Below are 144,179 nucleotides of genomic sequence, written 5' to 3'. Positions count from 1 at the left end.
AGCAACAAACAGATGGCCTCGTGACGAGCAACTCGGACAAAGGTTTCTTCAAAGTCAACACCTTCGATCCGAGAATAGCCCTAAGCAACTAAACGTGTCTTATACCTGCTGATATTGCCCTTTTCATTTGATTTGTTCTTGAAGATCCACTTGGTGCTTATGACATTGACATCACTAAGACACAGAACAAGATCCCACACATCATTCTTCTCAAATTCATCAACTATAGCTTCTTTGATTTTTTTTTGTTTGTTCAATGTAGGAGATAAAACGGGAATAAGTAACTATATCACGATAGTTAAGAGTAGGCGTATCTCTAGTATTTCTTCGTTCATGTGGATCACTAATTATACATGTGATTGGATGATTATTATGAATTTTGGAAAATGGTTCTAGGATGAGAGTGCTGGATACTTCTCGAGGGATTGCTTTTCATTCAAGTCCTGAACTGTTTCAGCGTCAAAAGAGCTAGAAAATTTATCTTGAAAAGTTGTAGAAGTCCTCCTTTGACTGACTTTTTAAACAACCTCGGTGGAATTCATTGCTTCAAAAGTTGCACATTCTTCATCTTCACCCATGTGATCTTCAATGTCTTTGATGGTGACATTTATGGACTCCATCATAGAGTGAGTGTGCTTGTTGAAGACTTTATAGGCACGACATGTAGTGGAGTGGACAAGACAGATTCCCCATCGCTCTTTAGATCTAACTTCTGCTTGTTATCTCTATCATTCAGAATATAGCACACACTACCAAAAACATGGAAGTATTTAATCGACAGCTTCTTCCTTTTCCCCATCTCATAGCAAGTCTTCTCAGTTTCAGTATGAACGGTTACTCTGTTCATGATGTAGTAAGCTGTGTGTACTGCCTCGGCCCAGAACTTCAATAATAAATTATTGCATGAATCATCACCTTGGCAATCTCCTAATTACTTGGATTCTTGCGCTCAATGACCCCATTTTGTTGTGGAGTGATATGAGACTCACATAAATCAATGAAGGATTTGTTCTCGAACTCTAGTCCATGGTCACGGCTTATTTACAAAATGTTGATCTCCTTCTCACGCTGAAGCTTGGCACCTTGATAGAATCTGATTTTTCTAACTGAAAATCTACCCAAGAATAACGTGAGAAGTCATCAACAGATACAAACACATACCTCTTTCTACCAATTCTTTTCGTTTGCATAGGACCCATGAAGTCCATGTGGAGAAGTTCCAGAGGTTTTCTAGTGTTGATTTGAGAGGTGCTTTTGTGAGGATCCTTTGTCTACTTCCCAATTTGGCATTCTCCATAAACAATATTGAGGTATCCCTTGAGTTCAGGGATTCCTCTAACAAGAGCACCATCAGTTACTTTCTTCATGGTCTTGAAGTTAAGATGCCACATTCGTTTGTGCCCCAAATATCTCTCATCAGACTTGTTGATCAAGCAAGTTGTTCAAGAAGTTATCTAACCAACTCCCAACAAGTAGCAGTTATTTGATGATCTATTCCCTTCCATGACACACTAACAACTTCTATCCAAAACTTGGCACGCTCCCTGGGTAAACTTCACATGATGATCTCCGTCACACAACTAATTGATTCTTATCAAGTTAGCTTTCGGCCCATCAACGAGAAGAACATTCTCAAGTTGTGGTAACTTTTCACATTGAGAATTCCTTTGCCAACAACTCTACCTTTTTCACCATCTTCAAACATACTATCTGAGTCTTTCAATCTCTGAGATTTGTAAGGCAGCTTTTATCACCTATCATATGCCCCGAACATCCATCGTCAAAGTACCAATTGCCCTTATGTATACTCTTTGATGAACTGGAAGCCACAAGACACACCTTCTGTTTAACTCTCCATCCTTGTCGTACGGTAGCCAGTTTCTTTACTTTCTTCATTCTGAGATCCGCCAAATACCAATATCAACACAGCTTGATGTGGCTATCTCTCATGTAGTAATGGCAAATCCACCTCTTTTTTATGTCTTCCATTAGTGCGTGTGAAGTGATTCTGATGCTAATTGATCACCTTTTTGGAAATGGAGTTCCTCATATTCTCTCTAGTCTTCACAAACTTGGCGGCATTCTGAGAAGATTCACTAAGAAAACCAATATCTCTACTGTTCCCACTTCTTCTTTGAGTAGGAAGAATAGAGTCAAGATCATTGGAGCTAGAGTTGAGCACTTTCATATTTTTCTTCAACTGACTCAACTAAGAATGAGCCTTCATCTTAGCTTTAACTTGTTCTTTAAGATCAATTACAATAACTGTCAACTCATTCTTCTCAGTAGTAAGATCAGATACCTTTTTTTCAATGTCATTCTTCTCAAGCTTTAGACTAGCAATATTCTGACTAAATTTCTTGTTGTTGTCAATCACAACAAGCCACTTCTCATGAAGTAAGTTGTAGTTCTTGATGATATCTTCCTCAGTAATATCTGCTTCATTGTCGGTGCTCCATTTCTCAGGAAGCTGTTAAAATTAGCTCCTGTTATATATCAAAAAAATGTTTCTCCTTTACTTTCAGATCAGCGACAACATTGAAGTCAAGATAGTTAGTATTCTCTTCGTCAGTTTCCATCTCTTCTATTCTGAGAGTTTGGTTTAGGTTGTTGTCATTACTGTTCTCGTCTCTTATTCATCTTCTTTATCAATCTTCCAAAGGTCTTGTCAAGGAAAGTTGATAAAAAAAACATCACTCGATCTTTAGTCTCTGAGAGTACTTCAACTTTGAGGTCAACACATTTGATCTTCTTCTCTAGTTCCTTGACTTCAAATTCATCTCAAAGGTTCTGAGAGATCCCATCAAGTCATCAATTCTCATATTCTTTACATCATGAGTCTCTTCCACAACAATCATCTTCATGTCAATTCTTTTCGGAAGTGATCTTAGCACCTTGCTCGTTAGCCTGGAATCTTTGATAGGTTTTCCCAATATAAAAGCCTCATTAGAAATATCATGGATTCTAGCACTGAATTCAAAAATAGTTTATTCCTCTTTCATATCCATATTCTCAAACATGGTAGTAAGCATCCTTAGGTGTTGAGATATGACCTTTTCAGTACCCTCATGAGCAACAAGAAAGATGTCCCACGATTCTTTGGCGACTTTATACTTGGAGAAAAAATTAAATATGTTCTCATCGACATCTGAGAATATCGTATTCATGGGTTTCGAATTCCCATGGCTACCTTACGATGATCTTTGGACCACTTGTCCTGAGCCAGAGTAGTATAGTTCCCTTATCATCTGTAACAGTAGGTGCAGTTCATCCCATATGTACAGCATTCCATGTCTTATCATCAATAGTTTGGAGGAAAGCTTTCACTCTGACCTTTCAGTAACCATAGTTATGGCCTTCCTACAGTGGAGATCTACCAATACTCTGTCTTTTCTTCATGTCCATGTTAAACAAACGTTAGTAGACAAGCTGTATCACACTTTGTGAATTGAGTGACCCACTTTGAGTAACCATGTTCAACTAGCGAGTAAACAATAGGTTAAACAAGTGATTGTTTTAGAAGGCTTAATTTAATCAACAATTCAGACAAAAAGCAATAAAGAACATAAGAAATTTGGTGACCATGTTCGGTGATAAAACACTTACTCATTGGGAATGATACGTATAGTGGTCAAAAGAGATCCACTATCTCAATAATCAAATATACAAGATTTAGGTTTGACGACTCCCTCTCAAACTTCTTCTTTGACTTCTGCAATGAACGACAATCTAAGCTCCCCTTAGATTATAGACTCCTTCTCTCTTTCACCCAATCCTCTCTCATAGATTGACAAGCATGTCAATACACAAACACGTACTTACAAACTTTGCACAAATAAAGATACAACTACTGCAAGCACCAAGAAATAGTTGTCGATGTAGATCTCCAAAGCAGAGAGGCTAGTTCAATGTTTAAGGCGTTGTGATTTACCAAAAAAAAAAAGTGATTAACCTAATTTGAACCACAAGCAGCTTTATTAGGTTAACACAAAATCTCTCATGAATTTGTTATTCTCGAAAACCAAATATCTGAGAATATCTCACCATAATATTCATAATTGGAAATAGGATATTTTCGAGTCTTGAAAAACTTGCAAACAACTTAAACAAAATTATTTTTTCAAATTAAACCATGCCACAGAGGATCCAATAGTTATAGCTGAGATAGAGGCGCCAAGCTTGAGGAGGAAATTCACATGGCAAAATGAATCACAAACAATGAAATGCTCACGAATGAATAAGATTTAATCGAGGATAAGTTAGAGCAAGATTTAATTCGAATCTAGGGTTACCAGCGAGCTGCAGCTCGGTACAATAATTATTGAGTTATCGATATAAGGTTCTTTGTATGAGTGTTAGTAATGAGACGTGTTTCCAGAGCACGGTCGAATCCAACGCTGACAAATTAGGCACGAGTTGGGAAGAACCATATCAGGTAACTAATGTGATAAGACATGGTGTTTACGACCTAGAGACTCTAAATAATGTGCCTGTACTGTGTTCTTGGAACATGTTGTCACCGTTTTCGGACAACGTTTTAACACCCGCAACAGTTCGACCCAAGGCCGGACCAAATGGTCGCATTCGGGCTTCGAGCGTCTTAGACTTGGTGTCCTAAGCCTACTTAGCAGTGGTGGTGGTGATGTTCGTCGCCATCCTACCTGCAAAGAGGGTAAATGAGGAGCTATATAAGGGAAACAGAGGGGTTTCCTCTGCTTGCCTCTCCGACGCTCAACATTAGTGGGATTGAGGTAGATAAGAGGGTTTAGGTGTTTAGAGGCCAAAGATGAGTGAAACGAGTGAAGTATGAGTTCGACAGCGTTTCGAGGCTCAAAATTGGATTACCTTTGGGAGAGGGCAGGCCTCTATATTTATAGGCCACCAAGGGGTGTTTGGGGGACCCCTTCGCTGAGCTGGATTTGGGCCGGCCATCCGCCGAGTGAAGCTCGAGCCGGCCGATGGTCGATAGTGATTTTGTGGCGGCCAATGGCCGGGGCTTGCTCAAGCTGGCCATTGGCTGAAGGATGTTTCTAGGTTAGCCAATGGCCGAGGCTAACCCTCCAGTCGACCAATGGCCGAGGCTAACCCTCCGGTCGACCATTGGCCGAGGCTGTCCCTTGGGCCGACCAATGGCCAAGGCTAGCCCTTGGCCCGGCCATTGGCTGATGCTAGCCCTCGGGCCAGCCAATGGCTGAGGCTAGCCTTTGTGTCGGCCATTGGCCGACGTGTCTCCGTCTCGCCGGTCCGGGACAGGCCGCGAACATTAGCCCTCCGAGTTTATCACCGGGCGCAGCCCGTGTGGTATACTCAAGGTTTTCTGTCACCTTCGACCCATCGAAGCGTCTCGTCATCAAGAGTTACGGCGTCTCTTTTTGAAAAATATTTTATTTGTCTTCCGGCTTGTTGTTTGTTTTTTTCTCGTCACACGTGCCGATGGACCTCAGTAACCACCTGTCAACAGGTGGGTCCTTCGATGATAACTTTTTGGCCCTCCTTTGAGACTCCCACGTGGATTTGAAAGAATTTTGGGACCAATTCTCTTTGTCTCCAGCTGATCATCAACCTCTCTCGTGATTGTGCTTGGATTTTTTCGGGAGATGAGCGACAAGCATGGCCGGCTGCGATTTTTCTTTGGTGGATGCCTGGTTGGTCGGCGAGGATGGTTCTCCGGCGAATTGCGAGGTTGCTGCGTTGAGGAAGACCCCACGCGGCCCGGACGAGACGAGCGCCAAGGAGATCCGACGTGACCCAGACGGGAGACGCCGGGGCGAGGCGAGTGCCAGGGGAGTCCCGCGCGACTTGAACTAAAGGCATCAAGCCGAGGCGAGCACCGAGAGAGCGTTACGGGGCCTGGGCGAGGCCAGCCCCAGCGATGCGTGCGCCAGGGGAGATGAAGAGGTGCGCAGCCCGGGCAAAGCCACGTCCGGTGAGGCGAGCGAGGGAAGCGGTGTGCCAGCCCTGGGCGGCATTGTCTGGGCTGGCGTCGACATAGGAGAAGAGGCGCGCCGGGCGGGAGAGATTGTTTAGACGATCACCGGCGGCGCTAGAGGCCTGGGCAATCCGGTCCGGGCCACGTCCGACGAGACGTGCACCGGTGCAGCTGCGCTGGCGTTGGGCTGCACCATCTGGGGATACGTCGGCGTTGAGGATGGAGCGCGCCGGGCGGGTGGCGTCGGTTCAAGGCGCAGCGGGTAGGACAGCCCTCGAGTGAACCCTAGCCTTTAGCGGGCTGGGCTTGCACCAAGAGGGCCCAGCCGGCCAAGGGCCGGGCCGCATCTTTGGGCCGGGCCCGAGTGAGGAGGGCCTGGTTGGCTCGGGGCAAGGCACACGTATGGAAGGCCTACCCGGGATAAGCCCGCGTGAGGGAGGCCCAGCTGGCCTAGGCGCGCTAGAGACGGGCCCAGCCGGGCAGGCGTGCGCGAAGAGGGCCCTGCCGGGTCAGGCGCCTGTAATAGGGGCCTTGTCGGACCAGGCATGTATGACAGGGGCCTAGCCGGGCTGCACGCGCGTGAGGGAAATCACGCGGCCCGCTCGGGCAAGCGTTGGGGAGGAAGTCCTGCTGATCCAGGAGAGAACCGGGGAAGCAGTCCGGCCGGCCTAGACGAGCGCCGGGGAAGTAGTCTGACTGTCTTGTTCGCGCGCTGGGGGGACTGCTCAGTTGATTTGGTGGGGGCACGAGGCGGGTGACATCCCAAACTATGAGGGCTCAGGTGAGTTTTCCTGTCTACGTTCTCCGACGGCCGCGGCGCGTACTTTTACCGCCTAAGAGGAGGAGTGAGCTTTGGCTTTTCCCATCGGGGAGGCAATGGTTCGTAACGGTGTCGACTGCTCAGGTGTTGACATTCTGAGTTTGTTCTAGCTTGCTAGTTTGGAGAGTTTGAGGAAGCGGTTCGACATCTCGAAGTCGATATCGATCTTGCGGCCGCTACCCGATGATCTCACGATTTGCCCACGGAAGGGGTACGCCACCATTCACGGGGCGAGTCTTCACAGAGGGCTACGACTACCCTTCCAATCGGTGATTCAGGATTTGCTAGTTCATGGAAGGTGCATGCGTCTCAAATGTCTCTGTCATTCCACCGTTTGGTCCCTGCGTGCCATATGATGCTCTATCGAGTGAAGAAGAGGGCCATCACCGTCGACGATATCCGGAACCTCGTGGTTGTTCGCGGAGTGACTGGGAGACCGGGCTTCTACATGGTAACCCATCGCAAGCACTTCGCCATACTCACCAAAGTTTCTTCGATGCACCGGTACCCTTGGGTGTGGGTGTCCGAGTCCACCTTTAGGGCGGCGCCGCTTGTCTTTGGGCGCGCAGCCGACTTCCGCGATGACAGTGACGTAGGAAACTCCGAGCTCGTGCTCGTTATTGGGGCGGTGCCTGACTCAAGGAGGCAAGGATTTCTCTTCGAGTCCCCTGACTTAATGGCGAATACCGGGTGGTTCGTGTCCGGAGAGGAGGTGCCTCAATGTTCCTCACCTCGCGATGAGCTCCCGTTAGACCTCGAGTTCGAGTCGGGGGGTTCTTCTGCTCCTTCCCACGGCACGGGGTACTTGACGCCCTATGTTTATTATATTATTGCTTGCGCTTTGTGGATTATTTTGTCCTGATCGCTTGATGTTCCTCATGACAGGTACTATGACTCGGGAGCCTTCGCGTGCGAGATTGCCTAGGGCGCAATCATCTACCGATGCTGCCGTCGCCGATCGCTCTCGGATCGCATCCCGACACGAGAGATCGCCTGAGCGGGCTCTTCCCTTGGTGCGAAATGGGGCAAACTCTTCGAACAAATGGCCTTCATCATCGGCCACTCACAACTCGACTTCCCGTTCGAAGCACGCTCACATACTCAAGGCTCCAAGCGGAGGCGGCGGAGTTGAGGGGCCAGTGCTCCCAGGAGATCTCGGACTCTTCCTTGATGGACTTCTAGGGTCTCCTGTCGAAAAGCGACGTCGAGTTCTTTAAGAATGGGGTCAGCGACGCTCGTAAGGCAAGGCATATCCTTTACTGTTTTTTTCGATGTTGTTTGACACTATCGTGTTTATCTTTTCCGTACTCATGTTGCCCACTGTTGGAGGAGCGGGGTGATCGTATTCTCCGAGTCTTGCTCCGTCGGATGCGCAACATACAGACTGACATGGAAAACGCCGCGGCTAAGCACACCACTGCACTAGCGAGGGTTTGGCCCGCGCAGGAGGTCAAGGCCCTCGAGGAAGAGTCGAAGCGGGCTCGTGAGGAGGCCGCTCATCTAAGCGCAGAGTTGGAGGCCGAGAGGGTGCTGCGAGTCGCTGAGCAACCATCTCGAAAGAAGGCGGAGCGGTCGGTTGACACCTTCTTGTGGGAGACCAAGAAGCTTCACTATTGGCTGAGATGCAAGTTGTCAACGAGGAGCTGAAGATCGTCTACGCTCGATTATTGTCGAGCAAGATTTCTCGCGTCTCCTGGCGAAGAGAGAGTGCAACTCACTATTGGCTGAGATGCAAGTTGTCAACGAGGAGAAGGATGACGCTGTACGGGTGAAGGCAGACCTAAAGGAAGATTGGGATGTTGCTTTGGCGAAAGCTCGGCATGCGGCCGCGGTCCAAGTTTGTGACGCGACTGCGAAGGAGAACATGTCTCGCGGGATCACCTTCACCTTCTTCAATGACATGTTTCCTTTGTTGGATGACGTGCCGCAAGTGACAGTCCTCATGCTCATCCTCCCGCCGAGGCTGCCTAGTCGATGAACTGTCCCCTAGACGGAGACGTCACCGGGGAGTCGGGTCTTCCCCCGCCAGAACTTGAGGAGGACCAAATTGACTTCGGTTCCGAGTAGTTGTCTTTGGTTTGTCATTTCTTCTTTCTTGTCGGATTCTTCTTTGACATTGGTCGTGTTTATTTATCCTTCTCTGGTTGATTACGCGTCTTATTTTCTCGATTTACTATGTTTTGCGTAATCGATTTGCACGGTTTTGTTGATGCGTCTCTTATTTTCTCGATTTACCGACAAAGGCATAATCAATTTGCATGGCTTGGGCCTCGAGGGGCCTCAGTGCCACATCGCGTGGTCAGGTTTTCCGTGGACGCTAGCTAGATCAGTTACTCGTCCGGCGGGCGTAGGCCTTTGAACCCAATTGTAACTTGCTGCCTATTGGCGCACGAGCTGGGCAGCGAGCGACCTCTTTCCAGGTATGTACGCTACCTGTCGGCGTACGCGTTGAGTGTCGGGATGGGATTGAAGCAAGCGTAGTTCCAGCGAGCGTGGCACTTATCGGTGCGCGTGTCGCATGTTGGGTTTTGACTGTTGCCTTGGGACTCGCTCCCGTGCCCGGGTGTGCACCTGTTGACACGCGAGCCACTTTTTAGTCATGTGGACTGCCTTTTTGAGTTGTGTGAACTGCCTTTTTTCGGTTCGAGTGTGTCGTGCGAATGAGTTGTGGATGATTCGTACTTATTAGCCCCTCGAGTTTCTTAGGTACTTGTAGAGGAGACTATAAATTATAGTAATGTGAAATGAAACACAAAATGAAATGTAACCCGATAGTCTTGTATTACGTAGATTAAATTACATCACGTGGTCGTTGGCCTTGTTTAAACTAAAAATTTTCATTAACAAACTTGAAGTAAGGGAAAGAGGAGAGTCGATGGCGAGCTTTATTGGTAATATTAGAACTGCGCTCGCGCCCTGTCGAAAACCGCGAGGTAAATGTACAAGGTCTCACCGTCTTTAGGCTTTGAGAGGAACGAGGGGAGAGCTGAAGTAGGCCTTCATCTCACGGAATGCCTTCTCGCATTCCTCCGTCCACACGAACCCATCAGTCTTCTTTAACGCCTTGAAGAACGGTTGGCGTTTGTCGATTGCTTTAGACACGAATCGCGTCAGGGTGGCGATCCTACCCGTCAAGCGTTGTACTTCTTTGACTCTTTGCGGCGATCTCATCTCTAAGATCGCCCTGATATTCTCAGGATTGGCTTCGATCCCGTAGCGGCTTACCATGTAGCCCAAGAATTTCCCGGACTCAACCCCGAATGCGCACTTGTTGGGGTTGAGCTTCATCTTGTACCGCCGCAAGATCATAAACATCTCCTTGAGGTCTTCGACGTGGTCGTGGGCTTTGAGACTTTTGACCAACATGTCATCCACGTAAACCTCCATTGTTTTGTCTGGTCAGGAAACATTCGGTTAACCATGGGCATGACCTTGTACCCTGAATAGGCGTCCATAAAGCTTAGCAGCTCATGACCCGTTGTGACGTCGATTAGTTGCTCGATTCTCATGAGAGGGTAGCTATCCTTATAATCGATATAGATCCACCACTTCCCATCGGGCTTCTTCACCATCACCACATTGGAAACCCATTTGGGGTGCTCCGCCTCCCTGATGAAGTTGGCAGCGAGAAGTTTGTCAACTTCCTCTCCAATGGCATGGTATCTTTCTCCGCTAAACGCTCACCTTGGTTGGACGCGTTCAGTTTTCTTCTTGTCGTCATTGAGGCGGTGGACCATTATCTCAGGGTTAATCTCTGGCTTATCGACGTATGTCCATGCGAAGATAACCTTGAACTCACGGAGGAAAGCCGCGAGTTGGAGTTGGACCTCAGTCGAGAGTTGGGCACCAATTTTGACTACCTAGTCAGGCCTGGCATCGTCCAATACGACGGGAACGAGGTCGTCTGGTGTGTCTATAGGAATTGATCTAGGGTTAAGAAAAGATTTAACGCTTCGAGCAAGCGGCGGAATTTAAAAAATTTCTTTAAAACAAGTAAAACGATTTTACTAACCTAGACAAAGAGCAATTACATATAAATTAAAACTATAAATGAGCATTATAAGTTTACTAACATTTGAGAAGCTTGAACGTTGAGAAGCCTTTGGATGGTGGAAACGTTCGTCTCCCCTCGCAGCACGTCTCTCTTCTTTCCTCAGAAACTCGAGCAACCACGAAAGTTTCTATCACAAGAATCACTCGAGAAAGAAAGGAATTAGTGTGTGGGCACTTTTAAACACGACGACTAAAGAACAAGTCTCAAAGTCGAAGACCTAAAACACTAGGTCAAATGTGGACCTAGGTGCCAAAACAAAAACGAAAGGAAAACTAGAGAGAGAGAGAGAGAGTGAAGGGGGCGGCCAAGGTTCTAGAGAGAGAGGCTCTCAATCTCTTAAACTTTGGGATGAATGAAATGAGAAGAATGAGGGCTCTATTTATAGGAGAAGGGTTGGCCTTGGAAAGAAGTAGTTTCCACTTTTTTTCCAAGCATGTCATGAGTAATCCTTAGTTACCCATTCCTTCTTCTACGCGTCCACCTCATGCAAATCCTCAAGGGATTAGTTTCCTCTTTTCCTTTCCTCTTGGCTGTGTGGCATTCCTTCCCTATAGAGGAATATTTGTTTCCTCTTTTCTTTTGGCAAGTATCTTTATACTTCAAGGCACAAATAATCTCTTTCACACTATGCCATGCACGAATTTTACTCTATCTTTTCCTTGGGTTGGACATGCAAGGCTTCTAGGAGGAGCATATAGATTTTTCTTCATTTGTTCATGACAACATAATAAAAGCCCATTAAGAATTTTCAAGTAAAATTCTATGAAATGAAATTAATCCTCAAGGCCCAATAAACTTGTTACGGCCGAGTGATTATATGTCATCATATGACCATGTCAAAAAAATTTATTGACATTCATTTCGTCCTATGTCCAAAAATACAATAATACCCTTTAGACAATTTTCGTAAAACTTGTCTCGTTCTTGTTTTGACTTAGCTTCTAGTTTAACTATTCCTACTCGATATAATTTGTGATAGTGACCTCGTGGATCCAAATGAACAAAGCTTGAGCTAAAATACTTGGACTCAAAAGTTCACAAACCTTTTCCAAGTTTAGCTTAATGTCAACTGACTCCACTAAAGAGTTGACACTGAGAATTTCTCAGTTCAAATGAATTTATTTTTTACTCAAGGATTCAACTTAATCGTGATGAGTGGATCCACTGAATATTATCTATGTTTACCCTTCATGAATATCATCAGCTAGTCGAGATTTACAAAATTACCATTTTACCCTTCTAGTTGTTATTTCCTCAACTCCTATGTCGTTTGTGAATAAGTTAGAAACAATGTAATGACGAGGAGCTACCAAGTCACATTGTTTCATCCAAAAGAGTCATGTCTCAATTTGGACACTAGCCACTTCATTTATTCACATTCCAAGGAACAAAACATGAGGTGATATACATTGCATTTCATCAATCTTGTACATGAATTTCATATCTATGAGATCTTCACAAAGTTACTCATGATATCTTCATAACTTAGTACTTCACCAATAGGTCCTGCTAAGAATCACATAGTGAATCCGAACTCTGACTTTCTCAAATGAGAGTACATAAGCTATTAAATGACATGTCTCATTTCAGGATTGAGGTAAGCATGATGCAATTCATACGTAGTGACTTCGAGACATAAGAGGTTAAATGGTTTATTCTTATCTTTTCTCTAGAAGTGCACTGGTCAATTCAGTACCTTCGGAAAATACCTAGAAGAACCATAGAGTCTCCAACTCTCAATTTTCCATAACCAGACATCATAGATACTCCCAGCAATCGTACTGAGATCAATAGTCCTTTGATCCTTAGATTGCGAATATATTGTTTTAAGCAAAACATGAAGAGTTTGTTCATGCAAATCTACATTTGTCTCTTCATATGTTGTTAGTTTTGTCTATGAACTAAAGACTAAGGTTATATCATAAAGCTTCAGACAAGGAAGAATGAATGAACGTTTCAACTTTTTATTAATAAATAAGCAATTTCAAGCAAGAGTCTTCGTGAGACTTTATTACATCAAATGTACAAAAGTAAAGACTACAACTCTTCTTGTGGGTACCATTGACAATAGCATCCACCTTTCGATGCTCGACGTCATCCCTTTGGTCTAGCTCCCCAAAGGTGCCTCATTCCTCAAGCTTGCACGGGAATTTGTCCCCGAGTTGATAGATGGTACTCACCATTTTTCCCTTCATTTTCTCGTCCACCCCTTGCATGTAGCACAGTCTCGCCATTGATTGGTCTCCCAACATTATGGCGATCCCATTCTCGGTTGGGAATTTCATCATCAGATGGTAGGTAGAGGTTATGCCCTTTAGCCGGTTCAGAGTGAAGCGACCCACGATGATGTTGTAGGCGGACGATTAATCCACCACCAGGAACAATTGACTTAATGATGACACGATTGACTGAGCTAAAACCATTTCTGAAACTTGAAGTTTAGAAACGACAAACTCGTTCCATAAATGTCTCAAACATACTTATTGATAAGATATGAGCTCAAAGTTGAGGATAAGGACATTGTCAATAAGTGGACTATAAAGTAGTCCTTTTGACACGTCAAATTTCCGAGAATACTAACGAGTGTTTTGAAACACTGTAATATTCTGGAAATAGTAAGATACTTAATTATTTAATTGTAAATCCTTAAAGTCATGTATATTGAATATGACTTGATCAACAAGGATGCACAATAAATAACTAAGTAATGGAAGAAGTCAATAAAAATTCTTATTGAAACTTATTTAATCACACTATAGTTAGTGGTGATGAGATCTGAGCATGCAACGGTGCAAATTGTTGAAGGCACCAATAGATGTACACCAACGAATAGGGTAACTTCGTATCTTTAGATATGAAGTCTGGTGTATAGTCTAAAACATACAAAGTGTTAGAATGTACTAAAGTAAATTGATTTACTAATAACAAAATGACTTGACCTTAAGAGGTAAGTCAAGAATACTTGCATGTTAGCATGGACTGTGGATATATATTTGGGATATAAGTCAAATCGACATAACTTGTGGAGTATAATAAAATTGAGAATCCATGAGAATCTCAATCTTGGGTCAAAACTTCTGAAACTATGTTTACGATGGCTACGAATAAATTGGCTCATGGTAACTTGTCTTCTCTGGTCAAAGTGGGAGATTGTTAGGAATATTGTCCACTAGAAGATGATGATTACTAAATAAGATAAGAAGTTACTTTATTAGCATCATATGATTAGTAGGTTGAGGTCTGATAACATTCAGGATCAATAACAACTATCATCCATAGTCTCCATATCAAACTGAATCGCATGTTGGGTATCCGAGATCGGACGGTGAACTGAAACTTGGTCGATGACTGATATGCGCATGGAAAGCCTTATCTAAAGTCATATATATGGAAAACAAGTGAAGGTTGATCACTTAGTGAGAGTATTCTGCACTTGTGGTAAATGTACGATCCAAACAGACCTTGCATGTAGATGTGTCGTTTAAGGACCGTTACGACACACTAATCAGGGTCACAAATGATGGTCACAATGACGCTTGATCTTAATTCTGAAGTGATCATGGACTTCTAGGTCGTGATACCGGGTTCTTTGATTCATCATGTTAAAGGCCAATGAAGGTTGTATAAATGGATGTTTTGGGAACTCGGGACATGATTGTAGAAGAAATTGTTTTACAAATACGGAATCCAGCCTTCCTACTAGGTCCATCGTCCCCGATTCGGCTTCGATAAAGGCGGATAAGAATGTTAATACGATAGTATGTATTATTATCATTATCTCACTTGCTGTAATAGTGATTGACAACATTAATTCCAAAAAAGTTATTTTGGGAATTTAATAAATATTTATAGTAAAGCTGTTTATTTATTGTTAGATCAAGTAAATAAACTTATTATTTCTTGTTGGAAAAGTAAATAAGTTTTTAATGGACTTAAATCTATTGGGCCTTGAAAAAGCAAAAAATCGCCTACCCTCTGCGGTGTGGACGTTTTTTGCACTGCTGTGGTAACAAGTATTTTTTCTGTTTTTTTGTTCCTAAAATATAGGAGAATAAATAGGAGATATATTTTCCTATATTCTCTCATAATATTTAGGCTAAATATTAGGAGGATATTTAGGAGAAAATTTAGGAGAATATGTTTTTCTAGATTTTCTCAACAGCAAAATATTTTTTACTGTTGTATAAAATAAAATCCTAGATATTGATCTGACGGATGAGAGAAAAAATAGGATTCACTTGTTGAGATCCAATGGCTGAGATTTAATCCACTAGTGTAAACACAATAAAAGGAAATAATATCTTTTTGAATATTCTAGAATATTCTATAACAATACCTTTTAAACTGCAATAAATAGAGGGCTGATGTGAATCAAAATTTAACCTAATTGGCCAAGGAATTTGGTGGCCTCTCTCTCTCCTTGAGTTGGCCGAATCTTCCTCATCTTCTTCCCCTCGGAATTGCTTCAATTCCATTCTTAGAAATAAAAGAGAATGATCAAAAACACCATATTTCCAGATCTAGTGAGATATAACGAAACCCACTCTTTTGTCTTATCTTCCTCGAAGATTACGTTTCGGAAGACTTTGGTGTCATCACATCAAGTCCTTGAAGGAGTAGTTCCAGATCTGATCGTGTGGAGGCTTGTACGTTCAAGACGAAGACGGATTGTGAAAGCTTTCGGTTCGTGAGCCTAAAACTGTAAGTTTTCTAGAACTCCTCTTTTATCTGATATGGTTGCTTGATGAAGTTTCTTATGATTAATTAATTAAATAATCTAGATCTTGTGTAATAACCATGTTAATAATTAGCTCTTATTAGGGTAATTATTCTTTTCCGCATTTAATTGGTTATTTAAGGTGCATTAATCACCAACACCTACTACATGGGTAAGTAGGCAGCCCACGAGAGCATATTCGCCCCCTTGTCAAAACTCCCGAAAGTCCGATTCTATCATCTTTAACGAAGCTGAACTAGCCGAAAATGGCCACGACAAAGATCACCTAGGCCCTGTATCCGCAAAATCGCCTTTACGAAGGTCATCTCACTCATCAAACTTTTCAACGGTATCCCCAAAGACTCGGACAACGCATCCTAACCGTAGCAGGAACTCCTCAACCGTTCCATCTAAACTGGGTCAAAGGCGACATGTGGCCCAAAAATACCGACCAGATTCGGATTCGACGCATGGTGTGGCCCTAGAAGACTAGAGCTCGCCAACTACCTCCTGCAACTATAAATACGAGATCCAGGAGCATATTTTCTCACGTTACATACAACCTAGAACCCTCATTATTGGCTTTTGTTATCGAGCTCGTTATTAACAACCTTTGTTTATTTTCATCATTGTTCTTCGTCATCCGTTTTAAATTGAAGGCCCAGAGCCATCTTTTACACATTTAATTTATGTCATTTAATTTATCTTCTTTTATGTTCATTATTTCATAATTGGATTTAATCTCATTAGGGAATTCTAAGGCCCATCTCTATAAATCTAAATCGATCAATTTTCATCACGTATAGTCGAGACTGCTTTGAACTGATTTTTTACATCAACACTAGTGTTGACTGATAATGTATAAATTATTGAGACATCACGTACGAAGGAGATGAAATCATTGTCATAATTCCAATGGATGTGGATTTTTCGAGTGGATCGATTTGCGAATGTGTAAGAGATCGATTCAGGTTATTCCTGGATTATTGAGACATCAATTTTTCATATCAAAATAGACATGGCATTACAATGTTGTACATCAAAATCAAAATAGATGTGACATAACAATGTAAAACATCAAATATATGGACATCAAAATAAAACCGAGTGTTGGTTTTCCTACACACTGATAAACTACACCAGTCAGAACATCAGAACAGACATAAAGTTAGCAATGGGTTTTTAAACACCTAAAGTATACATAACACTAAGGCCACTGATATAGAAAAAGACACTTCTCCTAGAATAGGACCGTTGGCAGCAGTACATTCTTATTGGTTGGCTAATTGGTAATCTGGAATCTTGGACTCATAAAAAAGAGCTTAAGCTCTACATACATATAATATGCAAAAAACGTTAAATATGATAATTTAATATTTAGTTACCCTTAAGGTCTGAGAATACTTATTTTGAAATTGTCATGATTAATTTGGAAATTGTCTTAGTTGACTTGGCGCATAGGTGGTTTGACTTTGCCACTGGTTTTGTTGACTTGGACCAAAGTTTGTTTGGCTTTGTTGAATTGCACGCAAGTTGGTTTGGATTTGCCACTGGCTTTGTTGACTTGGAGCAAGTTTGTTTGACTTTTACTCTGTTCTTAACTTGTTTAAATTTGGCCTTCGCTTGTTTGACAAGCTCCAATCCTCTTTTATCACGGGCCGACTAATTTCACTCGATAGATAGTCGGGACGTGAGACACTTCGCTAGCAAGTCAACCTACTGGATGTCTGCAAACTACATTAGATAATGATCAGCCACAGAATAATATTGTAACGAACTATTGGGACCACATCATTCACACACAAGAACATATCAACAGGCATACGAATAAACAAGTCAACCATCAAACAATCATTCATAGGGATACGGCACGGCAAACACAGAAACAAAATGAGTCTACTTGTTCATTGATATCAAACGGGAAGGTTACACGGCAAGTTTGATATCCCCGGTGGTGGACTAAGGGTCCCTGGGCTAGTTCCTCTCCTGCCTTTCCACCACCATCCCCTAAAGAAGGAAAAAGAACATTTGACAAAGTGACTCCAGTAAACATTAAACAGGTTGAGGAACCATACAAAATCCTCTAGGGACCTGTTTGCAAATATTTTCTGGAGAGCAAAATAGGAGGTCCCTAACATTCATCCCCACTAATTCTATCGATGCCCTCATCGGGCTTACAAAAGTAAATCCTAAATACAATCTACCCAAAATACTTAGTGATGGGCAAGAGGCCATGGGTTTACTTACGACCTTCGACGAACTTGCCCTTCTCTAATGAACCTAGTGCTCTACCCCCTCCCACGGCCGGAGTTGTCAATGTCGATGGCAGATGGCGACTTGCTTCCTTGAACTCTTCAATCTTGTGCTTGAAGTCTTCTAGGTCTTCTGCACGCTCCCATGTTGATTCTTCGTCTCCTGTGTCTTTCAACTTCACGAGTAGCTCCCAATGCCATTTCTGTTGGATCTTGATATAACGGTCCACGAGGATAGTGTCCACCTCCTTTGTAATCTTCTTGCATCGTGGCCCCTTCATGGGCAGGCGCTTATCTTCATTCCGGGATCCGTCTTCTTTATCGGGACGGTAGGGTCTCAGGTTGCTGATATGGAAGACCGGATGCATCTTCATCCAGGGTTTGGTTTCGACCCTGTAAGACACCTTGCCCACCTTCTCACGAATGGTCAGCGGGTCTTCGTATCTTTGGAACAGGCGCTTTTCTCTTGCTTGGCGATACATCACCTGTTCGGGCATCAGTTTGATGAGGACTCGATCTCCCACTTTGAACTCGAGCGGTCACCGGTCTTGGCCTGCCCACTTCTTCATTCTCTTTACAGTCTTCTCTAGATATGCGTGGGCAATCTCGTGGTTGTCTCCCCATTCCTTGCTAAATCTGTAGGTGCACAGATTCTTGCCCGGGTACTCTGGGATAGAATGAGGCATCAAGGGTTGTTGGCCTTGAACTACCTCGAAGGGACTGAGAGACGTGGTCGAGCTTTTGCGAGCGTTAAAGCTTAACTGAGCTACATTTAGTAATTGTGTCCAATTACGTTGGTTCTCATTGAAAAAATGGCACAAGTACTTTCCAACATCCCGTTGAATCGTTCGAACTGTCCATCCGTCTGGGGGTGGAACTCGTGGAGATGTTTAACTGTGAGCCGAGCCGCTTTAATTAATCACTCCATAAGGTTCCTGTGAAGCGAGGGTCTCGATCACTCACAATGTGTTGCGGTATGCCCCAATATTTCACTACGTTGGTGAAGAACAAGCGGGCTGTCTCTTCGGCCCCACAGTACTTTCTCGTTGGGATGAAGGTGGTATACTTGAGAACCGGTCGACCACAACTAGAATGCATGACAAGTCTCCCGTGTGCAGGAGACTCGTAATGAAGTCTAGCGAGGTGCTTTCCAAGGCCTTGTTGGGATGGTCAACGGCTCTAGACATTCGGGGGTCTTCTTTCTCTCGACCTTGTCTTGTTGGCTGATGAGGCAAGTTCGAGTATGGTCTTGAGCCTGGGACTTCATCTGAGGCCAATAGTAGGCTTGTTTAAGGAGGGCAAGCATGTGGTGCCACCCGGGATGGCCGGCCCACAACGTTTCGTGGCACTCCTTCAAGAGATTCTTCCGTAAGTCATCCTCCTTTGGGACGAACAAGCGGCAATCTTTGGTTAACAAGATCCCATCTTCGATCCAAAATCGGCGTGATTTCCCTTCTTTGACAAGGGCCATGATGGCGCGGGCAACCGGGTCTTTCTCAAGATTTTCCTTGATGCGAGTCTGGATCGGGACGCTTACTTGACTTGTAGACATTGGGGCAAGCATCCGTATTGTGGAAAACTCTGCTTTTTTGCTGCTTTTTTGCTCAAGGCATCTGCAGCTTGGTTGGTGCTCCCTGACCGGTGTTCGAAATGAAAGTCGAATTTCGCGACAAGTTCCTGCCATTGCGCTTGCTTTGGGGTGATTTTAGGATGGGTGAGGAAGTGGCTCACTGAAGAGTTATCCGTCTTCACAATGCACTTCGAGCCCAGAAGGTAATGCCTCCAAACTCACAGACAATGTATCACTGCTAAAGGTTCTTTTTCTTGTGCGGCATATCTTCGCTCGGCATATCTTCACTCGGCATCTGATAGCTTGCGACTTTGGCCATCTTGGACAAGTACTCTGCCCAGGGCATAGTCTGAAGCATTGGTTTGCACTTCATAGGGCTTCATGACGTCTGGGAGGGCCAGGACAGGGTCATGCATCATCGTTTCCTTTAGATCTTCAAACGCGCTTTGTCAGCGAGAGCTCCAATCCCACACCTTGTCTTTCTTTAGAAGCTCTGGGAGTGGGGCTGCTCTTCTTGAGTATCCTTCTACGAACTTCTGATAGAAGTTGACCAGACCGAGGAACAAGCGAAGTTCCTTCACATTGGCAGGGACTTTCCAGTCTCGGATGGACTTCACTTTGTCCATGTCCATGCAGATACGTCCCCGCTCAATTATATGCCCGAGGAACTTGATGCGCTCTTGTGCAAACGAGCACTTCTCGCTCTTCACATATAGCTGGTTCTCCCTCAGCTTTTGGAAGACCAACTCGAGGTGCTTCTGGTACTCTTCTAGCGTAGTGTTGTATACCACAATGTCATCAAGGTATACTACCACAAATTTGTCTAGAAATTCATGGAACACCTAATTCATAAACATGCAAAAGGTAGCTGGCGCGTTGCTCAACCCGAATGGAATCACTAGGAACTCGAACGCCCCAGATCGGGTGACACAAGTGGTCTTTGCTTCGTCGCCCTCGGCAATCCGCACTCGGTAGCCTGATCGCAAGTCTAGTTTTGTGAAACACATGGCTTGACTTAGCTGGTCGAACAAGTCGGCGATCAGGGGGATTGGGTAGGTGTTGCGCACTGTCAGCTTGTTCAATGCTCGGTAGTCAATGCATAACCGCAAAGGGTGCTTTGGAGGGCTTGATGAAGCCCGCTTCAGACAACTCGTTTAGTTTTTTTCTAAGCTCTTGAAGTTTTGGGGGTGCCATCCTGTAAGCCGCTATGACTGGAGGCTTGGTGCCCGAGATGACCTCAATCTCATGGTCTATACTTCTTCTTGGTGTTAGTGACTTCGGGTGGCTATCGGGCATCACGTCTTGATACTTCGCCAACACCTCTTAGATCATACGGGGAACAGGTTCACACCCACCATCTTCAAAGGCGGCGATAGCTGCGATGCAGAGATGAGTCTCGTCGCTACACTCTGCTTGACTCTAGCGGGCACTACGGCGGGCCGTTCGCCCATTATGACTAGGGTGTTTGCTACGAGGATGGGGATTCCTCCATTCTCAATGAACAAGTTATTCTCGAGCACGATGTCGAAATCGTCCATCTTTACTACGATAAGGTCCGTCTGTCCCTCCCACGTCCCCATCTTGAACTTCACTCGTCGAGCCTCTTCAGACGTGGGTCTTGCTTCTTAATTGACGGCTTTCATTCGACCAGTATCTTTGTCCAGGATCAGGCATAGGCGTTTCGCTCTGGCTTTGGATATGAAGTTGTGGGTTGCTCCCGTATCGATCATCACACTCTTTGCAAACTCCTCATTTACATGCGCATCAACGAACATAAGCCCCTTTTCGGATGGCTTCTTCGGGTCGATGCTTTATTTCTTGAGTGCATTAAGGAGTCTAACAGCACCCACCTGGACGATCTCCTCCCATTCTCCCTGTTCGGCTTCAGCTTCGTGCATCTCGGCCTGAACCTCGGCTTGGAGAGCCGTCAGGCGGTTGCGGCCGGGGCAATGGCAAACATTGTGGGGACCTTTGCACAAGAAACACGGCGCTTTTCTGACTTCACCTTGAGCATTTTTTACTTCAGCATTCCTTGTGGGAGGTCGTGGAGGAGGATCAGGCCTCGGGTTGAATTGCTTCTTCCCCCAAGTCTGCGTTATCCCTCTCGTGGCTCTACTCGGGCCCACGTTGCTCGGATTTGGGCTCACTTGTGGTCTCTTTGCTTGAGAGGGTTCAGCTGAGAAGTTAGTGAGATGTTTAGCAACTGTTTGGCAGGTGGCACGGGTCTGTAGATTAAGGCGGTGCAGTTTGGTCCTCGCCCACGGTTTCAACCCGTCAAGGAACGCGAAGACTTTGTCTTTCTCGGACATGTCGCTAATGTCTAACATAAGGGTCGAGAACTTCTTCACGTACTCTCGGACATTGCCTATTTGTTTTAGGTCTCTGAGGTTCCGCCTTGCCCTATACTCGACATTCTCGGGGAAGAATTGGGCGCGGAGTTCTCTCTTCATGTCATCCCAAGTGTTGATGGTTACTTCACCCGCTTGGATCGCACGGTGTTTGGTCCTCCACCATAGCTTGGCATCATCGGTCAAATACATCGAGGCCGTGATCACCCGAGTACCCTCTTCAGCACGGACCGCACGAAAGTACTGTTCCATGTCGAAGAGGAAGTTTTCCAACTCTTTTGCATCTCGGGTACATCGAAGTGTTTAGACTTAGGGACTCGAGGTCGGCCAAATTCGACTGGGATCGGACCCATGGGTTGGTTCCCCATGGCCCGGAATATGAGGTTGAGGGTAGACCTTATATCTAGTAGTTCTCTTTGGAGAGAGTCGACATCATCGTTCGTGTTTTCCTCGGGATCTTGCATTCGATTCGCTACATGATCTCCCACCCCTGGCTCAGCAGTAACTCGCGATGAAGAATTCGAGTCGCGAGGAGAATGATCCCTGCACTCCAGGGCATTTATTCTCTCTGCCAGGGTGCCGAATCCTGCTTCAAAATTGGTTGTGGTGTCATGGTGTTCTCGGCGCTCTAGAGCGAGTATTCGATTCGCAAGGATCTCGACTCTTTCGGACAAGCTGAGCACACTTGCTTTGGTGGTTGCGTGCCACGGGGAACAATTTGCTTGTTCGATTTGGGAAAGGCGCTCGATGATAGCTTCTAGCTTTCCCTCGGCTTCTTCGACAGATGGGCCAAGGGATTTAGTATTTCGCAGCGCCTCTTCGAGTGGCTTCACCCTCTCGATGAGGTTTTCGATGTCGATGGTTCGCATGTTCTCTTGTATGTCATGGACTCTTTCTTTAATCGCATCAACGCCCCCAATGCGGTGTTCTAGAGCATCGAGGCGTTGAGTGTTTATGGATCTTATGGAGCCATCTCGTTCTTTAAATGCTTCTCTTTGTGGCTCTGATACTAAATGTCACGGGCCGACTACTTTCACTCGATATATAGTCGGGATGTGCGGCACTTGCGGCGCTTCGCTAGCAAGTCAACCTACTGGATGTCTGCAAGACAACATAAGATAATGATCAGCCACAGAATAACATTGTAATGAGCTATTGGGACCACATCATTCACACACACAAGAATATATCGACAAGCATACGAATAAACAAGCCAACCATCAATCAATCATTCATAGGGACACGGCACGGAAAACACAAAAAAAATGAGTTTACTTGTTCATTGATATCAAACGGGAAGGTTACACGGCAAGTTTGATATCCCCGGTGGTGGACTAAGGGTCCTTGGGCTAGTTCCTCTCCTGCCCTTCCACCACCCTCCCCTTGTTGTCATTGTTGCCCACAAGAAGAGTAATAGTTATGACTTATATACATTTGATGTAATAAAGTCTCACGACGGCTGCTGCTTGTAACTGCTGAATAACTAATAAAGAGTTGAAACTTTCATTCATTCTTCCATGTTTGTTTGAAGCGTTATGATAAACCTTAGTCTTTAACCCTTAAACAAACCTAACAACAAATGAAGAGTCAAGATTTTCATGAACAAACTCTTCATGGTTTGCTTAAGATAGTATATTCACAATCTAAAGATCAAAGGGCTATTGATCTCAGTATGATTGTTAGGAGAACCTATGATGTCTAGTTACGAGACATAGAGAGTTGGAGACTCTATAGTTCTTCCTAGGTATCTTCTGAAGATACTGAATTGACCAGTGCACTTCTAGAAACATTGTAAGAACAAACCATTTAACCTCTTCTGTCTCAAAGTCACTATGTATGAATTTCATCATGCTTACCTCAATCCTAAAATGAGACATGTCATTTCGTAGCTTACGTACTCTCATTGGAGAAAGTCAGAGTTCTAGATTCACTATGTGATATAGACAAGACCTATAGATGAAGTACTAAGTTATGAAGATGTCATGAACAACTTTGTGAAGATCTCATAGATATGGAATTCATGTACAAGATTGGTGAAACGCAATGTTTATTACCACATGTTTTGTTCCTTGGAAAGTGAATAAATGAAAGTTGGGTGAGGATGCTTCTACTTCATCTGTAAGAATTGTTCTTACCCCAACTGAAACACAACCTAACTCATCAGAATCTCGTCAGGTAGGACTTCGACGTAGTGGGAGGGCTTCTCAAAAGCCTGAAGGTACATGTCTTACGGAGATACTCTCGTAGCTGTCTCTGGCATGGATGACCTTGTTTCCTATAGCCAAGCAATGGCTGGTTCTGAATCAAACCTTTGGCTTGACGCCATGAAAGTTGAAATGCACTCGATGTACGTCAATAAAGTCTAGAAACTTGTAGACCTTCCCGAAGGGATTAAACCCGTAGGGTGTAAGTGGATATACAAGAAGAAAAGGGGTCTGGATGGGAACGTTGAGACGTTCAAAGCACGACTAGTGGTTGAGGGTTATACCCAAAAGGAAGGTATTGACTATGATGATACCTTCTCACCAATCGCGATGCTTAAATCTATCCACACACTTCTATCCATTGTTGCAGCTCTCGACTATGAGATCTGGCAAATGGATGTTAAAACTGCCTTTCAGAATGGTAATCTTGACTAGCGCATTTGTATGGCTCAACCAGATGGTTTCGTGGAAGAAGGTCAAGAGACCAAGGTTTGTGAGTTGCTTAAGTCCATTTATGGATTAAAGCAAGTATCTAGGTCATGGAATATTAGATTTGATGAAACTATGAAAAGCTTTGGTTTTGAGCAGTCGATAGATGAGCATTGTGTTTACAAGTTAATGCACGAGGGCAAACTTGTGTTTAGGCGGATATACTGACTCTGATTTTTAGGCGGATAAGGATTCCAGGAAATCCACTTCAGGATCTGTGTTCATCCTAAATGATGGATCTGTTGTTTGGAGGAGTATCAATTAATCTTGCATTGCTGACTCCACAATGGAAGCAGAATATGTGGCTGTTTGTGAAGCATCCAAAGAGACTGTATGGCTTAGAAAATTCTTTAAGTATTTGGAAAAAGTTCCAAAAGTCGACGAGCCCATGACACTTTATTGTGATAACAGTGGGGCTGTCGCTAACTCAAAGGAACCTTGAAGCCATAAGCGCTTTAAGCATATTGAGAGGAAATGCCATTTGATTCGAGAGATAGTACAACGCGGAGATGTAGAGGTGAAGAAGATCTCAACGGTGGACAACCTAGCAGATCCATTCACCAAGGCTTTAGCCAGCAAAGTCTTCGACTAGCATCAGGAGGGATTGGGCATGAAGGACTACTCACATCTTCTTTGAGTCAAGTGGGAGTTTGATGGCATTAGTGCCCACAAGAAGAGTAGTAGTTATGACTTATATACATTTGATGTAATAAAGTCTCACAAAGACTCATGCTTGTAGCTGCTGAATAATTAATATAGAGTTGAAACTTTCATTCATTCTTCCCAGTTTGTTTGAAGCTTTATGATAAACCTTAATCTTTAGTCCTTAAACAAACCTAACAACAAATGAAGAGTCAAATATAGATTTGCATCAACAAACTCTTCATGGTTTGCTTAACATAGTATATTCATAACCTAACGATCAAAGGGCTATTGATCTAAGTATGATTGTTAGGAGAACCTATGATGTCTGGTTATGAGATGTAGAGAGTTCGAGACTCTACAGTTCTTCCTAGGTATCTTCTGAAGATACTGAATTAACCAGTGCACTTCTAGAGACATTGTAAGAACAAACCATTTAACATCTTCTGACTCAAAGTCACTATGTATGAATTACATCATGCTTACCTCAATCTTGAAATGAGACATGTCATTTCATAGCTTACATTCTCTCATTTGAGAAAGTCGGAGTTCTGGATTCACTATGTGATATAGACAAGACCTATTGATGAAGTACTAAGTTATGAAGATGTAACGAACAACTTTGTGAAGATCTCGTAGATATGGAATTCATGTACAAGATTGTTGAAATGCAATGTATATCACCTCATGCTTTGTTCCTTGGAATGTGAATAAATGAACTGACCAATGTCCAAATTGAGTCATGACTCTTTTGGATTAATCAAAACTCCTCGTCAATACATTTTTCTAACTTATTCACAAGTAACAAAGGAGTTGAAGAAATAACAACTAGAAGGGTAACATCGTAATTTTATAAATCTCATCTAGTTGATGATATTCATGAAGGGTAAACATAGATAATATTGAATGGGTTCACTCATCACAATTAAATAGAGTTTTGAGTAGAAAACATATTCATTTGAACCGAGAGATTTTCAGTGTCAACTCTTTAGTGGAGTCAGTTGACATTAAGCTAGAACTTGGAAAAGGTTTGTGAACTTTTGTGTCCAATAATGCTAGCTCAAGCATTGTTCATTTGGATCCAAGAGGTCACTACCACAAGTCATTAGAGTAGGATTTGTTAAACTAGTAGCTAAGTCAAAACAGATTCAAGTGTTGAACTAGACGAATTTTAAGAAAATTGTCTAAAGGGTAATTTTGTCCATTAAGACAATAAGATGGTATAAATGTCAAAATAAGATTTTGGACATTGTCATATAATGACAATGTAAATTGATCCACACGGCCATAAATGAGAATTGGGCCTTGAGGATTGAATTTCATTTTGTGAAATTTTATGTGAAAATTCTACATGGGCTTTTCTTATATTGTCATGAACAAATAAAGAAACATCTAGAAGCTTGTTCTAGATGCTCAATTTCGTGGCCCTCCATATGGAGAAAGAGAGAATTTATTTTGTGCATTGATGTATGAAGATACTTGCCAAAATGAAAAATAGGAAACAAATTTATGGCGCATGCCATATTGATGTTGGACGTCAAAGTCATTGAGGAAAAGGGAAATTATTTCCATCCTTGGTATTATTATGGGAAATAAAGATTGTGCTCATGAAAATATGATATTCAATAGAAAAGAAGAAACTACCTCTTCAAGGCAATCCCTCCTCCTATAAATACCACACCTCATTCACAATGTAGAACACACAAGTTTTTGAGATTGAGACCTTCTCTCTCTAGAACTTGGCCGTCCACCCTCTCCCTCTCTCTCTTCTTGCTCTTTTGTTTTGGCATCTAGGTCCTCATTAGACCTAGCGTTTTGTATTAGCTCTCTGGCTCTAAGACAAGTTCTTGAGTCACTGTGTTTAATAGTGCCCACACACTAAATCTTTTCTAAACTAGAAGACTCTAGTGGTAGAAACTTTCGTGTGTTGGAATCGATCTAGGGTTTGAGAAAATAATTAACGCTTCGTTAAGCGGCGGAATTTTAAAAATTTTCTTTTACAAGTAAAACAGTTTTTACTAACCTAGACAAGTGCAAGTACATGTAATTAAAAACCAATATAAGTTATGAAGTTCACTAACCTTTCTTGAAGCTTGAACCTTGTAGAAGCTTTTGGAAAGTTGCAACGCTCGTCTCCCCTCGCAGCACGTCTCTCTTTCTTTCCTCGGCACCTCGAGCAACCACGAAAGTTTCTATCACTAAATCACTCGAAAAGAAGGAATCAGTGAGTGGGCACTTTTAAACACTACGACTTCAGAACGAGTCTCGAAGTCGCAGAGCTGAACACTAGGTCGAGTGAGGACCTAGGTGCCAAGACAAGAAATAATCGAAAATAAACTAGAGAGAGAGAGAGAGGATTTTCGGCCAAGTTCTAGAGAGAGAGTCTCTCAAATCTCTTAAACTTGGATGAATGAAATGTGAGGAAATGAGGCTCCTATTTATAGGAGAGGTCTCACCTTCAATAAGGTAGTTTCCTCTTCTATAGAATATCACATATTCATGAGCAATTTCCTCTTTTTTCCCTTTGAGACACTCGGCCAACTCAAGGCTTCTAGAAGCCTTGATTTGTTTCCAATTTTGTTCAAGGCCTTGCCTTGTCTCTCACTTGGCTGATTCCCACTTTCCTCTTGGAGGAAATTTGTTTCCTCTTTTTCTTTTGGCAAGTATCTAAATACATTTATGCACAAAATAAACTCTCCTATTTCTCTATTAGGGTAGGCGCCAAAGTCTCTCTAGAAGGAGCTTCTAGAAGCTTCTTCATTTGTTCATGACAACATGAGAAAGGCCCATTAAGAATTTTCAATAAAATTCTCATGAAATGAAATTAATTCACAAGGCCCAGTTAATCATATTATGGCCGAGTGACATTAAGTCATCAAATGAACTTGTCAAAATTTATTGACATCCATTTCATCTTTATGTCTCAAAAGACAAAAATACCCTTTCGACAATTTTCGTTCTTGTTTTGACTTAGCTTCCAGTTTAACTATTCCTATCGATGTGATTCGTGACAGTGACCTCATGGACCCAAATGAACAAAGCTTGAGCTAAACACTTGGACTCAAAAGTTCACAAACCTTTTCCAAGTTTAGCTTAATGTCAACTGACTCCACTAAAGAGCTGACACTGAAAATCTCTCGGTTCAAATGAATTTATTTTCTACTCAAGAATTCAACCTAATTATGATGAGCGGATCCACTGAATATTATCTATGTTTACCCTTCATGAATGTCATCAGCTAGTCGGGATTTACTAAATTACCATTTTACCCTTCTAGCTGTTATTTCCTCAACTCCTTTGTCGCTTGTGAATAAGTTAGAAACAATGTATTGACGAGGAGCTAACAAGTCACATTGTTTCATCCAAAAGAGTCAGGACTCAATTTGGACAGTGGCCAGTTCATTTATTCACACTCCAAGGAACAAAGCATGAGGTGACATACATTGCATTTCAGCAATCTTGTACATGAATTCCATATCTATGAGAACTTCACAAAGTTACTCATGACAGACTCACAACTTAGTACTTCACCAATAGGCCTTGTTCGGAATCACATAGTGAGTCCGAACTTTGACTTTCTCAAATGAGAATACTAAGGTGTGAAATGGCATGTCTCATTTCAGGATTAAGGTAAGCATGATGCAATTCATACACAGTGACTTCGAGACATAAGAGGTTAAATGGTTTGTTCTTATATTGTCTCTAGAAGTGCACTGGTCAATTCAGTACCTTCGGAAGATACCTAGAAGAACTATAGAGTCTCCAACTCTCAATGCCTCATAACCAGACATCATAGATTCTTCTAACAATCATACTGAGGTCAATAGTCCTTTGACCCTAAGATTGCGAATATATCGTTTTAAGCAAACTACGAAGAGTTTGTTCATGCAAATCTACATTTGTCTCTTCGTAAGTTGTTAAGTTTGTTTATGGACTAAAAGACTAAGGTTTTATCATAAAGCTTCAGACAAGGAAGATTGAATGAACGTTTCAACTTTATTAATGAATAGATAGGCAATTACAAGCTAGAGTCTTCATGAGACTTTATTACATCAAATGTACAAAATAAAGACTACAACTCTTCTTGTGGGCACCATTGACAACAAACTCCCACTTGACTCAAAGAAGGTGTGTGTAGTCCTTCATGCCTAATCCCTCACGATGTTGGTCGAAGACCTTGTTCGCTAGGGCCTTGGTGAATGGATCTGCGAGGTTGTCCACCGTTGAGATCTTCTTCACTTCCACGTCTCCGCGCTGCACGATCTCTCGAATCAAATGGTATTTCCTCTCAATATGCTTAGAGCGCTTATGGCTTCTAGGTTCCTTTGAGTTAGCGACAGCCCCACTATTATCACAATAAAGGGTCATGGGCTAGTCGATGTTTGGAACAACTTCCAAATACTTAAGGAACTTTCTAAGCCATACAGCCTCTTTGGATGCTTCACAAGCAGCCACATATTCTGCTTCCATTGTGGAGTCAGCAATGCAAGATTGCTTAATACTTCTCCACACAACAGCTCCACCATTTAGGATGAACACAGATCCCGAAGTGGATTTCCTGGAATCCTTATCCGCTTGAAAATCGGAGTCGGTATATCCCGTCATAGTCAGGTCAGTACCTGAGTATGTAAGCATCAAGTTCCTACTTCTTCGAAGATACTTAAGAACATGCTTAACAGCAATCCAGTGCTCGGGTCCAGGGTTGGATTGGAAACGGCTAACTACGCCAACGACGAAACAGATGTCAGGTCTAGTGCAAAGCATGGCATACATGAGACTTCCCACGGCAGAGGCGTAAGGAATCTTTCTCATGTCTTCAATCTCTTGTGCAGTCTTGGGAGACTGGTCCTTAGAGAGTGAAACTCCATGCCTAAAGGGTGTTTGGCCCCTCTTGCAGTCTTGCATCGAGAAGCGATCCATCACCTTATCAATATAAGATGCTTGAGAGAGCGACAGGGTCCGGTTTTTCCTATCTCGAAAGATTTGGATTCCCAGAATGTACGCGGCTTCTCCTAGATCCTTCATATCGAATTGCTTTGCTAGCCAGACCTTAACCTCAGATAACTTACCCACGTCATTACCAATGAGTAGTATATCATCGACATATAGTACCAGAAACACAACTTTGCCTTCGTGTATTAACTTGTAAACACAAGGCTCATGTATTGACTGTTCAAAGCCGAAGCTCTTTACAGTTTCATCGAATCTAATATTCCATGACCTAGATGCTTGCTTTAGTCCATAAATGGATTTAAGCAACTCACAAACCTTGGTCTCTTGACCTTTATCCACGAAACCGTCTGGTTGAGCCATGTAAATGCGCTCGTCAAGATTGCCATTCAGAAAGGCTGTCTTGACATCCATTTGCCAGATCTCATAGTCGAGAGCTGCAGCTATGGATAGGAGTATGCGGATGGATTTAAGCATCGCGACTGGCGAGAAGGTTTCTTCATAGTCAATCCCTTCTTGTTGGGTATAACCCTTCGCCATAAGTCGTGCTTTGAACGTCTCGACGTTCCCATCAGGACCCCTTTTCTTCTTGTATATCCACTTACACCCTACGGGTTTAATCCCTTCAGGAAGGTCTACAAGTTTCCAGACTTTGTTGACATACATCGAGTGCATTTCAACTTTCATGGCGTCAAGCCAAAGGTTTGATTCAGAACAAGCCATCGCTTGGCTATAGGAAACAGGGTCATCCATGTCGGAGACGGCTACAAGAGAGTCTCCATAAGACATGTACCTGTCAGGCTTTTGAGTAGCCCTCCCACTACGTCTAAGTACTACTTGACGAGATTCTGATGAGTTAGGTTGTGTTTCAGTTGGGGTAAGAACAGTTCTTACAGATGAGGTAGAAGCTTCCTCACCCAGCTTTTCTTCAAGCACAATTTTGCTTCTAGGTTTCGCATCCTTCATAAAGTCCTCCTCAAGGAAACGAGCATTCGTGCTAACGAAAGTCTTATCGTCCTCGGGACTATAAAAAGTAAAACCTTTGGTTTCCTTCGGATATCCTACAAACAGGCACAATTCTGACCTACTAGCCAACTTGCTAGTCTTTTGCCTCAGCACGTGTGCAGGGCAACCCCAAATTCGGATGCGGCCAAGATTCACTTTACGGCCAGTCCATCGTTCATAAGGAGTACCAGGAACCGTTTTGGACGGAACTTGGTTCAAAATGTAGGCGGCTATTTCGAGGGCATATCCCCAAAAGGAAAACGGGAGTGATGAGTAACTCATCATTGATCTAACCATCTCCATAAGAGTTCGGTTTCTTCTCTCTGACACTCCGTTTTGTTGAGGTGTGCCAGGTGCGGTAAGCTGAGAAGCGATACCTTCTTCTTTAAGAAAGTCATCGAACTCTCCAGACATATACTCACCACCTCGATCAGATCGAAGGGTTTTGATCACTTTGCCAGTTTGCTTTTCCACTAAAGCCCTAAAGACCTTAAATACGTTAAAGGTCTCGGATTTGTGTTTAAGCAAATAGACAAACCCATATCTTGAGTAATCATCAGTGAAGGTAACGAAGTATTCGTATCCTCCACGTGCCTGTTGGTTGAGCGGACCACATACATCAGAATGTATTAGTTCCAGCAACTCAGTGGCTCTTCGACCCTTATCGGAGAAAGGTCGCTTAGTCATTTTTCCTTCTATACAGGATTCACAAATAGGCAGTGAGCCTATTGCAGAGGCTTGGAGTGGACCATCCCTCACAAGTCTCTTAATCCTATCTAGACTTATATGACCAAGTCTTAAGTGCCAGAGGTATGTTGATTTTGTTAGATCGGAGGATTCAGAAAGTTTGATGCTCTTTGGCTCCCTAATTAGATCGTTATCTATTTCGGTGTCTAAAAGAGAAGGTTGAGTGGGATAGATGTAGAAAAGAGCATTCTTCATACATGCATCAGTGACAAAAGAATTATCAGGAAACGAAATACGAATTCCATTCTTAATGAACTTTAAACAATAATCTTGCTCTAGAAGACGAGCAACGGATATTAAGTTCTTCCCAAAGGTAGGAACAAAATAAACATTATTCAAGTTTAAAGTGCGGTCTTCAAAAGACAGCGTCACGGATCCCACAGCCTTCGCAGACACCAGGCTCCCATCACCCCATTTGAAACAGAACTCGCCTTCCTCTAAGGTTTTGGTTTTCTTGAAACCATTCAAGGAACAACAAATATGGTTAGTAGCAGCGGAGTCAAAAATCCACGTTGATACATTATCAGCTACTAAGCATGCTTCGGTAACTAGTACAATACTATGTTCCTTTGCTTTGAGATAGGCGGGACAGTTCTTTTTATCGGCCTTGTGAGGTCTCTTCTTAGTTCCAGAGGCGGAGGCATTTTGCTCAGTAGCATGTGCCTCTCCTTGATTCCTCTTTCTCTTATTGAGACCTACAGCAGTGTGAAGTTCCTTCATAAGCTTGGTAACAGTGTACTCTAGCTTGTTTATGGAGTAGTTCATCTTGGAGGTATCAAGAGATGCGGGGAGAGTTTTTAAGATCATATCTATGATATTCTTCCCATCAATCTCAGATCCTAGGATTTCCATTCTATTCAGAAAACTAATGATCGGTATCATAAAGTCTCTAACAGGAGTCCTAGCCTTCACATGACAGTTCATAAACTGTCGGACTGCTTGTTGCCTTGTTTGACGCCTTTGCCCTCCAAACATCTCAAGGAGATTGTAGAGCATGCCAGCGGCAGTCTCGATGTCACGATGTTGCTCTTTCAGCACATTGTTCATAGATGCCAAGATATAACACCTCACAATCTCATCGGATCGAAGCCAGGCCGCTAAGGCGTCATTGTCCTTTTGAGTTGAATCATCATTCGTCAGAGGAGGACACGGGGTGGTGAGTACCCATTTGTGCTTGTTAATGGTAGGTATTATGTCGAGGTTATGTTTCCAATTAACGTAGTTTTCGTTTTCGAGTTTATTCGAGGAAAGAAAGATTGAGAGAAGGTTGAGAGACATATTGCCTATATAAGTTGAAACAAGTTTATGATTAGTCTTTGGTTTAGGATTTAAGTTTTATTAAGACTTTTGTAAAATCCAAAGGTGTTATAAACCAAACGATAATTTACTCCCTCAAGAGAAGGCCGCAAAAAATCTCCATTTATAAGTAAATGACACATCATTAATGCTAAGCCAAGATGTCAATACATCTATTTTGACTAGCCACCTTTTAAAATGGTTTGATCACTCACATCCTTTCGCAGAGCCTCAAGGGAGGATACTAGGGATTGAGCCTAAGTGTGCAACCAACCACTTAGTCCAAAAGATCAGCTTTGAAAAACAATCCCCCAAGGGGAGGCCTTGCCATCATTGCATCACTCTCGGACGTAGCTCATTGAGCAATGATCGAAGCAATAACGCCTTGGAGTACTCACATTTAAGTGAGGGTCGCAAGAGCGGCTCTTAGTCCCACGTTATTGCATCTTTCACTAGTGTTGGGGATCGCGGGTTACAAACAACGAATATAACCCTCCCACTTAGTTTTTGGAGTTGGTTCATCGACTCTTATAAGTTCGGAAACAAATTTCCTAGTTAGAGAGCGACAGAGCGGACAACTAGAAGAGAATCCTAGATCGACATGTTCAGAGCAGTATTAATGCATAAAGGCACAAGGTACATACTCGATCTTTTCCTATTTTCTATTTCGGGAAACTGCGTGAGGGAAGTGTGAACTTCAACTCACTCGAACACTTGAAAGTTTGAGATTACACATCTTTTTTATTTTTTCGGCTTGTCTACAAGGAGACCTCCCACTCAAATTTTCAAGAGCATATAGATTTTGAACATATGTGATATAGATATAGTTTTGAAAATATTTTGAAAATTTATTTGATTTGGATGACAAAATATTTTCAAGTTTGAAAGTGAAAACGGTTTTTCAAAATTCAAACTAGTTTTGTAAAAATTCAATTTCAATTAAACTTTCAAAAATCAAAACATTTTAATCTTACACATCATGTTTATAATCATATGAAAAACATTTTTGCTCAAGAAAGTTTTCTCATTAGAGTTCTATAACTCATGGTAGTGGGGTTTGAAAATCCGGATTTCTAAAAAAACTGGAGTTTCAGACAGCCGCGCACCTCGGAGTAAAATCGCCATAACTGGCGGCTCCGATGTCCTTTTGAGCCGAAACTGGTGGCATTGGACAGAGGACAGACAGAGCTTTAATTTGATTCAAGAATCATTAAATTTTGATTTCTGAGCAGAGAGTTATGCCACTTTTAATGCGGGTTTACTCCAGCTCAAAGAAAAAGAAATAAATTAAAACTTTGGTCCTTTTTAGGTGCGAAAAAGAATAAAGTGTAACGGAACGTTTTAAGATGTTGTTTAAAGCTTTTATATGTGTTTGATTAGCAAGGTAATAACATAGAATAAAAGAAATAACAACATGCATAAAACGATTCAAGTAAAAATAAGAAACTAGCAAGATATCAAAACTAGTCACAAAATTTTACTCGAAATTTCTCAAACCTTTAAAACACGTTTTTCAATATAAAAAATTAAAAACTTTTAGAACTGATTCTAATGTGTTTTAAAAACATCCCAAACTCATAGAAAAACAACATGCTTTTTAATTTAAAGACAAGAGCATTAAATTAAAAAAAAAATCTAAGATTACAATTCTAACTTGTCACAAAATTAGTAAACTTTCGAAAACGATTTTCAAGCTCATAATTTTAAAAACATGTACATGCTAATCTTTGACCATAGCTCTGATACCATTTGTTGGAATCGATCTAGGGTTTGAGAAAATAATTAACGCTTCGTTAAGCGGCGGAATCTTAAATATTTTCTTTTACAAGTAAAACAGTTTTTACTAACCTAGACAAGTGCAAGTACATGTAATTAAAAACCAATATGAGTTATGAAGTTCACTAACCTTTCTTGAAGCTTGAACCTTGTAGAAGCTTTTGGAAAGTTGCAACGCTCGTCTCCCCTCGCAGCACGTCTCTCTTTCTTTCCTCGGTACCTCGAGCAACCACGAAAGTTTCTATCACTAAATCACTCGAAAAGAAGGAATCAGTGAGTGGGCACTTTTAAACACTACGACTTAAGAACGAGTCTCGAAGTCGCAGAGCTAAACACTAGGTCGAGTGAGGACCTAGGTGCCAAGACAAGAAATAATCGAAAATAAACTAGAGAGAGAGAGAGGATTTTCGGCCAAGTTCTAGAGAGAGAGTCTCTCAAATCTCTTAAACTTGGATGAATGAAATGTGAGGAAATGAGGCTCCTATTTATAGGAGAGGTCTCACCTTCAATAAGGTAGTTTCCTCTTCTATAGAATATCACATATTCATGAGCAATTTCCTCTTTTTTCCCTTTGAGACACTCGGCCAACTCAAGGCTTCTAGAAGCCTTGATTTGTTTCCAATTTTGTTCAAGGCCTTGCCTTGTCTCTCACTTGGCCGATTCCCACTTTCCTCTTGGAGGAAATTTGTTTCCTCTTTTTCTTTTGGCAAGTATCTAAATACATTTATGCACAAAATAAACTCTCCTATTTCTCTATTAGGGTAGGCGCCCAAGTCTCTCTAGAAGGAGCTTCTAGAAGCTTCTTCATTTGTTCATGACAACATGAGAAAGGCCCATTAAGAATTTTCAATAAAATTCTCATGAAATGAAATTAATTCACAAGGCCCAGTTAATCATATTATGGCCGAGTGACATTAAGTCATCAAATGAACTTGTCAAAATTTATTGACATCCATTTCATCTTTATGTCTCAAAAGACAAAAATACCCTTTCGACAATTTTCGTTCTTGTTTTGACTTAGCTTCCAGTTTAACTATTCCTATCGATGTGATTCCTGACAGTGACCTCACGGACCCAAATGAACAAAGCTTGAGCTAAACACTTGGACTCAAAAGTTCACAAACCTTTTCCAAGTTTAGCTTAATGTCAACTGACTCCACTAAAGAGCTGACACTGAAAATCTCTCGGTTCAAATGAATTTATTTTCTACTCAAGAATTCGACCTAATTATGATGAGCGGATCCACTGAATATTATCTATGTTTACCCTTCATGAATGTCATCAGCTAGTCGGGATTTACTAAATTACCATTTTACCCTTCTAGCTGTTATTTCCTCAACTCCTTTGTCGCTTGTGAATAAGTTAGAAACAATGTATTGACGAGGAGCTAACAAGTCACATTGTTTCATCCAAAAGAGTCAGGACTCAATTTGGACACTGGCCAGTTCATTTATTCACACTCCAAGGAACAAAGCATGAGGTGACATACATTGCATTTCAGCAATCTTGTACATGAATTCCATATCTATGAGAACTTCACAAAGTTACTCATGACAGACTCACAACTTAGTACTTCACCAATAGGCCTTGTTCGGAATCACATAGTGAGTCCGAACTTTGACTTTCTCAAATGAGAATACTAAGGTGTGAAATGGCATGTCTCATTTCAGGATTAAGGTAAGCATGATGCAATTCATACACAGTGACTTCGAGACATAAGAGGTTAAATGGTTTGTTCTTATATTGTCTCTAGAAGTGCACTGGTCAATTCAGTACCTTCGGAAGATACCTAGAAGAACTATAGAGTCTCCAACTCTCAATGCCTCATAACCAGACATCATAGATTCTTCTAACAATCATACTGAGGTCAATAGTCCTTTGACCCTAAGATTGCGAATATATCGTTTTAAGCAAACTACGAAGAGTTTGTTCATGCAAATCTACATTTGTCTCTTCGTAAGTTGTTAAGTTTGTTTATGGACTAAAAGACTAAGATTTTATCATAAAGCTTCAGACAAGGAAGATTGAATGAACGTTTCAACTTTATTAATGAATAGATAGGCAATTACAAGCTAGAGTCTTCATGAGACTTTATTACATCAAATGTACAAAATAAAGACTACAACTCTTCTTGTGGGCACCATTGACAACATCGTGGTTGCTCAGGTTTAAGAAGACACGAAGGAGACAAGCTAAGTGGGGAGACGAGCGATTCAACCTTTCCAAAGGCTTCTCAACGCTCAAGCTTCTAACGAGGTTGGTACCGAGTGAAAACTCTTTATAGTTATTAATTTTAAATTATATGTTCATGCACTTTGTCTAGGTAGTAAAATCGTTTTACGTGTTTTAAAGAATTTTTTATATTCCCCGCTTGCTAGAAGTGATAAATTATTCTTAATCCTAGGTCTATTCCAACACCCATAAAGAAGGAAAACGAACATTTGGCAAAGTGACTCCAGTAAACATTAAACAGGTTGAGGAACCATACAAAATCCTCCAGGGACCGATTTGCAAATATTTTCTGGAGAGCAAAATAGGAGGTCCCTAACATCCTTTGACGTCTTTGCGCAAAGAAACAATAATATCCAATGAGCAATGACTAAATGACCATATTGAAGACAAACATTATCCAAAAAAAAGCTTACCATTCTTCTTGTTTACTTATGAAGCATGTCTTAGCGTTATGACCAGCTTTGTTGATAATTTATTTACTTTACTTAGCATTAAAAAAATTCTTTTAAAACATTTGATATGAGTTCATGAAGCTCGTAATGGAAAAATACCTAGAAATCGTTTTGTGTTTTATACGGAAAGATGCATTCAAAACCATTTAAATTCAAAAACACATTTAGCTGCATATAGTCGTTTAAGGTCTCGAGAAAATCTAACTAAACTAGATGAAGGGGCTAACAAAACAGCCATAAGACACGAATTAAAAACCGAGATCAGAACACTAACAATATTATCCCGCTATTTTATTTTCCACGCCGATAGACAGTCTTCGTGTTCTTCGTGTTCTTCGTGTTCATCTTGTTCTTTGTGTTCTTCGTATTGAATCAACACCAAGTCTTCCAAGCCATTTCTCCTAATGAGATAGAGCAGGATGTTGGCTAAATCTTTTCTCAATTAATTATTCCAACAAGGTGTCAGAACAATTCCAAATTCAAGGATACTAGACTACAACGAAGACTTTCATGGTTTAAACCAAGATAAATGAAAGAAGTATAAGGTTTTGCTTGGATCGATCTACAATTTTAAAGTGAAAATGGTTACCTTAGCAATGGGAGAAGAGATTGGATTCCAAAAGAGGGTGGCTATTGGGTTAACATCATTATTTCAGCTCAAACTGATTGTTTTAGTGGGCTAAATTCATAAGGGTTATTTAGTCGAGTTTAAATGTGAGTTTTAATTATGTTAGTGGGCTATTATGATTATGTTTTAATTCTTTGTTTGTTTACTGTTATTAGTGATTTTTAAATGAGGCTTTTAGTTTTCCTAGCATGAAGATGATTGGTTTATGCCTATAGAATAGTCTGTCATTGTAGCAAAGAAAGATATTTTGATGAAAAGTGAGTCTTCATTTGAGTTCTACATGAATTTGTTATCAAAATTATGGAGACTAGTCTTGTGGCGTTCAAACCGACTTATCAATCGGTCTTTCACATATTTCTATACGAGTATTATAACTCATTTTACCAGAGCCGACTCGGGGACTATGAACCTAATAACTCAAAGTTAGATGAACACGAGTGAGAATGTAGACACTGTTACCTATCTTACTTTCATTTCATCAAATATTGGTGATATTCCACTAAAATCCCAAGAATGAACCTCTTGAAGTTATCATAGTTATATTTAGTCGATTCTTTAGATAAAGTATCCATTGATATAACCAGTATATATAGTTTACCCTCCAGGTTCGGCTCGTTACACAAAAGGGTCAAATATACACTTATACCCTCGAGTCACTTATAAGCCATGAGCTCCACCAATTTCCCAGTAAAAGAGTCATTTGCCACTCATAGTGCAAAGGTGCGCACACTTTAACGGTTCTGTAATCGACTATCAGATAATAAAAATTGACTCTCTTATGAAGAGCTAGATTCCATTTTTGATGGTTCTCTTTCATCACTGATTGTATCCCGGTCTCCCAAAATATTAGTATATAAGCATCTTTTGTAGTTGTGAACGAATGAATCAAAGAACCGAGTATACCCGATGAACATGAATCATCTTCGATGCCTCGTTTAGGCTCTATACGAGTATCTTTCTTCGATACCTACGGATTCATAAGGCAAGTTATTTCATGAATAATGTTGTTAACCTGCATTCATAATCACTGATAGAACTTCCCGTATTAACTCTATACCCGTAGAACATAACCCGTAGGTCCTACGGCATTATAGAAAGTCTATGAATGTCATCAAGATAGTTGCGTACGCAGTTGGATTTTTAATAGTTCGACCAGAAGATGATCTGACCCTAATTTCCAAGTGCACCTCAGGATTTAGGTTGATACATACTATGACCATCATTTATGACTACGATATGTCCTATCGTAAAAATCTCTTAATTGATGTACTTAATTGCAACCTGTTCATGTCATGTATGGTACCCCATACAAAATGCTCTCACTTGTCATAACTAGTCTATAGTGAGTTGCATATGTGATTTATAGTCTAGCTACCCAAGGATAAGCTAATCACTGACCAGTTTAACCGCTCGATGCAAGACTAATATTTCTCACATGAGATGTAGAGATATAATCACAATTAATACAAAGGGTTATGGATAAGTGGAATGTTGTTGCTTATACATGTTTTTAATGAATTTTTTCTATCATTGAATATATCTTTGTATTTCTCTTAATAGTAATTTATAGGTTCTTACAATACTGCTCATGACGGTAATTACTATAATACACTTTTGTGGGCAACATTCCTAACAAGGTTTACCACACTGTGAGCACTTTGCATTATCGTACTTTCTTGCTATCCTAGTTGTACCATGAGCAATAACCTCATCATGCTCAACTCACTTTAGTTTTCTCGGCTATGTCCGGTGGACATGAATTATTTTTCGTTTTCGTGACTCGTCGCCGTTCTCCATCGATGTGAGTAATCGTCATTTGTTCGTTGTCTTGTCACTGGATTCTTGGTTCTCATCGAATGATAAGCAAGTAGTAGGTTTAGGTTTTGAAGTCTTTGAGATTGAGATAGTTTTTAGTGCTGTGAAACAAGTGAGAAATATGGGAGTTAGGGATTTTAATCATTTCCAGTTTAGCTATATTGTTGTCTTTGTTGAGTTAGCATTCTTTGGAGGTCTATTTAATATATGCCAAAAAGTCATTGAAAGAACAAAGTCTAGACCTATAGCTACTCGGTTTTGACAAATAGAGCTTGTTTTGATCATTGTTTTAAACATTGGTGCAGTTCCATATGTTGACGACTTCAAGCTGCACATCACCAGCAAATTGTCTAACTAAAGGTGACCAAGTTAGAGAATACTTTTCTTGAACGCACGGATGAAGAAGACGTCTTCAAGCTTTTCTGTTTGACATGGTGTGTTCAATAGTGCCTGTTGTTACCTTAAGAGCTATTTGTTTCTCTTTACTATTTGTCATCGCAGACTATTGAGTTAGATTAGACATATTTTTTTTTTGTTATTTGATGGACAAGAATTATGCATAGATCATTGTTGTTTAAATAATAAAATTCAAAGTTACATTTTATGATTCTCAATTTGAATTCCATCTAGAAGTGATTCAACAAAGTAATATTAAATAAATATTTCTCTATGACTCTTCTCTTACCAACATCATAACTTTAAATGATCCAAAGCCGATCTCCCATCCAAATCTTTCGCCATAAAATGGATAGTAAAATCTTTCTCCGTAGTTTCCTTGTACTTTGGAGGATTATTTTCCGATAATAACTCCTTGATCGGGCCCGTATATTGTCGATGTTGAAAAACCATTGATGATGAAGCTTGCAACAGAAACCCTTGGACCAACACAGCTAGCTAGTACTTTGTGCTCAGAGTTTTTGTACGCATCGTTCGATATAAACTGGAAAATGCACCAGATAGTATATTTAAATTTAGTTAATAATTCGTAGTCTTGGAATTTATACCGAGTGTTCAAATATATTTATTCATTTTATAAAAGGGAAAATATCACATTTATACCATGTGTTTTAGTGAAATGTCGAGTTTAACCCTCGGTTTTCAAAAATGTCGAGTTCATACCCTCTGTTTAACTAAAATGACGAAATTATACCCTGAAATGAATAACAGCGTCACAAATCTCTCTTTCATTGATATTAACTCTTATACAAGAAAAACCAAATCAAATCTAAATCAGTGCCCTAACTTCCAAATTCTCAATTTTGAAATAAAAATAGCCTTAAATTGAAATTAAATAATAAAACTCATACCTCCTAAGAAATTACTTCATTCCGTGTTCGAATTGTAACTCTAAATTCTGGATTCTCTGTTCGAATATGCGATTTTGATGACTATCAACTATCGATGTTTACCCATTTGCCTCTTTCTGTGTTCTTCACGATTAAGAGACTGTTGTTTATTTTTTAGTTTTTAAATAAATTACATATATGGCGCGAATGAATAAAGATAATTGGTGTTTATATATACATATTATAGTCAACGTCAATGAAAAGTCAATAAAAAGAATATTTGTGACACTGTTGTCTATTTCAGGGTATAATTTCATCATTTTAGTTAAACATGGGGTATAATTTCGTCATTTTAGTTAAACAGAGGGTATGAACTCGACATTTTTGAAAACCGAAGGTTAAACTCGACATTTCACTAAAACACAGGGTATAAATGTGTTATTTTCCCTTTTATAAATTTTTAAACTCAGGAAAAGATGTGAAGAGCAGATTCATAGAGACTGACTTGCAAAAGGTCTCCGATGTTGACGATTAGTGCCCCGGGATAAGGTGGTACGTCAATCCACTTGTTGTCATAAAGAATTTGGAGACCGCCTTTTTTATCTTGCAGAAGGATTGTGATGAAACCATTATCGGCGTGCTTGGCTGTGCCCAAGGTCAATTCTGGTTGTGGGCAAACGGGATAGTAATGGCCCAAAATTGTCAAACCGTCATCGCAACCAATTTCTTTCAAGTGGTTCGGATCCAGTCCTGAAGCCTCGGATAACAACTCGAACACCAATGACCCAACTTTTGTTATTTTCTCCGAGTATTCTAAATATATGTCCCTGAGAGAAAATATATATATTTTCAACTACGGCATAAAATAAATTTTTACAATAATAAATAAATCGAAATTGTGAAGTACATATTAATTTGGTTCTACAAAAACCGGAAAAAGGTTATAGTCACAATCACAATGAACTGATAGCTGTACATAATTTTAACGGAGTTAAAATATTTTAGTTCACAAATATTGATCTAGTTTTACCATTGATCAATATAAATGGTTGATGTTAGACTTCGTCCACAAATAACAAGACATGGATTCCGCCCAACACATGGAAGTTGGGCCCAAGTCCATGAATTTGTGATAACAGGTCCAGGAAAAAGCATCAGCCCGATAGAAGATTCAAATATCAGTTCGAGATAACCGTTCTCCGAAGACTCACAGGTACAGAGCCAGTCAGCCCAAACAATTCACAATCGCTCCCCATACGAATAAGTCTTGGAACGACAGGTATCCCGGAACATAGTAGTGAACTCCAACTGACACACAACGTGTCACCAGTCAACCCGGAGCTCACAACCTTAACTCTAGTATTATAAATATAAGATAATTAAGCCTATGTGAGACACGTTACTTTTGATTTCTTCTCCCCGACTCGGTGATCTCTCAATTCAAATCGTTGTATTATTTTAAGTGATTATAATAAACAGACTTTGCGTTTAGTCCTTTCTTGTAGTTAATATTTACCATATATAAAATTTGCCCAGCTTTTCTATTTGGTATTACAACGGAGATTTGAGGCCCAGTTCTAAATCTAAATCAACCCATCTACTTGTTTAAGTTATCATGACTACTTTGGTGTGATTTCTCACATAAACAGTTTGGCCCTGTCTGTGAGAAAATCATATCTCCTTACACCTCAAGCCCAAATTCTTACCACACCTCCTTTTTTTATATTTCCAACCCCATGGCATCGTCGTCTCCAACAACTCCCGCGTCCAGCTTGGAACTGATCCTGGAACTGAAGTCAATGCTTCAGGCTCTAATCGAGAGGGTTGCGGTCGAGGAACAATCATACCAGACCGTAATGCGAGAAGTTTCCACATTGTCTTCTAGGCATCGAGCGTTGGAATCCCGTTGCGATGCAGTAGGTCTCCCGTTGGTGAAATCTAACCTGAACGCTGCGGGATCTAGCAGGTCGGGAAGGAATATCCTAGCTACTTGGAATTCAGTTGGATTTTTCGGGAATTGAAATGACTCCTAACCCTAACCAGGGGGAACTCCAAATGAACTTCCACCACCGCCTCGCGATGTCCCGCCGCATGTAAGGATCCTTGGGAATGGACTTGTCCAGGCCCAATCCCCGGTGTGTCGAGAGCGCGTGAGCTCAGCCGAGCGTGCATTTCGCAGAGTGGATGCTCTATGAGTCGACCCAACTCACCTATGAACCTGGGATGCCAAATCCCGTCTAATCGAGCCGAGGAAGTCCGAAACTCGTTTTGGCCTGACCAGCCAGACGTTAAGCCTATCAGAACTCGTGAACTAACCCCTCTCGAGACTCGGTATGATCATGACGAAATTGCTTTGCTACGTCAAACCATGGCCAAAACTAACGCGGGGATGCGGGCCGTGAGAACACGAGTTCACAACGCCATAAGCGCCGCTCCTGAAATCGATCGCCTGATTGAAGAAACTCGTCGTACCCCATTCACCGAGCGGATTACGAGCGTCTGGATTAGGGATGTGGGAAAACTCGGGCTCCCCTTTTACGAGGGGAAGACAGAGCCAAAGGTAAATATGACCGCATTCAGAATTGCCGTTGGACGGGCTTACCTGAACGATGACGAAAGAGACACCAGTTAGTGCTGCCTCTTTGCATAACATCGTATCGGGCCCGCCATGGAATGGTTCTCGAAGTTAAAAGAAGGATCCATCGAAAATTTTGACCAAATGTCGATGTTCTTCTTGAAGCATTATTCCATGTACGTGGAAGCAGGCAATCTATGGTCGTTTCAACAAGGGGTCCAAGAGCCATTGAGGACCTTCTTCACTAGATTCAAAGGCGTCATGTCGAAAGTCAGTGGCGCAGGAGCAATTGCGGCCCTGAAGAATACACTCTGGCATGAATCGCGGTTCAGCGAGGAACTTATCGTGAACCAGCCAGCCACAATAGAGGATGCTATGCATCGGGCAACAAAGTGTGCCGTCATCGAGGAGGGAAAGGCGGCCATGGGAAGAAAGTTCGCGGTCACAAAATCGACCCCGAACATAGCAAATCCTCCAAGCCTGAACCCTTGCCCATTCGCGTCTAAAAAGCGCCACGATGGACCGGACAAGCACAAGGGAACCACCCCCATAGCCAAGGGGGGAGGCCGAGGTTCCCTCAACAGTTCGCGTATGCTGTTGCAAAGGGAAACAAAGGACCATAATTCACCCCGAGGATGAACACATGGACAAGTGACATGTCCGCTGCTGTAACCACCACGAGAATTGGGGGAACAAGATAGAAGATTACAGAGCTATACGAGACTACCTTGCCACCAAGTGCGCCCGCGGTGAGTTAGGAAACGAAAGCTTGAACGAGCTTCCCCCTCATCGAGGTGGGCTATCACCTGGAAAGCGTGAACGCCTCGAGGAAAGATCATCTCCCCCGACGGAATCCCTAAAGAAAAGAGTCAATTTATAATAGGAGGATCCCGACTCTGTAAAGAGTCAGTGAGTTCCATCTCAACAACGTCGGGCCGTTGCAAGGACTACCACCAAGTGTCCCATGAACAGGTCCGACGACCTGATTGAGTTCAGGGAGAGCGAATCGTGGTCGTTAGACAGCCCTCATGACGACGCGCTCGTCTTGACCTTGGATGTGTCAAACTGCATAGTCTCTCGAATTCTCATCGACAACGGAAGTTTCGTCGACGTCATATATTTAAGCACCCTCCAAAATATGGATATAACTGAATCCGAACTCGAAAAAGGTTTGGTAGAACTTACTGGATTCGATGGGAAGTCAACTTCTGCAATCGGGTCCGTAAAGTTAACTGTCTACTCGGGCGGCGAAAATAAGCTCGTGGAATTTGTCGTGTTGAATAGCGTTTCCGCATTCAACATGATATTGGGAAGGCCGTGATTTCAGTCTATGATAGCGGTCTCGTCGAAGAACCACTAATGCATTCGTTTCCCAACCCCAAAAGGGATAAGGGAAATCAAAGGAAATCAATCGGTAGCACGATCATGCTACCTAAGCAGGTACAAATTTGGACACCAACCCGATCAATAGCAATTAATGGCTGTTAGCGAAACCAACGCCGACCCGGAACTAGTAGTGGGGATAGGCTCAGAATTGAAGGGCGAAATAAGGCGTCAGCTCATTCATTTCTTAAAAGCAAATAAGTCGACCTTCGCCTAGAAGACCGAAGACATGCTAGGGATAGATGTTAGCATCACGTCCCACCAATTGAATTTTGATCCGAGTTTTAAACCGGTGAAATAGAAGAGACACAAGCTCAGTCCAAATAGGGCTAAAGCAGTCTTGATGAAGTAGAACGACTCATGAAGGTAGGATCAATTCGGGAAATCAAATACCCCGACTGGTTAGCCAACACAATCGTTGTAAAGAAAAAGAACGAGAAGTGGATGGTGTGTGAATATTTCACATATCTCAACAAGGCATGCCCAAAGGATAGCTTTCCCTTTCCGCACATCGATCGGTTGGTCAAGGCAACCGCTAAGCACTAGATGTTGTCCTTCATGGACGTATTTTCCAGGTATAATCAGATCTTGATGCATCCCGGGGATCAAGATAAAATGACCTTGATCGCCTATAGAGGAATCTATTGCTACAAAGTAATGCCATTTGGTCTAAAAAACGCGGGCGCCACTTACCAAAGACTCGTGAACAAGATGTTCGAAGAGAAACTGGGTAAGACCTTGGAGGTCTACATCCACGAAATGTTGGTGAAGTCCACCCATGACACCGACCACGTAGCACACCTCGAGAATGTTTCAAAGTACTGAACCAATACCAAATGAAGCCCAACCTTGCGAAGTGTTTATTTGGGGTATCATCAAGAAAATTCATGGGCTACCTGGTAACCCAACGAGGCATCGAGGCGAACCCAACCAGATCTTGGCATTAATAAGAATGCCCTCACCTAGGAATAAGCAAGAAGTACAATAATTAACCGGAAGAATGGCAGCACTAAACCGGTTCATCTCGATAACAACAGACAAGTGTCTCCCATTCTTTAAGTGTATCAAGAAACACACTGGTAAAGATTTTAAATGGGATGACGCTTGTGAAAAGGCCTTTAAGCAACTTAAAGAATATATGGCTTCTCCACCTGTGCTAGCTAATCCTGTGGAAGGAGAACCCTTATACCTTTACGTTGCTGTATCACCCGCCGCCGTTAGTGGCCTACTGGTAAGGGAGGAAGTAGGAAGCCAAAAACCTATCTTCAACATCAGTAAAAAAAATTCGAAGACGCGGAAACCCGATACCCCACCATAAAAGAATTGGCATTGGCCGTAGTAATATCAGCAAGGAAGTTACGAGCGTACTTCCAATCGCTCCCCATAGTAGTAATGACCACACAGCCTTTGCTCACTGTCTTTCACAGTCCAAACCAATCTGGGTGGTTAACCAAATGGGCGATCGAGCTCTCAAATACGACATAGAATATCAGATGCGGACTAGCGTGAAATCACAAGTTCTCTCCAACTTTCTCGACGAGCTCCCGACCGACCAGGATGAAGACCTAAGGCCAGACGGGGTTTGGACGCTTAACGTGGATGGGGCATCCTCGAAAGAAGGTGCTGGAATCAGGATCTGACTTGTTTCGCCCACAAAAGAAGTTTTGGAATAATCCTTTCGACTAGGATTCGCGGCCTCAAACAACGAAGCCGAACACAAAGCCCTAATTGTGAATTACGCCTCGCAAAAGGCATCGGAGCAAGGAGTACATAAAAGCACTTTGAGATTCTCAGCTCGTATCCAACCAGTTCAGCGGAGAGTTCGACAAGCGCGAAGAACGCATGAAGAACTATGTGATCATCGTCCGGGACCTAGCTTACCCGTTCGATAAGTTCAAACTCATCAGATTTCCCAGAGGAGAAAACACAGTTGCTGACGCCTTGACCACACTCGCCTCTACATTAGACCCTGGCGTAAAAAGGGTCATCCCCGTGAAAAAGATAGAATCACCCAGTATACCTATGGAAGTTAATTTCATAGCACTGGAATCACAAGGTACATCCAACATGGAGAGCTACAACCTGATAAGCAAGAAGCTCGCAAGCTGAAGTCCATCAGCGCGAGATATTGCCTCATAGACGGGAAGCTCTACGAAAGGAGTAACTCCGGACCATACATGAGGTGCCTAGGCAGAGATGAAGCAGACCGGGTCCTTAGTGAAATCTGCGACAGTGAATGTGGAAATCACACTTGAGGTCGTTCCCTTGCCCTCAAAGTCAAAAGGCAAGGGTATTTTTGGTCCACAATGTTAGCCGACAGCTCGCAATAGGCTATGAAGTGTGATAAATGCCTTAGGCACGCCCATAGTCCGATAACACGCGGAAGAACCATCTTCCATATCCGCGCATTATCTCTTCATGAAATGGTCTATGGATATAGTTGGATCGATGCCCCTAGCCCCGGGTGGGAAGAGATTTGTACTAATTCTCACCAACTATTTCTCCAAGTGGATCGAAGCTAAATCTTTCCCTAATGTGAAGGACGTTCACGTGGAAGGCTTTGTTTGGAAAAACATTATTCCACGCCACGGAGCCCCAAGGTACATAGTGGTGGACAATGGATCCAAGTTTATCTCAGCCCGCTTCAAAGGGTTCTGCGAAAGATGGGCAATAATGTTAAGCAAGTCCACCCCACGTTACCCGCAGGGGAACGGACATGCAGAGGCCGCAAACAAAACCATCATTAGCAACCTCAAGAAGCGGCTCGAAGAGAAAAAAAGGATGATGGGCAGACGAGCCATGGAGCACTATGGGCATGTGAAATCCCAATTTTTTTTTAGCTTAATTAAAATGCTAAAATTTTTGTGTTCGAGTGACGTTAGTATTTTTTTGTTAGTAAAATAGTAGTGAATGATTTGTTTATGTGGTATGTATGCTTTAGGGTATTTTTTTATTTAATATACTCTTTAGATTACCAAAACATGAATATAATATATATATATATATTATATATTATAAATAAGATATATATATATTATTATTATTATTATTATTATATTATAGCTTTATTTATAAAGTTAACGTATGAAATATATAAAGTTATACATATTACTTTATTTTATATAAGGTAATATAATATAGGTTATTATACTTTATATATATATATATATATATATATATATAAGTTACTTATATATATATATATATCAGCCGTGTATCTTTTTTTTAATAATAATAATAATAATAATTAATATATAAATATTAGAACTAGGATTAGAGTTTGGGGTTTTAGGGTTTGGGCTTTTAGGGTTTAATTAAACCATATATAAACATTCCATCTTTTTTTTTTCACGCTTCTTCTCTGCTCTCTCTCCCCCATCTCTCTCTTTGTTTGGAAATTCGTAGCTATTTATGCGTTCTTTTCCATCTGGTTCGGATTCCTTAAAAATGGTTTCTTAAAACACTTGCCCTGGTTTCAAAAAGTATGTTTTTACGTTGATTCTTTTTCGAAAAGTTAGGTTTAAGTATCGTCTATCTAAATCTTTAATCGAAAAATATTTTTATGAAATACAGAATATTTTACGATTATTTTTAAATCAGTGTGCAGACCTGAGACCTATTCCCGATTTCAGACTTTAAACGTTTATTGTAGATTCAAACAATTTGATTTTGCTTTGATTCTTTTTTGAAAAGTTAGGTTTAAATGTCTTCTATCTAAACCTTTAATCGAAAAATATTTTTATGAAATACAGAATATTTTCTAATTATTATAAAAACGGTGCGCAGACAGTTTTTGGCAAAAATTTTAAAGTTAGATTTTAGCACTTCTTTTATTTTTAATAAATAGTTAAAAACTTATTTTGGCCGTAGTTCCTTTACAAAAAGTGATCAATATTATGTTTTATACATACTCGAATTTTTACAAAAGTTTTCTCAGAGTTTTAGTTTTTCACCGAAACCCTAATAGCCAAGGGTATTTTAGTAATTTCATATTGAATGTCATTTATGAAAACTTCCAGAATCTAAAGTATGTCTTGAATCCTTTTCTTAGCTGATCCCCGATAGTATTTTACCCCCACTAGGTTTCGAGTCAAGTAGAGCTTCCAATCCGTCTTCGACCCAGAGAGCTTTATTCCGGTTTTGTCAAGGTGAGAATAATCTCACTGCAACACAGATTAGTTCAAAATAAAATACGATAAGTATATGATCTGAATGAGTTAATGATATTTTTTGAAATTGTTATTGTGTGATTGTTTGACATATGTGTGTTATGGTATGATATGGTATGGTATGATAAATTATGAATGATATATTATGATATGCTGAGTTTATGATATGGTATGGTATGTTATGTTATGTGATGATATGATATGGTATGGTATGTTATGTGATGATATCTTATAATTAGAATACTTATATCATGTTCTTATTTCTAGTCATGTTATCGTGTATATTTTATGTCATACGCCATTCATGCATGTCACGAAAATAAAATAAAAAAGTGAAAAGATAAAGATAAGCAAGGGAGTCGTACCGCCTCGAGCTACGGAGGTCTTAAGGAGAATTTCTCGAGCCGACTTACGGGCCCAAATGGGGAAATTTCTCGGGCTGAGGCCGTAATATGTTTATTAGATAGAGCGAAGCGTGGGACCTTGCAACCCCATATTTTCGTATCTTAAGTGTGCACTGAAATAGTACGCCTACCCTAGGGGCACCCCGAACTAAAAGTTGATAGAATCAAAAAAAGAAAGATCAAGTCATCAATTAGCTTTAAAGTACTAATAACCGGTTCATGCATTGCATTACTCTTTTTATTTTGTGAGCTTCATATTATTCTCGCTGAGCGTAAGCTCATTTCTTCGAAAAAAAATATGCGTCTGTGTTGTAGGTAAACAACTTGCAAGGAACTAAGCAGGGCGGACTAGCGGCGTCGATAGCGAGAGGGTTGGGTTATGGTTTTCATTTACAGAATAAGTCTTCCGCTACAAGTCTTTAAGAAATAAATTTTAAAGTTTTTATTTTCAATTATTTCAAAGTTATGAAGTTTCAAAGAGCTTCTAATTTGGTTGAGATTTAGATTATGGAATATGTTTTAGTATTTTTGCCGCTATGTTTAGTTTTAAATTCGTATTTTCAATTTTGGTCAAGTACTTTTCATGAAATGTTCGATATGCAATCTTCATATTTTTCTTAAATGCTTTTGTTTCTTTTTAAGATCTTTAAAATTTTGGTTCGCCTTGATTCAATGTGTTTTTTAAAAAAAATCCTTCCAAGTTTTCTAAAGTTTAAAAAGTAAGATAAGTAAGACGGTCCGAAAAGTCGGGTCGTCACAGGGCATATAGAACAAGTCTCCGTCGAGCCACCGACGAATCTCCATTCTCCCTGGTATACGGAATGGAAGCCGTGATGCCATCCAAAATAGAAGTGCCAAGCCTAAGAAGAGAATTGGCTTGGCAAAACGAACTAACAAATGATGAAATGCTTCGAGACGAACTAGATTTCATCAAAGAAATGCGCGAACTGGCGTTAATTCTCACCCAAGGATACCAACGGGAAGCAGCCCGGTACTATAATTCGAAAGTTAGGGAAACATGATTCTCAGAGGGAGAACTCGTCCTTAGGTGTGTATTCCAAAACACGGGCGAACCTAACTCTGGTAAACTCAGCACGAATTAGGAGGGGCCATACAGGGTAACTTGCATGGTCAGACCCGGAGTTTACAAACTAGAAACAACAAATGGCACCCCGATGTTGCGCTCTTGGAACGCCCAACATTTAAAGAAGTATTTCTGCTAATCAGTAGTCCATCGAACTACGTCATGACTTGATCCCACCAAATGGGTACGTAGGCAGCCCGCAAGGGCACAGTCGCCCCCTTTCTCAACCCGCCTCATTCTTGTCAAAACTTGCCTAAGTCCATCTAACTTTTTCTTCTCGAGGCTCCGATTAATTCCGAAAGACTTTCGCGCGAAAGTCGGGCTCATACGAACTATTCGCATAGATAAAGTCGAGCTCTGCAATTCGCATCATCAGACAAAGGGACTTAAAGAATCCTCAAGCTGAATCCATCGTTCGCATACATCGAAGTCGGATCTCACCCTGCAAAAAGTTTTGACCGAAAAGAGAAATTATGCTCAAACGAGCTCAACATCATAAAAAAACAAGAACATTTACCAAGAAAAAAAAATTTACTAGCACCGCTGCCCCACCAGGAAAAAATAACATAATGTACCACTGCCAACGGTCTAGTTCAAAAAGACATATAAAAGCTCGGAAATCGTACTGGCCCACCCGGGCAAAACAGTATGCCGAAATAGTATGGAAGGCATGAAAAATTTACTTAATAAAAAAAGAGAAATATAATAAGCTTGATCACGGTTGAAGATCGACTTCGTTGGTCTGGATTAAGGTCCCAGCTTACTCCTCGACAGCGATCCCAGCTGAAGAAGTCCCGGTGTCAAGAGAAGTCCCCGCTACGAGGCTAGCATTGGATCCGAATTCGTCCACGCCCTCGGGAATCACCTATCCAATGTCCGACACACCCACCTCCGAGTACGGAGTGAAGATCATGTCGGACAGGTTAAAAGGGGGAATGCCGTCTAGGCTCTCGGTGAAGGCCGTCTCAAGATCTTTCATGTTCGCCTCAGCATCCCTCGGTTCATCCTCGACCGACGTGCCCCTCCAGCAAGCGACTTAAGAAGGGAGACATTGGCGCAACACTCCGTTATATTTAGCTCGACCACCTTCGTCTCTTCCCCAGCCGCATAGTGGGCCTTCATGGCGCTGAGGAGATGCTGGTACTTCATGGAGGTTGACCTTCTCCCCTCGCGGACTCGCTTCTCCACCTCGTCGTCAAAGGACTGCTTAAGCTCGTTGTGGAGCGACTCCAGCCTATCGTGCCCGCTTTACAGCGTGGTGAGCTCCTCGACTTGAGCATCCAGCTACCCACGAGCCTGAAGTAGTCGAGTTTCACTGACTTGACCTTTTCCCGCTCAACCGCGAGTTCGAGCTCGAGCTCCCCTTCTCTCTCAGTGCGAGCAATGACTTCCTTCTTGAGCTCCTCGATCTTCGCCTCCAATTGAGCCTTGTTGAGCAGCTCCCGAACAAACCCATCCCTCTCCATATGCTTCAGCTCATGGTTCTGCTGGAGAAGGTTTAGCTCGGAAGCCACCTGGTAAAATAAAAGAAGGTATTACTTAAAATCATTCATAAAATATCAAAATGTTTATTATCACCTACTTTAGCAATCGTTGCATTGGTCCAGCAGTACTGCTCGAACTCGACCAGTTCTCTGGTCGGGGCCAGCCTGACCCCGAGCCTGTTGATCTGCCGAAGGAGAGGAGCCGAACCCATCGAGTCTTCATACAGAGGCAGTTTCTTCTGCGAGCTCCCGCCTTGAGGATCCTTCGAAGACCTCTTCTTCTTGTTGCCACTGCGAGCATCAGAACCCGAAGATCGAGCTTCCTTCTCTGAGTTTCCTTTCCCCTTTTCTCCCGGAGAAGCCCCCTTACTCTAAGAAGAGATTCCCCCTTCTACTTCTTCCTCCTCTTCCTCGTCATCATCTTCCCTGATCTTCTTCTTGGCCTTGCGAGCCTGCTCAGGCGTCCAAGGCTCGACCGATTCGGACTCAGGGTGGGAAACCACATGAGTGATCACCACGTCTGAGTCATCAGAGCCCGCGTCTCAGCCGAAGGAGCATCCATCACTATCTTCTTCCCCGTCTCTCAGAAGCCGTCATCCGAGAAGCCTCCTGCTCAGCAGCTCGCATCGCCACGGCCTCCCTTTCCGCCGCCTCCTTTCTCGCTCTCCATCTGTCAGCCCGCATCTTGATCTCTTTCTCGTTGAGACCCACTTGTCCTGGATCTTGGTCTTTCCTCGCTTCTCCGGGACCTCCTTGTCTTGGATCTTGGTCTTCCCTCGTTTCTCCGGGACCTCCTTGTCCTTGACCTTTGTTTTTGGTCCGGGTCCCGGGCTTCCTTGTCTTGAATCTTGGTCTTGATTGTCAGCCCGAGATGATAGGTCATCCACAACTACATCCAACACAAAAAAAAAATTATAAAGCTCAGCATCCCAGCTCGGCACAACGAGGAACGACGAAGATAGTCAAGAACACCTACCAGGAGTTTCTATGCCAAGAAAATCATGGTCGAACTGCCTTTGGGTGAAATCTTCCCACTCCATAGATCCACTCCTTAGCGTCGCAACGAGCTCCTCAAACTGGGCGTCAGAAGTGATGGTCTTCAGAGAAACTGCACCACATACCATGGAAATTCTTTTAGAAAAGACCTAAAGGCACAAGACGAACAAAAAAAAATACACTAATAGCCTAACCCAATCTCTTAGACCAAACATAACGGATGTAGGGGGAGTAGCCACTCACAGAAAGTGTGGAAACCTGGACAAAGAAATACGTCTCCGCTCACTTATCGTCCGGGGTAGGATGCCCTGAATGATGGTCATTGCAGGTTTCCACAAAAAAAATAGAAAGTCCTGGGGTAACATGCATTCCTTTTCGTCGTGACCAGGCGGATCAAGTCGTTCAAGAGAATCCTGACCCCCAATGCTTCGGCCACACAAAGCAGCCTACACACGATCCTCAAGGAGGACAAAGTGAGCTGAGGGAGAGTTACCTCCACCTGAGCCATATACGCCAGAAGGATCCTAGGGATAGGAAACCTAAGCTCGCACTTCTCTAGAAAGATTTGGTGGACACACAGAAAGCCCTCTTTTACGGTCTTAGCCGTATCACCGGGACCAGGTAACAAGAGTTCCACATCAGCGGGAATATGGAACCTTCGCCTAATGCGGTCTAGATCGACCTTATCAAGCGAAGAAGGAGGGAATTCATTAAGAAATTCCCCACGGGGATACTCGGGTCGCTAGACTTGGATCTTTTACTTAGAATGAAGGTGGATGCCAACGGGAAAGCTCTAAACTAAGGTTTTCCCAGAAAGGTTGCTTCTTTATCGACTACAAAACCCAGAAACTCGAAACCCTAGCAGAGAGAAAGCAAGAAAGAAAAAAGAAAAGTTGCGAACTTTGGAACGTACTCTTTCCAAACACGAGACGAGATAAATAAATAGGAAAGACGACGGAAACGTCCCCTCAATATATAGCCACGGAAGCTCAACAGACTCGTACTTAATGCACTGTCAAATCACGTCAAATCGTATCTCACCAAATCAAATATTTTTTGTATATCTGTGGAAGAAACCCCTTGATCTTCTCAAGATAAAATCATTACGGTTTGAAAAATATTATATACTTGTTTGCTTGTTGCAGAAATATCATAACACGAGGAGGACCAGGTAGTCAGATATTAACTAGAAATACGATTAGTCCAATTGAGCGAACTAGCCCATACTGTGTTTATTTATAGTTTAACGATTATTATATACATATACTAAATAAACTGGGGGACTGACTGTTGATGTTGGACTTCGTCCTCAAGATAACAAGACAGGGATTCGACCTAACACAAGGAAGTTGGGCCCAAGTCCATGAATTTGTGATAATCGGTCCAAGAAAAAGCACCAGCCCGATAGAAGATTCAAATATCAGTTTGAGATAACCGCTCCCCGAAGACTCGCAAGTACAAAGCCAATCAGCCCGAGCAATCCGCAATCGCTCCCCGTACAAATAAGTCTTTGAACGACAGGTGTCTCGGATCATAGTAATGAACTCCAACTGACACACGACGTGTCACTAGTCAACCCGGAGCTCGCAACCTCAACTCTAGTATTATAAATATAAGATAATTAAGCCTATGTGAGGCACGTTAATTTCGATTTCTTCTCCCCGACTTTGTGATGTCCCAATTCAAATCGTTGTATTATTTTCAGTGGTTATAATAAACACTCCCGAGCTCACTTTGCGTTGAGTCCTTTCTTTTAGTTAATATTTACCAAATATAAAATTCGCCCAGTTTTTCTATTATTGGTATTGCAACAGAGATTCCAGTTCTAAATCTAAATCGACACATCTACTTGTTTAAGTTGTCGTGACTGCTTTGGTGTGATTTCTCACATCAACATAAACTATACAATTTTTTTCTACGTATGTTCGCATTTTTTGGGTACGATGGTATACTTCAAGTGATACTTCAAGTGTTGAAAGTTGTCTAATACTAAGTTTTTTTTTTCTTTTATAAGCCAAATTAAAAACTTATTGTTTGCTAAATAGTTAATTATTGTTAAATACTCACTGATTCTATTAACATAAATTATTTAGAAATTTGACCTAAATAATTCATGCCCATTAATTGTCAATGAGAATTAGTTATTTTGGCAAAATTGTCAATTAATGTTGTTAATAGAATCATTGGCTAATATATATTGAGTATTACGCAAACTTAATACTTTTACATGGCTATATTATTATAAAACTATTTTTTATGTTTAATTATTAATAAAAGTGGGATTTTGGTTATAATCTCAGTTTTAAGGCAGAATTTCCGTTTAGCATAGCTTTTTCTTCTTATATTTCAAACTGTCATTTTTCTTATATATGTGTCTTTAAAATGACCGATCGTTTAAATTTATTTGTAATTTTAAGTGCCAGTCAAAACATGTTAATAACAATCAAAATTATTATTATTATATATATATATATATATATATTATTATATTATTATTATTATATATATATATAAAGAAGAACCCACTTTTACTGTTCACTCAGTGTACGTTTACTGTTCCCGGTCAGAGAGAAATTACAAAATTGTCCTTTTCAGTCTATGATATTTACAACCCTGTCACTGAAGGCTTTAAAAATTACAAAATTGTCCTGTAATGATATTTACAACCTGCCAGAGAACTCTGGATAATTCGTTGGTTTTCTATATATACAAAAAATCGTCATGTAATGATATTTACAGCCTGCTAGAGAACTCTGGATAGTTCCATGCATATCCAGAACAATTCATTAGTTTTCTATATATACATGTTCAATCTGCAAAACACATCATCGTACCATTCTCTCCAAAACACTCTGGGTAACATCTGTTTCAAACAAAACAAATTTCCAGAAAAAAATTTATAAAAAAAATGAAAAAAACTCATCAGAACATTCATATATTTGGCTCCCTTCAATTGTCAACATCCTTCAAGCCGCATTCACTAATCACAAAATCATAGCCCTCTCTCAAAACACTCAATCACTATAACATATCCTTCAAAAAAAACTTAAAAAAAAATAAAAAATTATTAATATATATATATAAAGAGGAATCCCCTTTTACTGTTCATTCAGTGTATAAACACTGTTACACAGTTTTCTGAAATTACGAAAATGCCCTTATAATTCTCTGTAATTACGAACAGATTAAATGTTGTTACGAAATTCTCTTAAATGACAAAAATGCCATTGAATGGATATAACTTATAATCTAGATTATTCCGGGTCTAACTTCTAATCTATACTATTCCCTAGATTATTCCGGGTCTAACTTCTAATCTAGACTATTCCGGACAATTGCCATATAGAATATGTCTGGAAAATACAACTATAAATATGAGTATTGTTCACCAAATCTACAGAGTTTATCAATTCATCCTCTCACTTTTCATCAATTATCTTCATTCAATACACATACTCATAACTTAGCTAGCAAACTCTTCATTCGGGTAAGTTTATTAAACCCCAGTTGTCTTTTTTTTTCGAACGTCCAGTCGTGTTCCTAATTTTTTGCTTCATCCCTGTTGGCAGAAAAAAGAAACAAAAACAAAAAGTTATAACTATATCTTCATATTTATTTTCACATGTTCTTTGTTTTTTGTCGGATCATAGCTTTTTCGTCTATACATCAAGGTAAGTGTAATTACCTTTGTTCATTTTTCAGGCTCTTTGACTTTGTTCTTTTTTCGATAAAAAAATCATTCTAAGTCAAAATTGTAACCTGAAAAAAGATACCGAAAAAAAAGACAAGCTTAGAGTGAAGAAATTCATTCGGAATCAGAATTGTAATCTGAAAAAAGGATAGGAAACCGAAGGATATAGAAAATTCCCTAACCGCACCGACATAAATACTTTAGTAATAGAACTAAATCGAATGAAAATATTACGATCCATTCTCAAATTGGAGACAAATTCATTTTTAACCATATATCCGAAGTGAAAAATTCTAACAATAAAAAAATAGATTTTAAACTTAGGTAAACAAAAGAAACCCTGATTTTATAGTTATGCAAAATCGTACTCTAAACACATCAAAACCCCCAATTTGTAAACGTAAAAATCCGAAGAAAGTAATATATACAAATCAGAGAGAAAAACTCCAACACACAACCAAAGTTCTTCAGGAATTTAAATCGAAAAACATTCAACAAAAATGAATCACTACCAAATCCTAAAACGGGATAAATTGTTCTATAAAATTGAAGAAAAATAATAACCATTTTTAAACTTTCCCTATACAAACGCTGCCTATTATTTTTGGCCTTTTTTTTTGTCTCATACGCCATCTTCTTCTTTTTGTATTCTTCATGTCCATCGAGATTTTGTTCTTCGTTTCTTTTACTCTCTTTCTTTCTGATAGTTTATGTCGGTCTCTCTACCGCTCTATTTCTCTCTCTCTCTTAACTTAAGCGGCTGTAGTGTACTCTCTATATGAAACCAAGCAAGGAACCGCTTAAATACCACCTCATTTCTTTTCAATCAGATAGACACGTTGCTTTTTCATTTATTTTGGTTTTCTATCTTTTTCTTTTAATCGAAGTTGGGCTTTGTTATTTTAATTATGTTGGCCACAGGTTTTGCCTTCCCCATAACCCAAATATTGACAAATAATTAAATCCTTTGCCTAAGGGTTTTACCGGCACAAGTCGGTCACGTGGATATGGTAGACCGGTTGGTTTGGCAATTGTAACCGGTAAGCAAATGGATGGGCCGGTTTCTCGGCCAAATTTGTGTGACTCGAGGCTACGTTTTTATTTTATTGTATTTTACTAATTAATTATATTAATAGATGCGTAGGCTGGTCTAACCTTAGACTTGTGAAACTGTAATTGCGTGTGCAGAGAGTAACCACATACTATTCCAACATTTCAGCATCCCGATGAATTGACCCATGATACACTTTTCAACTCTGTCTAATTACTTAGAAAGCAGATAAATTAAAGTAATTTTTTTTCGTTTCTTAAAAAACTGTAAATAACCTCATAGGTGTTAACTTACAGTAATTGTAATTGTAACTCATAAGCATAATTAGAACAGATTAAATGGTTTAAGCTTGAATTATAGGTTAAAATAGCTATTTGGAAAGAAAATTAAATGCGAATAGCCATAGAGAAATTTTCTTTTTTATAAGCTTAAAAATAAAGCAAAACATCAATTTTTAACTGCTCTAAACTAATTTGCCAAACGGTATTATTATAGCTGTCAATTTACTAATTTACTAAAAGCAAAGAATATTTAGCTATGAAGAAATTTCGGTCCACCTTTTTTATTATATTTTGGCAATTTCATGGCGCAAAAAGTTTATGGATGTGTGTATTATATAAAACAAACTGTTTTATCTTTTGTATGACTATATGTATGTTCATCATTGTAATATAAGAATATAATTTAAACTTATTATGTAATTAGAACATTTTGTTATTAACTACGGATTATTATTATGATTAGTATATACTATATTATAGATAGTGCATTATAAAAAAATACATCAATTATCCCGCGACAACGCGCGGGGTTTAGCGCTTGTATATCAATATATACATAACTGAATTAGAGTGAAAGCTGCACTTGAAAATTTGAATTGACAGGTAAATAGTCTAATATATGAATATTTCAAATAGACATCGACAGAGAAATTTTTTATTTTTTTTTTAAGTTTTTTTTGAAGGATATGTTATAGTGATTGAGTGTTTTGAGAGAGGGCTATGATTTTGTGATTAGTGAATGCGGCTTGAAGGATGTTGACAATTGAAGGGAGCCAAATATATGAATGTTCTGAAGAGTTTTTTTCTTTTTTTTTTATAAATTTTTTTCTGGAAATTTGTTTTGTTTGAAACAGATGTTACCCAGAGTGTTTTGGAGAGAATGGTACGATGATGTGTTTTGCAGATTGAACATGTATATATAGAAAACTAATGAATTGTTCTGGATATGCATGGAACTATCCAGAGTTCTCTAGCAGGCTGTAAATATCATTACATGACGATTTTTTGTATATATAGAAAACCAACGAATTATCCAGAGTTCTCTGGCAGGTTGTAAATATCATTACAGGACAATTTTGTAATTTTTAAAGCCTTCAGTGGCAGGGTTGTAAATATCATAGACTGAAAAGGACAATTTTGTAATTTCTCTCTGACCGGGAACGGTAAACGTACACTGAGTGCACAGTAAAAGTGGGTTCTTCTTTATATATATATAATAATTTGAAAAATGGTTGACATTCCAAGTTTAAGAACACTACAATAATAGTAATGGAAATTTTAAAAGATAAAAATAAAGTATAATAATTTAATTATAACCTGATGATTGAGGGTAGATCCTGAGGATGAGGATTAGGAGCCATAACACAATATGAAGTGTCTCTCCAATTGATCGAAATTCCGGTGTAGAGATCAAAATTGTTGTTGAACGTCACTGGCTTTGCCGGATCGCGCGATTATAAATCTTTCTTCGCATCGGTGTCTTGCTCGTGAAATTGGCGGGTCTCACGAATCATCTCTTCAAGAACACTCTCTTCAATTCCGTGGTTGACTATTTAAAAGAAACCCAATTTCTCGGACGCCTCTCTGACCTCCTCAAGTATATCCTTTCTCCGCCCGCCTAGGTCTCTATTACTGTGACACGTGGCAACACCTTGCAGCCTCCCGACCCCGAGATGGGATCAGAGTCGTCGAATTTATGGTGGAATCTCCGTGACACCAGCATCTACAAGTCCTTTCACACCGGCTTTTGTTTCGTCCAAAGATTTTAGTTCGCTTAGTCTGTTGTATTCTGCGATGCTGGCCATTTTTCGTGTGTGTGTGTGCGTGTTATCGCTCACAAATGAGTTAGGCGTTGCATATAATGACGATTGGTTCGTTTCAGGCCACAGAAACCATAGTATTATTATGCAAGCTTTGGAAAGGTTAAGCAAAAAGACTCTCAAGTCCTTGTTTTGGACATTAGCTCACTTGAGTTTGTAATTTTTTTTCGTTTTCCCATTATTCTTATTCGTCTTATTGATTGTATGGTAGTATATATTCTACATGGAAAAATGGCAAAGCTAGATAGAAACAATATATAAAGATAATCACGACGGAACTACAATCGCAACCACTTGTTTATCACTAATACTGAAAGGGAAAATAGGTGTCCTCTTTCCGACAGCTATAAAATAATATTATGTAGCTTATCATATCAGATCCAAAGTAATTAACTAATTACAATTATTGGAAAACAAATGAGCAGAAAGAAAAAAAAAATACGATAGTTTTGAGGCAACATCAATTGGTTTGGGTAACCTTCTTGAAAATTTAACGGTCGATTACGCGCACTATGCACATGGGAGGGGATTTGCCAGCGTAATGAATGAGGGAAGATAACTAGTATCACTACTATAAAATACTCATTTATTTAGTGTCGCTCAAAAAGCGACGCATTATTGTTGAACGAGTCTTATGCGTATAGTTACCTTGTATATAGTTTTTTATTTGTTGTGATTTGTTATATTTCCTTAATATTAGGAAGATTAGTTGTTATATTATCATTTATTTCCCACGTTTTGTATCTGATATTTGCCTATATAAATGGCAACAAATCAATGGAATAAACACATCAATTTACAATCGCATATTTTCAGTTTCACATGGTATCAGAGCGTCCTTTATACTTGGTGATAACTATGCCACATGGAGCCGAGCAATCGCCATGGCTCTACGAGCTAAGAACAAATATGGCCTCGTCGACGGAACATTGCTGAAGCCTACTGCTCAAGATGATATCCTAAACTGGGAACGCTGCAATGACTTAGTGAGCAGCTAGATTCTAAACTCAATTTCTCCTTAAATCCGGCCAAGTATCATCTACTCCGAGACTGCCGCTCAGATTTGGCTTGACCTCAAAGATCGTTTTTCTCAGTCCAACGCACCGAAAATCTACCAGCTAAAGAAATCCATCCCAAACCTGAAACAAGAAGGTATGCTCGTCATATTTCACTCAATTAAAGTCCCTTTGGGATGAGTTGAACAGCATCATCATCATCTCTTCGTGCATCTGCGCGAACTCAAAGTCCATCATCGATCAAATCAATCAAGATCGAGCCATGGAGTTCCTATAAGGACTCCATGACAGTTTCTCTTCGGTACGCCGGCAGATCCTCCTCATGGAGCCCTTTTCTTCCGTTCAACGGATCTACAACTTGGTGCGCCAAGAAGAGAAACAACAGGAGCTGTACATACAGCCTCCGATCGTGCACTCTGCTGCCCTCCACACTTCCAGAAATGCATCGTGGAATAATCGCCACAACAACGTGGACTCTGCTGCTCCTCAATCTAATCGACACTCGGGAAAGCGACCACGTCCATTCTGCAAACATTGCAACCGCCACGGCCATACACGAGCCACTTGCTACCAGCTACACGGCTTCCCTGACGGCCAGGCCAAACGTCCCACACCACACAGCAGCAACAACTCTCATGCAGCTCCAATATCTTCCCTGACTCAAGACCAAAACAAGAAATTGATGGCTCTCTTAGCACATGACACCACTGTTGCTGATCCTTCTGCTGACCATTCTGCAAATTTAGCAGGTACAATTTTATCTTGTATTTCTTCTTCCTGGATTATAGATTCTGGTGCTTCAAATCATATATGCACCTCACTTTTATTATTTTCTTCTTATTCTAAATTGCAACATCACATATATGTTCAATTGCCTGATGCATCAATAGCATCAGTAACTCATATTAGAGTCATTAAGTACTCACCCAATCTCATTTTGAAAGATGTATTTCATATCCCATCTTTCAAATTTAATTTATTGTCTGTTTCACAAATAACTAAACATCTCAATTGTGAAGTCACATTTTTTTCTTCTCACTGTGTGTTTCAGGACCATTCCTCGAAGGAGAAGATTGGTCAGGGTAGTCTCCAACATGGGCTTTATTTTTTGGATCGCATTCCCATTTTAAATAAAGCATTTTCTTTTAAGCAATGTAATAATTTCGACTTATGGCATTCACGCCTTGGTCATCCCGGGAATTCCCGTTTTAATTTTCTTGTTCGTAATTTTCCAAATATTGTTCAAAATAAAAACTTCACTTGTGATGTTTGTCCACAAGCCAAGCAATCTCGTCAATTATTTCCTTCTAGTTTCTCTCATTCTTCCAAATGTTTTGAGTTAATACATGTTGACAGTTGAGGACATTTTTCTGTTCCTTCTCTAAATGGATCTCGTTATTTTTTAACTATTGTCGATGATTATTCACGTTGTACTTGGATATACCTTATGAAAAATAAATCTGAAACTTTTCACATGATAACACATTTTTTTAATCAAATTAATCGACAATTCAATGGAAATATATCTAAAATAAATACCGGAACTGGTGGATTTTTCCTCCCACAACTTCAAACCATTCGTTCAGATAACGGGACTGAATTTTTGTGCACAAAGTTTCAAACTTGGTGTCATACTCATGGCATTATTCATCAACGTAGTTGTGTTACGACACCCCAACAAAATGGGATTGTTGAACGAAAGCATCGTCATCTTCTCGATGTTGCTCGCGCCTTGCGGTTTCAAAGTCATCTTCCTTTATTTTTTTGGGGAGAATGCATTCTTATCGTTGCTTATCTCATTAACAAATTACCGACACCAATTCTTAAATTTAAATCTCCTCATGAACTTTTATTTGGTGTTACCGCATCGTATTCTTCACTACGAGTCTTTGGATGTTTATGTTTCGCTAAAAATATGTATATTCAACATAAGTTTGACTCTCGTGCCAAACTTGGCATCTTCGTTGGTTATCCTTTTGGTCAAAAGGGATACCGTGTCTATGATCCCTCCACACGTCATATTTATGTCTCTCGCGATGTTGTCTTTCATGAGTCTAAAACATTATGTATGTTTTATAGTACCTTTTCCTAATGCCAAGTGACCTTCAACGGCACGTTAAAATATCTTCCAAACGCTCTACATAAGATAAGTTTAACAAGTCTAAATGCACAATATAATTGTAGTTGTATAATGTCATATACGATAAAAAAAAAGTTACTACTTGCGTTGAGAGGACGGATTTTAGATCACTCGGAATAGCATGATGAAGAGGATCAAAATGATACACATGACCATCTCCGTCCATGACCAAAAGTATCCAATGCCTCCTAAATAAAAAAAATTCTTAACTTATAAACAATTTGAAAATAAAAATATATAATAACTCATTAACGAACTTACGAATAGTTCCATGCCATAAGCAACATTTGTGTTCCTCTCAAAGCATCCAACCGAGATGCAATATGATTCACTCGATCTTCGAAGCTCTTAGGTCTAACATCGATTGCAACTTCCACTGGGTTCACAAATCGATATTCGGCTTGTCGATTATTCGCGTATAAGTCCCTAATCAAAGAACAAGTTATATACGATTTTCCGTAATTAAAATAAATAGTTTTTTTAGTATACATACCTCATGTATATCATAATAGTTGTGGCTCCAATCTCCTCGGATGCTAAGAAATGTTCAATATCTTATTTTAAAACCATTAAATCCGCAGGAGTGCCAAATACTACAGGATCGGTGTCCATAGTGTATAAATGATCGTCTGTAGTGTTTGCCACAATATCCAACAACGTCGTAATTGGATTAGCGACATCTTGAGTGAGTGGGACAGTCGGAGGAGGCGGTGGGTGAGATTTTGGTTGCGTTCTAGGCGCGACCGGAGTTTATTTGCCTTTCTTCTTCGAGCTTCGTATGAGAACCTGCATACACTTTCAATTACATCTATAGTAATATATAATATAACCAAAAACCAAAATATACTTACTTCTTCATCATCTGGTATAACTAGTCTCTTTGGCCATGCAACAATAGATTTTATCGCGTCGGATAGAATCACCATCTCGTCATCTACAGGAATGGGAAGTGGATCGTTCATGTGCTTTTCTTCTACAAACATCACTGCAACTCTGACATTTTCTACATCTAGACGCCTCGTGTGCATCATGGGATTCGGGTTCTCATCGATCATTAAAATTCCCGATGCGACGATATTGTCGATGTTCCCAATTGCAAGCAAACAAGTAGTTTCCTATAAGACAATAAACAATAATTATATTCTATTTGAGCGCTATTACGAACAAGTCACGACAAATGTACTAACCTTAGTAGATGGAGTACGTGTCGCATTTTCAGCAATTGGAGATGGCACTTACGGCTCGGCTCCATGTGGATTAACGGGTTTTTTGAGTCTCTTAATCTTATATTTGCGTGGCGGCGGTTGTGGCAAGAGACCTTCGGCGACCATAAATTCTATTAACTCCTCATCTGTGAAATTCGGAGGATTAGGAGAAACAAAAGGTGTGCGAGGTGATCCTTGTTCTTCGGATTCTGGATGTGGAACCTTCTTTTTCGATCCTTTGGTTGCCTTTTGTTTTCGCATCACTGAGGGACCGGGTTCTTCCGTACACGTTTCCTAGTTTAACCCAGATAAAATTTATATTATTATTTGATCCATGATAGGAAGGATATACCAAAACTACTTGATTTTATTACCTGACGTGGTTGTGAAGTTTGTGGTGTTTGTGATGCAAACAATGGAGAACTAAAAGACGGAGGATCAGGAGAAACATGAGGTGTGTGAGGTGGTCCTTGGTCCTTCTTTTTCGATCCTAGTTTAACGATAGTAAAATTTATATTATTATTTGATATATAATAATATGATATACCAAAACTACTTGATTTTATTACCTGATGAGGATGTGGAGTATCATGTTGTTGCGGCACCTGAAACGGAGTACGTTGGGGAGTATAGTGTGGTTGAGGCATATGAAACTGAGAACTGAAATCTCCATGATAGGAAGGAGCTTGTTGCCATTGTTGAAAAGGAGTACTGAAATCTGGGGGGAACTGAAAAGACGGTCCCCTGCTCCAACCTTCTCGCCTCTCTTGCTCTAAATTTCGTAGTCTCTCTTCAAAAATCTTTCTTTCTTCTGCGTATTGTCGAACTTGCTCGGCGAGAAGCTTATTTTGCTCTAGAATCGCCATGTGATGTTTTTTACTTTGAAGTTCTGCTTCCTTTCTACTTTGTGAGGATTTTCCCCAATAGCTAGTCGGTGTTGTGGTTCCCCCGACACCTCGTACACGTCTGCTTTACTCGGGCTTGTTAATAGCCATTGACAAAATATCAGCCCTTCCAACTTCTTGTAAACCTCCCCATTCTTTTAGTGCATTTAGCTGAGCCTACAAAACGCATATTATTAACACATATTATCATTTCAATAAATCATTCGAACAAAGTTCACAGTTTACTCACAATTTCTTTTTGAACGCCTAGTGCATCATCTACAAGCTCTCCTTTGGCATTTCTGTGTGACTCTATCCAAACCGAGGCACGATCCGGTATAGCTCCCTCTGGATGCTTCTTCCTCTATGTTAAGAACATGAATTATAGTAAATATATACAAAAATGGGACGATACATATACTATTAATGAAAAATAAGATACCATTTTCTCTCGTAACTCCGCGTATGATGTTTGCCCCTAGTCGATGTGGAGTAGTGTCTGTCTTCTTTCTCGCTTGTTGCACTTTTCGAAGTTCCTAAGTCAAAACGTAAATTGTTAGAACTAGATTGTATTTAAGAAAAATGGTTACATATATAATAACTTACCGCAAATTCCGAACTTAGCCGCTTCTTCACATATTTGATCCAATCATCTTTTGGAATACCGTACTCATCTTCGTGAGACTCTGCTAAACTTTCCGGATTAATGTCTTCTTTAACGTTATCGTAGATCTCGCGTGTCAACCTATTCTTGAAATTACGCCACATTTTTCCAATTTTTTTCATTGCCTCATGTCGGTAAATATCGTCGATTTCAAAGGTTGTCTGAAAAATGAGTGTTAGATACTAAAAAATTATGTAAACATCATACAAACAGTTTTATACTAAAAGAAAAACTTACATGAATATCGTTCCACATTATGTTCTTAAGGTGGAGAGGAACTTCGCGCCAATCATCGTAAAGAATGGACACTCTTCTAGCTTGAACACCCAAAAAGCTTGCAAAGCTTCTTGCCTTATCACCGTAGGAGCTCCATACTCATCCACGTCAACTCCGAGTCTAGTTCCTTGACTCCTCGCATGTACTATTGCCGGGAGTTTTGTTGGACCTCTTTTTGCTCTCTCACTAGGCGTAGCATCATCGGAACCGGAAGCTTCATTGTCGGACATTTAAAACCTGCACAAACAATCAAATAATTATTAATCGATAATAATTCTATAATAATATCATATTGTTCACGATTCTCTTAAACAAATTAACTTACTTCATGATATTTTTAATCTACGTAAATGCCCTCTCCATTCTCACGTAAATACAATAACTCCTCGTCGTCAACCAGGATATCATCATCTGAACATAGACCTTTGATAGGAGTTAACGTTTTAGCTAAAATATCATTATCATGCCCTTCATCCTGAAGTTCATTTGCGTAATCTTTACTCTGCGTAGCGAATACGTATGACCATCTTGACTTGCTCTAACTACGAACATAGAACACTTGTTGTACGTGTGTCACCATCACGAACGGTTCTTTACGATGATCGGTTCTATTTAGATCTACCACTGTAAATCCATTCTTGTTCACTTTACACTACTACAAATACTATATTTTAAGACATTAAAAATACGACTTAAAAAAGATTTGAAGTCGTATCAGAAAACGACCTCTAAGTGAGTGACTTAAAAAGTCCATATAATTTAAGACATTTAAAAAACATCTTCAAATCTCTAACAAAAATGACTTCAAATCACTAATAAAATGACTTAAAAAAAAAGGTCCACGTAGGCAAAAAAAATTGCTGACGTGGAGACAACTATTACGACTTTTAAAAAATGTCACTAAATCTCTAAGGAAAACGTCTACAAATTTATTAAATAAACGACTTCAAAAAAAATTCCATGTGGGCATGAAAATATGGACGTGGACAGAGATCTACATAAATGGTTTAGAAAATAAATTATTTTCTTATAAATAAATGATTATGACGTTGAAGTTTATAAGCGCCAAAATAACACTAAACATAAAAACAAAATTTTGAAATACTAATACAATTTGAATTTACAAGAATAATAACAAAAAATTACATACAATAATATTAAAAAATATATATTGAGTAAGTTCCGTATGACATGTGTTCTTTAATCCCAATGGAAGCCATACTTCCGCTGCACAAATGAAGCACAAATGAATCGTCAGTGATCGTCATTAAAAAAAATTGAAGACCGCAACCATTTTCTTTGATCTCTTACCACAATCACCTACCACTATATAAAAAATAATAAAAACTGTAGCGACTCGAAATTTTAAGATTAATGTTGTAAATTAAGTTCATCAAAAGGACGAGAAAATTATGTGATTAATTTTCTAAGAATCATTTCCATCATTTTTTGGGTTGGAATAACTCGTTCATTGAATTAGTTTAAATATATTAAGGTAAGGAGAAATCTCGGAATAAAATAAATGATTTATCGAGTTCGTTTCAAATAATAAATTATTTTCCGAGGAGATATTCCGGAATTAAGAAAGTAAATTCTCAAGGACGAGAATTATTTCCGAGCAACCTTGAATATATTTGAATTAATCGAGAATGAACGAGAAATTTTCTCGGTTTTGAAGCTTTTAATTAAAAGTTCAAGTTGGTTACGGTTCAAGTCACAAAATCTTGTGACAAGGACGTAATTGTCATATTTTTCCGGACTCAGTTGAAATAGAAAGTTAAGCTCGGGGTCAGTTTTCTAGAGATGGAAACAAGGAGGGGTTTATTTGCAAAACTTGAGAAAATTCCACACACTTCTACTCCTTTCGTTCTTTCTTTCTTCTTTTTCTCCCGATACTTCTTTCTTCTTCTCCATTGCCGCACGCGACATCACCCTGCAAAAGAAAAAGAAAAAAAAACGTCAACAACCAAACACTTCATCACTCTCGGCCGACCACCATCATCCACCTCTCCTTTTTCATCCCGACTTCTTCTTCTTCCTCAGCTCTTCCTCGCGCGCTACACAGCACCGAGCCACCGCGCGCGTCTCGACCGAGCAGAGCACCACCGCCGCAAGCTCGCCGTGGCCGCCGCCCGAGAAAGAACCGCCGGGAGAGAATCTATGTATTTTGGAATCTAGGGTTTGAAAGTGAAATTGGGATTTTTGATTTCTTGGGTGATTTCGGAAAATTAGTTGATTGTTGATGTTTGGCTGAGCTTAATGATGATGTTTGTTGTTTGAAAGTATGGATTTGAGAGGGATTATTGGGATTTTCTTTGAATTTGTACGAGATTTAGGATTCTAGGGTTTATGAATTTGTGAATTGGCGCTTTGTGATTCTGAGTTGTTGTTGACGATTTGAAATGTTCTCGGAGTGATTCTGTGCTCAAGTTGTGATTGAGATTCATGGTTTGAATTTGTTCTTGAATTTTTGGATGGTTTGTGTTGAATTTGAATTTGGCCGAGAGTTGTAGTGGCCGTGTGGAATTGTTGTCTTTGACCATATGTTTTTTTTATGAAAAGTTTGAGTATGGATAAGTGATGACTTGAGATGGGTTATTATGGTTTCGGGGTCGGGAACTTTGGGTTAGGATGTCTCGGAAAATTTGTATGTATTGTTAATGAGTTTTGTTTCTATTGTGAGTTTTGTTATCGAGGGTCTAGACTCGATTAGGGCGGGCTACGCAGAGCCCAAAACAGTGCCGTTCGGGACGACGAGGACACGGCCTGAGACATGACGGAGCTATCGCGCGAACCTCGACGAGGCGAGGTCGAACGAGACTGAGAGAACGTCGCGTGGATAACGGCGTTTCGGTTTTGGCTCGGAGACTCGCGAATCGTCCGTTTAGAATTTAGCGAGTTATTTTATTATTGTTTTGTAATTATGAAGTTTAAAGTTATTTTTGTACGAATCGTTTCGAGTTAGTACATTTTTTTTAAGTCGGTTTCGATGTAAGTTGTAAAGAGAAAAAAAAAATGGAGTATTCGTTATTATTATTAAGCTTGTTTAAGGATTTTGAGAGTTAAGACTCGATTTTGATTTAATGTTCGATTTCTCGGTTACTCGAGCTTAGTAATAATAAGTTTGATATTTCTTTGGAATTCGGAAAAGAAAAGAACGATACTTGCTTGCTAGAGTTATTCTCAGTTTTCGTTATAGAAATGAGATTAGATTCGTTCAAAGGAGAACGAGCTTGCTTATTAGAATTATTTCTCGGTTTTGAGATTGATTGTAGTTTTCCGTTCGAGTTTACATGTTCTCGTATCGTTTGGATTTTTATTCCGAGAACTTGGATTTCTTATAGTGGATATGTCTTTGGGTCTTACGATTTTTAAATCGTACGTTTGAGGTTGAGTATCGTGAATTACTCGTAGAGTTCTGATTCAGGGTCGGTTTGACTATCGTGATAGGACTCAAGGCTGAAAGTCGTTTAGAGGGTTCACGGAGTAAGTAAACGGCTGGATTCTTGGTATTAGTGAACGTTCAGGTTCACAAGACGAGCGAACGTCTCGTGGAAGAGTGACATAGACGCTTATTCTCGAGGTAGGTTATTACAACCCTTATCTCTTGATTTTATGGTTTGGCCTCAAGTATATATTATTTTTCGAAATGAAAATGTTTGTGAACGTGCCACGAGAACCTAGAACCGTTTTTAGAAAATGTGGCAGAACTTCAACTCGGGATATCCGACTATGAAGTTGAGAATATTTTCGATATTATATATATATATATCCCGTATTTACGAAAGAAAAGTTTCGTAAATCTTGGACAAGCCGGTTTCACACACATGTTTACGGTGCGGAGAGTGCACCTTGCTCTGATCAGAGGACTGCCACAGGTTAAGTTGGCAGGCGGCTCAGGAGATAGTACACGTTTAGAAGTATCTAGAGACACAATTTAAATTTCTGTCATTTACATTTCTGCAATTTACATTTCTGCAAGGTATACTTGTACATGTATGGTGATTTACACGTACAAGAATATTATTATTATACAGTAAGTATTATTTTCGAAAATCTTTTTAAAAATCAAACCATTACTATAGCATCTACTGAGCCTCAGGCTCACCCTTATTTCCTCAAATTTTTCTTATAATCAGGATGTGAGAAGGAGAAGGGTTAGAAAGACCTCGGGATTAAGTGTGGTCGAGAGTTTGAAGGTTTTCGCTGGATAGACTATCAAGTGTCGAAGGTTTGTTTTATTTTCGTTACCTTTATTTTATCTTTGGACTTATAAAGTAAATAACTGAGTATGCACCGTGGGTTAGTTATGTAAAGTTTATTAGTGTTTCATTTTATACAATAATCACACCCCACTTTTCCCGGGGCGTGACAAAAATAAAAAATTAATGAAAAAAAAATAAAGCCATTTTAAAGTAATATAATATATGTTTCACACAAAGTAATCATTCCAGACTCTGGAAGTGCTCCGGGCATAAGAATATGGCACAAATCTTAGCAGTAAATTTAAAAGGATGTGTTATTACCTTTTTGATGATTCTCAATAGGTATTCTCATAGCCCTCACACTGCAATAGAAACCAAGCGATATCATCGTCGTCGCTCATCCACATGTCTTGCTTGTGCTAATGCCGGTACTTGTCAAAATTGAAAACAATATGTTTTGTGGGGAATTTGGTCGAGCACTTGGGTGGTTTCATCAAAACCATTATCAACAATTCAAAAATTAAACCAAAATATACAGAATATCGATAATGGAAATCGACACACGATTTAGAATGCGAACATGCACAATGTTCTATCATTCACATTCAAAATCAACAATAAGAGGGAGAAATCAACGGAATCCAATAATAAAAACCACAATAGCTTAACCTGTTGTTCCTCATTATATTCTGACGAGATGGAGTGGGGACAGCGAACAAAGTCCTTTTTTTCCACGAGGATGGAATGGCCCACGACGGTAGCGGTCTCGGCAGCACTATTTCGCTCCCTCATCGGTCGATTCTCCTGCGTCTATTTCCAGGGATGTGTTTGGAGCGGCTAAGATTGAATTTGTGAGGCTAGGATTTCCAAATCTTCTATTTCCCTCCCCTACAAGCGTAACTTTTGGATTTATTGGCTGGCTTGACCGATTCTTCTACTAGGAAAGAAGATAAATAAAGAAAAATGAAGAAATCAAAACATATTTGACGGTTTCAACTTTCAATAGGAAATAAGACTATTTTACGGTTTAATAAACAAATCGGTTTAATTTTCTTTAAAATAAATATGAATAATAAACAAATAATTATAATATTTTATTTATGCCTTAAAATCAGCTTTCTTAAAAGAAAAAAAAAGTTACAGAGGAAAGAAAATTAGCTTGTCCACGTAGATGTTATAAATACGTTTTAAAGTCATCCTTAAAAAAAGACTTCATATAATATATTTTTAAATCTATTTTTATTAATGTTAATATTTTTAAAGACGGTTACAAAATGACCTAAAACAAATATTTTGATGACATCTATAAAATAACTTCAAAAGATATATGTAGACATTATAAAATGACTTAAAAGAAAATATCTATTTTTAAAGTCGTTTTAAAAAAGGCTTAAAATATTTTTTAAAGTTAAAATTTAAACGTCTTAGAAACGTATAAGCAATTGCAGTCATTTTTTAATTGACTTAAAATATTTTGTATCGATTTTTTAAAGACATTATTTTAACGTCTTTAAAAGCTCGTTGAAGTCGTTTTCTATACGACTTGCAAAATCATTTGAAAATTTGGACTATTGAAGTCGTACATTTTTAAGAACGTCTTAAATTTCACGTGTTCCAATGTAATATATGTAGTAGTTAACTCCATTATTACTCTCAACCCAATCACACAAAAAAAACCGGTTGACGAAAGGACACGTAATCGATTTCCCATATCTCTTTGATAATTCTGTAGTATATCATGTCTGAATATATGAGATTGTGTCTTTTGCACTCGATATCTGCATAGTCTTCGCAACCAAACTCACCCCGCTATTTTGCGTGACTCTTTTACGATCACGTTCCTCTGTGCTGAACCGTTCACCATTAATGATGTAACCTGAATGCTTGATAACTGCTGTACTCGGTAATTTTGATAAACAACGAAGTGTACAAATAGCATCGTTCTTTGTCAAAAATCTCTCTTCTAACCATTTTGAAAATCTGCGCACGTGCTCGTTTTGTATCCATTTCGGAGTTTATTTGTCGACGTATGTTGCAATAAATTCATGTGTTCTCTGCATTTTTTAAGATAAGAAGTTAATATATATATAGAAGACTAAAAATATAGGAAAATATAAAGTTTGATAACTTACTCGATAAATGGCTGAACTAAATCGGAGTTCTCTAAGATCGTATGATGCGCTTGCAAAAGCTGTGTATAGGAAACCGAAAAAACGACCCCATTGTTTAAGCCTTTACTTTTAACACTATCTCGAACAATATCAGTGCGAAGTCCAACAGCTTCCAAATCGTGCAAGTATTCAGAACAACATTCCACAGATTCTTCAGCCAAGTACCCTTCAACGATACATCCTTTTGGTCGATTTCGATTTCTTACATATCCTTTTAACACTTGCATGAATCTCTCAAAAGGATACATCCATCGAAGATACACAGGTCCGCACAATTGCAGTTCTCTCACCAAATGCACTGTAAGATGAATCATTATGTCGAAGAATGATGGCGGAAAATATTGCTCCAATTTACACAACGTGGTCACAATGTCAGATTGAAGCTCGTCAAGTATCGATGTATCAACAACCTTGGAACAAAGAATGTTAAAAAACGCACAGAGTCGTATAACGGCATCTCTCAATCCGTCTGGGAGCATCGACTCAATGGCCACGGGCAAAAGATGTTGCATCAAAACATGATAATCATGAGACTTGAGTCCAAATACTTTCAACTCCTCCAAAGAAACATAACTTCGGTTGTTAGCTGCATATCCCTCGGGCACCTTAATATCAAACAATGTCTGACAAAACTTCTTTTTCTCCTCTCTCGTTAGAGTAAAAGAACATGGTGGTAGATATGTACGATTTCCATTCTCCTTCGGAGCTAATTCAGTTCTAATTCCCATATGAACCAAGTCTCGCCGCGACGATATACCATCTTTTGTTTTTCCTGGAATGTTAAGCAGTGTAGAAAGTAGAAATGAAACTATCGCGCACATTCTTTTCAATATGCATGACATCAAGATTATGACGCACAAGTAGATGCATCCAATACTCTAACTTGAAGAATATCGATTTCTTCTTCCAACTTCCTTCGTCGTAGACTACTTTCTCCCCTCTTTTCCTCTTTACAGACGTATCACTCTTCGGCTTTTTCACAATTTTTCCCAGAGGCCTAAGTTTCATCTTCGACAACATATTAAAGGTTTCAACTCCTGACAATGGCTTTTTAACTGTACGAAACTCTTTTTTGCCATTAAACGCCGCTTGACATCTGCGAAAAACGATGATTTAATGGTAAAAAGCGTCTATGATTCATATACACAACTTTTTGCCCATATTTCAGGTATTCACCTTTAGTATCGTGTGCACAAATCGGACATCCCTTAAAGCCTTTGACAGAATAACCAGATAAATTTCCATAAGCTGGGAAATCATTTATGGTCCATAACAGAACAGCCCGAAGTGTGAATTCCTCTTTAAGATGTCCATCAAAAGCTTGGACACCATTTTCCCACAACAACTTCAGTTCGTCTATCAATGGAGCCAAATACACATCAATGTCATTACCTGGTTGTTTGGGACCAGAGATAAGTAGAGATACCATCATGAATTTGCGTTTCATGTACAACCAAGGCGGGAGATTATACGTCACAAGAACCACGGGCCAACAACTGTATCTACTGCTTTGTAGACTATGTGGATTAATACCATCGGATGAGAGAGCGAGACGAAGATTTCTAGACTCTTTGCCGAACGTCGGCCACTTTAAGTCAACATGTTTCCAGGCAGGCGAATCTGCGGGGTGTCGAAGCTTTCCATCATCGATCCTTTGGTTAGCATGCCAAGTCAAACTTTGAGCGTGCTTAGGATTTCGTAATAATCGATGAAAACGCGGAATGATTGGTAGGTGCCACAATAGTTTTACAGGGATTTTAGATTGCTTTTCTGTATCCTTTTTCTGCTTACACCTAGAATCTTCACACATGGGACACAGCTCAAGAGTTTCATACTCATTACGGTAAAGGATGCAATCATTTGGACATGCATGAATTTTCTTATATCCCAAACCAATAGCCGCTAGAGTTTTTTTTGCCACATATACAGACGAGGGTATCTGATTATTTTCTGGCAATATATCTCTTAGCAAGCCAAGAAGTTCTGAGAACATAATATCGCTCGATCCGTATTTGGCTTTTAAGGTGAATAACCTTATTAAGGTTGAAAGTTTGGTGAACTTGACACAACCAGGATATAGAGGAGTTTCGGCGTCACTTAAAAGAGAATAAAGCTCGTCGGGATTGTCTTGAAGTTCATCTTGCAAATCATTAACCATCTCAGCGATGTAAGGGGCATCAACGTCTTCTTCATCGGAATTATCTTGAACGACAACATTATGTTCTGCCACATAATTTTCCCCATGGTGTATCCATATCTTATAGCTTTGATCGATACCCTTACATATCAAATGTTCTTTTAGGGTAGTAATGTTACCAAAGCTTAAATTCCCACATTTGACACACGGACATAGAATTCTCTCTATGTTTTCACATACACCAAGACAATGGTCCAAGAACTTTCTCACACCGTCCACATATTGGTTTGAATCTCTACGAGCCGACATCCATAACTTATCCATAATAAAGCTATACACAAAAATTAAACCCAATTTAAAAAAAAAAAAAAAAAAAGACATCTAAACTACATAGCATATTTGATGCATCTCAACACAACAAAATCACACACAATTCACGTGCAACAAAAAAAAAGCGACATCTAAAGTATAAACTACTAGCTAAACATAACTTATTTAATCATTACAAAACAACAAAATTCGCACACAATTCATGTCCAACAAAGAAAAAGCGACGTCTAAAGTCTATAAACTACTAGTAAACATAACATATCGATACATATATCAAAAACACAAAAAATAATCATTTTATATTATCTAGTGACACACAATTTTCAAGCGACGCCCAATATAATATGTACAAAAAAAATTGACATTTTATAAAATAAAAATAAAAAAAAACTTACTTGGATGCTAACACGGGCGGCGGCGGCGACGGCGAGTGAAAACCGGATTAAAGGCGTCCACAAGCTAATGAGAGGTTGAAAATATGTAACAACAAATTTAATAAAATGTTTATTAAAAAAAATAAAAAAACTCTACCTAAGCCCGACAACGGCGACCGGACGAAAGAGGGGCGGAGGGACCGGCGGCGACTACAGGCGCGGGGACGGCGGTAAATAACAACAAATGCACATCCTTCACACCGAAATCAATAAAAAATAACCTAAGAATCTTTACTCATAATATCATGAAATAAAAAAAAATAAAAACAAAAAAACCTAAAAAAACCCTAAAACTAACCTCTTACCCGTGCGTCACAACCGAAAACGTTCACCAAAACCACGACGCCGGCCGGAGTAGAGTGCTAGAAATATGTAATAGTGGTGGAGGTGGTCGGTGGAGATGTGTAATGATAGTGGAGGTGGGTTTCAATGGAGGATTTTGGGGGTTTTGAAGAGAAAATGTCGAAGGAAGAAGATGAAGTGCGAAATAACTGTTGTGCGATTCTACTTATGCATTTTTTTTTAAAAGGGGGGGCGTCGCTCGTTTTTTGAGCGACGCCACGCCACGTGTATGTGGCGTCACTCAGAGAGCTCGCGTTGCTCAAAAATCGAGCGACGCCAGGCCACGTGGCCCAATAAAATTAAAATGCCTTTATTTTAATATTTTCCACGTCAAACGAGCTCCAAAAAATAATGTTATGCGTCGCTCAAAAATGTACCCGACGCAAATATAGCGACTTCTAATAGGTATTTTGTAGTAGTGTATATTTCCTTACCGTGATCATCCTCATATGCCACCTACTACTCCTCCGATAAGCATTACTCCATTAAATGATTATCAATCTGATCTCTCCTCTACATCCTCGATTTCCACACCTATGGTTGTTGAAACTCCACCACCTCATTCGCCTTCTCACGAGGCTGTTGAATCTCTCCCGGATATGGTGATTCTTTCGCCGCCTGCCCGTCCCTCGCGGGTTCGACAACCCCCGGCTCGTTTAAGCGATTTTATATGTACTAATGTCTCTACTTCTACTCCATTTCCTCTTATCAATCACTTTTCTTTAGCCTCTTTAAGTACTTCTCATCGTTCCTTTATATCCACCATTATTGATCATACTGAACCACAGACCTATTCTGAAGCGGTTAAATCTTCTCATTGGCGCACTGCCATGTCCTCTGAAATTAATGCTCTTGTCGCTAACCATACTTGGTCCCTATGCCCTTTACCTCCTAGAAAAATACCAATCGGTTGTAAATGGGTATACAAGATCAAATATAACTCCGACGGCTCCATCGAGCGTTATAAATCCCGTCTCGTTGCAAAAGGATACAATCAAATTGAAGGGATTGATTATCATGACACGTTTGCTCATGTTGCCAAACTCGTTACCGTTCGGCTTCTTCTCTCCATCGCTGCTATTGAAGGATGGACCCTTCATCAACTTGATGTCAACAATGCTTTTCTCCAAGGTGATCTCCATGAAGAAGTTTACATGAAACTTCCTCCTGGTTTCGCTCATGCGGGTAATGCTTCTGTTTGTAAATTACACAAATCTCTATATGGACTTAAACAAGCTTCTCGCCAATGGTTCTCTAAATTTTCTTCTACTCTCATATCACGTGGCTTCCGCCAATCTGTATCTGATTACAGTCTTTTCACATATGTCAAATGTCAAATCAGTGTTTTTGTCCTTGTTTATGTTGACGATATCATCATCACTGGCAACAACCTAGCCGTCATTTCTGAAACCAAACAATTTCTTGCCAATTCTTTCTCTATTAAGGATCTCGGAACTCTTCGATATTTTCTTGGCATCGAAGTATCTCATTCTAAGAAAGGCATTTTTTTATGTCAACGTAAATACACTCTTGATATTCTCTCAGATTCTGGTCACCTTGGGTGCCGCCCTTCTCCATTTCCTATGGAACAACACCTTCATCTACTCCCTGATGATGGTACACCACTTCCCGACCCATCCATTTATCGACGTCTCGTTGGTCGCCTCCTTTACTTGACTGTCACTCGTCTTGACATTCAATATGCAGTGAATACTCTTAGTCAATTCATGCAACTTCCTCGTTCAACCCATCTTGATGCGGCGAATCGTGTTCTCCGCTATCTAAAAGGGTCAGTTGGTAAAGGAATCCTCCTTTCCGCCACTAGTTCTCTTTCGCTTGCTGGCTTTGCTGATTATGACTGGGCTGGTTGTCCTATTACTCGTCGTTCCACTACTGGATATATAACCATGCTTGGTTCAAGTCCTATCTCCTTGAAAACTAAGAAGCAGCCCACTGTCTCTCGATCTTCAGCCGAGGCCGAATATCGATCACTCGCTACTCTTACTTCTGAGATACAATGGCTACACTATCTACTCTCCGATCTCGGTTTTCCTCCTCAACAACTGATCACCGTTCATTGTGACAACCAAGCCGCCATACACATCCCCAAGAACCCAGTCTTCCACGAACGAACAAAGCACATTGAGCTTGATTGTCATTTTGTCCGCGAAAAAATTATTTCCGGTCTCATCTCCACCAGCTACTTGCGTTCCTCGGATCAGCTTGCCGATATTTTCACAAAACCACTTGGTGCAGATACTTTTCATCACCTTCTTTCCAAGTTGGGCGTGCTCGACATCTCTCTCCCGACTCCAACTTGACGGGGGGTGTTGAACGAGTCTTATGCATATAGTTACCTTGTATATAGTTTTTTATTTGTTTCCCTGATTTGTTATATTTCATTAGTATTAGGAAGATTAGTTGTTATATTATCCTTTATTTCCCACGTTTTGTATCTGATATTTGCCTATATAAATGGCAACAAATCAATGGAATAAACACATCAATTTACAATCGCATATTTCTAGTTTCACAGTTATATTTTACGCGTCGCTGCCAGTGACGTCCAAATATAGATTTAAATCTTTTTCTTCTGTTGCAATTTATTTTAGGACAAAAAAATGTTTAATCATAGCACGTACTTTGAATGAAGACTGTATGTTTTATTTTATTGATTTATATTAGTGATTACATCAAGTCGCCTTTGAAATGTAACTTATTACATCTAGTATTCTTGTTGTTGTGCGTACTAAATTCAACCGTAAAGTTTGAGACTTTTTTATGGGATCTATCGTCAACCACAAATAAGTCGAGAAGTGGGATTTGAGTTCAATTCATCTCGATTACATTTTGCGGTTTTGTTTTCATATTCTTACTTAGATGTGAAAAAAAAAATGCAACCTTTAAAACCTTTTTCCCAATCATATTACATAGCAGCAAACATTCTTTGGAACGAACCAAACAAAGCTGTTTAATATATCTATATATATATATATATATATATATATATATATATTGAACAGCTTTGTGTTTGCCAACTTCATAGCTTGAAATGATCCAAAGTTGATTTCCCATCCAAACCTTTTGCTGCGAAATGGGTACAAAATTCTTTCACTGTAGTTTCTCTGTACTTTGGAGGATTACTTTCCGATAACAACTCAACGATCGGTCCATAAGCTCTTGTTGATGGCGAGAAACTAGTACTGAAAAAGCACCCAACCGATACCCTTGGTCCTACACGGCTTACTAGTACTCTGTGTTCCGAGCTTTTGAATGCATCGTTCGATATAAGCTGAAAAATCACGGATGTATATACTTAATCATATATGAGATTCTTTACACTAAAAAAAGTTCTTGCGGTCACATATTTGAGATTCCATCCAACTATTGTTAGAATTTATGCAAGGGTCACCAGTTCCAATTTTTCAAAGATCATGGACTAATAGGAAAAAAAATTAGAATAGGATTCAAGCTACCACAACTGACAAAGCTCAGGGACACAAACATAAATTTATGGAGACTGACCTGCAAAAGATCTCCGATGTTGATGATTAGAGCCCCGGTCTTAGGAGCTATGTCGATCCACTTGTTGTCGCAAAGAATTTGGAGGCCGCCAATGTGATCTTGCAAAAGGATTGTGAGGAAGTCATTGTCGGCGTGCCTGGTCGTGCCTATCGTTAATTCTGGCTGTGGACACGCCGGATAGTAATGGCACCCAACCATGAAACCATCGGCGCAGCCAATTTCTTTCAAGTGACTCGGATTCAGCCCCAGAGCCTCCGACAATAACTCCAACAGATAGATCCCAAGTTTTGTTACTTTCTCCGAGTATTCTAAAATGATGTCCCTGCAAAATCACAGATTTTCATCTACGACTTTAGAAAGAAAATATTTAAAACTTTGGCTATATGGAAATTAGAAATATGACTTTATAAAAATGATTTAGCTCACTTACTGCACCTAGTTTAACAAAATAAATTAATAAAATAACCATTTATAAATGTCAGTTCTCTCAAGGTAAAATTTGCAACAGCAAAAAATTAAAAGTAACCGGAGACTTGCTAAGTCATGGTATCGGTTTCTTCTTTTCTCTTTCGTGAAGTGACAATCGTCGTCCAGCTAATGGTGGAGGAACAGACTCGTTGGGGTAGTTGGAGAAGCTTTGTGTAGACAAATCAAAAGGAGTTACGGGTTTCAGGGATTTAGAGATGTTCAAACAAGTTTTATTAGCTAAGAATATCTAGAGGGTGATTGGAACTCCGAGTGCTTGGATTGGGATGAGAGATCATAGTTACCGGCGCCCCAAAAAATAATAGTTGGATTTCGAAACCTATGGACTTCCGTTTTCAATTTCAGCCACCCAATCTTAGCGCATTTCAAACTACCCAACGGTGATTAGGAAAGGGAAAGAAAAAAAAAAGTAAAAAAAATAATCTTCTCGGGTGTGGTTCTGTCCTCTATCGATCCCATGTCTCTCGGCTGAAGCAACGTCGATCTGAACCCAAAACCTGGGTTCCGAGAAACTCCTGGTTCTAACCGAGCGTAGCGGCAATGCTTATCGGGACAAAGTTTTTTGCCGGCGAGCCATGTAGCCACGATCGTCACAGAAAGTCTGGTTAGATCTGAGGAATCTTCATTTTTAGCGTCTGCACTAGTAGAAAAAAGGTCTTTATTGGCGTTCAAAATGCGCCATCAAATAGATTTAATGGCCCTTTATAAGCGCCATTAAAAGTGTATGATGACGTTTAAATGAAAAAACGCCATTAAATGTGAGGACGTGGATGATAGGACATTTAATGGCCTCTATTTTTTAAACGCCATTAAAAGTACAATATTTAATGGTTTTCATTTTTTAAACGCCATTAAAAGTCTTGCCATGTCATCAGCTGCGCGAACATTCAAATTTACGCGCGCGCGAGGTGTGGAGTCGCGCCATCTACTCTTTGATGGCGGTTTTCAATTAAACGCCATCAAATAATTTTTTTTTAATTTAAGAATATATATCCAAGCAAATTTAGCCGATTATTTCCTGCACTCTTAAGACATAAAAACAGTACTAATCCATTGTAATACATACCAGCAAAATATAGTTCTAAACGCCAAAAAAAAAAAAAACCGTTATAGTTTTATCATCCATAATACCATCATTCTTCAAAGTGTCTAAGCAAGAAAAAAAAACATTTCTAACTATGATTCACAAGTTCAAAGTCTGCAAAAGTTTTATGACTCACACCATCACCAAATTCAAAAGTCCTAACTATGGCTCACATATCCTTCATTGTTTCTCTTAGAAATGTTATCCAAAACGACTTGATACCATTCTTCACGAAACTCGTCAACGTCCACTTGATTGTATGTGTCTTGGTTGCGCCACCGCCATAAATAATATTTTATGTCTACTCTTGCATAAATGACGTGGCACTCTCTTATTTGTTTGTAGTTGTAAAAAAAAATTCGAAAATGCAATTTATGGTTTTAATGGCGCTTATTATCAGTAACGCCATTAAAAGGGCGTCATGAAAACCCTTTTTTCTACTAGCGCTGTTATCCTCCCCACTCTCCTAATACTGTTGCTTACAATTTGGTCTTGCGTTTTGGTATGCCTCAATAATTTATTGAACGATCACAGAGTCCAGTTTTACTCCCAAAAAAATGTACAAGGGCATATGATCAGAGTATTAAAGTTGAGACCAAATGATTGGAATAAAAAGAACAAAAGAAAGGACACAACTATTAAGAACTTTGTTTCTCATTCAACTTCTCCTTATAGGTCTCATTTCTTTTTTCTGGATGTCAATTTCGAAACGCTGATTAAGCATATAAAGAATAAAATGAGACACAGATAAAGCACGTGTTGATATATAACCTGATAACTGAGGGTAGATCATGCGGATTTGGAGGATTAGGAGTCAAAACACAGCCTAAAGTGTCTCTCCAATTGGTTGAAATTCCAGTGTAGAGATCAAAATTGCTGTTGTACTTCACGGGCTTTACTGGATCGCGCGAGTAAAACTCTTTCTTCACCTCCGTGTCTTGCTCGTGAAACTGGCGGGTCCCACATATCATCTCTTCGAGAATGCTCTCTTCGATTCCATGGTTGACTACTTGGAAGAAACCCCATTTCTGCGATGCCACTCTGACCTCCTCAACTATGTCCTCTTTCCGCCCTCCCAGGTCTATGATCGGGACACGTGGCGTCACCTTGGAGTCTCCCGATCCCGAGATGGGATCCGAGTCGTCGAATTTGTGATGGAAAATGCGTGGAATATCCGTAACACCGGCATCGACGAGTCCCTTCACACCGGCCTTAGTTTCGTCGAAAGCTTTTAGTTCCCTTAGCCTGTCGTATTCCTCGTTGTTTGCCATTTTCTTTTTCTTTTTCTTTATCTTTACAAAAACAACTCGTTTATCGGAAACAGACTTCGATGGCGCAAGTTGATGAAATCTTTTGGCTCTGAAGAGAGTTGACTTATGCAAGCTGTTGGAAAAATGATATGGGCAGTTGAGTAAAGCAGGAACTCTCAACTCTCTTTGATGGACCTTCTGTTGGACCACATCACACGTGTATGTGCTCTTTTGTGTTTTTTTTTTTTTTTTTAAACGACTGAGTTGAATGGTTGCCGCGAAATACTCATTATTGCGGGTCCTTCTACGTCCACTATATTGATTTTTTTTTTCATTAATTATTATTATAACTTTTTTTATAGGCCATATATGCCCTTGGATGACCTTGTATATAATATAATTTATAGTATATTTATTACTCGTGTAGTAATTTGAGAAATAGATTTTAAAATGTTAAATAATAGAGAATTTGACAGCAATAATATCATTTGGTGTGCACTTGCTAAAAATCAATTAAAACCCAAAAAATTGACGCATTATACATATAACTAAAATGAAGTGAAGGAATACTGTTGCAGTAACAGTAATAACGGGTCCCACAAAGTTTAAATAAAATAAAATCTAACTTCTAAAATAATGAGGTCATACTGTGAGAAAAAAAAGGGTCAGTTGATCATTGCAACAGCCCATAAAACAAAGGGAAATGCTTTTCATCTCGATGCACGATATTGAATGATCCACTCACAACGCGACACGTGGCACTGAACATCCACGTGTCGCGTTGTGAGTGGATCGTTCAACATCGTGCATGATGAATAGCATTGCTCACAAACAAAATCTAACTTCTAAAATAAATAATGAGGTCATACTGTGAGGAAAAAAAAATGGGTCAGTTGAACTTGATCATTGCAGCCCGTCACAATTTCGTTCTTATCTATTGTTGGATAAAGGAGCACTACAATTTCACACATTCCAATATTTTAATCAAAATAAACGTCAAGCGGTGTTTTATATGTAGTGACTTGCGCCAGATAAAAAAAAGTGATAAAGCACATACAAGTTATAACAAAGCTAAATAAAAAAAAAAATTACATTCACCGCTTTAAAAACACGTTCTTTCTTTCCTTCTTCTCTTCTTCTGAAAGTTTCAAATTTTATGCGACACGCTCTGTTGATCTACTGTAAGCTTATAGTTTGTTTATTTCGTTTCCGTTTCTCTTCCTAATCATACGATGTTGCCCACTGAAGTATATTAGCGGCTTGACTGAATGAATTTCATTGAATCTTTTTTATTAAAATTTTCCCAGCTATCTGATGAGCTTATGCCATGAAGTGTTCTAATAAACAAACAAAAAAAAAAAAACAAAAAAAAAAATGCTGATTTTCTGTTATTGGTGTTTCCTTTTATCTGAATAAATACATTATTGCCGACAATTAATCCGTTGATTCCCCTAAACTTCGACGTGTTATTTTTTTAAATATGATTTTGAAGTTATTATTGTTGGATGTGCTTTGTAGGTTTAACAGAATTTGGATATTTGAGGTTGAGTTCTAATATCTACATCTACGACTTCGGCTAATTTCATCGGAGAGAAAGGTTCGATTTTTAATGTCATTTTTTAATTTGCTTTTTAATTTAGACGAAATTTTATAAATTTATTTACTATTGAGTCGACTGATTTAATCTTTGACTGTGATCTTCTTAAACCTATTAACTCATAGGCTTTGGAGTTTGGATACTGTTTTTATTTTTTTATTTTTTTTTATTTTTATGTATTACTTAAACTTGGTTTGTCTGCCTTTTACAAATAAGGTTTTTAATGGTTGTTTTTAGAGTGAGTCGTGGAAATATATTTGACTAGAATAGGTTATCATGGGGATCTATATCCACTTATGATAGTTGATTAAAAAAAACCCAATGTTTTGTTCCCCTAACAGTTTTTGGATTTGTTCACCTTTGAATATGTATATTAAATTAAGCATATTTTCACTCATTTTCTTTATTTAGTTTTTTTTTTAAATGACAATAGCTTTACAAACTTTTTTACACGTTCAGGTACCCACAAGGGATATCTTACACTTGACCAGCTCCAAATATTTGTGTCACTATATAATTCCTTCCTAAACTTGATCATTGGTTATACACCGTTGCTTGCTTCAACGTACAAATACAAGTAAGTCACTTTTCTTCTTCAGAAAAATACTAACATGTAAGACTTTAACTTCATACAGTAAAATTAAATATATGTATTAGAGCTAAAATATATCAGTTCTATTCATGTAGTGCATAGGTATAGAGCGTTTTTATATACATTTTTTTTAATGAGAATGTCATATAGGACTCAAATATATTTAATGGTTCCTTAATAACATGTTATCTTTATTGACATATTATCTGTAGCATAATAAGCTTTTCACTTTGTTTTCTTATGTTTTTACGTTAACCCACTTATTTCGTCAGTGTGCTTAATAAATTACATATAAGTGCATTTTTGTATTTAATTTTTTACTAACTTTTATAAACGTACAAGTACAAGTAAGTCACTTTTCTTCTTCAGAAAAATACTAACATGTAAGACTCTAACTTCATACAGTAAAATTAAATATATGTATTAAAGCTAAAATAGATCAGTTCTATTCATGTAATGCATAGGTATAGAGCGTTTTTGTATACATTTTTTTTTATGAAAATGTCATATAGGACTCAAATATATTTAATGGTTCCTTAATAACATGTTATCTTTATTGACATATTATCTGTAGCATAATAAGCTTTTCACTTTGTTCTCTTATGTTGTTACGTTAACCCACTTATTTCGTCAGTGTGATTAATAAATTACATATAATTAGTACATTTTTGTATTTCATTTTTTTACTAACTTTTATATCATCGTGTTCTTCTTATTTGTAACAAGTCATGGGTAAAAAACGTGTACACCCATCTTCAAGTCATCATGGTCATCTGAAAAATAAAAAACCCAAAACTGATAATATTAAGATTCATAAGACAACAAATGCTGAAATTTCAAATCCTGAACCTTCTACTTCATCACGTCGCAACCTAAGAAGACTATCGTTAATATCTAATATGCAAATAGTATCACCAGAAACACCACCACGACCAAAAACATCACCATCATGGAACACATTGTACTTAGATTTGGGCGACTGTAAATATTGTTGTGAATATTGTGGTGTTTTTTTTTGGTACAGTGAAAGCTCAAATGATAGTGGTTCACCAAAAAACAATTTATGCTGCCATAACGGTAAAGTGAAATTACCTTTATTGAGAGAGAGAGTCCTCCTATATTAGATAATTTACTCAACTTTCATGGTGGACCAGAGAGTGTATATTACAGAAAAAATATACGTACGCTGAACTCAATGTTGGCTTTTACATCTTTTGGAGCAAATATAGATTAAAAAATAAATACTTCTCATGGTCCATATGTTTTCAAAATAAGTGGCCAAGTACATCATCTATTAGGATCTCTACTACCTACTGACGATATGCCTCCAAGATTTGCACAACTATATATACATGACACTGATAACGAAATTCAAAATAGATTATCAACATTTTCGTTCGACGACTCTTCAAGACTTATCACTGAATCTATTATTAGAAAATTGGTTAATATGTTAGACGAAACAAATATATTAGTTAAAACTTTTAGAATGATAAGAGATAGATACAATGAATCAAATATTCCATGTGTGAAACTTCGACTTCTCGGTCGAAGGAATTCAGACTCTAATCAATATGATTTACCAACAACAAATGACATCGGTGGATTAATAGTTGGTGATATTGGAGAATATGAAAAAGGAAAGGATATAATTGTAGAAACAAAAATCGAATGATTTACAAAGAATTACTAAATTACATCCGTCATATATGTCGTTGCAATACCCATTATTATTTCCATACGGTGAAGACGGATTTAGACCAGATTTAAAATTGAATACTAATCATTTACAAAAGCAACCGTTACGGAAAAGAATTCCAATGAGAGCTCTTTATTGCTATCAATTACAACAACGCTCAAACTTAAACATTCCTCTACTTAGAAGTGGTCGATTATTTCAGCAATATTTAGTAGATGCATACGCCGCTGTAGAAGAAGACCGATTAGATTTTGTTAGAAAAAATCAAAAAACTTTGAGGTCGGAAATCTATCAAGGTATTCAAGATGCTATCAACAGAGGAGATACTGATGCAAATACTATAGGGAAAAAAATCATTCTTCCATCAAGCCATACTGGAAGCCCTAGATATATGATACAAAATTATCAAGATGCGATGGCCATTTGCAGAGAATATGGAAATCCCGATTTATTTGTAACTTTTACATGTAACCCAAAATGGCCAGAAATCACAAGAGCATTATCTATCATTCCTGGTCAAAGACCGGAAGATAGACCTGACATAATAACAAGAGTATTTAAAATGAAATTAGATCATATACTTACAACTATAAAATCGGGCAATATATTTGGACCAATAAAAGCTGATTTATATGTTGTGGAATTCCAAAAACGAGGACTACCACATTGCCATTTCTTATTCTGGTTACATACTGAAAATAAATTACACGACCCATCACAGATAGATAAAATAATTTCAGCAGAAATACCTGATCCTGATACTGATTTGTTAGCACATAATATAGTCACAGAATTTATGATACACGGGCCATGTGGCCTTGCTAAAACAAATGCCGCATGTATGAAAAATTCAGTATGTTCTAAAATGTTTCCCAAACAAATTAGAAACGAAACAACAATTGATGAAAATGAAATTATTAATTACAAACGTAGAAGCACAAATCTGTATTCAGAAAAAGAACATATCAAATTAGATAATAGATTTGTTGTCCCTTACAATAGAGAATTGTGTCTAAAATTTCATGCTCACATAAATACTGAAGTTTGCACTCAATCAATGCTTATAAAGTATCTATTCAAATATTTAACAAAAGGATCCGACCGTATAAGAGCTGTTTTTCAAGACAATATATGCTCAGACGATTTTACACAAATAAATAACACACAAGTAGATGAAATAAAAAATTATATTAATTGCCGTTACATCACGCCTTACAAAGCCATATGGAGATTATATGAATATCCTATACATCATAGAAGACCTTCTATTCAACGACTGTCAATTCATTTACCACATACACAAAATATTACATATCATTCAAACCAACGGCTTGAAAATATTTTACGCCAGCCTGGAATTCAAAAAACAACTTTAACTGAATGGATGGAAATAAATAAATTAAATGATGATGCTAAAGAGCTAACATATATACAATTTCCAAAGAAGTGGGTGTGGAATAACAAAGATAAAATATGGATTCCAAGACGTTTTGGTCACACAATTGGACGAACGTATTATATTCATCCAAATTCGGGAGAATTATATTATTTAAGATTACTTCTAAATCACAAAAAAGGTGCTACTAGCTTCGAATCTATACAAACAATTGACGGTATCAAATATCCAACATTTCAATCAACGTGTAATGCCCTAGGATTGCTAGGCGATGATAAAGAATGGAATGATTCAATTTTGGAAGCAGCATTTTTCTCAACATCAGACCAACTAAGACAATTATTTACTTTAATTCTATTATTTTGTAATGTAAATGATCCAATCAAATTATTTGAGAAACATTGGAAACTCATGACAGACGATATTGTATATAAAATTCGTAAATTATTCAGCAATAATAATTTTCAAATACCTGAACATGAATTATACGATTATGTATTATACGAATTAGAAAAAAATTTGAATATAAATTCATCGAGTTTGAAAAACTATAACTTACCATTACCAAAAGCCTCATTACTTGATGATTTAAATAATAAGCTTTTAAGAGATGAGTTGAATTATGATACAAAACAATTAAAAGAAGATAATATACAATTAGTTTCTCAATTAAATGAAGAGCAGAAAAACATATACGACAAAATTTTAAATTCAGTTGCAAACCATAGCCAAAAGTTATTTTTTATTTATGGACATGGCGGTACCGGGAAAACATATTTGTGGAACACTATAATTAGTAAGCTAAGATCAGATAATCGGATTGTTTTAGCTGTTGCATCATCTGGGATAGCATCCTTATTATTACCAAAGGGAAGAACAGCACATTCCAGGTTTAAAATACCGTTATCAGTAGATAAATTCTCTACATGTTACATAAAAAAACAGACACAATTAGCCAAATTAATTGAAAAAACATCTCTTATATTATGAGATGAAGCTCCAATGAATAACAAATATTGTTTTGAAGCTTTAGATAAATCATTACAGGATTTGAAAAATAATTATGACACACCATTTGGAGGAATGACTTTAGTATTAGGCGGCGACTTCCGTCAAATTTTACCTATAATAACATCTGGATCAAAAGAACATATCATTGATGCAACATTGACTAATTCTTATCTATGGCCACATTTTGATATATTAACTCTAACTCAAAATATGAGATTGACACGACACAATATATCAGAAGAAGAGAAAGCAAAAATTACAAAATTTTCCAGATGGATTTTAAACGTTGGTGACGGTACTGTGGAAGGAATCAAAGACTTGGAAAATGAAGATGCCACGTGGATTGAAATACCTGAAAATTTTATATTACATTATGATTCAAACCCAATTGAAACAATTTTTCAGCATGTATATAATAATTTCTTAATTAATTTTAATAATATTGAATATTTAAAACAACGGACAATTGTAGCCCCTAAAAATAAAACTGTAGATCAAATAAATAACTATATCTTATCGTTAGAGCCGACTGAGTCAAAAACTTATTATAGTTATGATACAATTTTGCCATCATATGGAAATATTGAAGAACTAAATCTTTTGTATCCAGAAGACTTTTTAAATACATTGAATTTCAATGGATTACCACCACATGAATTAAATATGAAAATAGGAACACCCATTATGTTATTACGAAATCTAAATCAATCTTTAGGATTATGTAATGGAACCAGACTATTGATCACACAATTGACAAATAGAATAATTGAAGGCCAAATCATTAATTCTGATAATTCAAATGAGAAAGTATATATCCCCAGAATAGAAATGACGATACATGAATCAAAATGGCCTTTTATTTTAAAAAGGAGACAATTCCCTATCAAAATTTCTTATGCAATGACAATAAATAAAAGTCAAGGACAATCTCTTGATAAAATTGGTTTATACATAGAAAATGAAATATTCACTCATGGTCAATTGTACGTAGCTTTGTCTAGAGTTAAATCACCAAATGGGTTGCATATACTAATTCATAAATCCATGAATAAATATCCAAATCATATAAAAAATATTGTATATAAAGAAATTTTGCACAATGCCAAATAGACACACACACACATTTGGATACGTATTACATTCCACATTTGGATACGTATTAGTTTTTTGTATTAAAAAAATAAAGGCAACACTGATCAAATTAATACGGCCATATGTTCATAGCTAGATTTCCAGAAGTGAGGTCAACATACAGTTTATCCGTGGCCGAATGAGAAGTCATGATCTGATAATGAAGATGTAAGTTTATAATATCATTTAAATATTTATATCTTAATTTTTTTCTTAAATGTTACAATAAAAAAAATTGAAGACAATTCATGACTGATATTCTAATTCTTGCCCAACTTGCAGAATAATGGTCAACCCGCCTGTAACAACATAGTGGTGCGGTGATAATACATTTCTACATAGCCTTCCAATACCATGGTACCATTTGGTCTTCATAAATATATAGTAAATTATTATTTTTATTCGAAAACAAAATCCTCTTCTATAGGTTTTTAATAGCTGAAACTCATTTATATGCTAAACAGTCAAATAAAAAATGACATTTGAGAAAACAAATGTAATTATATTTGCAACCATGTTTCGTGAAACTGCAAAAATTTTGATAAAAAATCATATAATGACGAGTATGATTAAAGATTTTGGAATCAATCACTTTAACATTGATACCAATCCTCTAAACCATACACTAGCCAAGTTACATGTTAAAAAATGTCTATATTTTTTTTAACCATTACCAATCAATATATTAATATACATATATGTGTTTTTTAATTGCAGTATTGCGACAGAAATAAGATCAACATATTAAAAGTTGCACTTTAGAAGCTCCAATAAGGTAAATTAATGTATATTGGCTATCTTCTATAGAATTTTATATCTTTTTATTATTATTATTATTATAAACACATAGTTACAGTTATATAATTAATTTTCAGGTAAATATACTATGTATGACTTAGTATAGTTAAAACACCGAAAACTCGGAGATTAAGAATTACATACTTTTTTTTGTCTCTCTCTCTCTATATATATATATATATATATATATATATATATATATATATATTGTCTTTGCAACATGCTCGGTCTTTATGTTCTTATATATGATTACTACTAGAAATTTTATTGTCTCTGTTTATTAGTTTTTACAAAATTCATTGTGTTACAAAAATTATATAGTTCTATATCATTGCATTGGTCATAACAATTATATAGTTGAATATATACGGTACGTGATAATACGTCGGAAATATTTTTATTCTACTTATTTCTCCATACAAAACATACATTTTTATGTATTTTGAATTTTCATCGGCAATATATAATATGCATTTATTTATAGGTGAAGTATGGCTCATCATATAATGACATGAAGTACGTGATATACTTGCCGTGACTTTTTACGACAGTGGAATTGCTCTTCTTCAACTAAAAATATTACATATGTATGTGTGTGTGTATATATATAGTGTGTGTGTTTGGATACATATACATACCAAACACATATAAATACATTTGTCTACATATTTTTGTAATATTAATTCATAAGCAAGCGATCCAAGAATTATCATCTACAATAAGACTTATTTCCCTTCAACCTAAATTAAGTCGAATAAGAAACAGCTAATAAATTTCTATTATGGAATATAAAATTATCACCGACGATAACCCGCAACAACGCGCGGGCATCTAACTCGTTTAATACTAAAGTGAAGCGATAGAATAAATTTCTTACAGAAATGTCATTCTTTCTTTTTTCTTTTAATTTTTCCTTTTGTTTTCCTTTCTTTCTGTCACTTCTTCTCTTTCAACTTCGAATATATCTCATAAATGAGACCCCATGAATCAAACAAACAAATAAAATAAAATAAAAAGAGAAGAGAGTTAATCCGAACTCGTCGGAACTTTTGATCCCATCTTCGGCGACAGCTTTCGTCAGCGAGATATCACTGGTGCCTCAAACACTGGATCCACAACAATTTTGGTCTTGGCCAGGTCGACGACGTTGAGGATATAATCAACACCGAGGGAGCGAGGAGAGTCCATTACTGAGAGACGACCTTGTTGTTCAGAGAAGTGATTGCGGACTTCGTGAGCGTGTCGCGGTCAAAGAGCTCGACAGGGACGGCCATGGTGGTGTGGACATCAACGGCCTTCACAAAGACTCTGTATAAGGCATCGGAGGTCAAGTTCCAGATCTCTTTGCTGGCGTGAAGACACGAGTCTAGGTTCGGGATCGTCGTTGCTCTTTGCAAACGCATGCATCACCATTGCTGGCGCTTATTCGTAAAAGGCTTGCATCTTTTTTTCTTTGTTTTTTTGCTAAAAAAAATCCAAATCGAAGCCCCTAATAGTTCATCATCATCATCAATTTCGCTGGTCAAGATCGGAGTTTGAGAGAGAGGTAGAGTAATATGGCGGCCGAAGGAAAGGCGTGGATGGCTCACTCGGCGATGGTTGTGATTCAGCTCTTCAATGGAGGGTATCATGTAATTACCAAAGTAACTTCATTGTCACTGGGAACATGACCCAACCGTCGTACAACAACAAAACCATTGTTATAGCATCTCTAATTAAGGAAACATTGGGAATAACAACAAGCTTATTGTGGAAAATTTAGCATAGTGGTATTCATCTTTTCAAACATGAAACAAAACTTGATGGTTACAGTTTTGATGGTTGTTGGTGCCACTTTTCTCTCCCTGCAACTTTGTAATTTTTTGTTGGTTTTCTGGTTTGGCCGCGATGCCTAATATATATGTACTAATGGCGTTCCTTCAACTACGTATTGAATTTTACATGATGAAATAAGAGGTTACACATTTGAGGATGTGTTGGTTTATTCTCTTATATGAATTGCTGGTAAAACTTGGGATTTATATTGTTAATCAAATCTTGTGTTGTCTTCTTAGGATCCGTGTGTATTGCAGGTTTTAGATTTAGAAAAAATGTAACAAATAACCATTTTTTGACAAATCTATCACGAAATTCTTTAATTTTGTGACTGATCTGTCACGAAATCTTATCAATTTTTCACGAATTTTAATTACGTGACCGTTTTGTAAAATGATGTGAGTATTTGATACTCCAAAAAAATGGGAAAAAAAAGAGAGAAATATGAAGTTGTTTGTTATTGAAGCTTTTAAATCTAATATCAACATGAATTTTGTGCACACCACATTTAGAAATCATGTATATTACGTATTGAATGACATAAAACAGTGCTTTTCGGTGCCATTATACAAAGGTTTAGAATCACCAAAAATTAGAATATATATCCATCACCCAAAACATAATGCTCATCAAAATCTACATTCATCAATCAAAATCTAATCGCATTGCAAAATACAACCAACAAAATTAACAAAGAACCACAAAATTTCTGGTTCAAACTTCCGCCAAAAAGAGGCAACCCGCCCAGGGCCTACCAAAAAGGGCGACTTACTCAGCAACGTGCTCAGCAGCCTGCCAAAAAAGGGCAACTTGCTCCGCAGCCCGCCAAGAAGAGGCAACCCGCCCAACGGCTTGCGAAAAACGGGCGACTTGTTCAGAGACTTGCTCAGAAGCCCGCCAAAAAGAGGCAACCCGCCCAGAGGCCTACCAAAAAGGGAGACTTACTCAGCGACTTGCTTAGCAGCCCGCCAAAAAGAGGCAACCCGTCCAGCGGCCTGCCAAAAAAGGGCGACTAGCTTAGCAGCCCGCCGAAAAGAGGTAACCCGCCCAGGGCATGCCAAAAAGGGCGACTTACTCAACGACTTGCTCAGCAACCTACAAAAAAGAGGCAACTGCTCAGCAGCCTATCAAAAAGGGTGACCTGCTCAACGACCTGCCTAGCGGCCTGCCAAAAAAGGGCGACCCGCTCTGGCTTCTACGCAAGCAACCAGGACCCGGACCTCAAACAATAAAGAAAGACCCCTAGTAGATGATGAATCTACCCCCACTCTCAAGACAACACTATAAATACCCTCATCTCCAACATTTGGAGATAAGTTTCTCATAACTTAAAAACCTCTGCTTCTCTATCATCTGAGACTCTCTCTCTCTCTAGAATTCTGAAGCATACCACTTAGTCCCCCGCCGGAAGAAACCCCTCCACGCCTCTCTAGCTCACGTTTCTCTCTTTTTCAGGTGAAGAGCGACCGGAAACTCTTTCCGACACGGCGGATGCGACAAGTGTTGAGACAACTTCCCCGTTCAACCACCGCGCGGTCATAGGGTCTGGTCCTAGACCGATCCGCAGACCAAGTTTTAGTGTTGATCCGCTGTGATTCAGCTCTTCAATGGAGGGTATCATGTAATTACCAAAGTAACTTCATTGTCACTGGGAACATGACCCAACCGTCGTACAACAACAAAACCATTGTTATAGCATCTCTAATTAAGGAAACATTGGGAATAACAACAAGCTTATTGTGGAAAATTTAGCATAGTGGTATTCATCTTTTCAAACATGAAACAAAACTTGATGGTTACAGTTTTGATGGTTGTTGGTGCCACTTTTCTCTCCCTGCAACTTTGTAATTTTTTGTTGGTTTTCTGGTTTGGCCGCGATGCCTAATATATATGTACTAATGGCGTTCCTTCAATTACGTATTGAATTTTACATGATGAAATAAGAGGTTACACATTTGAGGATGTGTTGGTTTATTCTCTTATATGAATTGCTGGTAAAACTTGGGATTTATATTGTTAATCAAATCTTGTGTTGTCTTCTTAGGATCTGTGTGTATTGCAGGTTTTAGATTTAGAAAAAATGTAACAAATAACAGGTTTTTGACAAATCTATCACGAAATTCTTTAATTTTGTGACTGATCTGTCACGAAATCTTATCAATTTTTCACGAATTTTAATTACGTGACCGTTTTGTAAAATTATGTGAGTATTTGATACTCCAAAAAAATGGGAAAAAAAAGAGAGAAATATGAAGTTGTTTGTTATTGAAGCTTTTAAATCTAATATCAACATGAATTTTGTGCACACCACATTTAGAAATCATGTATATTATGTATTGAATGACATAAAACAGTGCTTTTCGGTGCCATTATACAAAGGTTTAGAATCACCAAAAATTAGAATATATATCCATCACCCAAAACATAATGCTCATCAAAATCTACATTCATCAATCAAAATCTAATCGCATTGCAAAATACAACCAACAAAATTAACAAAGAACCACAAAATTTCTGGTTCAAACTTCCGCCAAAAAGAGGCAACCCGCCCAGGGCCTACCAAAAAGGGCGACTTACTCAGCAACGTGCTCAGCAGCCTGCCAAAAAAGGGCAACTTGCTCCGCAGCCCGCCAAGAAGAGGCAACCCGCCCAACGGCTTGCGAAAAACGGGCGACTTGTTCAGAGACTTGCTCAGAAGCCCGCCAAAAAGAGGCAACCCGCCCAGAGGCCTACCAAAAAGGGAGACTTACTCAGCGACTTGCTTAGCAGCCCGCCAAAAAGAGGCAACCCGTCCAGCGGCCTGCCAAAAAAGGGCGACTAGCTTAGCAGCCCGCCGAAAAGAGGTAACCCGCCCAGGGCATGCCAAAAAGGGCGACTTACTCAACGACTTGCTCAGCAACCTACAAAAAAGAGGCAACTGCTCAGCAGCCTATCAAAAAGGGTGACCTGCTCAACGACCTGCCTAGCGGCCTGCCAAAAAAGGGCGACCCGCTCTGGCTTCTACGCAAGCAACCAGGACCCGGACCTCAAACAATAAAGAAAGACCCCTAGTAGATGATGAATCTACCCCCACTCTCAAGACAACACTATAAATACCCTCATCTCCAACATTTGGAGATAAGTTTCTCATAACTTAAAAACCTCTGCTTCTCTATCATCTGAGACTCTCTCTCTCTCTAGAATTCTGAAGCATACCACTTAGTCCCCCGCCGGAAGAAACCCCTCCACGCCTCTCTAGCTCACGTTTCTCTCTTTTTCAGGTGAAGAGCGACCGGAAACTCTTTCCGACACGGCGGAGGCGACAAGTGTTGAGACAACTTCCCCGTTCAACCACCGCGCGGTCATAGGGTCTGGTCCTAGACCGATCCGCAGACCAAGTTTTAGTGTTGATCCGCTGTGATTCAGCTCTTCAATGGAGGGTATCATGTAATTACCAAAGTAACTTCATTGTCACTGGGAACATGACTCAACCGTCGTACAACAACAAAACCATTGTTATAGCATCTCTAATTAAGGAAACATTGGGAATAACAACAAGCTTATTGTGGAAAATTTAGCATAGTGGTATTCATCTTTTCAAACATGAAACAAAACTTGATGGTTACAGTTTTGATGGTTGTTGGTGCCACTTTTCTCTCCCTGCAACTTTGTAATTTTTTGTTGGTTTTCTGGTTTGGCCGCGATGCCTAATATATATGTACTAATGGCGTTCCTTCAACTACGTATTGAATTTTACATGATGAAATAAGAGGTTACACATTTGAGGATGTGTTGGTTTATTCTCTTATATGAATTGCTGGTAAAACTTGGGATTTATATTGTTAATCAAATCTTGTGTTGTCTTCTTAGGATCTGTGTGTATTGCAGGTTTTAGATTTAGAAAAAATGTAACAAAATAACCATTTTTTGACAAATCTATCACGAAATTCTTTAATTTTGTGACTGATCTGTCACGAAATCTTATCAATTTTTCACGAATTTTAATTACGTGACCGTTTTGTAAAATTATGTGAGTATTGATACTCCAAAAAATGGGAAAAAAAAGAGAGAAATATGAAGTTGTTTGTTATTGAAGCTTTTAAATCTAATATCAATATGAATTTTGTGCACACCACATTTAGAAATCATGTATATTATGTATTGAATGACATAAAACAGTGCTTTTCGGTGCCATTATACAAAGGTTTAGAATCACCAAAAATTAGAATATATATCCATCACCCAAAACATAATGCTCATCAAAATCTACATTCATCAATCAAAATCTAATCGCATTGCAAAATACAACCAACAAAATTAACAAAGAACCACAAAATTTCTGGTTCAAACTTCCGCCAAAAAGAGGCAACCCGCCCAGGGCCTACCAAAAAGGGCGACTTACTCAGCAACGTGCTCAGCAGCCTGCCAAAAAAGGGCAACTTGCTCCGCAGCCCGCCAAGAAGAGGCAACCCGCCCAACGGCTTGCGAAAAACGGGCGACTTGTTCAGTGACTTGCTCAGAAGCCCGCCAAAAAGAGGCAACCCGCCCAGAGGCCTACCAAAAAGGGAGACTTACTCAGCGACTTGCTTAGCAGCCCGCCAAAAAGAGGCAACCCGTCCAGCGGCCTGCCAAAAAAGGGCGACTAGCTTAGCAGCCCGCCGAAAAGAGGTAACCCGCCCAGGGCATGCCAAAAAGGGCGACTTACTCAACGACTTGCTCAGCAACCTACAAAAAAGAGGCAACTGCTCAGCAGCCTATCAAAAAGGGTGACCTGCTCAACGACCTGCCTAGCGGCCTGCCAAAAAAGGGCGACCCGCTCTGGCTTCTACGCAAGCAACCAGGACCCGGACCTCAAACAATAAAGAAAGACCCCTAGTAGATGATGAATCTACCCCCACTCTCAAGACAACACTATAAATACCCTCATCTCCAACATTTGGAGATAAGTTTCTCATAACTTAAAAACCTCTGCTTCTCTATCATCTGAGACTCTCTCTCTCTCTAGAATTCTGAAGCATACCACTTAGTCCCCCGCCGGAAGAAACCCCTCCACGCCTCTCTAGCTCACGTTTCTCTCTTTTTCAGGTGAAGAGCGACCGGAAACTCTTTCCGACATGGCGGAGGCGACAAGTGTTGAGACAACTTCCCCGTTCAACCACCGCGCGGTCATAGGGTCTGGTCCTAGACCGATCCGCAGACCAAGTTTTAGTGTTGATCCACTTTCAGGTATTAACAAGAAGTAAAGAAAATCACTCTTTTTGACCCCCTTTCATTAATTTTTTATCACTCAATACAGTGAAAAATTGAAGTATCTGAGAGCGATATTACCTTGAAAAATTGAAGACGAACCCAGAGGGAATCTTTTGACTGACTTCAACAGTTTGGTGCGAAGAGAAAAACCTAAACCATGTGAATCGGAATACGAAGGTTCAATACCAACAACATTCATGGGAAATCGTTAAAGCCTTGCTGGATCATCATAACAAAAAAAAATCGATGACAAGTCTTGCGTTACAAACAGAGAAATCTAAAGAAATTAATTTTTCAATCATACGCAAAGTCCACAAAATATAAATTATTCTGAAACAGCCCAATAATCAACAAGAATTTCAAGACAAAAAATTTAGAAAATTTAATTTCTCAAACCGTAATCTTCAATTCTAAAAATTTGGAAATAACAAAGAAGAATCGAGGTTTCCTTGACATCAAATCGGACAAATAACTCCAGCGACCTTCTTTCTCTTGACCGACCCTTCTCCTTTGAGTGGCACGCGCAATTTTAGAGGATCACTATCCTCATCGGCGCCTTCCTCTGCTTCGCTCCTTGCTGCGCGCTCAACCAACCCCATCGGAGCCTCTTCTTCTCCTCAGCGTATTCGCTTTCTCTTTGCGATTTCTTTCTCAAGATTTTTCTTCTTCGTTTCTATTGACAAGGACAGAGAGAGAGAGATAATAAATGAAAGGGAAAAAGACTAGAAAATAGAAATAAAATGAATCAGGGTATAATAGACTTTGCATATGTCTATTGGTAACAAATGTGTAAAATTTTCACTTTAATTTATTTTTGTTAAGTGACATCAAATTAGTATTATAATTGTCAATATCCGTAAATAATACTGGAAAATATAATATTATTGTTGTGACAAATTTTTATAACTTTAAAGCATTATCTTCTAAATGATAAAATTGTTTTAGTATTTAATATTCAAAACTATAATTATAATATTTGTGAAAATAATAGGCTTGTCAATTAGTAATTACATTATTTAATGGGAAATTGACACACATAATACCAATTGAATGTCCCTTACCAAATATAGCCCAAAATGAAAAAATCGACACAAGTAGTACTTTTGGTAAGTGAGAGAAATTAATTTTTCTCCATCTACCCTCACCCCTACCCTCCCTCATTTAGTTACGTTTTTTTTTCTAGCTGAGAACATAACCCAGGAGAAGAAGAAAAGAAAACAAAAAAGGAAAGAAAAAAATCGCGCGTCTTCAAGGACACCGGCTGAGAAAAGCTCGCCGGAGAAGAAGGAGAGAGAGACGGCGACGGAGAAGGTAATCTCGATTTTTAATTTCTCTTCCTCTATGGTTCGGATTTGAGGAAAAATGAAATTAGGGAAATTGACACACATAATACCAATTGAATGTCCCTTACCAAATATAGCCCAAAATGAAAAAATTCACAAGTAGTACTTTTGGTAGGTGAGAGAAATTAATTTTTCCCCATCTACCCTCACCCCTACCCTCCCTCATTTAGTTACGTTTTTTTTCTGCTGAGAACATAACCCAGGAGAAGAAGAAAAGAAAACAAAAAAGGAAAGAAAAAAATCGCGCGTCTTGAAGGACACCGGCTGAGAAGAGCTCGCCGGAGAAGAAGGAGAGAGAGACGGCGACGGAGAAGGTAATCTCGATTTTTAATTTCTCTTCCTCTATGGTTCGGATTTGAGGAAAAATGAAATTAGGGTTTTGAATTGGGATTTTCTGATTTCGTGGGTATGAGTTTGAGAGTTTGATTTCGATGATGACATAAATGAGTTTTTTTATTTATGTTCGTGTTTGATGCCTTGTTTATTGGTTGGGCTCGGATTCTATTTGGTTCTGAAATTGTTTCTTCTGGCCGAGTGTAATTTCGGCATTTTGACGTTGTTGATGTTCTGGTTGTTTATCATGGTTAAGGAAATTCCTTTGGAAGATGTCTGAGAATCACGTGATAGGTTTGAGTCTGGAAATTGATTTGGACGAGTTTGGGTTTGATTTTTGGGTCTTGGCCGTGTGATGATAGATTTAATTGTGATGTTGAATTGTTGATGATTCGAGACTGTTGGTGCTGTGTATTGGCTGAAATTGTTAAGCGTTTATTGTGCTTTGGACTGAAATGATGTGAAGCTGTTTTTTGTGTGTGTGTGCGTGTGTGTGTTTTTTTTTTAATTCAGTGTCATAACATCTTGCATTGTATCATAAAATATAATATAACTAAGATAGTGATGTTTGCAGAGTGGGAGGTTTGGGAAGCTGAACAAAAGAGTGACTTTTCCAGAGAGTTTGGATCTTAGTGCTTATACGAACGAGGGAGGAGAGAGTGGGGACGATGATGATGTGTACAAGCTCTATGCAGTTGTTGTCCACGTGGACATGCTTAATGCATCGTTCTTCGGCCACTATATCTGCTATGTAAAGGACTTCTCCGGAAACTGGTATAGACTTGACGATTGCAAGGTAACCACCACAAACTGTCATCTCATCCCTCTGCCAGATCTTATGATTGGCCTTTGACAAAATCTTTTTTTTATGAATATATACTGTTGTGTGTGTGTTTTAGGTCGCCAAAGTTGAATTGGAAGAGGTGCTTTCTCAGGGAGCATATATGCTTTTCTACAGCCGGTATGTTCATATTAGTCAATTTCTTCTACCTTTTTAAGGTTATGATAGAGAATCAAATGATAAAATTAATGAAAAAATGATATAATTTAACCATTTTGAAGACGTCCCTTTCCACCTCAAAGATCTGTGGGACAATATTTTGAGGAGCATTGGGTTTTGTCCGCGTGCGATCTAGTTTGTATTTTGCTTCGTTCTAGATGAAGCTTCCCCTCTTTTTATAAACTTTTTCGATTTCTTTTGAGAAAAAGGTATTCAACAATGTAGTTAAATTTTGACACTCTATATCAGGGTATCTACTCTATAAATTTTGTCACGAAGTGAATCCAGTTTGTGACACTTCCAGGTTTTTCCAGGGTGTCACGAACTGGATTCACTTCATGACACTAGTGTCACGAACTGGATTCACTTCGTGACACTAGTGTCACGAACTGGATGTTTTTCCATGTTAATAACCGTCTTTTAATACTCATTTCTAATACTGAGTGAACGTATACAGGTATGGCGGAAATATGTTTATATGCTAAGCATAGCGGGAAGTGGGTAAAACCGGGCGTATATCAAGAGGGTGGTACTCTTACGCTTTTACTTCCTACCAAATTGAATTACCAAAGTTTGATGCAAACATTGTATGCTCGGTTGAACGTGACCCCTGCAACGCATTCAATCAACGTCAAACATGAAGCTGACGGGCTTGTACCGCCAACCATAGACGACGACGAAAGTTTGCGATGTTATTTGTACTTGAGGAAGAACGAACCGAACCGGACGAAGTTGAATCTTGTACTTGAGATTAGTCCGGAGGCATTTCAGGATAAAAAAGCGGATGACGCATCTTCTCCACGGGTTGGATTTACTCCAACAACAAACACAAGCGAGAGTGGATTTGGTTGCAATCGAAGCAGGATCATTCCAAACATGCCGAGTCCTATATCCGAGGCACGTGAATGGGACGTACCAAGTCCGGAGGCTTTCGACAATGATACTGTTGGGTTGGATGACATGAATACTGTTAGCCAGGCAACACCCCAACCCAGAAGGTCTCCACCACCAGTTATTTTGTCGATAGAGGCTCCACCACAGACTCAACACCAGGAAGAGCCTCCTCTTCCACCACAGCCGCCAACTCGATCACAAAGAAAAGAGAATGTATCGAGCCAAGAGAATGGGGGGTGTTCGGTTATGGCTCCCGAATCAAATACATGTGTCGAGAGTAACGATATTGAGGTGTTGGACATTTTATCTCCGGTAAGTGTTAAAAAAAAGGATTATATGCAAACAAAGCGGCGTTGTTGAAGCATTTACGGATGGATGCAATCAATAATCATTATCGGTTCAAAACGAAGAACTCATCTCCGCTCAAACTTCATGTCATTTGTGCGGGTAAAAATTGTGATTGGGCGGTCCGGGCAGTGAAGCTAAAGAACACGGATTGTTTTGAAATTAGAAGGTAAAATTTCACGACCTAAAAACTGATTTTATTTTAAATTTCATTTCTCTTCATAGATGAATCAGTCCGTGACAGATCTATCACGACGTGAATCCACTCCTGACACGAGTGGATGTACTTCGTGACAGATATGTCAGGAAATGTATGCCCTTTTAATTTTAAATTGTTTTTTATCGTGTGTATGTGTTTATGGTTCAAGATATGATCCAAAACACACTTGTTCTATGGAGGAAAGACAAAAAGGGCAACCGCAAGCTACAGCAGAGTTGGTTGGAGAGAGGGTGAAACACAAATTTATTGATCCAACTGTACATAGTTGTACCCCAAAGGAGATTCAGAGTTACATGCGAACAGAGGTTGGAGTCAATATTTCATACAGAAAAGCATGGAGGGCAAAAGAATGTGCAATACAATCCTTGTATGGGGCTGATGATGAGTCATATGCCTCTCTTGCAAAATACAAGTACATGTTAGAGCAAAAGAATTCAGGTTCTCTCATCGACCTAAAAACTGACCGTCATAAATATTTCATGTACTTTTTCGTTTCTTTGGCTCCGTTCAGAGAGGGATGGAAGTATTGTCGGCCTGTTGTAATTGTTGATGCAACCTTCTTGACAAACTATCACAAGGGCAGCATGTTTACGGCTTCCGCGATTGACGCAAATGAGCAAATATTCCCGCTTGCCTATGGTATTGGTGAGTCCGAAACTTCCAAGTCCTGGTTTTATTTCTTCAACAAACTTAAGGAAGCATTGGGGGAGAGGGATAACATGGTCATCGTATCCGACCGAAACACCGGAATCATTAACGCCGCGAAGAAAGTTTTTCCAAGAGCAGAACATGGTTTTTGCGCATACCACGTGAAGAATAACGTCAAGGCAAAATTCAAAAAACTTGGCAAGGAATTCAATTGGAAGTTCTACGGTGCAGCAAAAGCGTATACTATATTTGAATATCAAAAGTTCATGCGCATGTTGGACAAGGAAGACCCGTTGATACGTCCGTACCTTGTCAACGAAGTAGGAAATGAGAAGTGCGCACGTTGTTTTTTCAAGACATCAAGGTATACGATCATAACTTCAAACAACGCAGAGTCTTTGAATGCGTTAACTGTTAAAGCAAGATCATTTCCAATAGTGAAGTGCCTTGATTGGTTGAGGGAGAGAATGCAAGTTTGGTTCTACCAACGACGAGAAAAGGCGGCATCAACTCAAAGTGTGTTGTCAATGGAATATCATACCGAAATGTTAAAAAAACTTGCTGTCTCGGCCCAAATGCAGGTTATAGTGTGTTTTTAATTTTTAAATTCTGTCACGAAATGACCCGAGTCCGTGACACTTGTGTCACAGAGTGACTTTAGTCCGTGACACATGTGTCACGGAGTGAATCCACTTCGTGACACAAGTGTCACGGACTCGGGTCATTTCGTGACACATGTGTCACGGACTGAGTGGTTATGTTTAAACTTTTTTTTGCTTATGTTTTAGGTCCGGCCTTCTGCAGTATACGAATTCGACGTTTTAGACACAGAAGGAACATCATGGGCAGTGAACTTGATTGATAAGACGTGCTCGTGTCGAGAATTTCAAACTGATCTATTTGTATGTGTCCATGCCATTGCGGGTTGTCGCTTACGCAACCTACCAGTTGAGAGCTATTGTGTAGAGTACTACATGACCGAGTATTGGAAATTGGCGTATGCAGGGGTTATTCATCCTCAAGGAAGTGAATCGTCATGGACTTTTCCCGACGAAATCGAGCAGATCAAAGTAAATCCGCCTAACTTCTTAGGTCGTCCGGCGGGTAGACCTAAGAAGAGAAGGATTCCCTCTCTTGGAGAATCTGATGCCCCGCTTCGTAAATATTCCCGTTGTGGAGGTGTAGGTCACAATAGAGCTACGTGTCGCAACCCAATTCCACCGGAAATGAGGGCTCCGGGGATGGGACATTGGGTTGGTTTGTAATTCGACACGTTTTATCATTGAATATCTAGAACTTCCTTGGTGTTTTGCTATGTATTACATTTTGAATGTTTTGAAATTTATTGGTATTGAGTGTATTGTTAAGAATGGTTTATGAAACAATGTTATTGTTAAGACGTGAACACAGTCCGTGACACATGTGTCACGAAGTGATCTCATTCCGTGACACATCTGTCACGAAATGAGGTCAGTTTGTGATACATAAATTGATTTCGAAACAATACACACTTTTAAACTAAGAAATTGAAGTTCTAAGAATACATATATAAAGTTATAAACAATACATACACTTTTAAACTAAGAAATTGAAGTTCTAAGAATACATATATAAAGTTATAAACAATACATACACTTTTAAACTAAGAAATTGAAGTTCTAAGAATACATATATAAAGTTATAAACAATACATACACTTCTAAACTAAGAAATTGAAGTTCTAAGAATACATATATAAAGTTATAAACACATGCGTACAATCATAAACACATAATTTCAAGTTGCCTCAACATTGACATTTCCACGCGTGTGTAGTTTTAGCGCTCCGTGTCGGTATAATTCGGTGGTCATTTTCTGTCGATACATGATCATGTCCTCCTGTTTCAAATCAGACAATGGAAGGTCGTGCGCCAAAAACTCGGCAGTCTTGATCATAAACATGCCACAATCATTTCTGAGGGAACAAAAAACGCATGCTGTAATTGATATGTGTCATTAAGAATGTAAAATTAAGAATTAAAATATTTACCCATTGTCTTGTTGTGGCATTTGATCGTAGTGGACGACCTTGAATATGTCTTCATTGGAGAGTAGAACGCCGGCGACATGCAGAACATATGGCAAAATGGTGGCCAAGTTTCCCGCTTCAGTGTTAACGAGCATTTGGTGTCCACCGGTGGAACTCATGGAGTCGTACACCGTTATACACCTTGAACGCACGTTGACAACAAGAAGATACCAGTGTCCGCCATCTATTACAGGGATGAAGACATCATCGACCCCGTCCCATGGGTCCACCAGTTGCTCCGCTCCAGACTCTCCGGTAATGTGGTCGACGACACATTTTTTCAGTTTCTTCTTTAAGAATACACCCGGATCTTGACTAGCATTGAACTGAGTGTAACTATCTCGGAGATACTTAAAGAAGACCGTTGACATGATGGTGAAGGAGTGACGTAACAAACCCGCCTTTTTCTTCTTCCGGAGGTAGTACATCGCGACGTCCACATGCTGCACGACAAAAGATAAACATAAGCACTAAATACCTCAGTCCGTGACACAAGTGTCACGGAGTGACTTTAGTTCGTGACAGATGTGTCACAGAGTGGATTAACTTCGTGACAGATGTGTCACGGAGTCAATTCACTCCGTGACAGATGTGTCATGGAGTGAATTCACTCCGTGACAGATGTGTCACGGAGTCAATTCAATCCGTGACACATGTGTCACGGAGTGAATTCACTCCGTGACACGGATCTTGACTAGCATTGAACTAAGTGTAACTATCTCGGAGATACTTAAAGAAGACCGTGGACATGATGGTGAAGGAGTGACGTAACAAACCCGCCTTTTTCTTCTTCCGGAGGTAGTACATCGCGACGTCCACATGCTGCACGACAAAAGATAAACATAAGCACTAAATACCTCAGTCCGTGACACAAGTGTCACGGAGTGACTTTAGTTCGTGACAGATGTGTCACGGAGTGGATTCACTCCGTGACACATCTGTCACGGAGTCAATTCACTCCGTGACACATCTGTCACGGAGTGAATTGACTCCGTGACACATCTGTCACGAAGTGAGCTGCAAAACAAGACATATTTTAAAAATTACTGACACACATTAATACTTGATCAGACAACCAGCCGTCCTCGTGCCACATGCTGTAGAAGAAGGTCTTCTGGTTGATAGCCATCTGTCCAAGTTCCATAGAAGGCGCTATGGTTTCTTCCTCCGGCTTATATTTTGGTTTGCCCTGAGATATGTTCTTGTGGCCCCTCTTCAAGCCGACTTGGAACCACAACTTCATGACGTCAACGTCATCCTGGTCCGGTCGTTTGGTTACCTCCGACAGCGGCAGTTCATCAGGAAGCACGTCCGGAGCATTCGTGAACCTCAGAAAAGGCAACGCCTTTTTGGAAGGAGTAAACCTATCGGGGCTGCGTCGTTGCCGGGTCAAATGTTTCTTGATAGGTGAGTCTTCAATAAGGATATGGGGATTCGGTGTCTTCAAGTCATATATCTATCCAACAAGAGAAATATAGTTCAAGTTTATTGTTGAGTTCAACCATAAAATAATATTTCATAACAATTATATGCTTATTTGAGTTCAAGTTTATTGTTGAGTTCAACCATAACAATTATATGCTTCTAAACGAGTCAAGAATTAAGTTCAACCATCAAATTAATGGAGGTACCTCTTGAACCCCCTGTGTCCCTAACAACTCATACTCTTCCATAGCCTCTGCATTCATTTGGGCTTCTAGACTGAGAGGCGAATCTTCATCACCCCAAGATTGTTGACCTTGTGTGTTTTCGACATCACTTTCGTCTTCCTGACCATTCAAAATCATTTAGTTCAACATGAGTGTAATCAAAATAACGAAATTCAGCGACTCCGTGACACTGTGTCACGCACTAAGTACACTCCGTGACACATCTGTCACGGAGTGAATCCACTCTTAAACAACAAAATAATATGTCTATTGCATATCTTGTACCTCTTGTTGACTGGTTTGCTTCTTTTTCCCTTTCTCGACTTCGTTTTTCTTCTTCTTTTGGTTGCCATCCTTCTTCTCCTCCTGTTTCTTGCTCTTCTTGGCGCCATCGTCCTTCTTATTCTTGTCGTCTTTGTCCTGCTTATTTTTCTTGTCCCCGTCATCGTCCTTTTTCTTCTTGTCCTCGTCGTCTTTCTTCTTCTTCTCGTCTTCGTCGTCTTTCTTCTTCTTCTCTTCTTCGTCTTTCTTCTTCTTCTCCTCGTCTTCCTCTTTCTTCTTCTTATCCTCTTCTTCTTTCTTCTTATCCTCTTCTTCTTCTCTCTGCTTCTTCTCTTCTTCTTCCCGCATTTTCTTCTCTTCTTCCTGCATTTTCTTCAGCTTCTCAACATATTCTTCTTCCTCTTTTTTTTTTCTTTTCTTTTTCCGCTCTCTTCTTCGCCATCTCTTCTTCCCACTTCTTCAATTTGGCCGCTTTCTTCTCCCGGCGCTTCTTTTCTAACTGTAACTCGTTTCTCCAATCGTAGTACTGATCTAGTTCATCAAGAGCCACTCTGTAGCTCTTCACCGCGTCCAAAATTTCTTTTTTGAACTTCCTGTAGTCGTGTTGCATATAGCGGAAACGCTCGTCGAGATTTCCAACTGAGTTTTCGAGAGAGTCGAGCCGGGACTGTCCATGACCAAAATAACAAAGTAAGCTGGCTGACGAGTAAATCCAGTACGTGACACATCTATCATGGAGTGAATCCACTCCGTGACACATCTGTCACGGAGTGGATCCACTCCGTGACAGATGTGTCACGGAGTGGATCCACTCCGTGACAGGATTCATTTAAATTAAAATAGAAACCCAAAATTGTGTTACCTCAACTGTCTGTGCTTGTGAATGGGACGGTTGTTGTGGTGGTTGTGGTGGTTGTGGTGGTGGTGTTTCTGGTTGTGGGGCGTCTTTTTTGGGTTTCTTCTCCGAGCGTTTGTCTACCCCCGCTGCAGTCGTAGAAGGGGTTGCAACGCTTGAAGAAGTGTCGCCGATTTCGTGAAATTCAACCTATACGTGGGACAAGTTAACAAATGAGTGTGATCAATATTAAGTATGAATTAACCTACAAATTTATTACCTCATTGAAGTTGATTCCTCTCATGGCGGCATCCTGAACAAGTCCGATAGACTTCCACCGACGCATTATTGGCCGAGCTGTGGTGGAGACTTTCTCACAAACCCCCATGTTCGTCAGGAAAGGAAGACACTCGTACCCCCAAACCTAAAGCGGCTCGACGAATCCGGGGAGATGGAGCTTCCTTTTTTTTTACCTTGCTCCATTGGCTCGCCACCCTTCTCCACAAACTTCCGGACTTCGCCGAGAAGGTAGTTCCACACCACGTTGCCCCATGGATGGCGACCGAATGTGTCCGTGTCCTCCACCGCCTTAATGAGCTCTACGCACGGTGTCCTGTTCTTCGCATCGTCCGCCAGGAGGACATTCAAGACGAAGTAAATTTTCAGGTAATTTACCTGAGCTTCTGTCGGCCAATCTACGCTCGCCTCCAAGAATTGGTTGACCAAGTTCCGACTCATAAACTTCCCCGGGAAGAATTTTTTGAAGAGGCTGTCATTAGAAACAACCCCCTCGAACTTGAATTCCTCGTAGTCATCGACGACTTTGAGGAATGTGATCTCCTGGAAGTCTTTCTTCGTGAACTCCCGGACTTGGCCTCCAATCTCAATCAGAAGCCTGTCAGTGGTTTCGCCCTCGAAGCTCCCGGTCCTCAACACCAAGTGGCTTATAATCGCCGATGACCGGACTATTTTGGGTTGCCCCACGAACTGCCCAAAACATGATTGGGCGAATCCAGCTTGAGTCTCGGCGCTGCGGCCGAGTAAGAGAGCGAGGAAATTTTCCAATCCCCCGTGGAAGTTAAAGGAAAATCCTTCAACGTTGGACTCCGGTATAAACCGTCTCCACTCCTACACATATGAGTCAATGACATTATTAGTGAAACCATTATGCTTGAGTTCGTGACAGATGTGTCACGGACTCACCCACTTCGTGACGGATGTGTCACGGACTCGCTGACTTCGTGACACATCTGTCACGAAGTCATCGACTCCGTGACACATCTGTCACGGAGTCAATTTCAAAATGAGTTTCTGACACTCACCTTTCGGGGAATAGCAGTTGTAGGACTCTCCAAGGCGGTCGCAACGCCCGATGACTCAGCCTTGTTTTTTGGCTATATCAAACACAAAACAAAATCAAATAGCTGCACATACATCTAATTAAGTCACTTCATTTTTATTCTATACCTTCTTTATCTTTGTTGGTGCGACGACGAACGCGTCGTCATCGTTGGAACGCTTGGACGGCGAAATTATTTTCCTTTTCGAAGCCGTCCTAGGACTTCTTCGGACACTTTTTGAGGCCTCCTCGACCTTGCTTCCTTTAGACTTTGTCATTGAATCTAAAACCTAAAACAAATCAAGTCACCAATTTTCAACAACTTCAAGACCAAATACACGCACACACACACACACTCGCCAAACCCTAACATTGTTCAATCAAATATATACACGAGCACGAAACACACACAAACACACACATTCTCGGCCAAACACAATACACACAAACACTCAAAGACAACACATTCTCGGCCAAACACAAATACACTCAAACACCCGAACACAAATACACTCAAACACCCAAACCCAAATACAATCAAACACCCAAATACAACACATTCTCGGCCAAACACAACAAACACTCGCCCAAACACCAAATACACTAAAACACCCAAAAAAAATTTGAGCCAAAAACCCTAAATCAACAAACACTCGGCCGAAATAAATGAAATAGAGATACCCATACCTTTTTGAGTAAATGAAATAGGGTTTTAACAAACACTCACCCGTATTTCTAGGGTTTTAAGAGACCGAAATAAATGAAATATGTGTCACGGAGTGAATCCACTTCGTGACACAAGTGTCACGGACTCGGGTCATTCCGTGACACACTCGCCCAAACACAAATACACACAAACACTCAAAGACAACACATTCTCGGCCAAACACAAATACACTCAAACACCCAAACACAAATACACTCAAACACCCAAACCCAAATACAATCAAACGCCCAAATACAACACATTCTGGGCCAAACACAACAAACACTCGCCTAAACACCAAATACACTAAAACACCCAAAAAAAATTTGAGCCAAAAACCCTAAATCAAAAAAATTTTGAGCCAAAAACCCTAAATCAACAAACACTCGGCCGAAATAAATGAAATAGAGATACCCATACCTTTTTGAGTAAATGAAATAGGGTTTTAACAAACACTCACCCGTATTACTAGGGTTTTAAGAGACCGAAATAAATGAAATAGAGATTTGAGTAAGCCGGCGGCCATGGGTATCGGAGTTCTAGCTTTCAAAATTGCATAAGTAATACCCATACCTTTTTTTGTTATGCCTTGCGACCTGGAACGACGATGGAGGATCACTGCTTCGCTAGAGAACGTGTGAGGGAGAGAGAGAGAACGTGCGGCCGATTTCTTTGAGCGAGAAAAAAAATGGGGGGATCGTGCGAGAGAGACAGAGAGAAGATTAGGGATTTTTTTTTTGGGAAAAAGATGAAGAATACCCGAGAATGGCCGATTTTTTTGAGCGAGAAAAAATGGAGGGATCGTGCGAGAGAGAAGATGAGGGGGTTTTTTTTTTGGGATAAAGATGACGAATACCAGGGAAATGCCGATGTTTTTGAGCTTGAAAAGAATTGAGGGATCGTGCGAGAGAGAGAGAGAGAGAGAGAGAGAGAGAGAGAGAGAGAGAGAGAGAGAGAGAGAGAGAGAGAGAGAGAGAAGATGAGGGGTTTTTTTTTTGGGAATAAGATGAAGAATACCCGGGAATGGGTTTGCATGCGTTCAAAAGATTTCTGAGGGTATACTTGTCTTTACACAATGGCTTAGGTATTACATGTGTAAGTTTTTTCATTTTGGGCTAAATATGGTAAGTGACAACAAGATGGTATTATTGCTGTCAAAACCCCTTATTTAATATCCCACCAGCTTTCTCTCATTCTTTTCCCCTTTCTTCGGTCTCTATGTCAATTAATAATTACGCTACTTTTTTAAAGGGACAGATAGACCAGTAGTCCAATAACCCATTATCCTTTTAAAAAATAGCCAAAATTATATTTTATTAAGAAAAGTAGTCCACCAGGTCGAAGTAAATTCAAATTAATTATTTTTTTAATAAAATAAAACTTTGGCTATAATGTTAAAAGAAGGGGATTGACTAGTTGCAACAAATTCTTTAAAAAAAAGTATTATTTGATTGTCTCTCTCGTCTCTATACGTGTGTGTGTGCGTGCACGTGTGTGTGCGCGCGCGTGTGTGTGAATTTGTTTAGTTTGGCACTACTTTTACTTTCATTAGAGCAACTTCAGCCTTTGCACCAAATTTGGTGTTGAAATCACACTATTTTTGTGTGTTTTTCGCATCAATTTTTTTTCCATCTCCAACCACAACACAAAATTTCACACTAAAACTACTATTTACATATATTATATTATCATAACTTAAATATCTCCTTATTCATAAATATATCTATAAGTAATTATAATGCTTATATTTTAATGAAATGATTAGAATTATTTATCACTTGCCAATATTTAACAAAATTAAAATGTAAAACTTTTTAAAATAATTATAATGCTTATATTTTAATTAAGTGATTAACATTTTTTATTACTTGCCAATATTTAACAAAACTTGTAATCTAAAATTTTTAAAATAATAAAATTCTGAAATCAATATTACATGTAAATCATTCTAACTTAAAAAAAAAAATTGAAAGATGGATCACAATATACTAATTATCAGAATTAGTATATTTATTACACAAGTGCTCAATTAATGCATTTCTAAGTTCAATATTAGCTTCTATATCTTTGATTTGTCTGCATCGAGCTAAGAATTGTTGAAATCGAGCATCGTCATCGCCTGCCATCATCAGCATTTGGGATTTCGTTTCATTCTTCAATTGTAGGATTAGCATCACACTCATATTCTATTATCATATTATGCATAATAATACATGTTGTCATTATATCATGTAACACTTTCTTACTCAATAAGCGGGATAGTCCGGCCACAATTACAAATCTTGACTTCAGTACTCCAGATGCATGTTCCACATCCTATCTACATGCTTCCTATTTAATTGCAAATAATTTTTTTTTCTGTGGCCACTTGGATCGTGAATAGTTTGAACAATGGTTGACCATTTTGGAGACTTACTATCAGCTAGAAAATAACCCATATTATATTTTTTTCTATTAATGACATAATTGGGCGGTGAAGCAATACCCTCAGCAAGATTAGCAAAAAGATGGGATCCCTCTAGGACATTATTATCATTGTTAGATCCCGGTAGACCAAAATATGCATGGCATATCCAAATATCATAGTATGCTACATTCTCTAGAATAATAATGGGAGATCCACTACGATTATCATATTGAACCCCTAGCTGTTGGGCAGTTTTCACGTCCAATGCATACAATCTAAACTGCCCAGCATACTTGAAAATCCTTGATGCTCTTCAATTATGGACGCTTCCTCAGATATAATCAAATCCTTATATACCTTGAGAACCAAGAGAAAACAGCTTTCATCATAGATCGATGTATTTATTGTTATAAAGTGATGTCATTCAATCTTAAAAATATAGAAGCAACCTAACAAAGGTTGGTTAATAAGATGTTTTCCAATATGTTAGGAAAAACGATGGAAGTATATATTGATGACATGCTGGTAAAATCGACACGTGATATCGATCATGTGTCACACCTCAAGGACTACTTCGATGTGCTCAACAAGTATGGGACGAAGTTAAGTCCAACAAAATGCTCGTTTGACGAAACCTCAGGAAAGTGTATTGATTATCTAGTTACTCAAAGGAGAATCGAAGCAATTCATGATCAAATAAACTCATTGTTAAAGATGTCGTCACCAAGGAGCAACAAAGAAGTACAAAGAGTAAACGGGCGAATAACAGCACTGAATCGCTGTACCACTAGGTCTACGGACAAATGCAGGCCTTTCTTCAACATGCTAAAGGGCGAGAAGGACTTTGTGTGGATGAAAAATTGCAAAGAGGCTTTCCAAGAGCTAAAAACAATCTTGTATGTGCTGGTCAGGCTTCCGAAATGCCACTTTATCTAAATGTCACATAATCCAATATGGTTGTAAACGACATACAAATAAAAGAAGATCAAGGTTTGCATAAGCCTATAAACATGAGAATACACCGAGACAAGGTACCCGATAGCAGAAAAGCTCTATCTCTCTCTCTCTCTCGCGGTCGTAGTTTCATCTCATAAACTAGAACCTTATTTCTAATCACACACGATCGTCGTGATGACTACACATCCACTCTGTACGATCCTGCACAGTCCGAACAAATATTGGTGGCTAACTAAGTGAGCGATCAAAATTAGTGAATATGATATATATAATATCGCATCCGAAAATGCGCGAACCAGCAAGTAATAGCAGACATCCTGATCAAGCTACCCACTGCAAATTAGGATGGCACCACGAATGACAAGTGGACTTTAAAAGTAGATGGAATATCTGTTCTCGCTGAAAATTGAATAATGATTGAAGATTTTGGATGATTCGACCCAAGGCCAGACCAAGTAGCCGCGTCTAAGACGCGTATGAGGAACTCAAAAGTCACGAGTGTCGCTCCTCTAGATCAAGAACTTTTTTCGTTCGTTGTGGAGACCTGATGATAATAATAATAATAATAATAATAATGATAATAATAATAATAATAAAATAAGAAGAAAATAGCTAAAAATGGCACAGAGGTGGCGCCTCTGCCACGCGCTCCGACGCTCAACATTAGTCTGATTGCTATGAGTTAGTTGGAGGCACCGATATTCTTTGAGAATATTTGAGGAGATTTTTGCTCGATCAGAGGAAACTGTGTGTAGAGAGTCATAGGCAACGTTTCAGAACTCTAAAATTGAGTCATTTGAGTTGAGAATTGATTGCATAGTCCCCTCAATGAAAATGGGTATTTGTAGAATTGGATGAGGCTTAGCAAGTCCTAAAAGTTGGATTTTGGGGAATCAACGCGCTCTCGAGAAGCCTCTCGCACGCGGAACTTTGAATGGTCGCGCGGGCCTAATTTTGGTCGAGAGCGTAGCGCCAGGCAGAGGGTGACGCTTGTTAGTGATTATGCACCCATATAACCATGCGGAAAATTAATTACACTAACAGAAGCATAATTAATATTGATTATATGTAACAAGATCTAGATTCACATTAATTAATATAACTATGGGAGCAATATCAAGCAATCCATTTAAACAGAAGAGTCATTAAGAAAAACTTACGGGTTTGTCCTTAGCTACAGAATCTTCAATGCATTCTTCAAGCTTTCTATCCGAGTTCCTCTAACTCCTTCTTCAAGCTTTATCTTCCACAGTCAGATCTCCGGGAATGGCTTTAGTACTCTCGTTGTATGTCACTCAATAGATGACACCATAGTCTTCCAAAACGTAATTTCCGAGACGAATAAGAAGAAAAAGAGGGCACACTCTAAACTCACTAGGACTCTGATTTATGACTTCAGATCGTACCGTATTTATGGGAATCAAATCACGGAATTCCAAGAGAGAGGGAGAGAGAGAATTTTCATCCAACACCTACGCGAGTTGGTCAAAATTCTTGCTTAAGAGATTGTGTCATTTTTGCTTTCTCTTAGACCCCTATTTATAGTGGTAGAAATTGTTAGGAATATTGCCCACTAGAAGATGATGATTACTAAATAAGATAAGAAGTTACTTTATTAGCATCATATGATTAGTGGGTTGAGGTCTGATGACATTCAGAATCAATAACAACTATCATCCATAGTCTCCGTATCAAACTGAATCGCATGTTGGGCATCCGAGATCGGGCGGTGAACTAAAACTTGGTCGATGACTGATATGTGCCTGGAAAGCCTTATCTAAAGTCATATATGTGGAACACAAGTGAAGGTTGATCACTTAGTGGGAGCATTCTGCACTTGTGGTAAGTGTACGACCCAGACAGATCTTGCCTTTAGATGTGTCGTTTAAGGACTGTTACGACACACTAGCCAATGTCAAAAATGATGGTCACAGTGACGCTTGATCTTAATCCTGAAGTGATCATTGACTTGTAGGTCGTGTTACCGGGTTCTTTGATTCATCACGTTAAAGACTAATGAAGGTTGAATAAATGAATGTTTTGGAAACTTGGGACATGATTGTAGAAAAACTGTTTTACAGATACAGAATCCAGCCTTCCTGAAAGAAGGTTAATGTTCTCTCACCTAAGGGATGATTCCAGAATCGATTGATTGTGCACACTTCCGAAGGTGGCTTACGTTCGGTTGAATCTTTCGCTAGGGAAGCAACGATGTTTAGGGCTTATATGTAACGAGAAAGGTATAATAGAACAAATTGACCTATCTCTATACGGGCAGAACCTGGAGGGTCATGATCACGTAAATATAATTCTAGTATTAAAGGAGAGTTCAGTCTTAGCTTACACGGTGGAGTATTGACTAAGATTAGACGAATCGATCGAAAAAGAGAAATGACTTTTTTCGTCTTTTTGATCGAATTTGTTAAGCTTCAAATACTAGGTCCATAGTCCCCGACTCGGCTTCGATAAAGACGAATAGGAACTTTCTAATAATAATGTTTTATTATTATTATCTCACATGTTGTAATATGATTAGCAGCATACATTCAAAAATTTGTTTATTTGTCGAATTAACTATTTGTAGTGGAATTAATTATTTGTTGTTGGATCAAGTAAATAATTAATTGAATTTTGAGTTGGGCCATATGGACATTGCAAAATTCTAAATTCCTTGGCCTATGGAGAAGAAATTAATTCGTCCATACCCACAGTGAGTATATTGGGAAAACGCCCAAAAACGAAATCATTTACTCATGGGTACATAAAATTCGAAATACCCCTAGTGGGTATAATGGGAAAGCGCCCAATTTTTCTCTTTGATGATTTAAATAAAGAGAGAATAATATTTAAAAGGAAATAAGATATTTGCTTTGATTCTCTCTCTATTTAAATTCCTAATATCTAGGAGATAATATTAGATTTGATATTATCTCACTATTTGAAAGGGAGTAAGATATTACCTTTTTTAAGTAGATTCCTTATTTAAAGGAAGATATTATGAAATAATATATCCTAGATTATGATCTGAGGGTTGAGAGAGAAAGTAGGAATTTAAATAAAGATCTAACGGTTGATTTTTAATTGGAGACTAGGGTTTCCTAAAACCTCTCCACTCTACCACTATAAATAGGGGGTCTAGGGTAGAACAAAAATCATCCAAAAATAGAGGAAAACTTCGTCCAACCTACCCTAGGGATGGTCGAAATTTTTGCCTCATCCCTTCCCCTCAGAATTCCGTGATTCCATTCCCATAAACACGGTGCAATCTGAATACGATATTCGAGATCGTAGTGAGATAGAGAAAGCTACCCACTCATATGTCCTATTTGTCTCGGAGATTACGTTTCGGAAGACTTTCGTGTCATCACATCGAGTCCTTGAAGGAGGAGTTTCAGATCTGATCATGTGGAGGCTTGTACGTTCAAGACGAAGACGTATTGTGAAAGCTTTCGGTTCGTGAGCCAAAAACTGTAAGTCTTCTTAAACTCGTCTTTTATCTGATATGGTTGTTTGATGAAGTTTCTTATGATTAATTAATTAAGTAATCTAGATCTTGTTTAATAACCATGTTAATAATTAGCTCAGTTTCTTATGATTAATTAATTAAGTATTCTTTTCCGCATTTAATTGCTTATTTAAGGTGCAATAATCACCAATAGAAATGAGATATTCTAGGAAGATCCTAGAGATATTTAATTCTCATTTATTCTTTCCTATTTTGTAGTTAAGCATGAATCATTGGATTTTTACTACAAATCCTATTTTTTCTCTCATCCATCAGATCATAATCTAGGATATTTATTTCCTTATTTTTCTCTTATATTTAAGGAATCTAGATATTTTAGAATAATTAGGACAATATCTTATTTCTTTATTTAATAGGGAGAATATCTATACCATTATAATTCTCCTAGATAGTAGGATAATTATGAGAGAGAATAAATCACAATATCTTATTTCCTTTTTTAATAGAGAGATAATATCTCTACCATTATTATTCTCTCTCTTATTTAATTAGTTACAACAAATCTAGCAACTAATTAAAGAGAGAAAATGGGTAATTATTACCCTAATGTAGGCGCCTACATCATGGTCATGGACCAAGGAATTTCGAATTTTACAGTGTTCAGGAGGCCCAACTTAAAATTCAATTAATTATTTACTTGATCTAACAATAAATAATTAATTCCACAATAAATATTTAATTTGGCAAATAGATAAATTTCCGAATGAATGCTGCTAAATAATTTACAGCTTTGAGATTGTAATAATATTATTCATTATTACCAGAGAGTTCTTAACCGTCTTTATCAGAGCCGAATCGGGGACTATGGACCTTAGTTATCGGATTCGCGATGTTATCCAGCATCGAGATCTTTATGACAGCCACGTCTCCTGCTCAAACTATCTCCCTTTATGAGGTGGTATTTTCTCTCTCTATGTGCTTTCCTCTCTTATAGCTGCGAAGTTCCTTCGAGCTTGCAATCGCTCTAGTGTTATCAGAGTGGAGTTGCACAAGTTCGTTTATATCAAGAACTACCTCCAGTTCGGCTAAGAAGTTCTTAAGCCAAACAGCAGTTTTGGCTGCCTTGGATGCTACAATATATTCATCTTCCATCGTAGAGTCCACGATACTAGATTGCTTAATGCTTCTCCAGACAATCACCCCTTCATTGAGAGTGAACACTGACCTAGACGTTGACTTCAACATGTCACGGTCTGCTTGAAAATCAGAGTCAGTGTATATTTGTACCACCAAGTCATTATTTTTGTACACAAGTATCATGTCTCTAGTTCTCTTAAGATATTTAAGGATATGCTTAAGAGCTATCCAATGATCAAGACCAGGATTTGACTAGTATCAACTAACAACTTCCACTGCATGGCATATGTTGAGTCTAGTACACAACATGACATACATCAGACTCTTAACCGCTGAGGCATATGGAACTCGGCTCATATCCTCCACTTCTTGAGGTGTCTTAGGACACTGCTCTTTAGACAAGGCTAACCCTGAGTTCAACGGTAACAATGTGTCATGAGCATTTTTCATCGAGAAGCGGGCAAGTACCTTATCAACATAAGTACCTTGAAACAAAGCTAGTAGTTTGTTCTTTCTATCTTGAATGATTTGGATTCTAAGAATAAAAGCTGCATTTCCTAAATATTTCATTTGGAATTGCTGGAGGTCAGGGCAAGAGACAGATAAAATGAGAAGAGAAAGAAAAAAAAAGATAGAAGGAAAAGGCGAAGAGAAGGAAAGAAGAAGAGATAAGCAAAATGAAAAAGAAAATAAGAAGATACAATGTAATGAAGAATTGAAGAAAATGAAATCCTTGTCAAGTATAAACTAATTAGATTCTTCTGTGTGGCCATAAGAGACAACGAGGTGGTTAGACCCAAGGATTGAAATTCTGCGGATTTCGATCGGAAATCGGACTGGAATCCGTTTTTTTAGAATCTCGGTATCGGTATGTACAAAATCGGAATTTTTCTTGGATTCCGAGGAAATCATTCCGGTTTCTAGCGTTTTCCGGGGAATCCTTCTACTTTTTGGTAAGTGGTCAAATACATGCAATTCTTAAAATATGATTATATTTAGTGTTACTTCACGAAATATGTTGTTAGTTTTTGATGATTTATTTCAAACTCTTAATTTCTAACTACATTATTGTGCTTAAATGGAGTTTGTATGCAAGTTTTTTCAATTTTTTGGTTACATCCAAAAATAGGGTTTAGATTTGAATGTGTTTTTGGGTTTTTGTTTTTTGTTTTTTGTTTTTTTATTAACTTAGTTGTAGAATATGGAAGTTTATGTATAATTAGTTGATTTTTAACATGAATATTATCATTATTTTGATTTCGTTCTTTGTATTGAACTATGTTATTAAGTTTGTGTTTGATTTTTATTGACCTATTATTGTAGACTTTTTCATTTTTATCATTTGCTATGTATGAATTTTTTAAAAAATATTTATTTTATTGCATTCTTCTCGGTAAGTACGGTATTTGACAGTATTTCTTGACGGTAATAATATTCTCAACGATACAGCTTTTTTGTTCTTTTCAAAATTCTACGGTATTCCATTTGATTTATTTTCGGATATCAGTAAAATCTGAGTTCCGAATTTCGATCATTGGCTAGACATAGACACATTTCTTTTCCCACTTGCATCCATTCCAATGTGGCATATGTGTATTAAAAAATAGTATGCGATATTGCGATATATGTGATGTGACGTGCCTTTTCTATTATTTTACACTTTCTTTTTCTAATTTCTTTATGTTTGTGCTCTATTCCGATCTAATTCTTTGCAATTCATATTAGATACTATTTATAATTGTCTATTTTTTAAGGTGTTATCATTTTTTTGGAAACAATTTAGTCAATTAGTTGTAATGTTGGTGAGAGGAGACCAATAGTTTTTAAAAAATTAAAATATAATGTTTTTGATTTGAAGGCTTCTCATAAATCAAGGATTAAACTTCGTTGTTATTAAATTTAAACCCAGATGTTGTATATTGAAGCCCTAAACTACAAGAAAATAATTAATAGCATTAATTTCACTGTAAAATTAAGTTAACTTACCATTATTATTTTTTGAGTTTTTTAAGCGGCTTAATAGAGATTTTAAAGAGTCTTAAACTGTTGCAACTTTGTTTGATTTCTTATATTAAATCAAAACTCCGTAATATATTATTTAACAGATTAATTTGGTACAAATACTACGATAATAAAATAACATACTCACGGTAAAGCGCGAAATCTTAGCTTGAAATAAAATATATTTTCAACTGACTTTATCTTCGCTAATTTTATAGCTTGAAATGATCTAATGTTGACTTCTCATCCAGACCTTTAGCCACGAAAAACGTACAAAACTCTCTCACTGTAGTTTCCCTGTATTTGGGTGGATTATTTTCCAATAACTCTGTTATCGGACAATAAACTCTTCGCGACGGCGATAAACCAGTAGAGAAAAAGCTCGCAACTGAGACCCTTGGACCTGCACGGCCTGCTAGTACTCTGTGTTCAGAGCTCTTAAACGCATCGTTTGATATAAGCTGAAAAATCACGGAATAATATATCTCAAAAGAATCAAATTATGGTACCTCGTTCTTATTACCAGTTAATGAACTCATACATTTTTCATCGACTTTAAATACATTCTTGCATGATCTTCAGCCACATATTTCATATTCCTTTTGTAAAAGACTCATTTGTACTTTTAATGTGACCCCGGGAACTTTATGCGTTATCATCCCTAAACTGAAAATTTAGCACTACCTAACTTCCATGACCTTTTAAAAAATTTCAAGTGTTCGACTTTAGCAACATAATTAGGAAACACCGATAGCTTAAGCGATTTTATACTCAAACCCAACCTCCTTCTAATGTCAAACTGTATAAGTATCAGGTCCCAATATTTATGTTGAACTTGTGATTAAATTTTTGAAAGTAATAAATTACTTGTATAAATAACCAAAATTTTTAATCACGGTATAAATGATGCAAAAATTAAATTTAAAGAGACTTACTTGCATAAGATCTCCGACGTTAACGATTAGAGCACCAGGCTGAGGCGCTACGTCGATCCACTGGCTGTCGCAGAGAATTTGGAGACCGCCGATGTGATCTTGCAAAAGGATTGTCATGAAATCATTGTCGGCATGCTTGGTTGTGCCCATCGTCAATTCTGGCTGCGGGCACGCCGGATAGTAATGGCAAAACATTGATAAACCCTCGACACAACCGATTTCTTTCAAATGGCTCCGGTTCAGTCCCAGAGCTTCAGACAACAACTCTAACACCAGTATTCCAACTTTTGTTACTTTCTCCGAATACTTTATAAGAATGTCCCTGTTAGATCAGAATCTGGATGTCAATTTCGAAACACTGATTAAGCATGTAAAGAATAAAATGAGACACAAATTATAATACTCATGTGTTGATATATATAACCTGATAACTGAGGGTAGATCATGCGGATTTGGAGGATTAGGAGCCAAAACACAACCTAAAGTGTCTCTCCAGTTGGTTGAAATTCCAGTGTAGAGATCAAAATTGCTGTTGTACTTCACTGGCTTTGCCGGATCATACGAGTAAAACTCTTTCTTCACCTCCGTGTCTTGCTCGTGAAACCGGCGGGTCCCACGAATCATCTCCTCGAGAACGCTCTCTTCGATTCCATGGTTGACTATTTGGAAGAAACCCCATTTCTGCGATGCCTCTTTGACCTCCTCAACTATGTTCTCTCTCCGCCCTCCCAGGTCTATGATCGGGACACGTGGCGTCACCTTGGAGTCAACAGACCCCGAGATGGGATCCGAGCCGTCCAATTTGTGATGGAAAATGCGTGGAATCTCCGTAACACCGGCATCGACGAGCCCTTTCACGCCAGCCTTAGTTTCGTCGAAAGCTTTTAGTTCGCTTTGTCTGTCATATTCGTTGGTTTTTGCCATTTTTTTTTCTTCTTCTGATAACACTTTCACTAACTAACAGGTGTGCCAAATATGTACGGATAAGTTTTTATTCTGGGCCACGACGAAATGAGGACAAAAAATCACTTCTTCGATGACCCAAGTTGATGAATATATAAGATCAGCATTAAATAACGCAGGCTGTTGAAAAGTTGTGGCGGATGAGTCACGCTGGAACTCTTGGCTGTTTGGGTGGACCTTGCATTTTATTAAGTGAAATAATTATAAAAACAAAAAATTGGCTACGCAAGCCACCTAAAGTATAGAAATTGTAAATTAGCCAACCTTTGGTAAATATTTTGTAAATAGCCAATTTGCATACGTGACAACTTATTAACTACATTTTTTTTACATGTTTGGATGTATTAAATAAGTCTTTTACTAATCTGTTAATAAGTTAACTTGACTTTTTACAATAAATTAACGAAATGTGAGTTATATCTCAATTCACTATAACAGTGTGGTTATATAACTTAATAACCCTTATAAAAAAGGAAAATGACATTTAGAGAATTAATGTCGAATTTAATATTTTATTTTCAAAAATGTCGAGTTCATACTCTATGTTTAAGTTAAATGACGAAATTATACTCTGAAATAGACAACACTTGTACAAATATTTTTTTTAATTAAATTTTTATTGACTTTTCATTGGCGCTGACTATAATATTTTTATATAATCACCAATCATAAAATTTTATACATATAATATATATATATATATATATATATATACACACATAAATAAGGGTTATATAGATATATAACCACACAGTTATAGGGATTTTGATTTTAGCCAACATTCTGTTAATTTCTTGTTAATAGCCATAGCGATCTATTTACAGCATGTAAAAGACTTGAATGTCCTCAAATAACTCTCGCTCATTTTCATCCCAAATATTAAAAAATTAAAAACCAAATATTCGTTCAATAACTACTCGCGCTATTCGAGGAACACCATTAACGTCATTAATTAACACCACCAATTCACGCAAACCCAACTATTCACTCGAACAAAATTTCAAACCCAAAAAAAGTTGGAATTGATCTAGGGTTAAGAAAAAGTTTAATGCTTCGAGCAAGCGGCGGAATTTAAAAATTTTCTTTAAAACAAGTAAAATGATTTTACTAATCTAGACAAAGAGCAAGTACATATAATTTAAAATTATAAACGAGCATTATAAGTTTACTAACCTTTGAGAAGCTTGAACGTTGAGAAGCCTTTGGATGGTTGAAACGTTCGTCTCCCCTCGCAGCACGTCTCTCTTCTTTCCTCGGGAACTCGAGCAACCACGAAAGTTTTTATCACAAGAATCACTCGAGAAAGAAAGGAATTAGTGTGTGGGCACTTTTAAACGCGACGACTCGAGAACAAGTCTCAAAGTCGAAGAGCTAAAACACTAGGTCAAATGTGGTCCTAGGTGCCAAAACATAAACAAAAAATAACTAGAGAGAGGATCGGCCACCACAAGGTCTAGAGAGAGACGCTCTCAATCTCTAACTTATGTGGACTGAATAAAATGAGAGGAATGAGTGATATATTTATAGGAGAAGGGTTGACCTTGGAAAGAAGTAGTTTCCTCTTATTTTCCAAGCCTTCATGAGCAATCCTTTATTTCCCATTCCTTCCTCATTCACACGGCCAAGATGGGCTTCTAGAAGCCTTGGATTTGTTTCATCTTTTGTTCTCTATTGCTTGGTGGCCGAAATTCCCATTCCTCATGGAGGAAATTTGTTTCCTCTTTTTATTTTGGCCAGTATCTTGATACATTGATGCAAAAAATAATCTCTCTTGTTCTCTATGGGTTTGACGGCCAAGTCTATCTAGAAGGGGCTTCTAGATGCTTCTTCATTTGTTCATGACAACATAAGAAAAGCCCATAAAGAATCTTTAAGTAAAATTCTATGAAATGAAATTAATCCAAAAGGCCCAATGAACTCATCATGTCCGAGTGATTTAAGTTTCATTTGTCATCATATGACAATGTCAAAAAAATTATTGACATTCATTTCGTCCTATGTCCAAAAAGACAAAAATACCCTTTTGACAATTTTCGTAAAAGTTGTCTCGTTCTTGTTTTGACTTAGCTCCTAGTTTAACTGTTCCTACTCGATATGATTTGTGACAGTGACCTCATGGATCCAAATGAACAAAGCTTTAGCTAAAATGCTTGGACTCAAAAGTTCACAAACCTTTTCCATGTTTAGCTTAATGTCAACTGACTCCACTAAAGAGTTGACACTGAAAATCTCTCGGTTCAAATGAATTTATTTTCTACTCAAGAATTCAACCTTATTGTAATGAATGGATCCACAGAATATTATCAGTGTTTACCCTTCATTAATATCATCAGCTAGTCGGGATTTACAAAATTACCATTTTACCCTCCTAGCTGTTATTTCCTCAACTCCTTTGTCGCTTGTGAATAAGTTAGAAACAATGCATTGACGAGGAGCTAACAAGTCACATTGTTTCATCCAAAAGAGTCAGGACTCAATTTGGACACTAGCCAGTTCATTTATTCACACTCCAAAGAACAAAGCATGAGGTGATATACATTGCATTTCAGCAATCTTGTACATGAATTCCATATCTATGAGAACTTCACAAAGTTACTCATGACATTCTCACAACTTAGTACTTCACTAATAGGCCCTGTTCGGAATCACATAGTGAGTCTGAACTCTGACTTTCTCAAATGAGAATACGTAAGCTGTGAAATGGCATGTCTCATTTCAGGATTAAGGTAAGCACGATGCGATTCATACGTAGTGACTTCGAGACATAAGAGGTTAAATGGTTTGTTCTTATCTTGTCTCTAGAAGTGCACTGGTCAATTCAGTACCTTCGGAAGATACCTAGAAGAACTATAGAGTCTCCAACTCTCAATGCCTCATAACCAGACATCATAGATTCTTCTAACAATCATACTGAGGTCAATAGTCCGTTGACCCTTAGATTGCGAATGTATCGTTTTAAGAAAATTACGAAGAGTTTGTTCATGCAAATCTACATTTGTCTCTTCGTAAGTTGTTAAGTTTGTTTATGGACTAAAGACTAATGTTTTATCATAAAGCTTCAGACAAGGAAGATTGAATGAACGTTTTAACTTTTTATTAATGAATAAGTAATTACAAGCAAGAGTCTTCATGAGACTTTATTACATCAAATGTACAATATAAAGGCTACAACTCTTCTAGTGGGCACCATTGACAACAAACTCCCACTTGACTCAAAGAAGATGTGTGTAGTCCTTCATGCCTAATCCATCTCGATGTTGGTTGAAGACCTTGTTCGCTAGGGCCTTTGTGAATGGATCAGCTAGGTTGTCCACCATTGAGACCTTCTTCACTTCCACGTCTCCGCGCTGCACGATCTCTCGAATCAAATGATATTTCCTCTCAATATGTTTAGAGCGCTTATGGCTTCGAGGTTCCTTTGAGTTAGTGACAGCCCCACTATTATCACAATAAAGGGTCATGGGCTCGTCGACGTTTGGAACTACTTCCAAATACTTAAGGAATTTTCTAAGCCATACAGCCTCTTTGGATGCTTCACAAGCAGCCACATATTCCGCTTCCATTGTGGAGTCAGCAATGCAAGATTGCTTAATACTCCTCCACACAACAGCTCCACCATTAAGGATGAACACAGATCGCGAAGTGGATTTTTTGGAATCCTTATCCGCTTGAAAATCGGAGTCGGTATATCCCGTCATAGTCAGGTCAGTACCTGAGTATGTAAGCATCAAGTTCCTAGTTCTTCGAAGATACTTAAGAACATGCTTAAAAGCAATCCAGTGCTCGGGTCCAGGGTTAGATTGGAAACGGCTAACTACGCCAACGACGAAACATATATCAGGTCTAGTGTTGGAATCGATCTACGGTTTATGAAAATAATTAACGCTTCGGTAAGCGGCGGAATTTTAAAAATTTTCTTTTACAAGTAAAAACGGTTTTTTACTAACCTAGACAAAAGAGCAAGTACACGTAATTAAAAACTATTATGAGCTAAGAAGTTTACTAACCTTTCTTGAAGCTTGATCTTTGAGAAGCTCTTAGAAAGTTGCAACGCTCGTCTCCCCTCGCAGCACGTCCCTCTTTCTTTCCTCGGCACCTCGAGCAACCACGAAAGTTTCTATCACTAAATCACTCGAGAGAAAAGGAATTAATGAGTGGGCACTTTTAAACACTACGACTTAAGAACGAGTCTTGAAGTCGCAGAGCTAAACACTAGGTTGAATGAGGACCTAGGTGCCAAAACAAAAAATCGAAAATAAACTAGAGAGAGAGAGAGGAGTCGGCCACAAGTTCTAGAGAGAGAGGCTCTCAATCTCTAACTTATGTGGAATGAATAAAATGAAGGGAATGAGGGTCCTATTTATAGGAGAGGGGTTGGCCTTGGAAAGAAGTAGTTTCCTCTTATTTTCCAAGCCTTTATGAGCAATCTTTTATTACCCATTCCTATCAACATAGGCGCCCACCTCATTCAATCCACAAGGGATTAGTTTCCTCTTTTGTTTCCCTTCTTGGTTGCCTTGGCCGATTCTCCTTGTTTCCTCATAGAGGAAATTTGTTTCCTCTTTTTCTTTTGGCAAGTATCTTGATACATTTATGCACAAAATAATCTCTCCTATTTCTCTATAGGGTAGGCGCCCAAATGGTGTCTAGAAAGGCCTTCTAGAAGCTTTTCTATTTGTTCATGACAACGTGAAAAAGACCCATTAAGAATTTTCAATAAAATTCTTATGAAATGAAATTAATCCACAAGGCCCAATAAATCTAATTTTGGCCGAGTGATACTTGTCATCAAATGACCTTGTCAAAAAATTTATTGACATTCATTTCATCCTATGTCTCAAAAGAGAAAAATACCCTTTTGACAATTTTCGTTCTTGTTTTGACTTAGCTTCCAGTTTAACTATTCCTACTCGATGTGATTCGTGACAGTAACCTCATGGACCCAAATGAACAAAGCTTGAGCTAAACACTTGGACTCAAAAGTTCACAAACCTTTTCCAAGTTTAGCTTAATGCCAACTGACTCCACTAAAGAGTTGACACTGAAAATCTCTCGGTTCAAACGAATTTATTTTCTACTCAAGAATTCAACCTAATTATGATGAGCGGATCCACTGAATATCATCTATGTTTACCCTTCATGAATGTCATCAGCTAGTCGGGATTTATTAAATTACCATTTTACCCTTCTAGCTGTTATTTCCTCAACTCCTTTGTCGCTTGTGAATAAGTTAGAAACAATGTATTGACGAGGAGCTAACAAGTCACATTGTTTCATCCAAAAGAGTCAGGACTCAATTTGGACACTGGCCAGTTCATTTATTCACATTCCAAGGAACAAAGCATGAGGTGACATACATTGCATTTCAGCAATCTTGTACATGAATTCCATATCTATGAGAACTTCACAAAGTTACTCATGACATTCTCACAACTTAGTACTTCACCAATAGGCCCTGTTCGGAATCACATAGTGAGTCCGAACTCTGACTTTCTCAAATGAGAATACTAAGGTGTGAAATGACATGTCTCATTTCAGGATTAAGGTAAGCACGATGCAATTCATACGTAGTGACTTCGAGACATAAGAGGTTAAATGGTTTGTTCTTATCTTGTCTCTAGAAGTGCACTGGTCAATTCCGTACCTTCGGAAGATACCTAGAAGAACTATAGAGTCTCCAACTCTCAATGCCTCATAACCAGACATCATAGATTCTTCTAACAATCATACTGAGGTCAATAGTCCTTTGACCCTTAGATTGCGAATATATCGTTTTAAGCAAACTACGAAGAGTTTGTTCATGGAAATCTACATTTGTCTCTTCGTAAGTTGTTAAGTTTGTTTATGGACTAAAAGACTAAGGTTTTATCATAAAGCTTCAAACAAGGAAGATTGAATGAACGTTTCAAATTTTTATTAATGAATAAGCAATTACAAGCAAGAGTCTTCGTAAGACTATATGACATCAAATGTACATAAATAGACAATACTACTCTTCTTGTGGGCACCATTGACAACATCTAGTGCAAAGCATAGCATACATGAGGCTTCCTACGGCAGAGGCGTAAGGAATTTTCCTCATGTCTTCAATCTCTTGTGAAGTCTTGGGAGACTGGTCCTTAGAGAGTGAGACTCCATGTCTAAAGGGTGTTTGGCCCTTCTTGGAGTCTTTCATCAAGAAGCGATCCATCACCTTATCAATATAAGATGCTTGAGAGAGCAACAGAGTCCGGTTCTTCCTATCTCGAAAGATTTGGATCCCCAGAATGTACGCGGCTTCTCCTAGATCCTTAATATCGAATTGCTTTGCTAACCAGACCTTAACCTCAGATAATTTACCCACATCGTTACCTATGAGTAATATATCATCGACATATAGTACCAGAAACACAACTTTGCCTTCATGTATTAACTTGTAAACACAAGGCTCATCTATTGACTGTTCAAAGCCGAAGCTTTTCACAGTTTCATCTAATCTAATATTCCATGACCTAGATGCTTGCTTGAGTCCATAAATGGACTTAAGTAACTCACAAACCTTGGTCTCTTGACCTTCTTCCACGAAACCATCTGGTTGAGCCATGTAAATGCGCTTGTCAAGATTGCAATTTAAGAAGGCTGTCTTGACATCAATTTGCCTGATCTCATAATCGAGAGCTGCAGCTATGGATAGAAGTATGCGGATGGATTTAAGCATCGCGATTGGCGAGAAGGTTTCTTCATAGTCAATCCCTTCTTGTTGGGTATAACCCTTCGCCACAAGTCATGCTTTGAATGTCTCGACGTTCCCATCCGGACCCCTTTTCTTCTTGTATATCCACTTACACCCTACGGGTTTAATCCCTTCAGGAAGGTCAACAAGTTTCCAGACTTTGTTGACATACATCGAGTGCATCTCAACTTTCATGGTGTTAAGCCAAAGGTTTGATTCAGAACAAGCCATCGCTTGGCTATAGGAAACAGGATCATCCATGTCAGAGACGGCTAAGAGAGAGTCTCCATAAGACATGTACCTGTCAGGCTTTTGAGTAACCCTCCCACTACGTCGAAGTACTACTTGACGAGATTCTGATGAGTTAGGTTGTGTTTCAGTTGGGGTAAGAACAGTTCTTACAGATGAGGTAGAAGCTTCCTCACCCAACTTTTCTTCAAGCACAATTTTGGTTCTAGGTTTTGCATCCTTCATAAAGTACTCCTCAAGGAAACGAGCATTCGTGCTACCGAAAATCTTATCGTCCTCGGGACTATAGAAGATGAAACCTTTGGTTTCCTTTGGATATCCCACAAACAGGCACAATTCTGACCTACTAGCCAACTTGCTAGTCTTTTGCCTTAGCACATGTGCAGGGCAACCCCAAATTCGGATGTGGCCCAGATTTACTTTACGGCCAGTCCATCTTTCATAAGGAGTACCAGGAACCGTTTTGGACGGAACTTGGTTCAGAATGTAAGCGGCTGTTTCGAGGGCATATCCCCAAAAAGAAAGAGGGAGTGATGAGTAACTCATCATTGATCTAACCATCTCCATTAGAGTCGGTTTCTTCTCTCTGACACTCCGTTTTGTTGAGGTGTGCCAGGTGCGGTAAGCTGAGAAGCGATGGCTCACCACCTCGATCAGGTCGAAGTGTTTTGATCACTTTGCCAGTTTGCTTTTCCACTAAAGCCCTAAAGACCTTAAATACGTTAAAGGTCTCGGATTTGTGTTTGAGCAAATAGACAAAACCATATCTTGAGTAATCGTCGGTGAATGTGACGAAGTATTCGTATCCACCACGTGCCTGTTGATTGAGCGGACCACATACATCAGAATGTATACATTAGAGAACCTATTACAGAACCTATTGCAGGATTCACAAGTGGGTAGTGAACCTATTGCAGCAACTCAGTGGCTCTTCGTCCCTTATTAGAGAACCTATTGCAGGATTCACAAGTAGGTAGTGAACATATTGCAGAGGCTTGGAGTGGACCGTCCCTCACAAGTCTCTTAATCCTATCGAGACTGATATGACCAAGTCTTAAGTGCCATAGGTATGTTGATTTTGTTAGATCAGAGGATTCAAAAAGTTTGATCCTCTTTAGCTCCCTAATTAGATCGTCATTTATTTCGGTGTCTAAAAGAGAAGGTTAAGTGGGATAAATGTAAAAAAGACCATTCTTCATACATGCATCAGTGACAAAAGAATTAGAAAAAGAAATACGAATTTCATTCTTTATAAACTTGCTCTAAAAGTTGAGCAACGGATAGCGTCACGGATCCCACAGCCTTCGCAGACACCAGGCTCCCATCACCCCATTTGAAACAGAACTCGCCTTCCTCTAAGTTTGGTTTTCTTGAAACCATTCAAGGAACAACAAATATGGTTAGTAGCAGCGGAGTCAAGAATCCACGTTGATACATTATCAGCTACTAAGCATGCTTCGGTAACTAGTACAATACTATGTTCCTTTGCTTTGAGATAGACGGGACAGTTCTTTTTATCGGCTTTGTAAGGTCTCTTCTCAGTTCTAGAGGCGGAGGCTTTTTGCTCAGTAGCTTGTGCATGTCCTTGATTCCTCTTTCTTTTAGTGAGACCTACAGCAGTGTGAAGTTCCTTCATAAGCTTGGTAACATTGTACTCTAGCTTGTTTATGGAGTAGTTCATCTTGGAGGTATCAAAAGATGCGGGGAGAGTTTCTAAGATCATATCTATGACATTCTTCCCATCTATCTCAGATCCTAGGATTTCCATTTTATTCAGATAACTAATGATCAGTATCATAAAGTCTCCAACAGGAGTCCTAGCCTTCTTGTGACAGTTCATAGTCGGACTGCTTTTTTCCTTGCTTGACGCCTTTTCCCTCCAAACATCTCAGGGAGATTGTAGAGCATGTCGACGGCAGTATCGATGTCACGATGTTGTTGTTGTAACACATTGTTCTATGATGCTAAGATATAGCACCTCACAATCTCATCGGAGCATAGCCAGGCCGCCAAGGCGTCTTTTTCCTCTTGAGTCGAATCATTATTCGTCAGAGGAGGACACGGGGTGGTGAGTACCCTTTTGTGCTTGTTAATGGTAAGGATTATATCGAGGTTATGTTTCGAATCTACGTAGTTTTCGTTTTTGAGTTTCTTCGAGGAAAGGATGATTGAGAGAAGGTGGAGAGACATGTTGCTTAACTAGGTTGAAACAAGTTTATGATTAGTCTTTTGGTTTAGGATTTGAGTTTGTTTAAGTTTTTAGGATGAACAAGACATGAAAAATCCAAAGGTGTTATGAACGAAATGACACTTTACTCCTTCGAGGGAAGGCCGCAACGAGTCTCCTTTCATAAGTAAATGACTCATCATTAATGCATAGCAAAGATGTCAATACATCAAATTTGACCAGCCACCTTATAAAAAAGTTTGATCACTCACATCCTGTCGCAGGGCCTCGAGGGAGGATTACTAGGGATTGAGTCTAAGTGTATAACCAACCACTTAGTCCAAAAGATCGACTTTGAAAAACAATCCACCGAGGGGAGGTCTTGAGCAATGATCAGTGCAAAGCGCCCTTGAGTACTCTCATTTAAGAGAGGGTCACGAGGGTGACTCTTAGTCTAGCGACAATTGCACTTCTCATTAGTGTTGGGGATCATGGGTTACAAACAACGGATATAACCCTCCCACTTAGTTTTTGGAGTTGGTACATCGACTCTTATAAGTTCGGAAACAGATTTCCTAGTTAGAGAGCGACAGAGCGGACAACTAGAAGAGAATCCTAGATTTTCATGTTCCGAGCAGTGTTAGTGCATAAAGGCACAAGGGACATACTCGGATCTTTTCCTATTTTCTATTTCGGGAAAGTGCATGAGGGAAGTGTGAACTTCAACTCACTCGAACACTTGGAAGTTTGAGATTACACATCTTTTTTATTTTTCGGCTTGTCTACGAAGAGAACTCCCCCTTAAATTTTCCAGAGCATATAGATTTTGAACATATGTGATATAGATGTAGTTTTGAAAACTTATTTGATTTGGATGACAAAATATTTTCAAGTTTGAAAATGAAAACGGTTTTTCAAAATTCAAACTAGTTTTGTAAAAACTCAATTTCAATTAAACTTTCAAAAATCAAACCATTTTAATCTTACACATTATGTTTATAATCTTATGAAAAACAATTTTTCTCAAGAAAATTTTCTCATTAGAGTTCTATAACTCATGGTAGTGGGGCTGAAAATCCGGAATTCTAAAAAAAAACTGGAGTTTCAGCACAGCCGCGCACCTCGGAGTAAAATCGCCATAACTGGCGGCTCCAATGTCCTTTTGACCTGAAACCGGTGGCATTGGACAGAGGACAGACAGAACTTTAATTTGTTTCAAGAATCATTAAATTTTGATTTCAGAACAGTGAGTTATGCCACGTTTACTGCAGGTTTCACTCCAGCTCGAAGAAAAAGAAATAATTAAAGCTTAGTCCTTTTTAGGTGCGAAAAAGAATCGAGTGTAACGAAACGTTTTAGGATGTTTTTTAAAGCTTTTATTTGTATTTTATTAGCAAGGTAATAACATGGTATAAAAGAAATAACAACAAGCATAAAACGATTCAAGTAAAAAAAAGAAACTAGTAAGACTAGAAATCTAGTCACAAAATTTTACTCGAAATTTCTCAAACCTTTCAAACACGTTTTTCAATATAAACAAAATAAAAACTTTTAGAACTGACTCTAATGTGTTTTAATATCATCCCAAACTTATAGAAAAACAACATGATTTTTAATTTAAAGGCTAGAGCAATAAATTTAAAAAAATCTAAGAAAACAATTCTAACTTGTCACAAAATTAGTAAACTTTCGAAAACGATTTTCAAGCTCATATTTTTAAATACATGTACATGCATATCTTTGACCATAGCTCTGATACCATTTGTTGGAATTGATCTAGGGTTTAAGAAAAAGTTTAACGCTTCAGTAAGCGGCGGAATATAAGAATTTTCTTTTAACAAGTAAAACGATTTTACTAACCTAGACAAAGAGCAAGCACATGTAAATAAAAACTATTATGAGCATAAATAATTTACTAACCTTTTAGAAGATTGAACGTTGATGAGCCTTCGGAAGGCTGAAAACGTTCGTCTCCCTCGCAGCACGTCTCTCTTCTTTCCTCGCCAACTCGAGCAACCACGAAAGTTTTTATCACAAGAATCGCTCGAGAAAGAAAGGAATTAGTGTGTGGGCACTTTTAAACACGACAACTCAAGAACAAGTCTTAGAGTTGAAGAGCTAAAACACTAGGTCAAATGTGGACCTAGGTGCCAAAACAAAAACAAAAATAACTAGAGAGAGAGAGAGAGAGGATCGGCCACAAGGTCTAGAGAGAGAAGCTCTCAATCTCTAACTTATGTGGAATGACTAGAATGAGAGGAATGAGGTCTCTATTTATAGGGGAGGCATGAGCAAATCTTATTTCCTCTTTTCTACCCATGTTGGACGTTCATGACATGTCATGCAAGTCCTTGGATTTGTTTCCTCATTTGTTCTCTCTTAGTTGGCCGAAAATGCACTTTCCTTCTAGAGGAAATTTGTTTCCTCTTTTTCTTTTGGCAAGTATCTTTATACATTAATGCACAAAATAAACTCTCTTTCCCACTATGGCATGAACGAAATTCAGCCTTATTTTCCTTGGGTTGGATGAAATTTGAGCTTCTAGAAGGAGCTTCTAGATATTTCTTCATTTGTTCATGACAACATAAGAAAAGCCCATTAAGAATTTTCAAGTAAAATTCTATGAAATGAAATTAATCCTCAAGGCCCAAATTCTTTAAGTTGGCCATGTGATTTAAATTTCATTTGTCATCATATGACAATGTCAAAAAATTTATTAACATTCATTTCGTCCTATGTCTAAAAAGACAAAAATACCCTTTAGACAATTTTCACAAAACTTGTCTCGTTCTTATTTTGACTTAGCTGCTAGTTTAACTATTCCTACTCGATATGATTTGTGACAGTGACCTCATGGATCCAAATGAACAAAGCTTGAACTAAACACTTGGACTCAAAAGTTCACAAACCTTTTCCAAGTTTAGCTTAATGTCAACTGACTCCACTAAAGAGTTGACACTGAAAATCTCTCGGTTCAAATGAATTTATTTTCTACTCAAGAATTCAACCTAATTGTAATGAGTGGATCCACAGAATATTATCAGTGTTTACCCTTCATTAATATCATCAGCTAGTCGGGATTTACAAAATTACCATTTTACCCTCCTAGCTGTTATTTCCTCAACTCCTTTGTCGCTTGTGAATAAGTTAGAAACAATGCATTGATGAGGAGCTAACAAGTCACATTGTTTCATCCAAAAGAGACAGGACTCAATTTGGACACTAGCCAGTTCATTTATTCACACTCCAAAGAACAAAGCATGAGGTGATATACATTGCATTTCAGCAATCTTGTACATGAATTCCATATCTATGAGAACATCACAAAGTTACTCATGACATTCTCACAACTTAGTACTTCACTAATAGGCCCTGTTCGGAATCACATAGTGAGTCTGAACTCTGACTTTCTCAAATGAGAATACGTAAGCTGTGAAATGGCATGTCTCATTTCAGGATTAAGGTAAGCACGATGCGATTCATACGTAGTGACTTCGAGACATAGGAGGTTAAATGGTTTGTTCTTATCTTGTCTCTAGAAGTGCACTGGTCAATTCAGTACCTTCGGAAGATACCTAGAAGAACTATAGAGTCTCCAACTCTCAATGCCTCATAACCAGACATCATAGATTCTTCTAACAATCATACTGAGGTCAATAGTCCGTTGACCCTTAGATTGCGAATGTATCGTTTTAAGAAAATTACGAAGAGTTTGTTCATGCAAATCTACATTTGTCTCTTCGTAAGTTGTTAAGTTTGTTTATGGACTAAAGACTAATGTTTTATCATAAAGCTTCAGACAAGGAAGATTGAATGAACGTTTTAACTTTTTATTAATGAATAAGTAATTACAAGCAAGAGTCTTCATGAGACTTTATTACATCAAATGTACAATATAAAGGCTACAACTCTTCTTGTGGGCACCATTGACAACAATGGTGAACCCAAAGAAGAAGTTGTGGCTCGGAAGAGCTATTACCAAATTCATCGTTCACCAGCACGTGCCCGCGAGCAAGGTCAACAGTAATGAATTCAAAAACATGATTGTGACGGCTCAAGATCTCGGTAATTCTCATACTTGTTGTACTTGTATTAAAATATTTATGTTTGGAATGTGATGTTCATGTGTATTGTAGGTCCTAAGGTTCGTCTTCCATCGGCGTACGAAGTTTACAACAAGTACCTCGAGATGGAGGTCGTAGATGCCGAGAACTTCGTGGAAGAGCAGAGGAAGCGTTGGAAGCTATATGGATGCACGATACTGGCTGACGGTTGGACGTGGTTGACCAAGTTGAGTATCATCAACACAATGGTCTATTGCACGGGTGTGACTATGTTCTTGAAGTCCAAGAATGTCAAGAGTTTAGACTACATCTGCTCAATACTGAGGGATGCGCTGGAAGATGTTGGGAGTAGTCACCGACAATGGCGCCAACTATAAGAGTGTTGGGCAAAAATTGACGCGCCATCAGAATGTATACTGGACACCTTGTGCCGCACATTGCTTGGATCTGATATTTGAAGACATCGGAAAGAGAGACTCGGTGAAAGGGACAATCAAAGATGCGAGGGATGCGATGAAGTTTATCTACAACCACGGCGCGGTGTTGGCCAAGTTACGAGAAGTGGCCCCAGGTGAAATCATTCGTCCAGGGGCAACACAATTTGCGACGAACTACCTTGCCCTCAGAAGTCTCCGGAAGAAAAGAGTCGCGTTAAGGTTGTTTTTCACTAGTCAGTGGTGGGACGACTACTAATTGAGCCCAACGTCTGCCGGGAAATCCATCACCGAGACCGTTTTGAATCCGCGGTTTTGGCAATTTGTCGATGAGTTGTGTGCAATATTTTAGCCTATGTACATCACTCTTCGATTGGTTGATACTGAAGTGCATCCAACGATGGGTCTACAATACTATGTGTTCCACGAGAGGAAGAAGAAGTTGTCGGCGCTCAACGGCAAGAAATGAGTTCTCGACATCGTGGAGCATAGATGGACTAGTCAGATGTGTCATCCATTACATGTTGCAAGTGAACTAGATCTCGCAAAAAAAGAATTCATTCACATTTCGCTTTTAGCAATCCGAATTTGCATGTTTTGCAACTTTTTTTTCTCAATCTGAAGATTCAATATAACCCGGAGGTAGTAATTGATAACATGCATATGGCGGCTGTCACGAAGGTGTTTGATAAGCTGCATCCAGAGTTAGATGGTGCTTTGCTGGGTAGAGAGGTATAGTCTTGATCATATATTATTCAATGAGGTATAATCTTAATCCTATATAATCTTGATTCTATATTACAATTGATCGCATATCGAGAAGCTAGAGGGGACTTTTCACAAAGAAGTGCTATCTCGGCACGAGGGATGTTGTGTGCAAGTACGTGTTACGCATACTATTATATGAAGATTAAGCCATGGATTCTAATGAGATGAAATTATATGATTTGACTTATTGTGACATGATTACAAGTGAATGGTGGGAATGTTATGGGAACTGGACGTCCACGTTGCAAGCGTTGGCCATTCGAATTTTGTCTCAAACGGCATCACCATCTGCTTGTGAGAGAAATTGGAGCACTTTCGCCTTGATCCACACCAAACAAAGGAACCGCCTAGCATACAAGAGGCTAGAGTAGCTTGTCTTCTTCTCGTACCACATGAAGCTACAGATCAGAGAACTGACCCGGATCCACGACAACTCGACAACCCTGATGGATCCTTTAGATATCATCGAAAGAGCTTTTGAGCGTTCGGGTCATGATAATGACGGAGCCGATGAAATGCTTCGATGGATTGACTCGGTTTCACTGGATGACGTCAACAAGAACTCGGATCCGACGGTAGCTCAGACGGCACGACGCTTGGACTTGATCCTGAGCGCGTGATAGAGGAAGAGGTTCTTCTATAACGTGACTCTAGGCACAGTTCTGATTCTGATGGCAGTGATGACGGTGATGGAAGAGGTGGAGATGGAGGGGGTGATGGAGTATTGGAATCGATCTAGGGTTTAAGAAAAAGATTAAACGCATCAGTAAGCGGCGGAATTTTAAAAAGTTTCTTTTACAAGTAAAAACAGTTTTTACTAACCTAGACAAAGAGCAAGTACATATAAATAAAAACTATTATGAGCTAAGAAGTTTACTAACCTTTCTTGAAGCTTGAACTTTGAAGAAGCTTTTGGAAAGTTTGCAACGCTCGTCTCCCCTCGTAGCACGTCTCTCTTTCTTTCCTTGCCAACTCGAGCAACCACAAAAGTTTCTATCACATGAATCACTCGAGAATAAAGGAATTAGTGAGTGGGCACTTTTAAACACGACGACTCGAGAACAAGTCTCAAAGTCGAAGAGCTAAAACCACTAGGTCAAATGAGGACCTAGGTGCCAAAACATAAACAAAAATAACTAGAGAGAGTGAGAGGAGAAATCGGCCACAAGGTCTAGAGAGAGAGTCTCTCAATCTCTTAAACTTGGATGAATGAAATGTGAGGAAATGAGGCTCCTATTTATAGGAGAGGTCTCACCTTCAATAAGGTAGTTTCCTCTTCTATAGAATATCACATATTCATGAGCCAATTTCCTCTTTTCCCTATTGAGACACTCGGCCAAACAAGGGCTTCTAGAAGCCTTGATTTGTTTCCAATTTTGTTCATGGCTTGCCTTTTTCTCAACTTGGCCGATTCCCTTATGCATCCTTATGCAAATTTGTTTCCTCTTTTTCTTTTGGCAAGTATCTAAATACATTTATGCACAAAATAAACTCTCCTATATCTCTACAGGGTAGGCGCCCAACATGTCTCTAGAAGGAGCTTCTAAAAGCTTCTTCATTTATTCATGACAACATGAAAAAGGCCCATTAAGAATTTTCAATAAAACTCTTATGAAATGAAATTAATTCACGAGGCCCAATGATCAAGTCATGGCCGAGTGACATTAAGTCATCAAATGAACTTGTCAAAAAATTCATTTCATCCTTTGTCTCAAAAGACAAAAATACCCTTTTAACTATTTTCGTTCTTGTTTTGACTTAGCTTCCAGTTTAACTATTCCTATCGATGTGATTCGTGACAGTGACCTCATGGACCCAAATGAACAAAGCTTGAGCTAAACACTTGGACTCAAAAGTTCACAAACCTTTTCCAAGTTTAGCTTAATGCCAACTGACTCCACTAAAGAGTTGACACTGAAAATCTCTCGGTTCAAATGAATTTATTTTCTACTAAAGAATTCAACCTAATTATGATGAGCGGATCCACTGAATATTATCTATGTTTACCCTTCATGAATGTCATCAGCTAGTCGGGATTTACTAAATTACCATTTTACCATTCTAGCTGTTATTTCCTCAACTCCTTTGTCGCTTGTGAATAAGTTAGAAACAATGTATTGACGAGGAGCTAACAAGTCACATTGTTTCATCCAAAAGAGTCAGGACTCAATTTGGACACTAGCCAGTTCATTTATTCACACTCCAAGGAACAAAGTATGAGGTGACATACATTGCATTTTAGCAATCTTGTACATGAATTCCATATCTATGAGAACTTCACAAAGTTACTCATGACATACTCACAACTTAGTACTTCACCAATAGGCCCTGTTCGGAATCACATAGTGAGTCCCAACTCTGACTTTCTCAAATGAGAATACTAAGGTGTTAAATGGCATGTCTCATTTCAGGATTAAGGTAAGCATGATGCAATTCATACATAGTGACTTCGAGACATAAGAGATTAAATGGTTTGTTCTTATCTTGTCTCTAGAAGTGCACTGGTCAATTCAGTACCTTCGGAAGATACCTAGAAGAACTATAGAGTCTCCAACTCTCAATGCCTCATAACCAGACATCATAGATTCTTCTAACAATCGTACTGAGGTCAATAGTCCTTTGACCCTAAGATTGTGAATATATCGTTTTAAGCAAACTACGAAGAGTTTGTTCATGCAAATCTACATTTGTCTCCTCGTAAGTTGTTAAGTTTGTTTATGGACTAAAAGACTAAGGTTTTATCATAAAGCTTCAAACAAGGAAGATTGAATGAACGTTTCAACTTTATTAATGAATGAATAGGCAATTACAAGCAAGAGTCTTCGTAAGACTATATTACATCAAATGTACACAAATAGACACTACTACTCTTCTTGTGGGCACCATTGACAACATGGAGATGGAGGGGGTGGAGACGATCGAGCTACCTACGGTGGTGGTGACTATGGCGGAGGCTTCTCTAGCGGTGGTGGTGGTGGTGAGGGCGGACGTGGAGGCTTCTACAGTGGTGGTGGTGGTGGCGATGGATACGCAATTACAAGCAAGAGTCTTCATGAGACTTTATTACATCAAATGTACAAAATAAAGATTACAACTCTTCTTGTGGGCATCATTGACAACAAACTCCCACTTGACTCAAAGAAGATGTGTGTAGTCCTACATGCCTAATCCCTCTCGAAGTTGGTCGAAGACCATGTTCGCTAGGGCCTTGGTGAATGGATCTGCCAGATATCTACTTCACCTCCACGTCTCCGCGCTGCGCGATCTCTCGAATCAAATGGTATTTTCTCTCAATATGCTTAGAGCGCTTATGGCTTCGAGGTTCCTTTGAGTTAGCGATAGCCCCACTATTATCACAATAAAGGGTCATGGGCTCGTCGACGTTTGGAACAACTTCCAAATACTTAAGGAATTTTCTAAGCCATACAGCCTCTTTGGATGCTTCACAAGCAGCCACATATTCTGCTTCCATTGTGGAGTCAGCAATGCAAGATTGCTTAATACTTCTCCACACAACAGCTCCACCATTAAGGATGAACACAGATCTAGAAGTGGATTTCCTAGAATCCTTATCCGCTTGAAAATCGGAGTCGGTATATCCCGTCATAGTCAGGTCAATACCTGAGTATGTAAGCATCAAGTTCCTAGTTCTTCGAAGATACTTAAGAACATGCTTAACAGCAATCCAGTGCTCGGGTCCAGGGTTGGATTGGAAACGGCTAACTACGCCAACGGCGAAATAGATGTCAGGTCTAGTGCAAAGCATAGCATACATGAGGCTTCCTACGGCAGAGGCGTAAGGAATTTTCCTCATGTCTTCAATCTCTTGTGCAGTCTTGGGAGACTGGTCCTTAGAGAGTGAAACTCCATGTCTAAAGGGTGTTTGGCCCTTCTTGGAGCCTTGCATCGAGAAGCGATCCATCACCTTATCAATATAAGATGCTTGAGAGAGCGACAGGGTCCGGTTTTTCCTATCTCGAAAGATTTGGATCCCCAGAATGTACGCGGCTTCTCCTAGATCCTTCATATCGAATTGCTTTGCCAGCCAGACCTTAACCTCAGATAACTTACCCACGTCATTACCAATGAGCAGTATATCATCGACATATAGTACCAGAAACACAACTTTGCCTTCGTGTATTAACTTGTAAACACAAGGCTCATCTATTGACTGTTCAAAGCCGAAGCTTTTCACAGTTTCATCGAATCTAATATTCCATGACCTAGATGCTTGCTTTAATCCATAAATGGACTTAAGCAACTCACAAACCTTGGTCTCTTGACCTTCTTCCACAAAACCGTCTGGTTGAGCCATGCAAATGCGCTCGTCAAGATTGCCATTCAGAAAGGCTGTCTTGACATCCATTTGCCAGATCTCATAGTCGAGAGCTGCAGCTATGGATAGGAGTATGCGGATGGATTTAAGCATCGCGACTGGCGAGAAGGTTTCTTCATAGTCAATCCCTTCTTGTAGGGTATAACCCTTCGCCACAAGTCGTGCTTTGAACGTCTCGACGTTCCCATCAGGACCCCTTTTCTTCTTGTATATCCACTTACACGCTACGTGTTTAATCCCTTCAGGAAGGTCTACAAGTTTCCAGACATTGTTGACATACATCGAGTGCATTTCAACTTTCATGGCGTCAAGCCAAAGGTTTGATTCAGAACAAGCCATCGCTTGGCTATAGGAAACAGGATCATCCATGTCCGAGACGGCTACAAGAGAGTCTCCATAAGACATGTACCTGTCAGGCTTTTGAATAGCCCTCCCACTACGTCGAAGTACTACTTGATGAGATTCTGATGAGTTAGGTTGTGTTTCAGTTGGGGTAAGGTCAGTTCTTACAGATGAGGTAGAAGCTTCCTCACCCAACTTTTCTTCAAGCACAATTTTGCTTCTAGGTTTTGCATCCTTCATAAAGTCCTCCTCAAGGAAACGAGCATTCGTGCTAACGAAAGTCTTATCATCCTCGGGACTATAGAAAATGAAACCTTTGGTTTCCTTTGGATATCCCACAAACAGGCACAATTCTGACCTACTAGCCAACTTGCTAGTCTTTTGCCTCAGCACGTGTGTAGGGCAACCCCAAATTCGGATGCGGCAAAGATTCACTTTACGGCCATTCCATCGTTCATAAGGAGTACCAGGAACCGTTTTAGACGGAACTTGGTTCAGAATGTAAACGGCTGTTTCGAGGGCATATCCCCAAAAGGAAAGAGGGAGTGATGAGTAACTCATCATTGATCTAACCATCTCCATAAGAGTTCGGTTTCTTCTCTCTGACACTCCGTTTTGTTGAGGTGTGCCAGGTGCGGTAAGCTGAGAAGCGATACCTTCTTCTTTAAGAAAGTCATCGAACTCTCCAGACATATACTCACCACCTCGATCAGATCGAAGGGTTTTGATCACTTTGCCAGTTTGCTTTTCCACTAAAGCCCTAAAGACCTTAAATACGTTAAAGGTCTCGGATTTGTGTTTGAGCAAATAGACAAACCCATATCGTGAGTAATCATCGGTGAAGGTAACGAAGTATTCGTATCCTCCACGTGCCTGTTGGCTGAGCGGACCACATACATCAGAATGTACTAGTTCCAGCAGCTCAGTGGCTCTTCGACCCTTATCGGAGAAAGGTCGCTTAGTCATTTTTCCTTCTATGCGGATTCACAAGTAGGTAGTGAACCTATTGCAGAGTCTTGGAGTGGACCGTCCCTCACAAGTCTCTTAATCCTATCTAGACTGATATGACCAAGTCTCAAGTGCCAGAGGTATGTTGATTTTGTTAGATCGGAGGATTCAGAAAGTTTGATCCTCTTTGGCTCCCTAATTAGATCATTATCTATTTCGGTGTCTAAAAGAGAAGGTTGAGTGGGATAGATGTAGAAAAGAGCATTCTTCATACATGCATCAGTGACAAAAGAATTATCAGGAAACGAAATACGAATTCGATTCTTAATGAACTTTAAACAATAATCTTGCTCACGAAGACGAGCAACGGATATTAAGTTCTTCCCAAAGGTAGGAACAAAATAAACATTATTCAAGTTTAAAGTGCGGTCTTCAAAAGACAGCGTCACGGATCCCACAGCCTTCGCGGACACCAGGCTCCCATCACCCCATTTGAAACAGAACTCGCCTTCCTCTAAGCTTTTGGTTTTCTTGAAACCATTCAAGGAACATCAAATATGGTTAGTAGCAGCGGAGTCAAGAATCCACGTTGATACATTATCAGCTACTAAGCATGCTTCGGTAACTAGTACAATACTATGTTCCTTTGCTTTGAGATAGGCAGGACAGTTCTTTTTATCGACTTTGTAAGGTCTGTTCTTAGTTCCAGAGGCGGAGGCTTTTTGCTCAGTAGCATGTGCCTCTCCTTGATTCCTCTTTCTCTTAGTGAGACCTACAGCAGTGTGAAGTCCCTTCATAAGCTTGGTAACAGTGTACACTAGCTTTTTTATGAAGTAGTTCATCTTGGAGGTATCAAGAGATGCGGGGAGAGTTTCTAAGATCATATCTATGATATTCTTCCCATCAATCTCAGATCCTAGGATTTCCATTTTATTCAGAAAACTAATGATCAGTATCATGAAGTCTCCAACAGGAGTCCTAGCCTGCATATGACAGTTCATAAACTGTCGGACTGCTTGTAGCCTTGTTTGACGCCTTTGCCCTCCAAACATCTCAAGGAGATTGTAGAGCATGTCAGCGGCAGTCTCGATGTCACGATGTTGTTCTTTCAGCATATTGTTCATAGAAGCCAAGATATAGCACCTCACAATCTCATCGGATCGAAGCCTGGCCGCTAAGAAGTCATTGTCCTCTTGAGTTGAATCATCATTCGTTAGAGGAGGACACGGGGTGGTGAGTACCCATTTGTGCTTGTTAACGGTAGGTATTATGTCGAGGTTACATTTCGAATCTACGTAGTTTTCGTTTTCGAGTTTGATCGAGGAAAGAAAGATAGAGAGATGGTTGAGAGACATATTGCCTATATAAGTTGAAACAAGTTTATGATTAGTCTTTGGTTTAGGATTTAAGTTTTATTAAGACTTTTATAAAATCCAAAGGTGTTATAAACCAAACGATAATTTACTCCCTCAAGAGAAGGCCGCAAATAATCTCCTTTTATAAGTAAATGACACATCATTAATGCTAAGCCAAGATGTCAATACATCTATTTTGACTAGCCACCTTGTAAAATGGTTTGATCACTCACATCCTTTCGCAGGGCCTCGAGGGAGGATTACTAGGGATTGAGCCTAAGTGTGCAACCAACCACTTAGTCCAAAAGATCAACTTTGAAAAACAATCCCCCAAGGGGAGGCCTTGCCATCATCGTCTCACTCTCGGACGTAGCTCATTGAGCAATGATCAGAGCAAAGCGCCCTTGAGTACTCTCATTTAAGAGAGGGCCACGAGGGTGACTCTTAGTCCGGCGACACTTGCACTTTTTATTAGTGTTGGGGATCGTGGGTTACAAACAACAAGTATAACCCTCCCACTTAGTTTTTGGAGTTGGTTCATCGACTCTTATAAGTTCGGAAACAGATTTCCTAGTTAGAGAGCGACAGAGCGGACAACTAGAAGAGAATCCTAGATCGACATGTTCAGAGTAGTATTAGTGCATAAAGGCACAAGGTACATACTCGATCTTTTCCTATTTTCTATTTCGGGAAGGTGCGTGAGGGAAGTGTGAACTTCAACTCACTCGAACACTTGAAAGTTTGAGATTACACATCTTTTTATTTTTCGGCATGTCTACAAGGAGACCTCCCACTCAAATTTTCAAGAGCATATAGATTTTGAACATATGTGATATAGATATAGTTTTGAAAACATTTTGAAAATTTATTTGATTTGGATGACAAAATATTTTTCAAGTTTGAAAGTGAAAACGTTTTTTCAAAATTCAAACTAGTTTTGTAAAAAACTCAATTTCAATTTAACTTTCAAAAATAAAAACATTTTAATCTTACACATCATGTTTATAATCATATGAAAAACATTTTTGCTCAAGAAAATTTTCTCATTAGAGTTCTATAACTCATGGTAGTGGGGTTTGAAAATCCGGATTTCTAAAAAACTGGAGTTTCAGACAGCCGCGCACCTCGGAGTAAAATCGCCATATCTGGCGGCTCCGATGTCCTTTTGAGCTGAAACCGGTGGCATTGGACAGAGGACAGACACAGCTTTAATTTGAGTCAAGAATTATTAAATTTCGATTTCTGAGCAGAGAGTTATGCCACTTTTAATGCGGGTTTACTCCAGCTCGAAGAAAAAGAAATAATTAAAGCTTGGTCCTTTTTAGGTGCGAAAAAGAATCGAGTGTAACGGAACGTTTTATGAAGGTTGTTAAAGCTTTTATTTGTGTTTTATTAGCAAGGTAATAACAAGGCATAAAAGAAATAACAACAAGCATAAAACGATTCAAGTAAAAATAAGAAACTAGTAAGACAAGAAAACTAGTCACAAAATTTTACTCGAAATTTCTCAAACCTTTAAAACACGTTTTTCAATATAAAAAAATTAAAAACTTTTAGAACTGATTCTAATGTGTTTTAAAAACATCTCAAACTCATAGAAAATCAACATGGTTTTTAATTTAAAGGCAAAAGCAATAAATTAAAAAAAAAACTAAGATAACAATTCTAACTTGTCACAAAATTAGTAAACTTTCGAAAACGATTTTCAA

General features: G+C 39.1%; 5 protein-coding genes, 4 long non-coding RNA genes and 2 pseudogenes across 9 annotated transcripts; 3 read left to right on the top strand and 8 right to left on the bottom strand.

The window, feature by feature from the left end:
- Positions 1-19,791: 19,791 nt before the first annotated feature.
- Positions 19,792-21,882, bottom strand: LOC149393397 (uncharacterized; annotated as a pseudogene).
- Positions 21,883-40,616: 18,734 nt separating this feature from the next.
- On the bottom strand, positions 40,617-60,138 carry LOC149393396 (1-aminocyclopropane-1-carboxylate oxidase homolog 1-like; annotated as a pseudogene).
- A 12,138-nt stretch (positions 60,139-72,276) lies between these two features.
- Positions 72,277-74,689, bottom strand: LOC149393395 (uncharacterized). Its single transcript, XM_089618012.1, has 2 exons — positions 72,673-74,689; positions 72,277-72,520 (listed from the first exon to the last, which is right to left on the bottom strand). Exons 1-2 carry the CDS (start codon positions 73,551-73,553, stop codon positions 72,277-72,279), a joined length of 1,125 nt encoding a protein of 374 aa, XP_089474138.1. The 5' UTR covers positions 73,554-74,689.
- Positions 74,690-78,613: 3,924 nt separating this feature from the next.
- Positions 78,614-82,460, bottom strand: LOC149393394 (1-aminocyclopropane-1-carboxylate oxidase homolog 3-like). The gene is made up of 3 exons (XM_089617723.1): positions 81,821-82,460; positions 79,480-79,801; positions 78,614-79,246 (listed from the first exon to the last, which is right to left on the bottom strand). The coding sequence occupies exons 1-3, from the start codon at positions 82,318-82,320 to the stop codon at positions 78,995-78,997; spliced, it is 1,074 nt and encodes a 357-aa protein (XP_089473849.1). The 5' UTR covers positions 82,321-82,460; the 3' UTR covers positions 78,614-78,994.
- A 907-nt stretch (positions 82,461-83,367) lies between these two features.
- LOC149393393 (uncharacterized) lies at positions 83,368-84,957 on the top strand. The gene is made up of 3 exons (XR_016299884.1): positions 83,368-83,480; positions 83,818-83,896; positions 84,356-84,957. It is a non-coding gene; the product is annotated as an uncharacterized LOC149393393 (long non-coding RNA).
- Positions 84,958-85,387: 430 nt separating this feature from the next.
- Positions 85,388-89,704, top strand: LOC149393392 (uncharacterized). Its single transcript, XM_089618011.1, has 3 exons — positions 85,388-85,469; positions 85,513-85,570; positions 89,146-89,704. The coding sequence occupies exons 1-3, from the start codon at positions 85,388-85,390 to the stop codon at positions 89,702-89,704; spliced, it is 699 nt and encodes a 232-aa protein (XP_089474137.1).
- Positions 89,705-89,830: 126 nt separating this feature from the next.
- Positions 89,831-91,111, top strand: LOC149393391 (uncharacterized). The gene is made up of 4 exons (XR_016299886.1): positions 89,831-89,893; positions 90,008-90,082; positions 90,443-90,500; positions 91,008-91,111. It is a non-coding gene; the product is annotated as an uncharacterized LOC149393391 (long non-coding RNA).
- Positions 91,112-103,876: 12,765 nt separating this feature from the next.
- Positions 103,877-104,478, bottom strand: LOC149393390 (uncharacterized). Its single transcript, XR_016299885.1, has 2 exons — positions 104,380-104,478; positions 103,877-104,304 (listed from the first exon to the last, which is right to left on the bottom strand). It is a non-coding gene; the product is annotated as an uncharacterized LOC149393390 (long non-coding RNA).
- Positions 104,479-106,334: 1,856 nt separating this feature from the next.
- On the bottom strand, positions 106,335-107,313 carry LOC149393389 (uncharacterized). Its single transcript, XM_089618010.1, has 2 exons — positions 107,212-107,313; positions 106,335-107,016 (listed from the first exon to the last, which is right to left on the bottom strand). The coding sequence occupies exon 2, from the start codon at positions 106,716-106,718 to the stop codon at positions 106,335-106,337; it is 384 nt and encodes a 127-aa protein (XP_089474136.1). The 5' UTR covers positions 106,719-107,016; positions 107,212-107,313.
- An 820-nt stretch (positions 107,314-108,133) lies between these two features.
- On the bottom strand, positions 108,134-108,732 carry LOC149393388 (uncharacterized). The gene is made up of 3 exons (XR_016299887.1): positions 108,652-108,732; positions 108,507-108,578; positions 108,134-108,312 (listed from the first exon to the last, which is right to left on the bottom strand). It is a non-coding gene; the product is annotated as an uncharacterized LOC149393388 (long non-coding RNA).
- A 10,552-nt stretch (positions 108,733-119,284) lies between these two features.
- Positions 119,285-121,169, bottom strand: LOC149393387 (1-aminocyclopropane-1-carboxylate oxidase homolog 1-like). The gene is made up of 3 exons (XM_089617724.1): positions 120,557-121,169; positions 120,133-120,454; positions 119,285-119,658 (listed from the first exon to the last, which is right to left on the bottom strand). The coding sequence occupies exons 1-3, from the start codon at positions 121,054-121,056 to the stop codon at positions 119,410-119,412; spliced, it is 1,071 nt and encodes a 356-aa protein (XP_089473850.1). The 5' UTR covers positions 121,057-121,169; the 3' UTR covers positions 119,285-119,409.
- Between the last annotated feature and the right edge of the window lie 23,010 nt (positions 121,170-144,179).

Source organism: Urtica dioica, chromosome 6 (assembly GCF_054948205.1).
Source record: "Urtica dioica subsp. dioica isolate 48M chromosome 6, U.dioica_male_clone48M_v1_H2, whole genome shotgun sequence".
Taxonomy (NCBI): Eukaryota; Viridiplantae; Streptophyta; class Magnoliopsida; order Rosales; family Urticaceae; genus Urtica; species Urtica dioica.
Note: the sequence above shows the minus strand (reverse complement) of the source record. Positions and strands in the feature narration are given on the sequence as shown.

Bases quoted from the DNA above. Each gene is read 5' to 3' on its own strand.
- LOC149393389 (XM_089618010.1), bottom strand. From the start codon at position 106,718: ATGCAGGAAGAAGAGAAGAAAATGCGGGAAGAAGAAGAGAAGAAGCAG.
- LOC149393394 (XM_089617723.1), bottom strand. From the start codon at position 82,320: ATGGCAAACAACGAGGAATACGACAGGCTAAGGGAACTAAAAGCTTTC. The intron at 79,802-81,820 runs GTTATATATCAA...GTGATTTTGCAG, and splicing joins GATCTACCCTCAGTTATCAG to GGACATCATTTTAGAATACT. The intron at 79,247-79,479 runs GTCAGTCTCCAT...GTGATTTTTCAG, and splicing joins ACATCGGAGATCTTTTGCAG to CTTATATCGAACGATGCATT.
- LOC149393395 (XM_089618012.1), bottom strand. From the start codon at position 73,553: ATGTCATGCATATTGAAAAGAATGTGCGCGATAGTTTCATTTCTACTT. The intron at 72,521-72,672 runs GTAAGTTATCAA...GCACGTGCGCAG, and splicing joins TTAGTTCAGCCATTTATCGA to ATTTTCAAAATGGTTAGAAG.
- LOC149393392 (XM_089618011.1), top strand. From the start codon at position 85,388: ATGCAAATAGTATCACCAGAAACACCACCACGACCAAAAACATCACCA. The intron at 85,470-85,512 runs GTAAATATTGTT...TTTTTGGTACAG, and splicing joins GTACTTAGATTTGGGCGACT to TGAAAGCTCAAATGATAGTG. The intron at 85,571-89,145 runs GTGAAATTACCT...AACTTATTATAG, and splicing joins TATGCTGCCATAACGGTAAA to TTATGATACAATTTTGCCAT.
- LOC149393387 (XM_089617724.1), bottom strand. From the start codon at position 121,056: ATGGCAAAAACCAACGAATATGACAGACAAAGCGAACTAAAAGCTTTC. The intron at 120,455-120,556 runs GTTATATATATC...CTGATCTAACAG, and splicing joins GATCTACCCTCAGTTATCAG to GGACATTCTTATAAAGTATT. The intron at 119,659-120,132 runs GTAAGTCTCTTT...GTGATTTTTCAG, and splicing joins ACGTCGGAGATCTTATGCAA to CTTATATCAAACGATGCGTT.